Raw genomic sequence first — 113,503 nt, forward strand, 5'->3', positions numbered from 1 at the left:
TATCCTTAATTTTTTAACAAATGCTACATCAATATCGTTTGTGTCTACAGCTGAATTAATGCTAAACCATACGCTGCTCCAAATTGGCGCTTATGTTTTTCTGATCATAAATAGTTTAATAACTGAATTATCTCATAGCAAATGCTGAATATTTAACATGCGTGGTACTGAAATGACATATGTCAGTTAGTGTGTTATGTGATGGATAGATCTGAGGTGCTATGTTAACCTGTACGTCTTTGGTTTCACTACAGACACAAGTGTCACGGAGATAGAGGATGTGTTCCGGTCTTTCTTGAAGCGAGATGACATCGCCATCATTCTCATCAACCAAACTGTAAGTGGGGGTCTGTCCATAACCATCATTTCCTCAAATGTTTGTTAAACCTCACTACAACCTCAAAATATAACAGTCCATACACTGATCTCACTACAACCTCAGAATATACCAATTCATACACTGATCTCACTACAACCTCAGAATATACCAGTCCATACACTGATCTCACTACAACCTCAGAATATACCAGTCCATACACTGATCTCACTACAACCTCAGAATATACCAGTCCATACACTGATCTCACTACAACCTCAGAATATACCAGTTCATACACTGATCTCACTACAACCTCAGAATATACCAGTCCATACACTGATCTCACTACAACCTCAGAATATACCAGTCCATACACTGATCTCACTACAACCTCAGAATATACCAGTCCATACACTGATCTCACTACAACCTCAGAATATACCAGTCCATACACTGATCTCACTACAACCTCAGAATATACCAATTCATACACTGATCTCACTACAACCTCAGAATATACCAGTTCATACACTGATCTCACTACAACCTCAGAATATACCAGTCCATACACTGATCTCACTACAACCTCAGAATATACCAGTCCATACACTGATCTCACTACAACCTCAGAATATACCAGTCCATACACTGACCTCACTACAACCTCAGAATATACCAGTCCATACACTGATCTCACTACAACCTCAGAATATACCAATTCATACACTGATATCACTACAACCTCAGAATATACCAGTCCATACACTGATCTCACTACAACCTCAGAATATACCAGTCCATACACTGATCTCACTACAACCTCAGAATATACCAATTCATACACTGATCTCACTACAACCTCAGAATATACCAGTCCATACACTGATCTCACTACAACCTCAGAATATACCATTCCATACACTGATCTCACTACAACCTCAGAATATACCAGTCCATACACTGACCTTACTACAACCTCAGAATATACCATTCCATACACTGATCTCACTACAACCTCAGAATATACCAGTCCACACACTGACCTTACTACAACCTCAGAATATACCATTCCATACACTGATCTCACTACAACCTCAGAATATACCAGTCCATACACTGACCTCAACACAACATCAGAATATACCAGTCCATACACTGACCTCACTACAATCTCAGAATATACCAGTCCATACACTGATCTCACTACAATCTCAGAATATACCAGTCCATACACTGACCTTAACACAACATCAGAATGTACCAGTCTATGCGACCCGTGAAGATCCGGGGTAGAATAGGTCTGATGGTTTCATCATTGAAAAAAATTGATTAAAAGTCTCAATATTTCAAGGATTTATGTAATTGAGAAATCATAAGAATCTGTTGATTCAAGTTATTTCACTGATAGATAATTACAATAAACTATGTCTATAAGGAACACGCTTACAAGAAGCTGACAGATGTAACGAACTGTTTTTTGGGTCCCGACCATTACTGTATATATGTTATATATATATGCTTATGACGAACTAGGGGCGGTCGGGTAGCCTAGTGGTTAAAGCGTTCGCTCATCACGCCGAAGCCCCGGGTTCGATTCCCGACATTGGTACAATGTGTGAAGCCCATTTCTGGTGTCCCCCGCCGTGATATTGCTGGAATATTGCTAAAAGTGGCGTAAAACCATACTCACTCACTCCCTCATTATGACAACTATGGTTATAACAAACTAAAATGTGGTCTCTTTGAGTTCGTTATACCCGTAGTTTACTGTAGTTTATTATGTATCCTAGTGACACCTACAGTTGCGTCAGTTTTACATGTCAGAATGGCCAGTGACTTTCTGGTCCAGAATCAACTGCAACAACAACAGTAGTGTGATGTGATCATTATGGTTTAAGAGGGCTGAATGTATTTCAGGTTGCTGAGATGATTCGTCATGTGATTGACTCTCACCTTGAACCCATTCCTGCTGTGCTGGAGATCCCCAGCAAGGACGCTCCCTACGATGCTTCGAAAGATTCCATCTTGCGACGTGCCAAGGTGGGTAGCAGCAGTCTTGTGGTAGAAATTAACATGCTAGCTCTTCTTGCCAAATAGTGATGTCATTACAGACAATATCCTAGTTGGTTGGTTGGTTGGTTTGTTGTTTAACGCCGCACTCAGCAATATTACAGCTATATGACGGCGGTCTGTAAATCATTGAGTCTGGACCCGACAATCGAGTGATTATCCTATTGTCAACTCTGAAAACGGTATGATCCAGTTTGCTGTACAGGTAGGTATACGACAGGATGCAGTTATTTATCTCAATTATTTTTCAGTTTACAATGCTGCCAAAGATGGCCTCTGAGTCAGATTACTCTCATGAGTTGGGGGCACGGATGGCCCAGTTGTCTAAGGCGCTGCGATTCGCTGTGCAGAGTTGCGTCCCTTGGGCACGCCAGAAACCTATGATTGTGGGTTCGCCCCAATTATGTTTCTAGGTTTGTCAGGACCAAAGTGGTAAACGTCTTAGACCTGCATCACTTCGGGCTTTCCTCCCACATTAAGCTGACATGCCACGATAAAACTGGAATACTATTAAAAGCGGTGTTAAACCCAACTCACACACTCACAAACTGACTCACTCAGTCTCATGAGGTGAGAGGAAGCCTGAACCAGGGATTTGCCGGGATTATGTGTCCCAGGGGACTCCAAGCATTTAGTGGTTGGGGCCCCAGGTTTAAAAATGGGGAGCCAAGAGAATTGTCAATTTTAAGTGGTTCCAAGTTATAAAATAGCAGCATTAGTTCTTGAGCATGCTTAAAAATTGTCTGCATCCCTTTGTTTTGTCCTTTTTAACTTTATATGTGTATAGAATGCAGGATTTCACATCTGATAAACCTCTGTGAACATATTCAGACTGCATTACCTTGGACTAACACATCATGATACATGTGAAATACTGCTGAATAATAGCTACTCACTCACCCACTCACTCACTCACTCACTCACCCAAAACCCACCCACCCACTCACTCACTCATATATCTCCACCAGCTGAAGTCTGTATAGTAGTAATCTTTTTCTTTCCAGGGCATGTTCTCTGCTGAAGATTTGCGGTAGAAGATCTGACTGGAGTAGAGTGCTCAATGTGATGTAGGCTGGCCTACCCCCAGTCCCATGACGTGGGGTCACCTCCGTGTCGAGGGGGACAGTCAATATATTTTAGCAGAGGACGTTGTGTGCAGGAGACAAACAACAAGAATCAAATTTAATAAATAATTCCTTGTGGCACTGCAGCCTTTGAAATTTGTTTGTTTCATTTTTATGACAAGTCCAGTGTGCAGAGTTTGTAGCTGGTCATGCTTGAACAAGACACAAATGGTTTCTATGTTTACATTTTTTTCCTGTTTTATCTCAGTTCCAATTTGTAGGAAAATCTAAGCATTGAGAACTGGTCAGAATTATAACCTCAAATGTTACAAGTTAACCAGGACTGAGAGGATTTTACTTGTGCTCAACGCAGCTTTTTCGTCTTGGGCTAGCGGACTAACATCAATTTCAAAAGATGCTCTGTTAGTTTTCAGGTTAAACATGTAAAAACAAATTAGATGATATTGACTCTTTAGTCAGTCAATGTTTGATGTTTATATTTGTTTAAACCTTATCTGACTTAAAGAATTTATGTTTCCTTAAATGTGTTGTGATTCTTGACATTTGATCTGCCTGTCTAGAACTGTCAATAAACTGAACATGTGTTTATTGCACAATGTTGAAAATAATGTAGACTGAATCTCTCCCTGCACACATACTTTGGTATCGGGTATTATATCGGGTATTTAATCATTTCAGAATCATTCTTACTATTTCTTTTAATTCATTTGATATTCAAAACTAGATTGTAGAAATTCTTCCCCAGTATTAATTTGTAAATACTTTTCAAAATATTTGTAAGTCTTGCAAATCCTGGGGCTGATTTTCTTTAATCTAAGCTTCGTGAATTTTCAATATGGCTTTTCATTTTGTACTGATCCAATCATAAGCCAACATTTCCTCTTTTTCTGGAATTGATGTGTCTTTGTGAGCTGTCATCGGATCTCTCCAGGCCAAAGAACAATATCTGCTGTGAAATTGTGCTTGTTAATTTCAATTTACATGGTTGAGTTGGTTAATGGTAACTGTTACTACAACTGATGTGTGTATGTATCGGTAGGTCAACCTAAACATCACTATCTAGTCACAACATTTGGATTGAATGACTTGTATGACAAGTACAAACAAGGGAGGTAACTCGTGCTTTCACTGGAGCACACAAGGGAAGTAACTGTTGCACATTGTTGCACTGAAACATGATTGGTTATAAACATAATACCAGCCTGTCGATGTTAGATATATCTATCAGAGCGACCATACATATCTTTGTTGTTTACTGATTGGATTTACATAAAAGGGTTGGCTGTTCTATGGTGTATATGTTTCTTTGTATTTGAATATGACTGAAGACTGAAACTTTAGGTAATAAAATAGACCATTATGAATGTGCGACTTTGTTATTTTCTTTCCGTGAGATGTCTCTGTTGATGACAATGTGATGCAGAACAATTTCTTAATAGATTTATTAACACTGTACATGATGAAGACGTTTTGTTTACATTTAAGGCTGACTTTTAGGTCCGCTATGATTTGGTTGATGGGGCTGTGTGCCATTGTCGTTAGTTGTTATCCATACTATCAGGGACGGTCGGGTAGCCAAGTGGTTAAAGCGTTCGCTCGTCACGCCGGAGACCCGGGTTCGATTCCCGACATGGGTACAATGTGTGAAGCCTATTTCTGGTGTCCCCCGCCGGAATATTGCTAAAAGCGGCGTAAAACCATACTCACTCACTATCCATACTATCAACCACTTGTTTGTCTGCTCCAAACTCTGGGACACGAGTTTCTCAATTTTCTAGGACAAGGAAGAAATTCGCTCTGCGAGTTTGGAATACATACGATTGAGGGTTATAATCCCAGTTCGGCCCGATGATGTTTCCAGGTTTGTCAGCACCGTACACGTGCTCGTGGGTTTCACCAAGGTGATGAACGTCTAAGACCTGCCTTACTTCGACATTTCCTCCCTCACCAAGCTGACACGCGGGGTGTAACGGAAACATCGTTCAAAGCAGCATTAAAGACTTCGTAACTCACTCTGGTGCGACTTGGGAATGTGCTGTGGCGAGCAAAGATTTCTTGTTCAGTATTTCTAACATACACTACCTCAGTCGTGAAAAGAATATCTTAAAACTTTGTGCCATGATTAAACAAGCCCATGAAGTCAGTACACCAGTAGTAACTCCGCTCGGGATCCGGTGGTCAGACTTGCTGACTTGTTAATGCATGTCGTATTCCATTTGCGTAGATCGATGTTCATGATGTCAATCATTGGAATGGCTGGTCCAGATCCGGTTATTTGCAGACCGCCGTCAAACAGTTTGGATATTCATGGGTGCGGCGTTAAACAAACAAACAAACAAACAAACAAACAATTGTAACGCTGTCCTTGTGTAATCTCTATTGCCACGGCTTGTGATTGATGTGAGATTTCGACAGACCAGCTGATGTTCTATCCTGGCGAAGGGTCATGACGGTACGTAATATGCTAATATTAATAATAAAAAATCTAATTAAACTATGTCTTCCCTGACTCGCGGAGCATGCACATTATACGAAATGCACTTCTGTTATGACCTCTTAGGGATTCCGGGGCAGAATACCCACCCAATACAGATTGGGCAAGATCCTAATTAAATGAGGGCGGTCGGGTAGCCTAGTGGTTAAAGCGTTCGCTCGTCACGCCGAAGACCCGGGTTCGATTCCCGACATGGGCCCATTTCTGGTGTCCCTCGCCGTGATATTGCTGTAATATTGCTAAAAGCGGCGTAAAACCATACTCACTCACTCACCTATTTAAATGAGCATCAGAGGTTATAAGGACAGTCTTGTTTTTGGTTTATGGGGTTTTGGCTTCAAAATGCAGGTCGGTTTCAAATTAATTGCTTTTATTTCCTCAAAATGTTAGGTGGGGAGGAACCCAAATTGGGAGCTTGAGTAAAAAACAAGTTATTATTTGTTTTATATTTAGAGGAGAGAAATGTATTTCGTTATACATAAATTCATCGACTATATGTAAGTCTAGCTTCCCTGATTCAGACCGACTTATTTCCGATGGTGAAGGCCGGGTGGTCACACTTAAAGTTGATCTTGTTGATTGTAGGCTTTGGATCCCAACAGCGTGGGTCGTCGTTCATGGTAGCAACCAATGGTTTGCAAGACCGTACTTTTTATTATATACAGACTTCGTAGTAACATCTTTTGAATATCGCTATATAGCATAAACCAACATTCATTTTGTGTAGTGCATGTATACCTATTGCCTTGGTTATACGGAAGGTCATGTATTCAAATATACAGCAGCGGTTTGTCGGTTTTAGAATTTAGTAAGTTGAACAAATATCAAGTTACACTTCGCAGTAGGCAGAGGTCAAGAGGGCCCACGTAAATTCTAGCAACATCTACCCTGGGTAATCAGAGCGTGAGGTGGATGTAATCAATACTGATCCCTGGCAGTGATGCACTCTTGACCCAGGTATCAGGTTACGCTCTGTTATTGGCACTGCGCTCTAAATGCCACCCCTTGAACTTTCTGCTCAAAACGCCTCCAGGCCTGTGTCGCAAGGTCTTCAGCATGTCGTGCCCGAAGTCAAAGTATGACTAGCACAGTGGGAATTTCACCTTTCAGTACGCCTCCATCCACAATACTATCCTTCTGCCCACAGTACCATACACTATTCCTGTACCCTTACAATAGTCTCTATTTAGACAAAATACCTTTACAATACCTTACTCTATCCACGTCACCCTCACAACATCTTTACTCTACCCACGTCACCCTCACAACACCACTACTCTATCCACGTCACCCTCACAACACCTTAACTCTACCCACATCACCCTCACGACACCTTTACTCTATCCACGTCACCCTCACAACACCTCTACTCTATCCACGTCACCCTCACAACACCTCTACTCTACCCACGTCACCCTCACAACACCTTTACTCTATCCACATCACCCTCACAAAACCTTACTCTATCCACGTCACCCTCACAAAACCCTTACTCTACCCACGTCACCCTCACAAAACCTTACTCTATCCACGTCACCCTCACAATACCTTACTCTATCCACGTCACCCTCACAAAACCTTTACTCTACCCACATCACCCTCACAACACCTCTACTCTACCCACGTCACCCTCACAACACCTTTACTCTATCCACATCACCCTCACAAAACCTTACTCTATCCACGTCACCCTCACAATACCTTACTCTATCCACGTCACCCTCACAAAACCTTTACTCTACCCACGTTACCCTCACAACACCTCTACTCTATCCACGTCACCCCCAATACCTTAACTCTACCCACATCACCCTCACAAAACATTTACTCTACCCACGTCACCCTCACAAAACCTTTACTCTACCCACGTCACCCCCACAACACCCTTACTCTACCCACGTCACCCTCACAACACCCTTACTCTACCCACGTCACCCTCACAATACCCTAAATCTACCCACGTCGCCCTCACAATACCCTAACTATATCCACGTCACCCTCACAATACCCCCTTACTCTACCCACATCACCCTCTCAACACCCTTACTCTATCCACGTCACCCTCACAACATCTTTACTCTATCCACATCACCTTAACAAAACCTTTACTCTACCCACGTCACCCTCACAAAACCTTAACTCTACCCACGTCACCCTCACAACACCTTAACTCTACCCACGTCACCCTCACAACACCTTTACTCTACCCACGTCACCCTCACAACACCTTTACTCTACCCACGTCACCCCCACAATACCCTAACTATATCCACGTCACCCTCACAATACCCTAACTATATCCACGTTACCCTCACAATACCTTTACGATATCCACGTCACCCTCATTAAACCTTTACTCTACCCACGTCAACCTCACAACACCTTTACTCTATCCACCTCTCCCTCACAACACCCTTTCTCTATCCACGTCACCCTCACAATACCTTTACTCTATCCACGTCATCCTCACAATACCCTTACTCTACCCACATCACCCTCACAATACCTTAACTCTACCCACATCACCCTCACAACACCCTTACTCTATCCACGTCACCCTCACAATACCTTTACTCTATCCACGTCACCCTCACAATACTTTTACTCTATCCACGTCACCCTCACAATACCCTAACTATATCCACGTCACCCTCACAATACCCATACTCTATCCACGTCACCCTCAGAATAGCCTTAATCTGTCAACGTCACCCTCACAATACCCTTACTCTATCCACATCACCTTAACAATGCCTTTACTCTGCCCACATCACCCTCACATTACTTTTACTCTATCCACGTCATCCTCGCAATACTTTTACTCTATCCACGTCATCCTCACAATACCTTTACTCTACCCACATCACCCTCACAATACATTTACTCTATCCACGTCACCCTCACAATACCCTTACTCTATCCACGTCACCCTCACAATGCCTTTACTCTATCTTCGTCACCCTCACAATGCCTTTACTCTATCCACGTCACCCTCACAATACCCTAACTATATCCACGTCACCCTCACAATACCCATACTCTATCCACGTCACCCTCAGAATAGCCTTAATCTGTCAACGTCACCCTCACAATACCCTTACTCTATCCACATCACCTTAACAATACCCTAACTCTATCCACGTCATCCTCACAATACCTTTACTCTATCCACATCACCCTCACAATACTCTTACTCTATCCACGTCACCCTCACAATACCCTTACTCTATCCACGTCACCCTCACAACACCCTTACTCTACCCACGTCACCCTCACAATACTTTTACTCTATCCACATCATCCCCACAACACCTTTACTCTATCCACGTCACCCTCACAATACTCTTACTCTATCCACGTCATCCTCACAATACCTTTACTCTATCCACGTCACCCTCACAAAACTCTTACTCTATCCACGTCACCCACACAATATCCTTACTCTACCCACATCACCTTCACAATACCCTTACTCTATCCACATCACCTTAACAATACCCTAACTCTATCCACGTCACCCTTGCAATACCTTTACTCTATCCACGTCACCCTCACAATATCCTTACTCTACCCACACCACCCTCACAATACCCTAACTCTACCCACACCACCCTCACAATACCCTAACTCTACCCACATCACCCTCACAATACCCTTACTCTACCCACACCACCCTCACTCTACCCACACCACCCTCACAATACCCTCACTCTACCCACACCACCCTCACAATATCCTAACTCTACCCACACCACCCTCACAATACCCTAACTCTACCCACATCACCCTCACAATATCCTTACTCTTCCCACACCACCTTCACTCTACCCACACCACCCTCACAATACCCTAACTCTACCCACATCACCCTCGCAATATCCTTACTCTATCCAGATGACACATAATATCGACAATACATCTCCTTCCGCAGTACCTCCCCAAATCTAATAATCTAATTATTCATACCTACCCTCCTTCCTAGACTGACATTTAGTCCCAGAAATAAAGTTATCTTATTTAAAAATATATATCTACAAAAAAACCGGAGAACAATCCTTAATTTTTGGGCTAGACTTGCCAAATCATCCTAGTCTTGAGTCGAACACCTTTTTTAACTTATTCTCTAGGGTCTGGGCGACAGACTACCACCTTCCTCCCGTTTCGTGCCCTGCCCCCTAGACTTAGATCTAGTAGCAGTTGTTAAATTATAGTTGTAAAATATAACCAAAAGGGGCCAAGAGACGTTCTTCATTGTCAGATCCTGCAGTAATCTAGACTTGACAAATATTATAAACTTGCAGGGGCTTTATTGGATAAATTTGTTTCAGGGTCTGTGTGACAGACTACTGGCCCCACTTCATCAGCTGATTCCCTTGCTCCGATATCCCCCGCCACCCCACCGCCACCCCCGGCAACCCCGCTCAGCTGTGGAGATTAAGCTGCCTGTCACAGCGTGACGCCATGCCCTGGCAACGCAGTGACCGCGTTTGATCTCGTCCTGCAGCGGGGAAAAACTTTATTTTGAAAACTTAAGCTGAAGTTTGACATATGACGCACGGCTGTGAGAGACCAATACGTGGCTATGATGGGATTGGTACAGCGGTGACGGAGATTGTTGCACAAACACACGCGGTCACTGCGACGGAGGGACCATTAGCTTGTTGTTAACACGTGGAGACATTTCCATTATGCATGAAATAACTTTTATGTGGTATGATGAATGTGATGTAAACAACATAAAAACCAACTTTTTATACCTTCGTTTACAGAGCACAGCACGTTGTCATAAAGATATCATGAAATGAAATAGTTGGCAATAGTATTTATCTATCATGTGGAAATGAAGTAGTAGCAACCGACGCTGTAGTAGCTACATGTAGCAACCGTCGAAACAGTAACAGCTGTCAGAAAATAGTTTGAGTTTAAATTGTGATTGTCGTCGTCGTATTAATGGAATTAGATGTTGCAGAAACGTCGACATCATAGTGCATGAAGTAGTATCAGCAACAGCAGCAGTAGTAGTAGTAGTAGTAGTAGTAGTAGTAGTAGTAGTAGTAGTAGTAGTAGTAGTAATAGTAGTAGTAGTAGTGGTGGTGGTAGAAGTAGTAGTAGTGGTAGTAGTAGTAGTAGTTGTTGTTGTTGTTGTGGTTATGGAAGTGTAGTAGTGTCGTAGAGGTTGTGTTGTGAGTGAGTTTGTTTATTTGTCGTTTAACGCCTCACTCAGCAATATTCTAGCCATATGACGGCAGTCTGTAAATAGTCCAGTCTGGACCATACAATCCAGTGATTGATATCATGAGCATCATTCTACGTAATTTGGTTACGGTGGCATGCATCAACCAAGAGAGCGAGCCTTACCACCCGATCCCATTAGTCGCCTCTTACGCCAAGCATGGCTTGCTGAGGATCAACTCTACCCGAGTCTTCACGGTCTTGGTTCAACAGTCTCGCCGTCAGAGACACCACCGTCATGTAACGACCACCATCATGTAACTACCACCGTCATGCAACGACCACCGTCATGCAACGACCACCGTCATGTAACGACCACCGTCATGTGATGACCAACGTCATGTAACGACCACCGTCATGTGATGACCTCCGTCATGCAACCACCGTCATCTGATGACCGTCGCCTTCTACGCTAATAAATCACTGTCCATCAACAAAATTCGATTGCCTTGAGAACATTCATGCTGCGTCTACCCATTAATGTTAATCCTACTTTTTACGCCACGTGTCTGCAGGTCGTTTTCTGAGTGTACTCACAGTATATGGCGTACCGTAAAGGCGTCTTTACATGTCATAAGAGGCAACTAACGAGATTAAGTGGTCAAGCTGACCTTGTTGATGCATGTCATCGTATCCCAATTACGGAGATCGACGCTCATGATGTCAATCAGTGGACGGTTTGGTAATAACATTATTATTATTATTGTTGTTGTTATTATTATATTGATTATTATTAACAATATTATTATTGTTGTTGTATTAATTGTGGGGGAAAGATTGATAAATTCTCTCCAACAATGTAAACACAGGAAGGTTTTATGGCGTTGTTTGTTACACAAGACACACTTTTTCGTTGCACGTTCAAGATAGATGAACCCTACAAATGGATGTTTGAGATCATCTTTACTGAGGAATGCTAAGTGCATTTAAAACACCGTGTTGAAAGATGCGTCAGAGTAATTGCCTCGTTGAATCATGTGCTCTGTGTGCTGTACCCATGCAATGCCATGACAGTACCGTGCAATTCGCCGCCACGCAACACTACGCAGGTCAGACAGTATACACCTGTTGACACCAGTATACAACTTTCTTTAGTCAGGCACAGATTGCCTGTATTGACAAATTGACCCACCCTAAATCATATGCGTCAAGCAACGTGGATGCAGTGTCTGTTGATCGTCATCGAGGCCCGAGAATGAGAAACGTCACTGCAGTTTGTTGTCAGCGTTGTCGGCGCTTCTTACAAATATTTAAATCGCGTTAATTGGAATACCAATGGAGGAAGGGGGGGGGGGGGGGTGGTAGTCGGACGTGATGCAGGTCTCAGACGTTTACCACTTTAGCGAACCCCCCACGAGTTTGGTGCTGACACACTTAGAAACATAATCAGGGCGTACCGGGATTCAAACCCTTCCTGGCGACTAACGGGATCGGGTGGTAGGACTGACTTGTTGATGCATGTCATCGTAACCCAGTTGTAGATGCTCAAGGGACTCAACTGTGCACAGCGAATCGCGGCATCTTAGACGACTGTGCCTCTCCCCCACAAATACAACAAAAATGTTGATATTAGTTATAAGCCTGGTCGTTATTTGTGCCATATTATGTTATGGAATAAACTACAGCTTGTGGCCTGTTGTGTTATCACCCGTTCCGATTTTACCCCCCCCCCCCCCCCCCCCCCTTCCTTGTATATATACGCCATATCATCACCTGTTCAGCTTCTGAAGCAGGCATATCACAGCGACACAAGGCGTTAGACAAATACCATATGTCACACAACCCGTGTTGAAGCAATTCTAGATTCTACAAGCGCTATTGCGTAACAGTAGGTTGTCTTGGGTCGCTGATCATCACTCAGAGCAGTGAAGGAAAGTGGGGTGGACGGTGATGTAACCCCTGGCTTACCCCTCGGGCAACCATTTCCCCCTAACCATTTGTCGAAACATACATTGAGTGAACTGTGCTTGTTCTTATAGTGAACCGTGTTACGTGTGGTGACAGCATATTGCATGCATTGTTCCCCATTTTTCTGTTGACGTAATTACATTGTTAATTCAACTCGGACACATCCTTCAAAAGAAAGTTATTCAACACTCACTGGAGCGTAACAGCAAGTAGTCATTTGATGATCTGATGGCTGTCTCGCCCGAACGATCTGTAATCTCCTTGCTGCAGTCGATCCTATCAGCCTCGTCTACCCGTGTGTCGGTGTAAAGCCTGCTTGGCTTCAGAGAGGCGGTGTCTTTCTCAGTTGATAGTAGATAGCGATGGTTATACATGTGAGCGAAACAATTCCCATGGATCTTTGAGCAGAAGGAGATATACTCTAGAGTGCCCTGACGAATGAACGGACTTAAGGATACCTTACTCAACCAAGGACCCGGTGGATATAATATATTCGTGTGATACAGAAAGGTAAGAAACGACGACTATTTATATAATTTAAATAAATTTAAAATGGTGATATGCGATGCAAGGAAAGACTTCTCCTCTCCGAAAGTTATATATGTATGCATTGCCACTCAATCCCTTTAATCATGTATATTTTTAAGGGGAGACACGGGCCGAAGTCTTACCCAATATGTATCGCCCGTAAAACGTGTGTACATTAATTTATCGTATTCATTGTTGTTGTTTTGTAATTATAAACACGTGTATTTGAAAACTGTGAACTGTGCTTTAATGATCCAATATTTCAGGAAACTATGCTATACTGAACGGAAATATGATATATGTTGAGCTGTGAGTATGCATGGAAGTTAAATATTTACATATGCTGGATCTGATAGTTCAACAGCGTCTTATAGACCTTGGTATATGATATCATGACAGTGCTGTTATTGTGAGGGTCTGGTGGATGACGCGAGACAGGTTGTGTCGGTGTGTGAATACTGGGACATCCGTGCCATGGATGTGTTAAACACAACTCTATTAACTGCTCTGTCACGCATTGTCACAGTCCTCAAGTTGCAGAAGAGTATGTGACAATTGTGACAGTTAGTTTCTGTAAACTAACAGACATATTGTTTATCACTACCTTGCCATGTCCCGTGTTCGAATGAACAAGGCATCATTATGTTTTAAAATGTTAGAATTTTAAAAAAAATAGTTCATATTATTTTTCATAATTATATATAATTATTTCTATTATGAATATATTTTTCTGCTGGTGGTGCTATGTAACCGAACAGAAACATCCAACGTTCATCCAGACCAAACACAGGCACTATTTCTTCACAGCGTGTGTTTCGGGATCCCATTAACCCTTATTCAATACCCTCTTGCCTGGGGCAAATTCAACTTTCACCCTTCACAGATGTGTGACATAATTGAGAGGTCAACTGAAAGCATTGTAATACATCGAAATTGACCAAAACAATGAGAACGTCAGTCTTAAGTTTCAGACAGTGCTTACACGTAATGAATTCTGGTAGTATTGTGAAAGATTCAGTCGCTCACTAGACGTCATTCGGCTGAAAGACACGATCTGTTCAGAATGGTAAACCTACTCGAACTATGTAACATGGTAGGTTCTTTTCTATTTAACGAATACCACGTGTTGTAGCTAAAATGGCACCTCAACAAAACGTCACCTGGCGAAAACGTCACCTCGCCTCAAGCGAAAACGGCTACTATTGCCTGGCGAAAACGGCACCATTTTGTTTTACCTTGGTAAAATCACGGACTTGTATAGGTCCGTGGTAAAAAAATGAAATTGAACTTACATGGTAACTTGCAAACACCAATAATTGTTAAATGGTGAAACAAGAGAAATTAGAAATTAGCCTCTACTCCAACTATATTCCAACTTAGCCTATACGCCCCAAAATATACCAAAAGTACATACATACAAATAAACCCCACAACAACAATAAAACCCGGACAAACGCTACCAAATAAGGGTTGGTCATCTGGTTTGATGAACATTTTATCTGTGTTGTGTTATCATCTGTTGTGTATACACTATTGATACAGAGATCTGTATATAAGCAACACCCCATCCACTTTTGATAAAAAATATAAGACGTCATGAGACTACTGAACATTTTAATGAATGTATCACAGCAATAATTAATATTATGAATATTCACATGAACATACAAATGGCATACAATTTCATAAACCAAGTTGAGATAAAGTTAAATGAGTGAGTAAGTTGGGTTTAACGCCGCTTTTAACAATATTCCAGTTATATCGCGGCGTGTCAGCTTAATGTGGGAGGAAAGCCCGAAGTGATGCAGGTCTCAGACGTTTACCACTTCGGTGAAACCCACGAGCACGGGTATGGTGCTGACAAACCTAGAAACATAATCGGGGCGAACCGGGATTCGAACCTACAATCATAGGTTTCTGGCGTGCCCAAGGGACGCAACTGTGCACAGCGAATCGCGGCGCCTTAGACGACTGGGCCACCCGTGACCCCGTATAAAGTTAAAGACATGCTCCGTTACGCTGAATTCCTGTACACCCGGGTCTGTTATACCGCATAGATATTGTTGCGATCACTTCTCAACAAAATACAACATTTTGTACGTATGCTTCGCTGATCAAGATTGTTCTGAACTAGACATACAATAAACCAGTGCATGTCCTTTATACGAAGATTTCAGTTTGCGTCATGCGACTCTTGCTGAAAGGTTGTTTGATCAGGGTTATAGCATTCAATGCATCGGTGAAGCTTTCAAAAAGTGTTATGGTAGAAATATGGAGGACATTTCCAAATCTGATGCTTCAGTGACAAAACGTATGTCCGACGCCATTCCCTATTTTGACTTGTACCATATGTACCCATGTTTCTTCACGTGAACCGTTAGCCTGGTATCATCACTATTGGACAGTGATTCATAAACACATGCTTATGATATCGTCGGAATCGCACACTAGACTCTGATTTTAGAAGACATTTCTTCTGAATATTGAAATGGTTTTGTCGATTTTGTCATAATGTTTATGGAACAATATATTGCAGTTCTTGCCATTATTTTTTTCCATTTTCAATAATTCAGAATAAGTTTTATACCCGATTAGCTGGATCTAGAGGCAAGGCTGAAACTCTGTGAATATACATCTGGGGATTTATAATGACTATAGAAATAGTTTTGTCGCTTTTATTGTAATCCCGGCAAAGTAACCTACAATTGACCTGTCTGGATTAACGGGGGTCCACTGAAGTTGACTTGATCCCTTGACTAAACAGCAAGGTAAATTGGATATGTTGGGCTGTGTCGACATAACCGACTCCAGAAAAGGTCGTTTGTTCACGTTGAGGTCAAGGTGAACTGTCTCTTTCACATGTCTGATCTTGTTTCAGAAACCCAATACTCACGCCACCGAGCCCTGAGTGGTCAGTTACATACACTGCCCAAACCAGCTCTATTGAGAACTGAACCCTTAACCAATAACCATATATTATGTTTATCAAACTTAAATTATTCAATTGTCCATTAACACGATGGAAGGAGAGACAGGCATGTGATTGGTTGGCTTCTTGCAAAGTACACCTCTACAGAAGCTGCCATTGTTTGTATTGTAAGTCAAGCAGATAAGCGGAGTTAAGTTTACGACTTCTGTGTAACGAATCAAGTATTCGTGATGGACATTTCATGGCAGTTACGTAATGAAATAAGCGATGCCAATAAAACTTGATATGCTCGTCACTTTCCCACCGAAATGGTGAGTGGGTGATGTTTAATGCCCCTACGAACAGTATTATATTGTCATCATGGCGTGTCAGCTTCGTGTAAGACGAAAGCCTAAAGTAGTTTTTGTTTGTTTTGTTTGTTTGTTTTTTGTTTTTTGTTTAACGCCGCACTCAGCAACATTCCAGTTGTTTGATGGCGGTCTGTAAATAACCGAGTCTGGATAAGACAATCCACTGATTGACATCATGAGCATCGATCCACGCAATTGGAATACGATTACATGTATCAACTAAGTCCGCGAGCCTGACCACCCGATCCCGTTAGTCGCCTCTTACAATAAGCATGGTCGCCTGAAGTGGTGTAGATCTTTCACGTTTACTACTGAAACCCACGAGCTTTTATGCTCACTGTGCAATGTCAAACTCGGGGTGAATCTGGGATTCGAACCCATGACCAGAGCATTTAAACAGCTAAGGGAGGCAACTCTCGACGCAACGCCTGATCAGTTTGTTCATGAGAACCGTCTCATCAGTAAAATGACATTTTAATTTCGGTTTATGGGCCGTTGAAATCGAATCAAACAAGTTTATTGACAATAATCCGAATTCTCTTGACAGGAATGAAGAACGCCAACAGGTCATGCTTACCCTTTTCGTGAACTTCTGGTGTCACTGATTTTCAGTGATCCATTCTTATAATTTTCACCACTTTTGGGCCATTTAGGCCTTATTGAACCTGTCTCGGCGGGTAATCAAGACTGGTTTCTCTCTGGTGTTGTCATTGTATGGTAACACATATTTAAGTCTATTCCAGGCGAACAGTTAAACATTATATTGACGAAAGAAAGCAGGTACAATAACCAAAATAAATATCAGTTTCATGCACCAAAACTAATGCATTCCATTTTGTCCAGTTGCAATATCAGTTTGAACCGACATTGGAATGCCTCGCGTTCTATAAGCAAACCGTTTTGGACTTTGGAAGTTTGAACGGCCGATATGTCGGTGCGAGATCTGTACACAGTAGTTGATAAACATTTCTTCAAGTGATAGTTTCTAAAAAAAACCAATGCGTCATTGTAAATTCCAGGTGTATACAATATCCTTAAAGCATGTTGTTGACGTAATTGGACCACGTAGGCATTTGTCTTGTAAGAGCGGGTGAGAAAGTCGCCATCTGCGACTGAGACAAACGGCTGCTGTCGCCCTTAGCATGTGTAAACAATAGCGAACTGTTTTCTTCAAGTCAATGTCTATCACTAACAAGCTGTTGTGTATGACAGACAATGGAGTGCAACTGGGGCTCCCATGTATAGAGTTTCACAACGCTGACAACCTATTGGCTGTCAATGTCGTGACGGAAGGGGAAGGGAGCGGTTAGAATTTATCGCGTTCCTCATCACTTATGTTTGTGAAGACAGCAGCATCATAGCTTCATTTGTTTGAGAGAGCGGAAACGGCGTCATCCCAATCAGTCGAATTATATAATTAAGAATGATGTTGGTTGGTTTCTTGTTTTACAGCAATATTCCAGCTGTATGGCGGTGGTCTGTAAATAATTGAGTCTGGACCAGACAATCCAGTGATTGAAATCATGAGCATCGATCCAGGCAATGGGGATCGATGACATGCTTCAACCAAATCAGCGAGCCTGACCACCCGATTCCGTTAGTCGCCTCTTACGACAAGCATAGTCGCCTTTTACGGCAAGCATGGTTGCTGTAGACCTGTTCTTCACGGGTCAATTAAGAATGAGAAAATATTGGTTGACCGATTGGCACTGTATGTTCAGGAATGTTCAGGGATTAGTACTTTGCCGGGGATCGAACCTCTGACCTTACGCTCTCCGAGCGGACGCTCTACCACTAGATCAAGAAGGCGGTCTCACAGACAATGAACAAGCATGCGACACACCAGCTTATTTACTCTTAGGATCTCAGACTAGGTGCAATCATGTGGGAAATAATATAGCCTAACGGCTGTGACCGTATCCGAACCCTAATCAAATGCACTGTTTATAGAAAATGTCCCAAACTGTCGTGTTGCGGTGTATCAGAAAACCCATCTTCCACTGTTTTCAATGGATCTTTATAGTCAGTTAACCCCCTTGCCTCGGGAAGATGGAAAAACCAGAGCGGAATGTTAAACCCCGACAGTCGGTCATACATCTGTCATATCCGCACCGAGAGGACATTGTGTCCACACGATACCCCGTTTGGTCGCGTCAATGAGGAGCTGAACTACAACCAGTAACCTCTAGATTCGAGACGGTGCCTCTTGTACAGAGACTTCAAATTCCACGTGCACTGGAAACTGTGCTTTAAACGCATCACAGTTGTCAGACATGCGCTCCTTTACATATTCCCAAAATACGGATAGATGTGATACATGAACAATACCGTCAACAGTCTAGATTTTCCGAATGCCCGTTCTGTACCGGCGAGAGCATCTACACCATACTGTGTGTTCACAAGTGATATATTACAGGGGAGGCACAATACGAGACGAAAACACTTGCATACAAATGCTGTAAATTCAATATGAACTATTGGCTTGGATCAATTTAGTTGTCAGACGAAAGAGAAAGACACCGCCCGCGTCTAAACTTCTGCTGTAAGTAGTAAAAGTATTAGATCCTGCTCTAAATGAGCATCAACGGCCCTGGGACGATAAGGTCGTGCGTCCATGAGAATGAAGTCCGGCCCGATTGCACCAGCATACGGTCCCACGTACTCATTCAGAATGTCACCCCTGTAGCGTACACTTGTCATCGTGACCCTCTGTAGGACATGGAGGTCGGTTCTTCCAGGTCTAGTGATCCCACCCCAAATCACGATTGAGTCCACTCCATAGCTGTCATGTTCAGTTACGTAGGCATCCTGAAATATTTCTCCTCGTCTACGCCACACTCGGGCACAACGATGAGACAGTATCTAGATCCATCGGTGGAACGTAATGGAGCCCAGTCCTGGTCTGTCCAATTGACGTGATCTTCTGCCCAATCCAAACGTGCTTGCCTGTAATTTCGGGTCAGTGGGACGCGAAAGCATGCCATCCGTGAACGGAGACCAGCCTCATGGAGACGATTACGCACTGTAGAAATGTTAACACCATTGGCGTTCTGCAGGTAATTTCTGAGTGTGGTGGCAGTGACATAGTGATAACGTCTTCCTGGAAACAGGACAGACCTGTCTTCCCACTGTGTAGTGGAATGACGTCATTGACGCTATTTAGCAATTTTTGAGCCGCATATACACTACACTTCTTTTATATTTTTATTTTGGTTAGCACGAGGTCGGTGAGAAATCAAAATCAAAATATATTTGCCATATTAACATTAAAGTGGACACTATAAGTAACAAAGAAATGTAATTCCGAAACCAGTAAGCAATGGTAACAAATATTACAAAGGTACTGGGTTAGGGGATCCGCCGACCCTAAATTTCATTGTGGTAAAAAAAGAAGATTATTATATAACGTTACTGTGAATAACAAACTGCTGTTGTTTCCCTTAAAGTTCGGCATTTCCGTTAATCATACAACACAGGCAAAGTTCTGGTTTCAGGGATCTCAATGCAGGGGATACATCTTTCTGAATTACAATTCCATAAAATGAAACCTCCCTAGTGCTGAAACCCTTTGTACCTTGGTGTAGTTGCCCTGGTGGTCAGGTTTCCACATAAACGTGGTTTCACTGAATACAACGTAACTATAACGACTCCTGTAGGATTAGCACTGGTTCCGTTCGACCGGCTCTTCGCTGAACCATACTACTTCATAAACGGAGTATCCGCCTCCGTGGTCTAGTGAACAGAGTGTCTACCCGGAGAGCGGAAGGTCGGCGGTTCTATCCCAGGGTCGCGTCATATGAAAAGACGTTGAAAAAAGGTACTTGTTGTTACCCTGCCAGACCTTCGTCATTAACGGGATAAAACGAGGACTGATCGGCTCGGAGTCAGTATTCTGGATCTGAGTGGGGTATCCATGTTAAACTGCGGCATGGTATCTCAGTGGAATAGCACTATAAAACCGGCATTGGTCCGGACTAGTACAAGCATTAAAACACACACGTGCATGCACGTCGTTATGTAAATGCACTAATCTTGAACGCGGGGTTTAACCCCCCAACCCCCCCAAACGGAACTGCCCATGTCAGAAACCCACAGAAGCAGCTTCTGAGTCATCTTCGCACGGTTAAATGACAACGTAACCCATACACAGTATCACGAATACAGGTGACAAAAAACATATGTCCATCAAAAGAGGCAGATCGTGTTTGCGTGAGACAAACGTGCTCCGGTCGAGCATAGTTGCCGCTACATACAGCTTAGATGGACCATTTGTCCGTGTTCAAGAGAAGCAGCCAAGTCAAGTTACTGATCATACACATGCATTGTCCACCTGACCCACATTCCGGCAACGACTACGACAAGCACAAACTACTTGAGATCTATATTCCCCGCAATTCCAAAACGTATGACTGCTGCCTTATATGCAGGTATGACTGAACGTAACTACTTGGGGGTACGGGTGGCCCAGTCGTCAAAGGCGCTGCGATTCGCTGTGCACAGTTGCGTCCCTTGAATACGCCATAAATCTTATATTCTGTGTTCGAATCCCGGTTCGCCCCTATTATGTTTCCAGGTTTGTCAGCACTATACCCGTGCTCGTGGGTTTCACAAAATTAGTGGTAAACGTCTACATCCTGCATCACTTCGGGCTTTCCTCCCACATTAAGCAGACACGCCGTGACATAACTGGAATACTGTTAAAAGCGGCGTTAAACCCAACTCATTTGTCACTCATCACAGAAGGAAGAAACCATAAACTACCGTACAGAAGAAAGTATACACTTGAAACTCGGTTTGGCCAAAAAATGTTTTCAAATAAAACGTTATTAAAAAGTTACTATGCTGAAAAAAGTCGCCGAAATACTGCAAACGTAAGGTCCAAAACACCATGATACCCGTATCAAATACATCACCATCGAAAAACCATTTCCTGCTTGTTTCATTTTTAGCCACCATCAAACATGGGTTTACTTTACTCTGCACGGCAGTGTACTTAAGGCACGTTATCTCTGTAACCGTTGTCTTTGTCTTGATGATAAATCGCAAGTTTTACCGAAAGTGCGTCATATCTCAAATATTTCAAATTTAAATAAACTTCAACAAAGACATGACATTATGTTTTATGGATGCAAATGTCCTTTGGGATGTGAAAAAACGTTTCTCCTCCGATTAAACACCTGATACCCTACGCATCTGTACCTGTATGTTTATTTACAGAGTGTGCATGTTCGGTTTGCGTGAGTCAGTCAGTATGACGTTATTACACTTTAAGCAATATTCCAGCAATATCACTATTGGAGGCACCAGAAATAGGCTTCACAACCAGCTTAATGCTACAATTCAAACTACAACCCCTTGTCTGAATATCCCTGTTAATGTTACCTGTATGCGTGATATTGTTTGTTTGTTTGTTTGTTATTTAATGCCGCACTCAGCACTATTCCAGCCAAATGACGACATAAGATAATTACCCAACGTTACGCAAAATTTGTGTTGACAATTTTAAAACGGCTCAATATACAAATGTAATGCTTTTCAAATATCGTAGTAGTTCAAATTTGTTTCCAAAAATGGAATTGTAAATGTTAAATGTAAAACATAAATATGGTATCACTTTATATGTGTCACTGACCATAACTTGAGTTTTTGTGGTTAAGAGGAAATATGGCAGTTTTAAAGTCACTAACATCAGTGTCAAAATGTTCACTTCCCCTTCAGCCGACTGTTCCTCACTTAATCCCGTGACAATATCATGCTACCGGTAATATCTACACTGCGCCGTTAGTGACCCTGAACGCAGGCACATCTCGACCCCACATACCAGTACGAAGTGGGGTCGGTGTCGGACGTTTTACAGCACTAGTGCAGGAAGGTGGAATTACATCTTTCTTAGGCAGTGGGGCGGTAGAGTGGCCCAGTAGTTGAGGCGTTCGCTCTTCACGCCGAACACCCGGTTTCGATTATCAACATGGGTATAACGTGTGAAGCCCATTCCGGTTGTACCCCGTAGTGATAGTGCTGGAGTATTGCTTAAAGCGGCGTAAACACACACTTATGTTCTTAGTCAGTATTACGGATTTAAGAGATTGAATTGATGCTACGGTCATTCATGTATTTCAAATTGTCGACAGATTCTCTTCATTTTCCTGGTATTCCGACTGGTCTGTGACTGGTTGACTTGACAGTATACTGCGTCTGAGTGGGGTATTCATGTTAAACCGCGGCATGGTGTCTCAGAGGGCGAGCGAGCACTATAAAGCCGACACACTCGTACGCACGCACGCACACAAAACGCTAGATAAGTGCAATAGTCTTGAACCAATTTACTTCACCAGATATATTATATAATATGAGGAAGTGAGGCCTGATACAGGAATATTAAAATTACATACATACATACATACATACATACATACATACATACATACATACATACATACATACATACATACATACATACATACATACATACATACATACATACATACATACATACATAATTTTGTATAATTTTGTATTATAAATAATTATATTATTTGATAAATGCGGCTTGACATTCAACAAGAAATATGTTGTGTTACATTATCAAAATGGTCGGTAATCTTCAAGAACGTTTTATTACATGGTAAAGTATGGCATGAATTTCAACAAGGATGTCAAAGCAGATAAAAAACACATGTGGCCTGATATTCAAGGAATTATGTTTGATGAAGATATATGGCTGATTTTCTCTCGAAATTGTTCCTGACCCTCTCTCCCTCACCTGGCATTCCGCGGAAACATTTAGTGGCCACAGTGGCTTACAAATACAATGGCGCGGCTTCGGTCGTTTGTTCCGCTAGGTACTGGTTTCAGGATGATGAACCCGACAGATATCAGGGGGTTTGATGGTAGGATAGTGCTGTCAAAGAAGTAGGGTACGGGTGTAATCGTGTATTGATTTACGACGTGTGTTGCCCTTTTTAGCTCCAGCACGGTCGATACACCAATTACGGGTTTCTCACATTACCCGTGAGGGGAAGGGGTCTGTGTTTTCGGCATGGCGAATCAACGTGTGATTTATTGAGCTGTGTGGTAAAATGTGATTTAACGTGATTTTCTAGGATGGTGTGGTTGCACTTATATAGCGGCGTGTGCGTGCGTGCATGCGTGCGTGCTTGCATGCCTGCGTGCGTGCGTGTGTGTGGCTGCTTGTACTAGTCTACACGAATGCTGTCGGTTTTAAAGCCCTAGCCCACAAAGATACCATGCCGCATGTCCGTGTTTTCGGCATGGCGAATTAACGTGTGATTTATGGAGCTGTGAGGTAAAATGTGGTTTAACGTGATTTTCTAGGATGGTATGGTTGCACTTATATAGCGGCGTGTGTGTGCGTGCGTGCGTACGTGCGTGCGTGCGTGCTTGCCTGCGTGTGTGTGTGGCTGCTTGTACTAGTCTACACGAATGCTGTCGGTTTTAAAGCCCTAGCCCACAAAGATACCATGCCGCATGTCTGTGTTTTCGGCATGGCGAATTAACGTGTGATTTATGGAGCTGTGTGGTAAAATGTGGTTTAACGTGATTTTCTAGGATGGTATGGTTGCACTTATATAGAGGCGTGTGTGTGTGTGTGTGTTTTAGTGCGTGTGTGTGTGTGTGTGTGCGTGCGTGCGTGCGTGCGTGCGTGCGTGCGTGCGTGAGTGAGTGAGTGAGTGAGTGAGTGAGTGAGTGCCTGCGTGGGTGCGTGCGTGCGTGCGTGTTTGTGTGCTAGCGGCTGCTTGTCATGGCCGCAGTTTAACATGAATGCCCGACTCAGACAAAGTACACTGACTCCGTGCCGACCAGTCCTTGTTTTGGCCCCTTAATGCCAAGCGCTAGGTAGGGTAACACCATGAACTATCTTTTAATATCTTTTGGTATGGCGCGCCCGGGAATCGAACCAGGGATCTTCCGCTCTCCAGACACACGCTCCACCCATTATATCACAGCTGCGGTCCTCGGATTTATAGAATTTAGCCAACTTGGTCAAACGTCACATGGCAACGACTAAAATTTGTATTTTGTTGGTTCACTGATGATAGATTGAGCATATATTGACATGTAATAATCATATATGATAATCAGATACTAAGTAAGTCCTGAAACCCAGGCTGATAAAGTAGGATAACCAAACAGTCGACTGAGGTCAAATGTCTGAGGAAAGTGACTGGCCCTAGAATTATTGATGGATTTAACCATAATTTTATGTATTTTGTACATACGTATCATCCACAATATCATAGGCTAAATGCCAATGGCCAAGGTGACTGAGGACTGGTTTCTAAACGGAAATGTAAACCAGCATTGATGGTTTCAATAATATGTATCCGACATCAATTAATAGACAGCTCCATTGGGATTCCGGATCAGAATTGGCCCCCTTTAACTTACGCTGGTCTCACAAGGCGTCCGAAAGGATAAGACTCGGATGCGTTAATGAGACAGTTTAGTCATAGCAGTATGATTCGGGTGGTCCCCCATATTCTTTGAGTAGCATGTGTTATAAAATATACATCTTCAAAACTTGCGCCGTTTTCCGGATAACTAGGTTGACATCATCCTTGCATAGATTTCCATTGTCCTTATATCAAATATTTGATTAGATTAGTAATGCAGCAAACTACGGTTATAACGAACTCAAAGAGACTACTAATTTTAGTTCGTTATAACCGTAATTCGTTATAAGCATGTATACAACATAACTACAGCACATAGTCGGGACTGAAAAGTTAGTTCGTTATATCCGGTAGTTCGTTATAAGCGTGTTCGTCATAACCGTAGTTTACTGTACTTACAATTGATTCTTCTCGTTGCCTGCTATATTATTATGCTTAAACTATATGATAATTCGAGAAAAACAAATTGGGTGTTTCATATTTCAAATTGTCCGTTCGTTGGTCTGGATTGCACATATTTTCGTGTTAGTATTTAGCATGTTTAAGCAGCAATATAAAGATTTACAGTTTCAATACTGCCATGTAAAAAGCAAGTGTTCGTCTTGTATAATCTTTTCTTGGAGGACTATAAGGTCGAAAGGTTACGAATTTTTTGTAAATTCCGTTTTCTGACACATAGATTAAAATACAGTCGATACAGTTCGAATGTGGACCTTCAGAAGGTGTTCGAGTAAGGCTAAAAATGGAACTGTTTCTCAAGCATCGTCGTGTCATTTAAAGTCATATCAATAGCCACTAAAAATATGTTTTCAATGTCTAGCGTTATATGAATCAGATTCTGTTGTCTATAAAATGATGTCACTCGCCGTGATATTGCTGGAATATTGCTAAAAGCGGCGTAAAACTATACTCATTCACTATAACATGAGCACCAATGATACGACATTGTATGAAAGAGCAGAGATCAATGCGTGCCCAGTTGACATTCTTAAAAAGTTTAAGATAAAAATAGCTTTTCTGTCATCACTTAAAATGTTTTCAATAAACCTATTAATTCTTTTTAAACATGTACCGAGAAACTCTTTTTATTGAAGCCGAAACGTTAGTTACTAGAAAGTGAAGGCAACGTTTTGTTTGTGTGACAGTTTGATACCTAAAGTAGACGACCATATATTCGCACCTATCAACATGCATACCAGCCTTTATCCTGCTTTTGAATTTTAGTAATGGGTTCATCTTGAAAAGACATGCCTTATTCTTAAAAACTCATTTGCTTATATACTAATTATTATTGCATAGATATAATAGTCTTCCCTCATGTCCTCTGGGCTATAATTCTAAAATACCAGTATCTGCCAGTCTGTCTGTTTATGGCTTAATACAGGTGGGCAGGATACGCTCACCTTTTGGCGAACACCTGGTGTCATCACTATATGATAGTGATTCATAAAACGCACGCCAATGATGTAGTCGGCATCGTACAACCTTGTGAATAGAAAAAGGGTTTTGTCGCTTTTATTCACATTGTTTTTTCTTTACTTTTCTTTACTTTTGTTTACAATACAATCTGTGTCAATAGTGAGCATGATTTTACGCCGCTTTAAGCAATATTCCAGCAATATGACGGCGGGGAACACCAGAAATGGGCCTCCCATGTCGGGAATCGAACCCGGGTCTTCGGTGTGACGAGCCAACGCTTTAACCACTAGGCTACCCGACCGCCCCTTCTGTGTCAATAACTCTTGACGTCAATGTTTAATTGTAGTCGTCGGGAAATAGGTTATTGTAGTCGTCAGGAAATAGGTTATTGTAGTCGTCGGGAAATAGGTCATTGTAGTCGTCGGGAAATAGGTCATTGTAGTCGTCGGGAAAAAGGTTATTGTAGTCTTCGGGAAATAGGTTATTGTAGTTGTCGGGAAATAGGTTTTTGTAGTCTTCGGGAAATAGGTTATTGTAGTTGTCGGGAAATAGGTTATTGTAGTCGCCGGGAAATAGGTTATTGTAGTCGTCGGGAAATAGGTTATTGTAGTCGTCGAGAAATAGGTTATTGAAGTCTTTGGGAAATAGGTCATTGTAGTCGTCGGGAAATAGGTTATTGTAGTCGTCGGGAAATAGGTCATGGTAGTCTTCACAACCAAACTGACGGGCAGGAGAAAGTATAAACCTGTGTTTTATGGTTCCAACCTAGAAATGTTTGGATAAAGTTTGTTATATTCTATTTACTTCAGCAATACTTCAATGCAAATGTAATTGGGGTTCTCTAAGTCGCTGATGCTAACATTGCCTTCATTAAAGTTTATGTAGGCGTATATAAGCTAATTTTGATGAACTATTTTTGTTTTACTTTTAAACCAAGAAATATTAAAAATAATCACATTAGTCATATAGATAATACAGCGCCTTCGTGATATCTGGCATTAATTGTTTTCTGACACTGAGTGGATAAATGAAGATCCCTTGGTATATAAATAAACCACACACACTCAGAACTGTCAATCACGACCTGAAAAAATACAAATGACACGGAGTAAATTAACATTAAACCCCCACACACTGCTAAGAATAGCACTGCGTGTTTTGTCTGGTGAAAGGGACATAACTCTTGATTACCACGGAGAGGGATGTGAAGTGACTGCTGGCAAAAGGTGTCCTGCTTAACACACAGCTAAAGGTAGATTTGTGAATCCTGACTTATAGCAAATCAGTGTGTAGTATAAACCTTTCAACATTTAGAATTTCCAATGCTGTTTTATGTAAGATTTTCTGAAAAATTTGTCTCATCAAAATTATTGCTTATGACTTGTATTTGTTTATGTTTATTTTTATCTCCCTTATTCGCTTTTGTTTACTAAACAGGTACACCCCACTCATCTGATAATATTTATTGAATAAATACACTGCCGAGCAAAAGTAAGTATACACCCATTTTTGAAGCAAACAATAAATGGTTACTGGATGTTGATGTATTTGATACGGGTATCATCAGCGATATGGCATGCATCATATCAATCACTATCTCACAATACGCCAGGCTCCTAATGTTAAAATAACGTTTGTAATTTTTAGTCAAATCCCGTTTTCAAAAATGAATTTTCTTTTGCCCGGAAGTTTACATACACTAACGCTAATTATATCCCTTTCCTGCTTGTGCGAGGTTTAATTACGAAATATGCATATTATATAGTTAAGGATTATTAATAGTTTTGGGGATATATTTGATTAAATTGTGTACTCAGTGTTCACTTGAAAACGTATCCCCAAAGTATGCATGATCCCTAACTATTTTTGTTCAGTAATTTTATCTAATTGCGATACTGAATACGTTTAAATAGACCTCGGTGTCAACTACATGAGACTAAAGTTCATCGCAGTGTATACATACGGTAATTCGACACCACGTCCTTCAGTTGATACAAGTCGTACCAGGGTGTGTACCAGGGTGTGTACCAGGGTGTGTACCAGTGCAATATATACATGTGCGAATGTTGAATAATAAGAAGTACGGTACGATTACTGTCCCAAGGGCATGCCACAGAAGTCATCTTGTTTGAAATTTTCAGCTTGGAATACCTTAACTAAAACATCCATTCAACACAGTCACATTGATAATTAAAACAACAACAACAACAACAACAACAACAACAACAACAACAACAGTGACTTATGCAGCGGAGAATGTCTTGCGGGGCCTCTGCTCCATTATTTTTAAGGAATGTAGAGTTACGAGGATAATCCCCTACTTAAAACTCATCCCTACTTGTACACTTTGACAAAATATTCTGTTGTGGAAAATATTTGAAAAAATAAACCAGAACTCTTTGTTGTCTGTATTTATACTGCGTGAGTCGCCCTTGCGTGATGCACGAAGAATGCGTTCTCTGCCGCAGTTTCACGTGCGCAAAGCTCCGTCGCGAGCTGACATTTACAACGCATGGTACACGGCTCTTCATAATTTCGTTGGGTCCTAAACTTGTATTTATCAATTGCTTGCATATTGTCAATACATGCTGACGGGAATAATAGGAAATATAGAGCCCCTAACAAGGATATATATTACCTGATTTGTATTTATCGTCAAAGGTTTATCTCATTGCTGTAAATATGAACTTTGTTGTAGGTAACCTGCTATAACACAATATTATATACATATTATTTTGAGCTTTTAGGCATTATGCAAAATTATGAAAATATTTAAAAATTAATTTCACACGAGTTCTTCGTGTGCTGCAGTAGCTGAGGTTGACAATTACACCTTCTCAAATCAAACGATGCGGGTTCGAACCCCGCTAGCGTTACATGTTTTCGGGAAGAAATTGAAATTATTTACTTGTCAATAAATGTAAAAAATAGTTACGTCTATTCCAAGTGGAAATTAATTCAAATGTTGGGTCACGATAATGTATAGCTCGCAAACAACTCTCCATTCCTGAAAAGTAATGGACTATTCAAACAATAGAATGACGTCACCGATGTGTTTTTAAGTGTGGGATAAAACACGTCAGTTTTTTTTTATCAGATTTAAAACCCTAATCCAAGGGATAAAACCGAGGGGCGGCAGGTCCGAAGTTTTATCCCGAGGATTTGGGTTTAAAACTCATAAAGACTCGAGGGTAAGTGTTTTATCTAACTTATAAACCGAAAAAGAAACTTAAGACATTGATCAACATTTTTATTTTCCAAACATACTTCCATGAACCTAAGGGAACGGGCGGAAAATATCTGTTGCTGGCGTACGGATACTTGAAAAAGACATTCTTAAATGCATTGTCATTTATCAGCGCGTCTGTAGTCTAGTGTGGTACACTCACTGGGCTACAGATACGACTGTTGCAGTCAGACAATAGTTTATTAGTGTCTCACTTCTGTACATACATAAAAAACTTTGTACAACATAGACAGAATGTACAGCACCATTCAATAGAATTATGAAAAACAAATTATCACAAAATTCATACATATATGCTATAAAGATGAAATAGAAAAACGTGATCCATATAAAGGATGCTTTCTACGATTAAGAATTAAAAAGCCGACTTTCACAAGTATAAAACACACACTGGCATCGCTGAATATAAAACAAAGTTTGTCGATCCCCGAGAATATAAAGAAAACATTTGTCATTTGATTTTAGCTTTCATTACATTGTGATCAAATTCAAAATAATTTTCTAGCGAGAAACATTCACATGTTACAATATTAACGGAACTTGTATTATTAAAAATGTGAATCTTTCTCGCTAGAAATTTATTTTGAATTTGATCTGAGATTTGACCTGACAGGAGAACAATAGGATAACGTCATTGGGGGTTTATAAGTAATATTAAGCTTACCCCTTCAGTCCCATTGTAAGCTCACCCAGGCAGCCGGTAAAACTACAGTTGTTACGATTGGATCCTAAACACAGTATCCATCCAAAAACAAAGAGAGATCACACAACACAAGAATTTAATGCCAACAGTAAATAAAATTAATAAGTTTTACCTCAAGCTCCAGTGAATTTCACGTTGCACATAAATCAATCGAAATCATGTGGACACATTGTGGTATAGTTTCCAGGACAACCAGGATTTACATATTGATTTAACACTTGTTGCCTCTAATGTTATCTCGAATTAATTCTGTGTCAAATAACAATCTGTTTGTTGCTATTGGTAATCCTAGTGTTTGGTGTGATCACTGGTCTTGTGTTACTAAACAACAATGGGAATCTACTCAGGAGTTCTTGTATAAATCTCCAAGAACTATTTGTTGTTTTAGATTAGTTGCATTCATTAATATCATATCAATAACTGTCTTACTTATCCTCTACTCAACGTTAAGTACAAAATATTTTATTTTTATAGTTTCTATCACATTATACATTATATTACAGTCCGTTTGCTGCAAAATCGTACTGATGAAATGCAGAATATATATAAATCCGAAAGTTCCAACAGTTCGTCTAAAATAGGATGAAAGTTATTTTTTGCCAATACCAACGCGTCACCACAATTTCAGACACTGTCATGAACAGTTGCTTAACAAACTATCGTGTTATTGATGGTGGTTTAATCCCTGTTGTTACAAGGGGGTCTTGCAAAATAAGCATAACATGTTTAAGCAGTTGTTGAAGTAAACGAACACTCAACTATGTATGAACATGTACTCGAAACTGGACAATATGAAAATTTACCTTTTGATGACTTTGTCCAATGTGTGAGAACAATTGTGTTGAAGACGAGTCGCATGTTATTCTAAACTGTCCAATTTATGATGATCTGAGAAAAATCTAGAAAGATCTCTAATGAAGCAGAATCTTCTCATCCAAATTTCTGTTTTACCAGAAGCAGATACATTTCTAGCACTCCTTACTCAACCTCATTTGAACTTTTATTGCGCCCAAACCAGGTTTAATATCTTAAGAAGACATGTTGACATTTTTTATATAAATGATTTTAAAACCCCTGTACATAATACATCTATAAATTAATATTATAACTTTTAATGACTATAAAATTCTATGTATTATACTCTTAAAGTTTTTAAGTCTCTTATCAGTCCTTTGGAATGGCCTGCGAATTGTGTTAGTCATGTCTTACGTAAATGTCGATTTTATGTAATGCCAAGGTGAGACTTAAATAAAATACCTGTCTGTCTGTCTGTCTGTCTGTCTTGCACATGTGTGTAAATCTAGCCATTGTTGTCGTGTGTTTTTTAGCATGCGTAATAACTGCGTATGCTGTTAATGTGATGGATTTCAATACCAGGTTTATATTTTATCTTATCTTTTAATACACGCCTAGATTTTCGGTAATGGGTCAGTTGAATGTTACAATAGTGACACAAATTAAAACATATTTCAATGGTTCGGTGATATCGTAACTGTAAGAGCGGGTTCATTAGCGCGTGCGACCACACCTATGATGTATTGAGATAATTAGAAACAAGTGGCGAAGGAATACTCATGACGAAGCATCTACTCTTTAAAGGGCAGCACAGACTATTAACGTGTTAAGTGCCTATGTTAACCCACACATAAGAAACAAATACGATGTCCGTTTGAAAGGTGCACGTGTAGCTCAATTACTGATCTATGGAGAAACATTGGGCATTCATATTTCTTTCGCCTTTTTCGCGAACTCCTGGTATCATCACTATCTAACAGTGATTCAAAAACACATGCTTATGACATAGTCGGAATTGTAATTCGTGGGTGGGGTGTGGAGTGTGGGGTGTGGGGTGTGTGGAGGTGTTGGGTTGGGTTGGAGGGGGGTAGATTGGTGTGGTGAGTGGTGGGTGGGAGGTGTGGTGAGTTGGGGGTACCAATAAGCCTTTCTGATTGGAAGGTTATGACTTTTATTTTTTTCCTTATGTATTTCATTTTAAACAACTGATCTCACGTACACTGCTTATGACATGACATGACAGGCAGACAATGATTATACCAATAAAAACACAGACAATTGTATTAACAAGTACTTGGACCGTAAGGTCCCTAAGTTTATAACACAATAAAATGAGTTAATTGACCGATTGTTTTATATAACTCGAGATTGCACAAATATCATTGGCAACATTTACTGAATAGAACATGTACAACGTGTTAACGCTTTTCGATGTAAATTACTGTTGTAAGAGTCAAGACATGCACATACTTTGAATCCCCTTTTTTATGTTCGGAATCTAGACATTACCCCGCACGAACGTTTCCCCACCGGACAACGTCCCTCCGGACAACGCCCACGCCTCATAGGACGATACCCCCTTTTGATTTCTGTCTAGGGTAGTAGGGGAAGATATGTTAGCGGCTGCGAGCATGCGCATAGACAACTAAGAAGGTTCGAGATCGTGTATTGTTACAAAGAACTATGAATAACCATAACCAATTTGAACATCTTTTAAACATTGTTGGTCGGGTAGCCTAGTGGTTTGAGCGTTCGTTCGTCACGCCGAAGACCCGCTTTCTCGACATCAGTACAATGTCTGAAGCCCATTTCTGGTGTCCCCCGCCGTGATTTTGCTGGAATATTGCTAAAAACTGCGTGAAACCATGCTCGCTCTTTCACCTTGCCTCGGGAAGATGGTGGCACAACGATTAAAGTCTCTCCTCTACAGACATAGTGTCCTCTGATGAACTGAGCTTATGTTTTGCACATGCATGTACATTCCGGGGCCGTCACTTTCAAAGATATTGTTGCAATTCAAGGTTAAGATGGAGGTCGTGATGGGATTACAGGATCCAGGTCTTTGGTTCCAGGATATTCGACCAAATATCAAGTTTTGTTCTCTTACCACGCACTGTAAACAAATCCTTGATGTTGTTCAGAACCTCTCCTGGACGAGGATGAACTATTCTGTCAATGTTCCCGTCATGGCCACGCGAGTTTACGAGCACATAGCTTGAACGTACAGACCGTGACTCTTCGTTCATATATCTCTCCCAGCATCTCAATCATTCCTTTTGTGAATATAAAAATAGATCAGACACATTGCCGTTCAATGTTATGAACACTGTTCTGAAGAATTCAGGGGCGGTCGGGTAGCCCAGTGGTTAAAGCGTTCGCTCGTTACGCCGAAGACCCGGGTTCGATTCCCGACATGGGTACAATGTGTGAAGCCCAGTTCTGGTGTCCTCCGTCGTGATATTGCTGGAATATTGCTAAAAGCCGCGTAAACCCATATTCACTCACTCTGAAGAATTCACATGCTGCACTGAAAACCTTGTCCGGGACAAATGGTCCTATAGTGTTGACTTCTCAAATCCGTGTCATTGGAAATATTAATAACAAAATGTGCCTTAGCAGCAAACACTGGTCATTCATTATGATCTTTGAGAAAGGAAAATGATGTCTGGGAGTCATCCTTGTATTTGATAGGGAGTGGCATCTCAAGTATAACTTGGTTCCAAATAACCTTTCTCACTGTTTGAACTACAGTCGATCGTTGGTTAGTCGATTTTTTTTCAAAAATCACATTTTGTCTTTCGTAAGAAAAAAATCAGAACGCGTATACGGGCTTCACAGAATACAAAAAAACTATCCACGATCTCTGGGCAACGCGACACACTATCAGCAGGTACCCACAGACAAGCATGTCTTGTTACAGATTGTACCCACATCCCCTCATCCCTCTGTTGGTAATATTTTAATACGTTAACAATACGATTTGCAAATAATTACTTTTTAAAGTCTCCATCTTGTTTGAGTACCATCAATCTTTGCATTAACAAACGGCGTTCCATGCGCTATCCCATGTCGTTATTGCAGAATGGAAAGACTTTATGCTGACATGTCTGCTAAGCTATTTATTGACTATTTCGTTTTAAATTACTAGTATTGTAAATAAGTAAGGGGATAAATTTAGCAAATTGCGTTGAGTGGTTATACTATCATGGTAAAGCGTCTTATGTTTTGATGTTTACTTATACGAGTGCAGCAAAATCATAAAGTTTCCAATACGTATGATTAAAAAAAATTCATACGCACAACCACCAACCTTTCCTCCCCCTCCCCTTCTGAATCCTCCTCGCCCCACCTCTGCACACATCAAACCCAAAGCGTCCCACTGCCCACTGGCTGACCAGCGGATTTCTTTCCGTCAGTGATAGGACTGGTTTCTCTCTTTTATAAGTACTTACATTATAAGGCCATCACTGGCGGTTTAATTGTCGTTACACAAACCTTATCGACACACCTCGGAATACGGCAAGACTTCGCTTTTTAACGATGGATAGACAATCTCCAGCTTTGCCGATGATTTCTTCGCCTGGTTCTGGTCAGCGGATCCCACAAACACCATCCTGTACAAGGTCTCCTTCAGCGGCACCAACTTCACCAAACAGCGGAGTGTCATCGCCGGTATTGTGAGAGACACACCCTTCCTCCTAACGGAATATCATTAATGATGCACAAATTGCAAGTAAGTACGTTTTTATTCATCCAAGAAATGTGAAACCGTAAATGAACGTCTGTATTCATTATCTAATGGTCTTTAACATTCAAAAGCAGACTGTGACTTCATTAGTATATGTTTCATGGAGTCTGTTAACGGAAAACTACATTTGGCTTACTTGTACTTACTATTTTACCGCGAGCTCTTTTGAACAAACATTCACCTGTCTGCGGTCTTCGTAAAGTGAAACGTTAACTGGAATTAACAATTACCATAGGTGAGGTGAGGTGAGGTGAGGTGAGGTGAGGTGAAATTGGGTTTAACGTCCCGTCCAAGATTATTGCACTTATATAGCGACGTGCATGCACGTGTATGTGTGTGTGTGGCTGCTTGTACTAGCCCGGACTGATGCCGATTTATAGTGCTAGCTCATTGAGATACCATGCCGCAGTTTAATATGAATACCCCACTCAGACACAGTATACTGACTCCGAGCCGACCATTCCTTGTTTTAGTCCCTTAATGCCGAGCGCAACAAGTACAATCTTTTACAAGACCACGGAGGCGGTCTAACAATTACCATATCGATAATGACACAGTGTAAAGACAAGAATTTATAGATGAACAACTTCTTTATTACAATTAAGAGCGACGTTTCGGTGTAGGTTCTAACACCGTTATCAAGCAAGTGATTTACAGAGTTACTTACTTACTTATATTGGAGATTTAACGTGCGCTTTCCGACTGCAAGCGTATGTCGCACACGGGCCCGGCCAGGCCATTTAATGTGTTTCCAAAAAGGGGAAAAGTGAGTTTGTGCAACCCAGGAGGGGGCTTTAGGGGTTACTTATATAGTAATTTTGAAATTTTGAGATTTGGAAAGAATGCCAAGAGTGGGTGGGGGACGAACTAAGGGAGCTGTGTGTGTTGGGTGGTTATCAAATAAGGTAGTTTTGGTTTTAATATTTTATTTGGGGTTTAAATGCGACTATTTAGTCCTGTTTTTATTAGGTATATGCCTAAGGCTTTGAATTTTTCTAATTTATTTTGTGGGTTTAGGATTGATTCTAGTGTAAGTCCGGTTTTAAGATTTAGGGTGGTCTGTAGTGTTGTTCGGTGTGTTTGGTAGTGTGTGCAGTGAATGAGTACGTGTTCTGGTGTTTCTTGTTGTTTGCAATGTGGGCAGTTTCCTGTTGTGTGTAGTTTAGCTATTTTACGGTGATTATTTAGTTTGGTGTGACCTGTTTGTAGTTTGGTAATTATTCTGTCGATTTTTTTGGATAGGTGTAGTATTTTGGGTTTATTTAAGGGATTTTTGAGTACTTTCCTGATTTGGCTATTTGAGTTTTGGTATATATTTTGCCATTTTTTGTTAATTTTTTGTTTAGTGACACTTTTGATTTCTGATTTTGAGCTGGGTAAGTTTAAGCTTATTTCTGGGAGTTTAAGGGATAATTTTGCTGCTTTATCTGCCTTTTCATTTCCAAAGATTCCTACGTGGGCGGGAATCCAAATGAACTCTATTTGTTTACCTACCTTAGTTAAGTTGTTTGAGCTATTGAGTATTTGATTTATTAGTTTGGGGCGGTTTTTAGTGTTTTTATTTTTGAGGGCTTGTAGTCCACTGAGAGAGTCGGTTAGGATGAGGATTTTTTGGTGTTTTTTAGATTGCTGATTGTGTAGTGCTGAGGCCATGCCCATTAGTTCGGCCGTGAATATGGATTGGTTGTTTGGGAGTCGGTAAGATTGTGTGTCTTTGGTTGGTTGTGCGATGTGGACTCCGAAACCTGTGTGTTTTGAGATCGGATCTGAGGATCCGTCTGTGTATATGTGACACCAATTTGGCCAATGTTCATGTATGTATGCTAGTGTGGTGGTTTTAGCGATGTTAGGATCGGTCTGTTTATTTAGTGTATCGGCTAGTGTTGTGTCTATTTTTGGTATTTTAAGTTTTGGAGTGAAGATATTGGATGATTTATTGTTTTGTTTAAGATTATTTATTTTGTGTTCGTTTAGGTAATTGGTTATTCTTTGGGAAATTGGAGTAAGTAGTGGATGTTTCCGGGCTAGGGCTTGGTTTCTAGGGCTAATATTTTGTTTTATTAAGTTTTCGATTAGTGGGTTTGATTGGGACGCGGCCCAGAAGTTTAGGGTAAGTTGTTCCCTACGTAGTTTAAGTGGCATTTCTCCTGTTAAGGCCTGGAGTGAGGTGGAAGAGGTGCCATGTTGAGTTCGTGTGATTAGTTTTAGGGCCTGATACTGGATTGAGTCTAGTTTTTTAATGAGAGAGTTGTTTAAGGTGTCGTAAATGGCACTGCCATAGTCTAGTTTGGACCTAATTAGTGATATATAGAGTGAGAGGAGGGTGTTTTTAGAGGCCCCCCAGTTGGAGCCGGTTAGGCATCTTAACGTGTTTAGGTCTTTGCTGCATCTGGTTACAAGGTTTTTAATGTGAGCATCCCAGGTGAGATGTTCATCGAAGATTAATCCTAAGAATTTGGTTTGTTTTTGGAATTTGATTGGTTTGTTGTTTAGTTGGAGGTTTAGGGTGGCGGGTTGCATATTTTTGTGTTTAAATACTATTCCTGTGGTTTTTTCTGAGTTTAGGGAGAAGCCCCATTTGTCAGCCCATTTTTGTATTTTATTTAGAGATTTTTGTAGTAAGTTTTGGGTCATTTTAATGCTTTTAGTGCGGATCCAGAGGGCTCCATCATCCGCGAATTTTGATGTGTTTACTTTGGGGGATAGTCCCTCGAATAAATCGTTAATCATAATATTGAAGAGTGTTGGGCTAAGGATGCTGCCCTGGGGAGTGCCATTTTCTAGGGGACATTGGTCCGATAGCGTTTGGTCTATGCCCACGGTGATTTTGCGGTTTGTTAGGAAACTTTGGATGTAGTTAATTATTTGACCTTTAAGTCCTATTTTTTGTAGTTTTTGTATTAGTCCGTTATGCCAAACCATGTCGAATGCTTTGGAGAAGTCTAGAAAGATGCCTGTAGTATATTGTTTGTTAAGTTGGCCTGTTTTAATGTCCTGCTCTAGTCGGGCGAGGTTATCTAAGGTTGAGCGTCCAGGAGTGAAACCGCTTTGGTCTGGATTTATTATGTTGTTTTGTTCTAAGTAGTGTTGTAACCTGTTTTTGGCCATTGATTCCATTACTTTGCATAAGTTAGAAGTTAGGGAGATTGGTCTGTATGAATTAGCCTGGTCAGCTGGTTTATTGGGTTTGGGGATTGGTATGACCAGGGCTTGTTTCCAAGGTGATGGGACCTGTCCGTTTAGATATATGAGGTTATAGAGTTTCAGAAGAGTTTGGAGTAGTTTGGGTGGTAGTTGTTTAATTATCTGGTATGAAGTAAGGTCTAAGCCTGGGGCTGTGCCCTTTTTCCTATTTTGTAGGACGTGGAGTAGTTCTTCCATTGTGAAATGGAGATTAATTTCTAGGTTATCATCTTTTGGCTCTTTGGTAAATTTGGTTTCTGCTTTTAGTTGTTCCTGGAATTTTTGGTTGAAGTTGCTATTGCTACTGACGGCCGAGAAGTGATTTGCTAGGTTATAGAGTGCAGTCAGCAAGTATATATACACGTAGGAGGCAATGTTTATACACGTCGCTCTTAATTGTAATAAAGAAGTTGTTCATCCATAAATTTCTTATCCTTACTTAGTACTCCAACTTCTAAATGCCTATCAAAGAAGTTAAAATGTGGAAACTTAACAAGGAAAGCCAACAGATAATTTGCACTGATAGGTGATTAGCAATAGACAATGGAAGCTAACGCTTTACAGTAACTACCGCTGATAGTTATGGTCAACTGGAAGCCAGGACTAAAGTTATCACTGATTGGTAATTGGCAATGGGCAAACGGCAGGCCGGTGGTGATGACAACTGATAGGTAAAAGAATAGAAATAGCAATGGCCAAATGGAAGCCAGCTAGATGGTTAGTATCGAAAACGATGAAAGCAATAAGTCCCAAGCACTAGGCAGGTTCATGGTCACGGTTCATGGCTGGCTGGTGTCTCCTGATGTCAATGGCTTCTTGTAGTTGATATCCATAAATTCTCTTCTATATGTGCATCACCTCTAAATACCCTTGTCTGAATTTTTTTAGAACTTTATAACACCAATGAGGCCAAACTTCAGGCAAACCACCACCATGTTTAAATCAATAAAGAATAAAGAAGCAAGAGTTACCTACTTTTGAAAAGGAGAAGGATGAACAAATGTATTTGCATAATCAGTTAATTCAGATACTAATGTTTATTTTTTTAAAAAGTGAAATACTACCGCTTATTCTCTGAAAATATATACTTTTGATAGAAACAGGCATCCTCATTTACATTGAAAAGGAGCCCCAGTAACAAGGGAGACAAGAAATGACCGACATCTGTCACATACATGAAGATGTCCTGAATGTTTCTGCGCTGAGATACAAATATTGTGTGTAAAGATTGCATTGGTATATTGGTAAGAGGGGCCACGGGTTGCCCAGTCGTTTAAGGCGTCGCGATTCGCTGTGCAGAGATTATGTTTCAAGGTTTGTCAGCACCATACCCGTGCTTTGGGTTTCACCGAAGTGGTAAACGTCAGAGACCTGCATCACTTCGGGCTTTCCGCCAAGATTAAGCTGACACGCCGTGATATAACTGGAATACTGTGTTCAAAGCGGCGTTACACCCAACTCACTCACTCACATTGACAAGCGTGCATGAAACGATTACCTGAGGTACTGTATGTAACAATAGAGAGGCTGCTGGTGAGTTTCATAAGCTTTTTCAATTGTTTTTACAAAGTGTTTTAAAGCGATAGATATGAATACTTAGATGTTATCACAATAAACAAAATGTGTTACAATTCCACAGTTTGTTTAAAAGTACAAAAATAACAGTTAAAAGAAGTTTGTGATTTGGCAACTAAAAAAAGACCAACTCAGCCAAAACACTTCTTGTGTTTTACAATTCAGTCTTAATCACAGTCTCAAAGGAGCACAGGTGGTCATGTTTGTCTGAAAAAGTTAGGATCCAAGTCAGAACAAGAATTACTAAAAATGATAGATTACGAATCTAAGCTTCAAGCGTAGAGGGTGGCCCAGTCGTCTAAGGCGCCGCGATTCGCTGTGCAGAGTTGCGTCCCTTGGGCATGCCAGAAACCTATGATTGTGGGTTCGAATCCCGGTTCGCCCCGATTGTGTTTCTAGGTTTGTCAGCACCATACCCGCTTGTGAGTTTCACTAAAGTGGTGAACGTCTGAGACCTGAATCACTTCGGCTTTCCCCCCACATTAAGCAGGCACGCCGTGATATAACTGGAATAATGCGATTTACAGACAAATATTCCTAGACTTGCCTATTGAAGAGTAAAGATTGCATACAAGGGCTCAAGCACATTTCACACACATGGAACATGACTTGGTCCCCTGTAGCGTCTTAGTTAATTAAGAGTTGACAGATGCAAATGCTAGAAGTAAGTCAGTGTTAACAGACCCATAGCCTAGACATGCTACATTTAGAGCTACAGGACTTCAGTAAGGACTGGGCGGAAAGGGGAACTATGGTTCAGAGACTGTGAGACAGGCTAGTGGAATACTAAGGTTGCTGTCTCAGTTAATGAATTGAAATGAAACTCGCAAGAATTAATAAGCTATGAACATTTAATGGAATCTCACAGATAAACAGGTTATTTGATAATACAGCATTTATTTATGATTAAAACAACACATGCACGCTCATCCACACACTCACTCTTAGTAATTCCACCAATGTTTATGTAGTCATATTTATCTTTAATCAAGAACTGCAAACGGATTGAGTCAGCTTTTCCCTAATTATAACTGTAAGTCATGAAATTAATACGAAAACACGAGACTGTCCCTTGCCCGCATTAATACAATGACATGTATGACAAAGATCGCAATAAACAATGTTGTAGGAAGTGCTTCTCATCAATCTGTTATGGCAGTCATGAACCGCACATGACGGCGCCTTTGGTCTTGGTAGCCTTATAAAATAATGTCATCATTACAAGCAAAACACTGCTCACCCACGTGAAAATAGTAAACAGCAGCCGCGATGAATACATAACTGTTCATTTATGTTCAATGGATTGCGCTAAGTCATGTTGACCCTTGGGACCATCTTCTCGAGACAAGGGAGTTAACCGACTATAAAAGTCCAGTTTCCTTTTACAGTCAGTTAACTCCCTTGCCTCGGGAAGATGACTTGAGACCTGTACTATCTACGTCGGTGGCCCGATCTTCTCTCATTCTGCCTTCAGTTTATAATACACAATATAAGGTTTACTGGGGACTTATTCTATGTTAAACCGTGGTCCAGAGGTAGAGCGTCCACCCGGAGAGCGGAAGGTTCGGGGTTCGATCCCCGGCCGCGTCATACCAAATGACGTTAAAATGTGATACTTGTTGTTAACCTGTCTGGTGCTCGGCATTAAGGGGCGAAAACAAGGACTGGTCGGCTCGGAGTCAGTATACTGTGTCTGAGTGGGGTATTCATGTTAAACTGCGGCGTGGTATCTCAGTGTGCTAGCACTATAAATCGGCACAAGTCCGGACTAGTACAAGCAGCCACACAAACACACGTGCACGCACGTCGTTATATAAGTGCAATAACCTTGGACGCGACGTTAAACCCCATTTTACCTCACCTATTCTATGATAAAAGGACATAAATGAACATACGTGTACTCCTGGTGTGTATATGATAATGTTGTTATGTTGTCATAAATGAAATATGATGAATGCAATACAAATGAAACATGTGGACAAACATGAACATGAGTGAATGCTTATGACGTGATATCATGAATGAGAAAGATATGAATGCAATACAAATGAAACATGTGGACAAACATGAACATGAGTGTATGCTTATGACGTGATATCATGAATGAGAAAGATATGAATGCAATACAAATGAAACATGTGGACATAAATGAACATAATTGTATGCTTATGACGTGATATCATGAATGAGAAAGATATGAATGCAATACAAATGAAACATGTGGACATAAATGAACATAACTGTATGCTTATGACTTGATATCATGAATGAGAAAGATATGAATGCAATACAAATGAAACATGTGGACATAAATGAACATAATTGTATGCTTATGACGTGATATCATGAATGAGAAAGATATGAATGCAATACAAATGAAACATGTGGACATAAATGAACATAATTGTATGCTTATGACGTGATATCATGAATGAGAAAGATATGAATGCAATACAAATGAAACATGTGGACAAACATGAACATGAGTGTATGCTTATGACGTGATATCATGAATGAGAAAGATATGAATGCAATACAAATGAAACATGTGGACATAAATGAACATAATTGTATGCTTATGACGTGATATCATGAATGAGAAAGATATGAATGCAATACAAATGAAACATGTGGACAAACATGAACATAATTGTATGCTTATGACGTGATATCATGAATGAGAAAGATATGAATGCAATACAAATGAAACATGTGGACATAAATGAACATAATTGTATGCTTATGACGTGATATCATGAATGAGAAAGATATGGATGCAATGCAAATGAAACATGTGGACATAAATGAACATAATTGTATGCTTATGACGTGATATCATGAATGAGAAAGATATGAATGCAATACAAATGAAATATGTGGACATAAATGAACATAAGTGAATGCTTATGACGTGATGTCATGAATGAGAATGAGCTGTAGACAGAATGAGCTGTAGACAGAATGAGTGCCAGAATGAATGCCACTGTAGGTAGAATGAGCTCTAGGCAGAATGAGTGCCACTGTAGGCAAAATGAGCTGTAGACAGAATGAGTGCCACTGTAGGCAGAATGAGCTGTAGACAGAATGAATGTCACTGCAGGCAGAATGAGCTGTAGGCAGAATGAGCTGTAGGCAGAATGAGCTGTAGGCAGAATGAGCTGTAGGCAGAATGAGCTGTAGACAGAATGAGTGCCTCTGTAGGCAGAATGAGCTATAGGCAGAATGAATGCCACTGTAGGCAGAATGACCTGTTGGTAGAATGTATGCCGCTGTAGGCAGAATGAGCTGTTGGCAGAATGAATGCCACTGTAGGCAGAATGACCTGTTGGTAGAATGTATGCCTCTGTAGGCAGAATGAGCTATAGGCAGAATGAATGCCGCTGTAGACAGAATGAGCTGTAGGCAGAATGAATGCCATTCTAGGCAGAATGAGCTGTAGACAGAAGGAATGCCATCGTAGGCAGAATGAGCTGTAGACAGCAGGAGTGCCACTGTAGGCAGAATGAGCTATAGGCAGAATGAATGTCACTCTAGGCAGAATGAGCTGTAGGCAGAATGAGCTGTAGGCAAAATGAGCTGTAGGCAGAATGAGCTGTAGGCAGAATGAGCTGTAGACAGAATGTGTGCCTCTGTAGGCAGAATGAGCTATAGACAGAACGAATGCCACTGTAGGCAGAATATGCATTTTAGACCAGGGTTCGACATTAATTTGGTGACGCATTAATTTCAGGAATTCACAGTATCACGTACATCGTGTGCATTATAATTCCAATATGATTTAACTGGTCTTTGGCTTATTTCGATGTTTTACTTGAAGATTTGAACGAGAGACAAACAACAATAAAAGTGCACGTGGACGACCTGTGCAGGCTAGCAGGCCTTGCAGAAGGAAGAGTAAGAAAGGTCCCCGCGACAGTACAGGTACGCATAGTTATTTAGTTTTTGTATACGTATTCGTCGCTCGATATGTACACGTGTATTATAGTAATATTTTACAAGATGTGCCATCATATACAGTGTAAAATGTCGTGCCATGTTGCAATGAAGGTAAATCATTTGATCAACATTTTATTAATACTAGTATATACATAGAGAGTAGATACGAGTACTTCCTTTGTTTCTGACAATTCAAAGAATACATTCAGACTATGTGGTTTAATTAGAATAAACAAATGGCGTTCATTCGTCAGGTGTCTGTTCATAATGCAGTGAGAGAACTTGGAGGAACCTAAGAATTGGGTACTTCAGTCTAATCACACAGCCTGGCATATCCCAATTTATTAAAATATATTATCGACATATTTTATTTTTTCTTAAAGTATCTTGTGATAATAACACAAACACTTTTTAGGGTTAGTGAGTGAAGTAAAATATTGTGTCGAAGCGGCAATGTATGAGCAATATTACGACGGGTATAAATGTGAATAACAAATATATTGTTTTACATTTAAAATGTACTATTGAACTATTCGCATTTTAACCTCCTAATGTCCGAAAAAAGTTTAATACCAAGAAACGGGCATACTTAAAACATTTGTTCTGGTCGTAGCAGTCTTGCTCAAGTGTGTTGCTAGGGGTTGGTGGTATGTAAGCTTTGTTGGAAGTATACAAACAGTTTTTAATGTTATCATCAAAAGAAAGCTATCGAATTTGCCCACACGTGTTAGTGTATAGGCGTACATATTTCAGTAGCTTGGAACAACTGATAATTTTATTGTAGCTGCTAAACCTTTACAAGAAATTGAAAGGAATAGCGCAAATTATAAAAAAAATAAATTCTGAAGAATCTCCAGTAAATTCAAAGTTGTCGTGTTGTGCCCAATAACACTGGCTCAGTCAACCCTGCCACAAGGTTCTGTCATATGAGGAATGAGATCATTGGAATCATGAGAATAAGGCTAGTCATCCTTTCCGTGGAGTCGGTACTAAAACGCCTTGATGTAGCTAGCAGGGGAAATAAGGATTGGCTGGCTTCTATTACTTAGCGGATCAAAAACATTACGCATTTGGAGAAGGTTGAATACTGAGGCACCTTACCGTTTGTGAAGTCGCATAACTATTGTAAATCTTGGCATAATACTATTTTTCGTGCTTTAACTTTTCCATTTGATACACATATCTGGCTACCATTACCACCAAAACATTTCCGCAGGTAATAATAGGTTGAATTTTGTTAAATGTATTTGTAGCTCCTGGTATTTCTATCTTAAATGACATGTAGTGATATACAGAATTACAGATTCTGTGCCCCCGTGAAAAAGTATTTGTTAAAGGTTCAGAACCTGCAATATTTATTAACCAGGCATAGATAATTGGTAACCTCTCATAGCTGAACTATGAAATATAATGTTTTCCTTGCAGAAACGCAACCGTAGGAGAACAGTTCTTGTGCGTTGAAAGACAAGATGCCCACACTCGAAGCGTCCAAAGTACAAAAACTGCTCTAAACAACGGAATATGTATATATATATATAGTGAGGGAGACTTTCGACGTCGGGGAAAACGACAGCCATGCAGCATCACATTTACTTGTGCGACCTTGATTTTGGCGATCAGAGTTAGTTGATCGTGAATTTAACGGATGGATGAACATGCAAAACGGATTTCTAAAAGGCACGGAGGCCATGCATGCCTTGAGCGAACACATGGTATGCCCAGTGAACGAATGCGACCCCCTCCCCCCCCCCCCCCCCCCCCCGATGCACCCGCTTATGCAATCCAGACATAATAGCAGCATGTTATGTTGATGAATATGTTTGTTATGGTTTATTTTTCAAGTGCATGCGTTAGTCACCGACCTCGGGAGGTGGGGCCTGGAATTTTAAAAGAAAAATAAGTTGTCTGCCACAAACGTTACATTGTTGCAAGGTATTTTTTTAAAATATATTCTGGCCCAAAGTTTTGATTAAAAACCAATATCTTGTTTGCAGTTTTTGTTGATAAAATATCTAATCTCAATACAAAATCCCAGCTCACCCCCAGAATTTTCCCTGGACGGTCCTTTATAGTCAATCCGCGACAAATTAGTACCGAACAACCAACTGATTACAACGGAATATATTTTCGTGTTACTTGTATATGAATACCTAGCGCATAACATATCAAAAGTCTAGAAAAATCAAAATAGGAGAAAGTCCTCAAAATTATGTTTTGCTTTAATCCATAGCAGTATTGTTACCCTCTCTTCATGTTTCGATGCCACCAGCATTTCCCTATAGTAGAGGAGTGTTTTCAGCATAATGTACAATGTTGTGATACCGACAGAAAGCTAGAAACCCCACGATTATCATAGATGCGTTTAAAATATGTTATATTGAGAATAAGTAATGTTAAAATGACAAAAATGACACAAAAGCGCCCCTTAAAATTACAAGAAAACTGAAACGTATTCGAAACATTTCCCATTATTATGAGATTTCTGTATCGGGTACTAAACAGTTCTGTGGAATAACAATCATACAGGTGACGAGAATAGTATATCAAAAGTGTAGGAAGATCTAATTTGGAGAAAGTCTAAAAACGCGCCAACACGCAGATATAAACATATCATAACTTTTTAAATTAACCAATGTACCTTTGCATAACACACTATCTGTTAAATGATGTTTGAACCACCCGAAAATGTTTATTCATCTGTTTGAAAATTATTCCTGAAACCTTTTCATTAAATACTTGCGTGATGTCGAAAAGATGAATAAATGGTCGCCCGATCCTACGCAAACTGATTCATTGTATCTGTTTTTTGAAACTTCTATTCATTTTTACGTATTAGTTAATTCAATTTTTTTTAACCTTTATTGGCTGACATACGTTTGTTAAAAGTCACTTCTAGATCACAAATATGCAATGAATGTTCCACTTCGATATCAATATTTAAAATATACATGAAGGTTGTAATTTATTCCAAAAAAGCTAACATTCCGAAAATAAACGGAAAATAGTCTTTTATTTTACTGAACATCAAGATGTCAAATACAATACATCGTGATGTGTTACCTTTAACTCCGTCAATAATCTTTGGCAACATCGCATGGTTCCTTACTACGATCGGGATCACGTGAAAAATTGCGTGGGAATTTTAATACCCGACATACACCATATATAAACAACTATTGACATATACACAAGCATCAGCTGAAATCAAGGATTATTACTTAATGCTTACAGCCGAATAGGTCTTCCAATGCAAGCAACTAACTCATTTTCACCTGCGGAAACGCACGATTAGCATACATTTATGGACAATCAACATAATACGTTCGGATTGGTCTGTGTTTGCTTGTAGATATTTCTATTTTTGTGGATCTTAAAGATTACGAAAATAACCTATAATTAAAAAATAATTGAATTTTGCAAACATCGGGGCGTTCAACATAAAAAACAAATATCAAAATACGGTGGAACCGCGCTTATCCCAACACTTGCGTTTTCTCAAATATTGTCCGGATAACCGAGTTTCACTGACCAGTATTCACTTGCGTTTTCTCAAATTTTGTCCGGATAACCGAGTTTCACTGACCAGAATTTAATTGCGTTTTCTCAAATATTGTCCGGATAACCGAGTTTCACTGACCAGAATTCAATTGCGTTTTTCTCAAATATTGTCCGGATAACCGAATTTCACTGACCAGAATTCACTCCCCTATCCACATTCTACCGAGGCATATGTGAAATGAATGTCAAAAGTATGATTTATGAAGGATCGACCGATTTATGAATAAAATACATTGTGCTGTACACACGTACACTGCATTTTTTGCACAACACGACGAAATTCATGTTTAGCCTCTTTAGAACGAATGATTAGCACACGTAAAAATAAATGAGTTAAATGCATCATAATAAAATACTCTTGTTTTGTATTCTGTTGTGAGGTTAGGACAACCTGTCACGCCAAAACCTTGTTAATCTCTCTAAATGTATATGTAGTCTAGACACATTGCGCACGAATAAACCTGTCGATTTTGTAATGTATACAGCGTTTGTGATTGGGATAATATGCGGGGTAGATTCCGATATATCAGTGAACCGCACGTGACACTTAAATAAAGTGTTATTCTTATTCTTATTCTTATTCTTCATGTAACTAATTAACATAGTGATCGCATGACGTCCGCCCCTTTAGAATTGCGTGTTCCCATTTTGACGGACGCTTTCGTGGTATTGATCCTACTGGGGCATGATACTCCCTTAAACTATGGGGCATGACACTATAGTCTGCTTCTTAGTATATTCATTTTAGACGTAAAACATGGAAACAAAATTGCAACAGTTTGTTTTATTGCATGAACAAGAGCTCAATTACTGCATCAATAATGAACCATATATATCTATCATTATAGTGCATGATAAACATGGTACATCAATACATATCATTCACTAAACTGTATCAGTATGTTTTATTGCATCGCATGCTCACTATACCATACATGTATGTTCAAAATAAAGTATCAGGGTCACCAAGTCAGCAAGCGTCATCACCATACTGCTAGGGGAAGAAGTGTTGATGAGGAATGGTTTTAAGCCATCATGGGGATCGTCAATGGCTCTGTTTTTCCCCTTTCTGGGTCGCGTGGCACCACCTGCCTGGAGTTGGGAAATGTTTTTTTTACGTGGTTGGTTTCTCTTTCCTGATTATGTCTGTTAAGGTAAAATGTTCAGAAGGCTTGCCGAATAAGTGGCTAATTGTGTGCCCCCCTCCGACGTGGTTGGTTGTTCTTGGACCCTCTGTATTGAAGTGGTTCCACACCAGGCGCTCACCTCTTTTAACCCATGGTCAGTCATGTAGTCTGCTTTGCGTCTAACACTGGGGTCTCTAGATCTACCTGCTCCAAGGAATACAACTATACGTCCTCAATATCACACAGTCTCATCAGAGGTAGAACGAAGGCACGTCTGGTGAATAGTCTCACACTATCGTTGTACTGGTAGGCACCTCGTAGACCATAGTCATTTCCAAACGGAAGTCAGAAATCGATCATGGAACCTTTCATCTGGCACTTGAAAACGGCATTCTGGGCTGCTGTCACAGATTCTGTAAAGATTGGTGTTGTAGACAGCGGCACTCTGCTTCAGGGCAGTCTCTATTCTCGCAGGAGGGCATCGACAAGGGCAAACCATTCCCCCTCAACAAAAGCGTGGACTGTATAGATCTGGTAGAATAATGTTGGGAACATACTAAATGTTTCATCACAAAAGTAGACCTGTCAAGGTGGCGGAGATTTTCAACAGTGGCAAAGATGAGATCTTGTTGTCGTCTGAAGCATGTCGGAGGAAGTCGTTGTTGGTTGCGGTCATACCTGGAATCACGATGGCCTGGCGTTGGCGTGGTAGTGTGGGCATCTGTTTGGATCAGGAACGGCAGGGGCTTGAATGGGTTCCGCAAAAGGTGGGACGGCATCTGGGACCTCAGATCGAACTTCTACAAATACAATAAAATAAAATAAAACATTCGAAACACTGATGTATAATCAGTATTTTCGATGCTGGCTATAAATTATACCATGTAATATATTCGGTTACTATCGTTACTATTACCAAATATAAAAATCATCTACATGACATATTCTCAACGTCCTCATTGTAAATTACCTGGAGTGGTCCAGAATCGCTGCAGGTTTGGTTTTCATGACGGCCAGGAACTCGACTGCAGTCTAACGTCGTCTCGGGGGTGGTAATGGATGTTTCTGAAAGGGCTAAGAACATCTGCGACGATGTTGATTGTTGAAGATCCAATGGATGTGGGATCCTTTGGTACCCTTCACTCTTACTTATATCCAGATTAAGTGTCTTCCTCTGTGAATTTGGAATAAATATGATATTGACCTGTGCGTTTGCCATTTTTGCAATGACTAAACAAGTCTACAAGCCTCATTTATATGCTGGAGGTCAATGTCATCACTCAATGGTTTTACTAAAACATTTGGTTTTGAGTTCACCAATTTCACCTACTTTAATAAGAGTTCAGTAACGGATTACATATATCAATGTGAGCGAACACAGTTCACATGTCCCAAGGATGACTGACATTGAGTATCACACACTAGTACAGACTATAACCGTTAAATCAGCGTACCATGTATTTCGATCCCTTATAGTTACACCAGGGGTCCGGCGAACAGGGACTACACCGCCACGTTGGCTGTCGGGTTTGAATTGCAAATCAAGCGTGATTGCTCTCCGGTAAGTCCATTTTGGGACCTCAGGTTCTTCTGTGTATAACACTGCTTGACAAGATAACGGTAACCATCAAGAAAAACTTGGTTTCTCTTTCTGAGGTCAGACAAACTGTTCTCAGCCCAGCCATAGTTTGAACCATTTTGAAGTCTGAAGTCTTATAAACAACTTGTAAATGTGAAAATCATACTGATTAATTAAGTGTATATAAGTCAAATTAATTATGTGATGTACGAGAACGAAATAAACTGGCTTCTAAATACTGGTTTCTATAAGAAGCCACTCACCAATCACATAATGCATAATAACATTACTGGATATATTTAATTTTTATAATTTATTTAATTATTTAATTTATTTAATTTATTTAATTTATTTAATTTATTTAATTTATTTATTTTATTTGGTTTATTTAGTTTATTTGATTTGGTCAATATATTTAATTTATGTAATTTATTTAGTTTGATCAACATATTTATTTTATATTTATTTAATCAATATATTTAATTTTTTATTTTTATTCAAAGTGATTACTGTATAATCACTGTAGTTCAAATGGAACACTGGAGAGGCTATTCCATGAAGACAGTGGTAGGCCAGTTGTGATTACATAAGCCCTGTATCTATTTTTGGCTGCAGTTATAGTGGGCTGTAGTGTCTGCATCCATCATCATCTTTATTTCCTCCTTTGGAGATTGTATGATTAGGAATAATACAGATTTGGACAGCAGTAAAACAAGTACAATAAGGTAAGAAGTCTAAGTTGTCAGTGAAATAAGGTGAGAAGACATAAATATGAAACTTTTAACAGTTTAAGGACACTACATTTTATTAAGTATTTATTTCATTTCACATAAATGTTGTCCAGTAGGCGAGGTTTCCGGTTATCTGTGGTCTGGATAATCGAAGTTCCAATATAATTTAGGTGTTCGTAATTGTCATCTTGATATTCATCCATATATCGTATCCTTACTTAATCTTGATAGACTATGTACATATATATGTTCAAAATATAATTTAATTAAAGACAAAATAAAGAAACGCAAACTAATAATATTTTGAAAAATCCATACATACTGTACATTTGCTGTCCATGCTGAACCATTTGAATACTTAAATTATCATATACTCGCGAATCCTCGAAGTTTTATAAAAAAGAACATTATAAAAAGAAAAATTCAACATTTGTTTTAATAGATCAAAACTATAAAGCAGAAAATGGTCTGTTAACCAAGGCTTCTTTGTCAAAGACTCTGAGCCAATGCGACAGTCAAAATCGACCACACAAAACACGATTTACGATATTTCATGGCGTAAAGATATCACTGAGTTTCCATACTTGTTCTTTTCCAAAACCCCTTTTTCCTATCGAGTGTATTAATGAAATATTCCGTTGAACATCGCGGTTGAAAAGCAATAACACAATATATGTTCATTTATTTAACTATTTACTGAAATAAGGATGAAAAAACTTGTATTAAGTACGAAGCTGCCTTATGCCTCGTGTCGCTAGGAGACAAATACATGGCGACCATACATTGTAAAACATTCACAAACACCTGTTTGTTTCATGTTATGCTTAGGTTTTATTGTTTTGAAATTAATATCATATTTTAAATCTGTCACTATATTAAAAACAGCTCCAAATCACAAGGTAAACGAATTTCAAAGGCTTCACATCGCGAGGGTTTATCTCCTTTTGCCTGTACGGTGGCCCATTCGCGCCATACGTTTTCAACGTTATAATGCATATTTTAATAGCAAAGTTCACTGTGTTCCCCGCATCAGACATTTCAAGTCTTTCAGTATGTGTAACTTACATATATGCTGATTTAATGTCATCGGAAATTGTTTTCGTGCAATTCGTTGGAGATCATCAAACATCAGTTATTATGGTATCAAATAAGGAAAAGTTCACAGTTTAAGTTTAATGATAATATATGAAGTTAGATCAAGGCTAAATGCCTAGACTAACGCGTACTCTCTGAAAATATAGTATTTGGACTTGCTTCATTTAGGGTTATAATATTACAGTAGAGGCTGGAGAGAAGGGGAAATAATATGGTTCAGAGACTGTGAGACAGGCTACTCAATGCTCTGGACCGACAGATTTGTCATTTTGGTCACGTGTAGTGCAATAACATTCCTACAATGTACAGTAAACTACGGTTATAACGAACTCAAAGGGACTACTAATATTAGTTCGTTATAACCGTAATTCGTTATAAGCATATATACAGCATAACTAAAGCATATAGTCGGGACTAAAAAGTTAGTTCGTTATATCCGTTAGTTCGTTATAAGCGTGTTCGTTATAACCGTAGTTTACTGTACTCCTAAAATACACTTTACACGGCAGTTTTGATATGGAAATCAACATTTTATATATATAATCATACTTATTATTGCTGAGTAAACAGTTATAAACAGTTACAGTTTTCATATGTGTTGGAGTTTAACATTTACACAAAACCAGCTGAGGCTGAAGAACAGCGTGTGCATATACAATAAATGTTACTAACATCTTCTGACAGAACTCGGGACTTTTATCTATATGCTGTTTAAAAAGTCACAATCACATACATGTTTGCGTACTTTACAGGTTGTGTGGTAGACTAACGCTTAGTCACAATTTGATAGATACAAACAACTACATTTAAATTGAAAAGGAGCCATGGGTGAGATGCGAGATTCAGACCTTGGGAGGTAGACTTGCTTCATTGAGAACTGTAGTATTACAGTAAGGGCTGGGCGGAAGGGAAATATTATGGTGATATATTATGACTGTGAGACAGACAAGTTGCAAGCATGTATCTTCAGAACGCGTCAACGCTATTATCCTGTCTTGGTTCTGGATAACCGTTTCAGTATAACTGTGTGTACGTCGTTTTCGCATCCGTCTCAGCCCTTTTGCGAAATCGCACATACACTCTTCATAAAAAGAAACGCACTGGTAGAATTTTAGTAAATTTATTGTACCGAATGAAGTCGATATATTTAATTCAATATCATAGATGCAAATATGAAATTTTAGAGCTCGATAGTCACATGTTGTTTCATTGTCATGTCACTTAAAGCCACAAGCTGCGCTGAACTCGTGTGGCCGTCCTGGGCAGTAATCACGGCTCTGCATCTCCTCGGCACTGACTGGATAAGTGTACGAATTCTTTCCTGAGGAATTCTGCGCCATTCTGCTTGTAACGCGTTGGCCAGTTGTGTGAGTGTCTGTGGCGTGTTCTGTGAACGTTAAGTTTAAGATTGGCATAGCAGCAAACACACAGCGCAAAAACTGTCGATTCTGGTTGCAAATCACTGACTCTTACCATACGTATCATTCATAGCTTCGGAACAGAAAAATATCGCGATGATTCTTATGCAAATCCTCTATGAACTCTTTCTCGAATTAACGTTGTTCAGATTGTGATATACTGGCAAAATATTAGCTGCTCTTGATATTGTTGATTAAAATTTGATACAAGGGACAATATAAATTTAGATGTTATATGAAAGGAAGACTTTAGAACGGTGACGGGTATTAATATATATCTAACATGACCAGAGAATAATGTGTGGTACATCCAGCATCTATAATATGTTAGGGAAAGCTTTAATAATTAAATAATTAAATTAAATTTACCTTTGATATCATTTCATAACTTGAACGTAACGTAAGAACACAATTTAGCGGAATACAATCTGTAAAATTCTGGTACACTACCATATCACTATATAGCATACAATTAACATTTGCATCCCTGCTTGGATTGGTTTGGGTAGTAGCCTGGATATCCATAGAATAGACACCTTCATTTTGGAATGTGTCAAGTAATCTGTTCACAATAACAGTACGTAGTCGACGTCATTATAATATAACATAGATCACTGTTTAAGGTTTTAGGTAAGTGATGTGTGCAAATGAAAAAGGGGAATCCCCAGTCAATGTACACAGGTCAGATGACAATTTAAGGACGGAGGAAATAGGAGGAAATATAAATATATATAGTTTCCTCACTATCAGAAACCAATAGCTGTATATGTTCTCTGGCAATATATACCAATCAATCACCTTCTACAAAGTTAAGTTTTTGATTCAAGTTATTCACTTTCAGTTTTATATTGGCTTGCGTATTTGTTGGTTACATTTGACTGCGAAAGTAATATTCATTTTGTATACTTCAGCTCTGCCCTTCCTATTTTTGGTAATAAAATTCTCACCGTTTTTATTGGGTTATTTAATAAGAAATGTTCTTACAGTAGTTGCGATGTGTTACGAGCACCTGATGTAAACAATCCGCGAAATCGCGCACGCACAGAAGGGCAAGGTATAAATAATCCGCATGTCAATCGACAATGTCAATCAAGAAAAGGGAGAAGCTTGATAACATCGTTCTCTCGCAGTAAATTCCGATGTCAAATGACGACGTTATTTGGACGGAAAACGGACGGTTAGAAAGCGTCCAAAAACGTCGTTTTTTCATCCAGTGACCAAATAAGGACGGAAATCGACGTTTTCGTGTGGGTACCTTGCTGTCATATTTAACCATCAAATTGTCCTGACGCATGATGTGGTAAGACAACGTGTGTCTCCCACTTATTCCGACACATGATGTGGTCCGTGACAGGATTATGGAGTTTTTGCCTTGCTGACTCGTGTGTATTCTAAATATCTTTTCGCATAATGTGGCCTGTGATAGGTGTTGGATGTGGTTAACCTGTTTCCACGTGAGTCTTCGGATTGTTCTGACGCATTGTGTGGTCTATGACAGTTGTATGGTGAGTCTACACGTGTGTCTTCAGATTGTCTGTTCTGGTGTATGATGTGTGATTGTGTGACAGTTGTGTGTCTTCAGATTGTTCTGACACGTGATGTGGTCTGTGACAGTTGTATGATGAGTCTACACGTGTGTCTTCAGACTGTTCTGGAGCATGATGTGGTCTCAAATAATTAAATGATGAGTCTACATGCTCACATTTGTGTCTTCAGATTGTCTGTTCTGCCACCCGATGTTCTGCTGATCATGGACGCCCTCAACCTCCTCTTCATTGTGCTATGTATTCCACTTGTCTGCTCCCAGAACCTTTTCGGTGAGTACAAGATATTGTTGTCCTGTGATGATAACCGTAATAGTTACTTTTATCGAAATTCTGAGGAATGACATCTCACCTAATTTTATTTGAAAACATGTTTACGGTTTGCCTGAATTTGCGACAAGAAGACATAGGTTCGGGAACCGCTTACTGAGCATTTAGGATCCAATGACATTTAGTAGTTCCAGATTTAGACCTTTTCATGACATGAAGCCTATCAAAGCAGTAAAATGAAATGTATCATCAATGAATAGTGCTATTTCTTTCTTTCTTTCATCCAAACATTCATCCATCCATCCATCCATCCATCCATCCATCCACTCACTCGCTCATTTATTACATTATTTATAATATTAAGTTATTATATATTTACCATGGTCCCTCATAGCGTATGGCGAAGCCCATGCATGTATTTTACCTTCACCAATGTTGCACTCTACTAAAGTGAGACCCGGATATGCTATTTTTCTGATCATCTGTTTGTAAACGAGCGTGCGGTTTCAGAATGCCCGCTTGGATGGGAGGAGTTTGAACAGCGGTGCTATCACTTTGTGTTTTATCCCACCCGTGTATACGGAGAGGCCACCCAGGCCTGCGAGGTAAGCTGCACAAGTTAGAAATGACAAATGTCTTAGTTGAATCTGTATTTCTAGTAGATCAGTAGAGTTGGTCAAATAGTATTGTCCGTGGACGGTTCTCCAAAACGCAATTTGGCTTTCTGAATTTTCACCCAGTTCGTGTATAGAAGTTTCACTCAAGAAATTGTAAAAGGTCAATACCAAGAGGGTTAAGTGCAAAAGATTAGGCTAAATATCCGGATGTGCCACATATAATAGCATGTCTGTATTCGTGATAGAGAATTGTTAAATCTCATTGGGTGAGGTGAAATGGGGTTTAACGTCGTTTCCAAGATTATTTCACTTATATAGCGACGTGCATGCACGTGTGTGTGTGGCTGCTTGTACTAGTCCGGACTAATGCCGATTTATAGTGTTAGCTCACTGAGATACCATGCCGTAGTTTAACATGAATACCCCATTCAGACACAGTCTGACAAGTCCTTGTTTTAGCCCCTTAATGCCGAGCGCCAGACAGGGTAACAACAAGTACCATATTTTAACGTCATTTGGTATGACGCGGTCGTTGATCGAACCCCGGACCTTTCGCTCTCCGGGCGGACGCTCCACCTCAAGACCATGGAGGCGGTGTTAAATTATATTGAATATAAAGAGTCAACGCTAGAGATATTACATGGATCATTGAAAATCAGTGATGACACCAGGTGTTAGCGAAAAGGGCGAGTTTGGCCTACTCATCCACCGCTAACATAATCTGCATACATAAGTAAGTGTATGTTGCCTTACGTCGCACAATAGTAACCCTGCCATACGACGGAAGTATCTGAACAATCGAGTCTGAACCAGACAATGAAGTGATGAAGCATTAGACCGAAATATGAATGCAAAGCCATAATAATAATTGGAGCTGAAATCTTAGATGTATTCTTGTGCTATTTGTTAGATCACGAGGTTGATCAATGGTTGATTTCACACAAAAATTGGACCCGTGAAGATCCGGGGTAGAATACGTCTTCAACAACCCATGCTTGCTGCAAAAGGCGACTATGCTTGTCGTAAGAGACGACTAACGGGATCGGGTTGATGCATGTCATCGTATCCAAATTGTGTGGATCGATGCTCATGATGCCAATCACTGGATTGTCTGGTCCAGAATCGTTTATTTACAGACCGCCATCATATAGCTGGAATATTGCTGAGTGCGGCGTTAAACAGCAAATAAACAATCTCAGGGATGCAACTCTGCACTGCGAATTACGGCGCCATCACCGACTTGACCATCTTAGTTATCCAACATTATTAAGGACATGTAGGCAGCGTTGAATTGGATATGCAAAATATAAAGAAACTACACTCAAATCGTATCGGCGTACAAGGTTTTGAATATACCCATGATAATCATTTTCGTTTTCTGTTGAGATTTTACATTTAACGTATCAGTGTTTGTATGTTTAGATCCGGGTTTGAATTGGTCTTCGGCAACCCTGTTTGCCGTAAAAGGCGACTATGCTTGTCGTAAGAGCCGATTAACGAGATCCTGTGGATAGGCTCGCTGACTTGGTGGGTGGATGTCAATGAACCCCAAATCAGATCGATGTTCATAATATCAATCACTGGATTTTCTGGTCTAGACTGATTATTACAGACCGCCATCAAATTATTACAGACCGCCGTCAAATTATTACAGACAGCTGAGAGCGGCGTCAACAACAAATTAACAAACAAACAAATTGTGTGTCACCTTCATGTCAATCTGTTTCAGGTGGACGGGGCGTTCCTGTTGAGCGTTAATTCCAAACAGGAACACGAGTTTGTGTCGTCGTGGTTGACTCGCTATGACATCAACAGGTGGGTGATCACAGTTGTATAGCAACCATCCTTGCATCACCCATGTCGTATTCGGGGGCACGGGTGGCCCAGTCGTCTAAGGCGCCGCGATTCGCTGTGCAGAGTTGCGTCCCTTGGGCACACCAGAAACCTATGATTGTGGGTTCGAATCCCTGTGCACCCCAATTATGTTTCGAGGTTTGTCAGCACCATACCCGTGCTTGTGGGTTTCACCGAAGTGGTAAACGTCTAAGACCTGCATCACTTCGGGCTTTCCTCCCACATTAAGCTGACACGCCGTGATATAACTGGAATACTGTTAAAAGCGGCGTTAAACCAAACTCACTCACTCACCATGTCGTATTCACTGCATCCAAATATAACTGTCCATGAGCTCTACTTGTATGAATCTTATATACCCGCATAATATACTCTTCCAAAACAGAAACGCAAAGCCAGATTTGTGTGAGGTAGGAAAATACATTTATACGAGGAACCGTATATGGTATAGAGCCAAAACGTTGTGGAGAGAACACTTGGTGATTGTAGTCATCTCAGTTATCGGTACATAGGAAAAGTCCAAGGTGAAGGTCAGCTGCTATCAATAACGTATGCACCCGGTTGGAATCGATAGCGGCCTGAGATCTCCTGTCCATAGAAGAGACGAGTATGCGAATCACATCCTGGGGAATGGTAGCCCTCAAGGCCTGCAACGCGAAAGCCAACTGCTGCAACGTCTGGGGTTTTGGTTGACGTCGGCGTAGCCGTCTATCTAATTCATCGCACATGTGCTCTATCAGGTTCAAATCCGGGGATCTGGTGGGCCAGGGGAGAACATCAACGTTGTATATGCGGTCGAGCGTTTTCCTGCTGGAATACACCGTTGCCGTTTGCTGCAAATGGGAGGACGTGTGGTAGGAGAATTTCGTTGATGTATCGTCGAGCCGTATGATTGCCCTGTATATGGACCCAACCTGTCCTGCCATGATGGGAGATATCCGCCCACATCATAACGCTACCACCACCAAACCTGTCCACTTACTGTACGCAGTTTCCGGCGTAACGTTCTCCCCGACGTCTGTTGACCCGTGCTCTTCAATCCCCTCGACGGAGGAGAAATCTTGATTCGTCGCTGGGCCAGACATCTCTCCATCGCAGTTGAGGCCATACCCTGTGTTGACGACACCAATGCACTCATTGTTGACGATGTTGTCGACTCAATATGACGCGTCGAACAGGGCATCTTTCTCGTAGACCTGCTGCTCTTAAACGAATTCGTACGGTCTGGTCGGAGATTCTGCGCGGCCCGGGTATTTGGGATGCGGTTGAGGTGGCTGTGGTCGTCCTTTCACGTAAGTTGCGCAGTCGGATGTAGCGACCTTGGGCGGGGATGGTTACTCTTTGTTGTTCCGACCTTGGCCGAACACGTGTTGATCCATGCTGTTAAAACCGATCCCATAGCCTTGTCATGGTGCTGGGCGCTACATTGAAAACCCTGGCTACAGCTGATCGGGATTCCCCTGCCTGCAAGCGGCCTATGACCTTGTTTCTTTCCACTTCTGTAAATCCTTGCATGTTGAACTGTCACTGTTCGATTGACGCAGATGCCAGGCAATCAAAAACCCCTGCACTTTAATACCGTTCATAGTCCTGCTGCACTCGCAGTGGGTGCAGTTCCATGGCCCGTTTGTTGATGTATTTGCTGCGTTTTTCCGAATCGTACGTGTTTCCCGACAAATAGTTAGCATGTCCTTGTTGTAATCATTTTGATCCGGGAAATTTGTCACCGACAATATAACACATTAAGCCTCTTCATTTTGCACCTCTTTGTCCGCTAAGTTTGCTTTTATGGCCAAAGATATCCGTATTTCGTTTCTTTTTAAAAAAAACCCAGTATGTCAACCCAAGGAGACACTCATCAGAAGATCAAATACAATATATGATGTAATTCATTTCCACACTTTGTACATCGCATGTAAGTGATTATTCTGTTTGCTTTCCTTCTGGTGCAATATGACGTCACATAGAGAATATCGTACGAGTGTCTTTTCATTATCAAATATACTGTGCAAAAAAGTAGGGTCTATTTTGTTTTGAAATGAAACTACTTGAAAATACACCATTGTCTGAAGATGAAAGTAAATGATTTCTGTGGCAAGAACATTTCTGATGAAATCATGCTCCCAAACACAACATAATGGCAGTCATGAAGCACGTGACTTCGGACAGTACGTGTAGGGAGTGGTATACCATTGACCATTATCACTCAGACCCGGTTGTGAGCAGACGCAAGTTGTTTTTTTTAACAAACGCTCCAAGACACTTTATTAAACACATTTTATCATTAATGAATCGGGGGCACGGGTGGCCCAGTCGTTTAAGTCCTCGCTGTGAAGAGTTGCGTCCCTTGGTCGCGCCAGAAACCTATGATAGTGGGTTCGAATCCCGGTTCGCACCGATTATGTTTCTAGGTTTGTCAGCACCATACCCGTGCTCGTGGGTTTCACCAAAGTGGTAAACGTCTGAGACCTGCATCACTTCGGGCTTTCCTCCCACATTAAGCTGACATTCCGTGATATAACTGGAATCCTGTTAAAAGCGGCGTTAAACCTAACTCACTCACTCACTCATTAATGAAGCAACAGCATTGATCATGCGACGTCTGCAACGTGCTGAACGTTTATGTGCCATACACATGCTGCAGGTGGGTACCCGTCAGAGTTGTGTTGCCCAAAACACTGCATTTTTCCCAGTCTGTCATCAGCAGATAGTGGGTCCGATACCAACAAACACAAAACGTCGGCGATAGACGCCTCTCTGGGCGCAACAACCAGTTCAGCCCAGGACAGATTAGTCAGAACGATGGCATTAAGAAATCGGTTGCAAACTGCCACTCAGATAAGTTACCGGTTGCAACAGCCAGCTGATGTAAGAGTATTTGCCTAGACGGTATCACAATGACTGTCCGCAGGTCAATACTTTAAGAACAACATTATTTCACCACTCCTGGTGCAGTTTGCACAACGTTTTGGGCAACCTTTCTTTTTCATAAGATGATTATGCACGCGCTCATCGTGTCGGACTTGTGACCCAATTCCTCCAAAAGCAAAACGTGCATGACATGCCATGGCCAGGACACAATCCTGATCTATCACCCATTGAACTCGTCTGGCACGTCACTGGAAGACGTGTACGTCAACGTCAAAATCCGCCCTCCACTCTCAATGTGTTACTTTCGCTGATGAGCGGAACAGCAAGAGCAAAGGTGTCATTGGTCGACTCGATAGAAGCATGCCTCGAAGAATTCGTGCGGCTAACAGGTGGTTTTACCCGATATTAGTGACGTTGCCAGCAAAATGCAAATTTCGAATTTGACCCCGACATCTTTAACCACCTATTGCGCTACCATCGCATCACGCCAATCATTATAGAACCAAATAGACCTGATTGCCTATTCCCTAGCAAATATGATCAAATCATTTCCATGTGCCAATACCATATAGATCAGAATATATGTCTTGATGATTCCAGCAATCCCCTACATGTTTTGCATAGTATATATCAACACAGGACGGTGAAGTAGCAAAACACTAGGTTTGCGAATGAGGTTTTCTACTTTCATTGACGAGTGATGATATACTTGATATCAGAAGACACAAGGTTGAGATTTTTATATATATCATCCAAGGTCATTCTCAATCAGTAGGTAAAAATCCTCGTTGCTGCCAGGGACAATCTTGAAATTAATCGGTCACCGTTGTAAATACGTGTCAAAAGGCACAATGTGATTGTTGCGACGGTAGGATGTCTATGAGTAATCGTAAATGATGTATTGACGCGTGTTCATGCTTTCAAAACGCATAGTTGACCGAAATTTACCGAATATTTGTTCGTGAATTGGAGTTTAATCTGTTGAGAAACACACCCAAAGACGTCAGAATCGACACGTGTAAGTTGTAACGTTACACGTCATGACCATGGAACGTGTTTTCGTGATTCTGAATATGTCGTGACATTGATGGAATGAAATGAATGTAAATATTCCTTAAATCAAAAGGTAGTCAAAAATATAATTACTTGTTTTAGAATTTGACGTTTAAATTTCAAATGAACGCTTACGTCAACTGGCCAATTGGGGAATCCAGAAACCAATTTTAACTTGGAGATATTGATGTCACACAATCGATATCTCGTGTGAGTATCAGAAATGAATAATAAAATAACTTTTCAGTTGGAACTATAACTTATGATATGACGTCATTCATTTTCATGACGCCGTTTATTTGTTTCATGTTTTGTCTTTCTCAATTGTCAATAAGTAATCTTCAAGTAAGCCATTCAGAAATGTGACTAATGTGTCAAGCTGGAGTGATAACCTTATCAGAATCGACATCGAAACGTCGTTGAATGCAACAGACCAGAAGTTGTTATCCATAAAGTTGTATGATTCTTATTTACTCAACAACTTCTAGAGCGTCAATCCAACAGTTGGCTACTGTGTGTGTGTGTTTGTGTCCCCAGGAACAACAGGTGGTGGACGAGCGGGATCGGGGCCAATGAAGACCTGCGCTGGGAGGGGGACGGGACCTCGCTGTTACAGGCGGAGGAGTACTGGATTGAGCCCGGGGACAGGGACCTTGCCAACAAGCACGTGGTCTACAAGTACTCCAGTACGTCACCCTCGTCTTACAATTCGAATGTAGATGGTAGACGGTTGCAGTAGGTAGCTGGGGTGCAGTAGATGGTCGGGACCCAGTTGGTAGTGGGGATTCAGTAGGTAGTGGGGATTCAGTAGGTAGTGATGATGCAGTAGGTAGTGGGGATTCAGTAGGTACTTAAGATGCAGCGAGTCGTGGGGATTCAGTGGGTTGTGAAGGTGCAGTAGGTAGTGGGGATTCAGTGGGTGGTGATGATGCGACTGGTAGTGGGTATTCAGTGGGTAGTGAAGATGTAGAAGGTAGTGTGATTCAGTTGCTAGTAGGAATTCCGTTGGTAGTGAAGATGTAGTTGGTAGTGAAGATGTAGTTGGTAGTGGGGATTCAGTGGGTAGTGGGGATTCAGTGGGTGGTTTGGATGCAATAGCTATTTGTGACGCAAATCATATGATACAGTGGGTATCTGAAATGTATTTGCACCAACATGCCCATGTATTTGCACCAACATGTCCATGTATTGACACCAGCATATCCATGTATTGGCACCAGCATGTCCATGTATTTGCACCAACATGCCCATGTATTGGCACCAACATGTCCATGTATTTGCACCAACATGTCCATGTATTTGCACCAACATGTCCATGTATTGGCACCAACATGTCCATGTATTTGCACCAACATGTCCATGTATTTGCACCAACATGTCCATGTATTTGCACCAACATGTCCATGTATTTGCACCAACATGCCCATGTATTGGCACCAACATGTCCATGTATTTGCACCAACATGTCCATGTATTTGCACCAACATGCCCATGAATTGATACCAGCATATCCATGTATTGGCACCAGCATGTCCATGTATTTGCACCAACATGCCCATGTATTGGCACCAACATGTCCATGTATTTGCACCAACATGTCCATGTATTTGCACCAACATGTCCATGTATTGGCACCAACATGCCCATGTATTGGCACCAACATGTCTATGTATTGACACCAACATGTCCATGTATTGGCACCAACATGTCCATGTATTGGCACCAACATGTCCATGTATTTGCACCAACATGTCCATGTATTGGCACCAACATGCCCATGTATTGGCACCAACATGTCCATGTATTGGCACGAACATGTCAGTGTATTGGCACCAACATGTCAGTGTATTGGCACCAACATGCCCATGTATTGGCACCAACATGTCCATGTATTGACACCAACATGTCCATGTATTTGCACCAACATGTCCATGTATTTGCACCAACATGTCCATGTATTGGCACCAACATGTCAGTGTATTGACACCAACATGTCCATGTATTGACACCAACATGTCCATGTATTTGCACCAACATGTCCATGTATTTGCACCAACATGTCCATGTATTGACACCAACATGTCCATGTTTTTCCATGTGACTTCTGGTCGGAGATAATCGATGACGATGTAGTCTGTATATAATGTTGAACATACTGCTAAGTACATATCCTGTCAGGTAAGACGTTGATATGAGTATCAACTTATTGATATCTGTTTCAATATTTTTCTCAGCCCCTGGGACGAGATTTGCGTGGGGTCGGGAGTCGGCGGACGTCAGCCTCCCCTTCATCTGTGAGATCAGCCTGAATGAGGCGTACAGGATCATCCAGGCGGCCAGGGACCACAGTCAGTAACCTTTGTAGTCGTCGTGAGCATCATCAACATCATCATCATCATCACTATCATATTGTTATTAGGTTTGACGTATCATGATGGACGATAATTATCATTATGACGATGATTATCATTATAAGGTTGATTATCATTATGACGATGATTATCATTATAAGGATGATTATCATTATGACGATGATTATCATTATAAGGATGATTTCTTATTATGACGATGATTATTATCATAAGGATGATTATCATTATGGCAATGATTATCATTATATTATCATTTGGCCGTTATTATAATGACGATGATTATCACTGTGACGATGATTATCATTATAAGGTTGATTATCAATATGACGATGATTATCATTATAAGGATGATTATCATTATAAGGATGATTATCATTATATTATCATTTGGGCGTTATAATAATGACGATGATTATCATTGTGACGATGATTATCATTATAAGGTTGATTATCATTATGACGATGATTATCATTATAAGGATGATTATCATTATGACGATGATTATTATCATAAGGATGATTATCATTATGACGATGATTATCATTATATTATCATTTGGGCGTTATTATAATGACGATGATTATCATTGTGACGATGATTATTATCATGACGATGTCATGGGAAATTCCCCTTATGAAAAGACAAAACAATTGTGATAAAGGTAATTTGATGTTAATAATTTCACAATACATTTAATTAGGGGGTTGCAATCGTCCCTGACAACCCCCGTTTGGATTCCTCTAGGGAGAGTAGGTCCACAATATATTTTATGCCCGCCATCACGTGGAGATTCCATGTTTGAATATGCCACCAGTACACCATGCTTACCTCCACGCGAGGATTCCAAGCTGTGGACCAATTCTAACACGGAATCCCCAGGGGGCGTCATGAATAACATTGCTACCATCACCCAGGTTATGGAACGACGGCCACCGACCTTAACGACATTGTGAAGGGTCCCAAGTTCTCTATCACCCCGAGTGACCTGGTGGTTGTGGGCACGACTTTGGATGCATTTATCGAGTGTGCCGCCACGGGACACCCCCTACCCACCTACCGATGGATGAAGAAAGATACTGAAGGTGCATGGCGGCAGGTGACGTCACTGACAAGTTCACGCTACACTCTGACCAATGGGAAGTTGACCTTTGTCAACCCAGACGCTACACAAGACGTGGGGGACTTCCAATGTGCTGCCGAGAACGAGAAGGGCATCGTTTTGAGTGACCCCATCCAGGTGTCGTTTGGGTGTAAGTAGCGTCAACAACAAACAAACAAACAAGTACATGAAGTCAAGCGCACTCAGTGGCGCAAAAATTTGGGCAGACGGTTTTTTAAATTGTAAACCTATTTTTATTTAATATGTTTTATGTTATTTTCGGTATATCTGGATATTCTGTGCCACGATATCATACAATATGGTAAGTTATATATGCTACTCAAAAGAAGTACAAGATCACTCGAATCTGTCATGTCACGACGTGGCCCTTAACTTCTTTTGAGCAGTATATAAGGTACAAAGTAAAATTGTAAAATAATTTTAGAATCCCATTTCCTGCCGGAATGCACAAGATGCCTCAAGCCACCTTTTAATTAAATAGCTAAAATCTACTTATTATGTTTTATTTGGGCTTCTTTTAATTTCCTTTGATAATTGAGAACATGTATGTCTCTCAGCACAAGCGTCCTTTTGTACTATCGTAATGCACATCGTACTGTGTATCGTATCAAGACCTCGCTATCGCGATATGTATCGTATGACGACAAAGTGTATCTTACAAACCAACGAGATACCAAGAGACACAGGTTGTCTAGCGTTATATATACGCTATTCAACAGTTACTGAGCACCACGTCCGTATACTTAGCCGTCCATATACCTAGCCGTCCATATACCTATGACTAACTTCCACTTTCAGACCTATATGAGTTCTCTAATGACCCCCCGGGGGCGGTGCGAGCCCCTCTCTACCAGGGCACGGTCGTCAGCTGTAACCCCCCGAACTTCAATCCAGGTAGGTGCTATTCACACTTTGAAGGTATCAATTCACTCATGTCATCCATTCGTCATGTTGACTGTATGTACCCCATACATCACTTAAATGTCGACTGCGTGTACTCAAGGTACATCACTTGAATGTCGACTGCATGTATTCAATACATCACTTGAATGTCGACTGCATGTACTCGATACATCACTTGAATGTCGACAGCTTGTATTCAATACATCACTTGAATGTCGACTGCATGTATTCAATACATCACTTGAATGTCGACAGCTTGTACCCAATACATCACTTGAATGTCGATTGCATGTACTCAATACATCACTTAAATGTCGAATGCATGTACTCAATACATCACTTAAATGTCGACTGCATGTACTCAATACATCACTTAAATGTCGACAGCTTGTACCCAATACATCAGTAAAACGTCGATTGCATGTATTCAATACATCACTTAAATGTCAACAGTATGTACTCAATAAATCGCTGAAATGTCCACTGTGTGTATTCAATATACATCACTTAAATGTCGACTGCATCAAACTAACTAACTCACCCACTCACTGTTTCAGTTCTCCGCTACCAGTGGTTCAAGGACAGCGCAGCCCATTTTGTACGGCCCAACCTCAATCAATACATGTTCATCTCCAACAACGGGAAGTTGTATTTCTCGGAGACCCAGCAGTCTGACGCCGGAGCCTATCACTGTGTGGTCACACTCACCGCCCCGCTCGGACAGACAGTCGCCACCACCCAGCCCCCCAGCCGGACCAGCCTCGGCATCCAGCTCATTGTCACAGGAGAGAGTACGTGGAAACCACAATATATAACCCATATGATAATGATCATTAATATTACAATTGTCATCATCATCATCATCATCATCATCATCAACAACAACATCAACATAAACTATTACCCTCGGAAGTCTTTAAAACTGTTTTAACAGACCCTTTGCAGAGACTTGCATTCTTGTCCATCGATAGAAAGTATTTTATATTATTTAATATTAATATATTGTTCATGAATAAGAAAGACTGACGTGTATTTAATGTAACAATAAAATGAGGTTAATGTACTTATGTAGAAAGACAAGGTGTCATAAGCTGTCAAGCTATTGTGGCTATACATGGAGTCAGCTCTGGTACAACCTAAGTTCTGTCAACATATCCGCCACCTCTGTACCAGACTGCCGTCGTCACAGGGTGCAGTCGGCCGGTTTGCTTCATGCCCTCAATGCTAGAGCAAACGTTCATAAATTTAAAAAAAGATCATTATTTGATATTACTGTTCAGTCTTCGATGCCAGATGAACATGAAACGTGTCATTTTACACATTAGTAGACATCCATTTGTCGCGCCACATGACGTCATCCCTCACGGAGCTACGTGAGTTTCCTCAACACGTAAACGTCTACTGACACTTACATTTCTAAAATGACCAGCTTCGGAAGCTATTAGTAATTTCAATATCAAAATACGCTGCGAGAAATCCGAGTAGAGTGAGATCCCCCTGGCCATCTCCTACATCTACGCATCACACATGACGACAACAATAGGATGACCTATTGCAGAAGAGCAACTGACAATATACACCCTTTTCAGTAGTGTTACCGCAAGGAATTATTACCTAAACTCATACTTAATGAATAACACCTTTTCCTGGTCGTTACTCTCACCAGTAACTTTGGCAAAGAGCATATAGACATTCGTCACGCTATGATATTCAGGCAGGTAACCACAGATCTAGTTACCTGTGTAAATTAACATTGATTAGCGAGTGTAGGTTTCTATTTAACTGTCATTAAGGCTTAGGACGTCGATTAACACAGAACAGGAGATTCGTACAGTTTGTAATGGAACCTAGCGTTGGCAATGTACGCCTCTCTCTGTGTTCTCTCTCTCTGTTCTCTCTCCCTGTTTCTCTGTATTATAAGACCGGGCTTCACACATTGTACTTAGGTGATATCGGAACCGAATATTAGGAGTTAGCGATGCTTTTACCACTAGCCTAACCAAGCATCCAGCAGAATAAAGAAGAATGCTTTAGATCCAAGCAAACAAAAGAGTAAACTGTTTTCTGATGTCTCCCCCGCCCACGCCAAGCCTATGGGTAAAATGTTCGCTCGTCTCGCAAAATTCCGGGTTCGATTCTTACATGTGTGAAAACCATTTTGGTGTCCCTCTAAGGGACATTGTTGGAATATTGCTAAAGGTGGCGCTGTACTGTAATCACTCACGCATTGGAGACATTTGCAACGTCAATATGAGGAATCCATTTATATCCATTTTGGGGCGGTCGGGTAGCCTAGTGGTTAAAGCGTTAGCTCGTCGCGCCGAAGACCCGGGTTCGATTCCCGACATGGGTACAATGTGTGAAGCCCATTTCTGGTGTCCCCCGCCGTGATATTGCTGGAATATTGCTAAAAGCGGCGTAAAACCTCACTCACTCACTCACTTATATCCATTCCCTTACTTGAGTCCTTCAGTATATGGAATAACATATCTCACACTAATTCTCACTGATATTTATTTCAGTGTCTAATATAAACCCTATTTTTGGTTGTCTGTATATATGTATATGTTTATTGAAAGGGCGTCGTGAATTGGACAAAATTTGCGTTATATTTGTACAATCCATTTGAGCTTTAAATGTCAATAAAATCTCTTTTGAACAATTAAGATAAAATGTGCCATTACTGTTCTGTTTCAGCTGCCAACGACTTCGGTCCCACCATCCACAACGACTTCCCCGCCGTGTTCCCCAGCCCGCCCATCCGTGGCGAGGACATCCGATTAGAGTGTCTAGCATACGGACGGTACGGGCCTTCATGACATTCCACCTTCCATACGTCAATACGTTAGAGAACAAATCGTTGGGGGAAAACTGATCAATTTGAGACACGGCAGAAAATGTAGAACAGCTTTGAACATCGCAATGGTAACCCAAAGTCTTACACATAAAGCTTGATGCTTCTGATCTCAGGGTTTGGGACAATTTTTACTTCCATGTTAGCGCTTACGCCAATATTCTCTGCTACGTTAGCTCCTACGCCATATGTGTCTGGGACGTTAGCACTTACACCAATGTTCTCTGGTGTCAACGCTTTTGTAATTCCCATATGTATATGTAGGTTTAGGTTAGTCGTGCAACAACACCGTGTTTCACAACTGACCGTAGAGATAAGCCTGTCGTACGTCCATGTTGAAAGAAATGGCATATTTGCGTTTGCTGGAAAGTCCACACTAGCTGAGCATCTATTAGCGCACGGTCCCTTTGTAAAGAAACATGACCTTGCCTTCCTTCAGCCTCCCCTTGTACTACTCCTGGACGCGAGATGATGCTCCGATGGCCGGCAATGTGCGGTATAGTGACCTCAACCGCGTCATGGTCATCCCTAACGCCGCCGTGGAGGACAGCGGCAACTACACCTGCCACGTGAAGAGAGGATCTTCTTCCTCGGATTCCAAGAGCTTCTACCTCAACATAGAAGGTATGCCATTAGGAAGGATGACAATTAAATAGGCAGTGATTTGTACGTCGAATACAATACGTATAACAAGGACCTCGCTTTGTGAAAAATATATTAGGTATTTATAGGAGCCGGCAATTTAACTATCCAGTTGGACTTGGATTTTTGTTTACAAACAGGATATATTTTCGTCACTGCTTCCAGACACGACCCCACCCCCGGAATCAAATGTTTAAAATTATTATAGTAAAATATGAAAATACTACGATGGCATTGATGCAATATTTTGTGCAATACTATGACTAATCAATAATGCCAACTATTGACAGCAAAACCATACTTCATCTTCCCCTTGAGAGACCAACACGTTGATATTGGCAGTCAACTCACATGGAGATGCGAGGTCATAGGTCGCCCACGTGCTCAGTATTCGTGGTACAAGAATGGCCAACTGATCACGGTAAGATTAAGGCCCATAATTTAGTATCACTTTACTCAAATAACATTTCAGAAACCTAACCTCTGGTTGTTCTAACGAGCAAAAACGTAGATCGTGGAATCCCGTTTGCCTTGCCAGGATCCGCTGGTCGTTGGGTTCGAATCCCAGATTCACCAGCCCCCTGGTCATCAGGTTAACTGGGTAAGTCATATACGAGTAATACGACCTCTTTCTTTCTTTGTTGTTTAACGACGCACTCAGCAATATTACAGCTATATGACGGCGGTCTGTAAATAATCGAGTCTGGACCAGATATTCCAGTGATTGATATCATGAGCATCGATCTAGGCAATTGGGATACGATGATATCCATCAACCAAGTCAGTGAGCCTGACCACCCGATCCCGTTATTCGCCTCTTACGACAAGCATAGTCGCCTTTTACGGCAAGCATGGGTTGCTGAATAACTATTCTACCCCGGATCTTCACGGGTACATCTTCGGCCTGCATCACTTTGACCTGTCCTCCCACATCAAGCTGACGCCATAATACAACCGAAATAATGTCCAAATCGGCCTTGTACCCAAACTCACTCTTCACGTTTTGCACAGAGATATGTTTGTTTTGGGGGATATTTTGAAGTGGTTTGAGAACCATATTTCATAGACTGCTCATGGTTTGCTATTTAAATACAAACATAAACGAGGGTCCTTTTTCCTCAAACAGCATCGACATACGCTACTGGAATTATTAGATCATACAAAAATTGTTAAACTGTTGAGGAAGCAAGGGGCAGGGGAATCAGGGACAGAATAGCCCCTATTCTTGTGGAGCCTGACCGTACACGGAGACGTGGTCGCTGCTCATGGTATCAAATACTAGTTTGCCTTGACCAGACTCGGATTATTTACAGCCACCGTGACACTGGACTGCGGTGTTAAAAAAACATTCACTTACCCCAGCTGTTGCTCTTTCTATACCTGTATCAGTAACACCCGGTGTTATTGTTTCACTCTTGATAAATATATTTGATGATCGTTATTAAACGCTGTGACTTTTCTTCTCTAGTCTGTACCAGGGGACGTGGAAGTCAAGAAGAACGTGCTCGTGATCACATCTGCTCAACCGTCGAAACATAATGGAATGTACCAGTGTGCGGCAGAAAATCTGCATGGTTCCACATACAGTAGCGCTGAGCTGCGAGTGCTAGGTAGGTCTATTTCATGGGGATCATACAAGGCGTGCTCCTTCTGTGTTGACGATTATGTTAAACTGTCCTGGAACAATCCGCATTGATTGACGACAGTCGTATTCTTGTGACCTCATTCTAAACAGAATCGACCGCCTCCGTGGTCTAATGGTGGAGTGTCTGCCCAGGTAGCTGACGGTCTGGGGTTCGATGCCCACCCGCGTCATATAAAAAAAAACATTAAAAGATGGTACGTGTTGTTACTCTGCCTGGCGCCTGGCATTTAGGGGCTAAAACAAGACTGATCGGGTCGGAGGCAGTATACTGTATCTGAGTGGGATATTCGTGTTACACTGCGGCATGGTATCTCAGTGGGCTGGCACTATAAAATCGGCAGCCACCTCGCTATATAAGTGCAATAATCTTGGACGCGACGTTAAACCGCATTTTATCTCACCTAAACAGAATCGTAAGCTCTCCGCCGTCTTCAGTGCGCGTTGAAATAGTCTTAAAGAAAACTGTTGGAAACAGAAACCTGAAAAGCTGGCACTTGGTCGCGCATATATGCGGACAGATTGCACACAACTGTGATTCACAATAACTGGTCAACGCTACTGGACAACCGAATCGATCTAATATGTACGTTATTTCATTCTTTCATTCTCAGAGTTTGCGCCAACGTTTGCCAAGCACCCTGTCGATCCGTCTCAGCTGGCCACAGTTGGAGGAAATGCAACGGTCATCTGTCAACCAGAAGCCGCGCCCAAACCGGAAATAACATGGAAGAAAGACGGACGTAGTTTAGGGTTATCAACCGGCGTGGCGGGACATCTCCAGCTGTTGGCCAATGGTAACCTGTTGATTAAAGATGTCACAGGCTCAGATGCCGGACATTACGAATGTACAGCTACCAACGACAAAGGAAGTGCCTCCAGTGGCGGGAAACTGGAAGTTGTAGGTGAGTATGTTTGAGACCCGTAAAGGATAGAATTGGTCCTCAGCAACCCATACTTGTCGTAAGAGGCGATTAAGGGGATCATGTGGTCAGACTCACTGACTTTGTTGATGCATGTCATCGTATCCCAATTGCGTGGGTTGATGCTCATGATGTTAATCACTGGCTTGTCTGGTCAAGACTCGATTACTTACAGACCGCCGTCATATAGCTGGAATATTGCTTAGTGCGTTGTTAAACAACAGACAAAATAGAGCACGTTTAACTACGTATTATATTGACACATGGTAGAGCATACAGGTGAAAGGCATGGGTGAGTGAGGTAATCGGGTTTTCTGTCGATATTTTGTGGTGACAGGTGACAGGGGACAGTGGTGGGAATGTTGTGAATCGAAGCGATGTCTTTGGTTAGAAGAACGGCTAACTTCTATGACTGATGCTCATATACGGTCACGTCATCTTATTGTAATTTATATAATTATCCAAAGATCGAGTTTCCATTCCGTAACGTAAATTGATACACTTACATAATGTCTATTAACAAAACTGATATATACGAATATAAATACGTATATATAATGTTGCAAGCACATTTTAAGTGTATACACACTTCATTGTCAACTGTGTTTCAGAGCGGACGACCCTGACCATCAGTCCGAGCGGCACCCGGGTCGTTCAAAACAACACAGCTTTCCTCTTCTGCCAAGCGTCCTTTAACCGTCAATCACACGACCTCGTGTACATCTGGTACTTCAACAACGTCATGATCGACACCGACAAGGATCCTCACTTTTCTGAGGTATCGTCTTGGAGCTGCAAAATGAATGCGAAAATCTCTTTCTCAGATACTTACTCTCGATGATCAATCTAGCCTTCAGTTGACTTCCAGGATAAACAGTTTGTTTCGTACAAACTGAATACGTAATTGAAATATGAAACATATCACAACAAAGCACAATAATGTTTTTCCTTAATCAATATGAATTCTTTGACATATTATTGAAATGAAGCAAATTAATGTCTAGAGGGCCATTCACTGCATTGCCAAACCATCTCCGCTGAACTTCGGGAACATAGGTGTATCATGTCGGACAACATTCTCAAGTACTCAGTGTATATCCGCTTTCTATTTGATGATAAATATCCATGACCCATTCAACTTGTTGTTACCCTGTCTGGCGCTCGGCATTAAGGGGCTAAAACAAGGAATGGTCGGCTCGGAGTCAGTATACTGTGTCTGAGTGGGGTATTCATGTTAAACTGCGGCATGGTATCTCAGTGAGCTCGCACTATAAATCGGGATCAGTCCGGACTATTACAAGCAGCCACACAAACACTGGTACATGCACGTCGCTATATGAGTGCAATAATCTTGGACGCGACGTTAAAACCCCATTTCACCTCACTTTGTGTCCCTTTGTTTTAATAGTCATTGTGTGATTTCTCTACCTCCGTTGCTTTACTTGTCAGGGTAGGCGAGAAATGGGCCCAGGGATTTACATCAAGAACGCCCAGTTTAAACATCACGGGGTGTACACTTGTAACGCTCAAACTGTGCAGGACAAAGCATCCTTGTCAGCAGTGCTCACTGTTTTAGGTAAGTATCATACGAATCAACTGAAAACAAAGAAAAAAATTGCTATTAAAATACGAAGGAAAGGTCAAGGACGCTCGCTGTGCTGAATTGCGTCCCTTAGCCTCCAGGATCCGCTAATACGTTAATCGCTGTGGGAATTCAAGGGTAGAAATTGAAACCTATGCTTGTTGTACCAGGTGATTAACATGGATCGGGTTGTCAGGCTCGGTGACTTGGTTGAATCTGCGTCATCGACGGCGTGGCCTTTGTTCATCGACATTGACATCAACCACTGGTTTATCTGGTCACAACACGATTGTTTACATACCGCCGTGATGTAGCTCGGATATTGATTATTGAAACTATAGTGAGTGAGTGACTTGGGTTTATCGCCGCTTTTAACAGTATTACAGCTTAATGTGGGAGGAAAGCCCGAAGGGATGCAGGTCTCAGACGTTTACAAATTCGGTGAAACCCACAAGCACAGGTATGGTGCTGACAAACCTAGAAACATAATCGGGGCGAACCTGGATTCGAACCCACAACCATAGGTTTCTGGCGTGCCCATGGGGCGCAACTCTGCACCGCGAATCGCGGCTCCTTAGACGACTGGGCCACCCGTGCCCCCTATTGAAACTATAGATACTTGTACCATTCACATCTAGTTGACACGCCATGATATGACGGAAATATTATTCCCAGCTGTGTTAAATCTCACACGCTTGTAAATTTCCAATAGAATAACAGGGGCGGTCGGGTGGCCTAGTGGTTAAAGCGTTGGTTCGTCACGCCGAAGACCCGGGTTCGATTCCCCACATGGATACAATTTGTAAAGCCCATTTTCCGGTGTCCCACGCCGTGGTATTGCTGCAATTTTGCTATAGCGGCGTAAAACCTTACACACTCACTACAATAGAATAACCCTTTGATATGTTACTCTTATTTAGCATGCTTGTTTAAGCATGCATTTATTCATGGGTTGGTTGGTTGGTTGGTTGGTTGTTTAACGCCGCACTCGGCAATATTCCAGCTATATGACGGCGGTCTGTAAATGATCGAGTCTGGACCGGACAATCCAGTGATTAATATCATGAGCATCGATCCACGCAATTGGGATCGATGACATGCATCAACCAAGTCAGTCAGTCTGAACACCAGGTCCCGTTAGTCGCCTCTTACCACAAGCATAGTCGCCTTTTACAGCAAGCATGTTATACATGGGAGCGATATGCACTCATGTATGTATCTTATTGACTGCTCCATGTTTTCTTGTCTGGGGAAGGAATATCAGTAGTTACATGCATTCCAAACCTGTCTGTTCAGGGCCACCGGGAGAACCAGCTGGAGTATTTGCAGAGATAACAGGAAGATTAGCAACTGTCACCTGGACAATCGGGACAACTCACGGCATGCCTGTGACGTCATTTGCTGTCCAGTTTCGTACAGATTACCGGCCGGAATGGAGGGTCATTCTAGATGGTGAGCAAACACAATACAGTACCTTCGGATAAGTCCCATATATCGAATACTCATTTATAACAAACCATCCTAAAGTGACAATGAACTGAATAACGATCCCCTTAACACCCCCGGTGGTTCGATCCCCGACCGCGTACGTCATACCAAAAAGACAGTACTTGTTGTTACCCTGCCTGGTTCTCGGGATTAAGGAGTTAAAACAAGGACTGGTAAACTCGGAGTCGGTATACTGTGTCTGGATGAGGAATCGATATCCAACTGTGGCATGGTATCTCGGTGGGCAAGCACAATAAAACTGGCGCTAATTCGGGCGTCCCTATCGTGCATTTTACTCTACCTCCATCTCACGTTATGTTCCAGGTATTCCCAACGAAGTTGCAGTAGACAGCACTTATCCAGACAGGCGCTTTGCACAACTCGGCAGCCTCAGACCCGGGTCATCCTACAACTTCCGGGTCATAGCCAGCAACATGTACGGAAGTGGGATTCCTAGTGTGCATTCATGTAAGTCGGGTCGGGGGAGATTGCAATAATTAATAATAGTGTGTGATATAAAACTGTTTTAAGCCGCAGTTAGCAATATGTAAACTTTATTACGGCACCATAGTCAGATAAACCAATGATTGACAGCATGAACAAACAACCACGCCCGTTGATACATTGACACAAAATCCAGCAAGATCATCCATTGTGATAAACCGATGTTATTTAAGTAGGCTTTTACGCTAATCATAATTGTTAATCTTAATATCGCCTTTAGAAATATTCCATCTGTGGCGGCAGGTAAGTGAGTGAGTGAGTTTGGTTTTACGCCGCTTTAAGCAATATTCCAGCAATATCACGGCGGGAAACATCAAAAATGGGCTTCACACATTGTACCCATGACGGGAATCGAACCCGGGTCTTCGGCGTGACGAGCGAACGCTTTAACCACTAGGCTACCCGACCGCCCGGCAGGTAAGTAATCGAATATGGACCAGACAAATAGGTGATTGATATTATGAGCAACGCCTAACCCGGTCGGTGTAGGATGACACGCTATGAACCATGAAAAAGAACCTGACACCCGACCAGTGGATCGCCTCGTACAAGCATATTGCTTGCTGGGATCAATTCTATCCAACGGGGAAAGACATGTTATACGGGATAAGTCAGTAATAAGAGATGCAGCAGCTAGTTCGTCACCAAACCCCTCGCTACCCTTATTTCATGCAGCAACATACAAGATCCCTAACGCAGCTCCTGTCGTGGCCCCACAAGACGTTGGAGGTGGAGGAGGCACAGTGGGGGCGCTCAAGGTCACGTGGGAGGTGAGTCGGAGGAAAGTATCTGTAATGTTTGGTAATTAAGACCATCATCCGATAGGTGGCACACATATTGGAGAAACAAGGTGCGAGAGCTGGTTCATACTCACATAGACTGGGTTCCTGTCTACCTGAACCAGTAGAAGGCAAAATCGCGCTAAGCCTGGCTTCGCGTACTAACTGTGGAACCAGTTTCATACGCACATTTCCACTGTTGGGGAGGTAACTCTCATTGGCTATGTCATTGGTATACCGCTAGTTATGAGCAATTGACACTGACCTTGAACATAAAGCGAGACATTAAAGCACCAATATCCTCGACCTTAGATTACTGTACTTTATATTAGTCGTCAAGGTGGTGTTTGAATGAAACTGGGACTGTGACAACAGTTGGCTTAGTCATGCGAGTCGTCATATCAGTAAAATGGATGAATTGACAAGAATCAGTTTGTGAATGGGAGGCGATCTAGTCAGCAATACTCCAGCTATCTCACGGCGGCCTGTAAATGATCTTGTCAGTAGCAGGCAAACCAGTGTCTGAAGACGCGCAATGATCCACGCAGACAACCAGGTCACAGAGCCTGAACACGAGGCGGCTCTTACGACCAGCAATGAGTGCTGGGGGTGTATTCTATCCCCAGTATCCATGGGGCTGCTTTTACCAAGCAGCTGGGATAACTCTGTCTGGTGACTTATGTATTGATGCTGATACTTGCAAGCAGAATGCACATGTTTCCACCTCGCTCATAAATGGAGTATTGCGGACGTTAACTTCCCCAGCAGGAAGCATCCTAGACTGGTGGGATCTAGGTCCACTATCATCGCAATCTCATTAAAATCAGAAGAAAAATAAAATAAAAAGTTCTCGCTGCCGCTAAACAAAGACCTGAGGACATCCCATTACAGGTCACGTCAGAACGACATTTCGCGAACTTTGGACGACCACTGAAATTTCTAAGAAGAAGTCGACATCAACCAATTAAAAAGCAGCTTTCTCGAGCTTTACGGTACTAGTTTCAACTTGTCGACTTTCATTTCAGACTACGCCTGAAAAATATGTTGACAAAGTTCTCCATTAAAATTTTGAAAACTAAACAAACGAACATTCCGGAATGTCTAATATATGTTTGCGATTGTATGGCAGCGCTTCCTACGTACTGTGCAACGCCCCCTCCATCCAAATGTTTATCCCACGGAAGCGAGAGATATACGATAATTTTGATTAGAAAACCCATTTCGACTGTCACTTTCAAGATCTGGTAAGCGACGCTTCGATTGGTCGGGTGAAAGGTCGTCGGGACGTGATCCGTAATGGGATGTCCTCAGATCTTTGTTTGGCGATAGCGAGAACTAACATCTGATTTTAATAAGATTGACTGTCATCGTTGACAGAAGTGTGGCCCTTGGAAGGGATTATGCTGAAAAAGAATTAGCAAGCGATTCAATGAATGCGATCCATCATAGTTCTGGCTCTGAACGTTTCATCCACCTCTCATACAATAAGTACACAGTGTAGGTATTGAGTAGTCTTCAGGATTTACCCAAAACTATATATGGTTCGCAGGACATGCTTGACTACCTTAACAACATTTTTTGTGCAAAAATATTGAAATGTTCCGCTGCCCCTTTCACAGGAGGGGACACTGGTGGCCCAGTCATCTAGGCGTCGCAATTCGCTCTGCATATTTGCTATCCTTCAGCACGCCAGTTTGTGGGTTCGAATCCAGGTTCGCCCCGATTATATTTCTAGGTTTGTCAGCATCATATCCGTGCTCATGGGTTTCATTGACATGTAAGAAGAAGCAGTGATCAAAGCATATCCTGTGTCTAAGGTTAGGTCCTTTATGTCAGATAACGGGAACCTGCTGTCATGGATAACTCGATGTGATTTGTATGTCCGAAAGGAGTTTGCGGTTTTATATTGCAATTGTCTTGTCTCTACCCTGTTGACCTTTGTCCCAGCCTCTGCATTTGGAAGACCTCAATGGAGATGATCTGGGCTACATGATTTACTTCCGGAAACAGACGGACAGTGGCGGACTTTGGCAGAAGGTACTGATTTCAGTCAATCTGGATGTAACAATAACAATGATCATCATCATCATCATCATCATCATCATCATAGCCTAAGCAGCCTGACTGCAAGGACCACCCAAACCCTCTTTGCTGCATTTTTTAAAATCATATCGTGTTCTTTTCAATGAGCCAGCAGAATAAAGCCATATTATTTCTACACAACATAATCAAAATAAGCAATATCGGAAGGTTATGGATCTATCAACCCTTTGGCGTAATGTTCAGCTCTAATGTCGGGTGCATGGAATTTAATAACGAAATACGTGTTCTTGTCATATATTTTGACATTTTAGGCCAGACTTGTTTTTAAACTTAGTTTAGGAATCCGCCGACTTGACGTAAAAAAAGTGGTGGGTGTTTTTCATTCCGTCAACCAGAAATAAATAAAATGTTTAAAAAGACACTCATATCCTACCGCATTCTATATAGATATATAATACTTTAATCATTACTTTAAAATCTTCACAGCAAAACAAATTACGACGAATCCCAGTTCCTCCTGCCCTACGTTTTTCCCTTCCTACCTAACATTTTGAGGAAATCAAAAACCTTATTTGAAATTGAAGTTTTGTTGTTGATTTTTTCGACCTACCGACCTGAATATTTGGACCCAAAATCAGAAACAATCCCCCTTCCAACCCACACACCCGTACCCGCACCCGCACCCGTACCCACCCCCAAACGTAGTCTGTCCTTGCACATTCATCTTGTTATCTGGGGGCAGGGGTGGCCCAGTCGTCTAAGGCGCAGCGATTCGCCATGCACAGTTGCGTCCCTTTGGCACGCCAGAAACCTGTGATTGTGGGTTCGAATCCCGGTTCGCCCCGATTATGTTTCTAGGTTTCTCAGCACCATGCCCGTGCTCGTGGGTTTCACCAAAGTGGTAAACGTCTGAGACCTGCATCACTTCGGGCTTTCCTCCCACAATAAGCTGGAATACTGTTAAAAGCGGCGATAAACCAAACTCACTCACTCACTCATCTTGTCATCTGTATGTTTCAGGGCTCGGTGGAAGGTCATGTGGGGGAGTGGGTGACGACGGTCGGCGGTGAAAACTACTACTTGGAGTATGAGGTGATGGTGGCAGCCTTCAACAGTCTCGGGCAGGGTCCCAACTCCACCATCAACGTCGTGTTGTCGGCAGAGGACAGTACGTTTCTTTCAGTACCCCTCATAAGCCTGCGTGTACTATCTCCATCTGATTAGGATATAGTCCCAGGGCCTTTGTTAGCGGCTAAAATTGAAACATATATTTATTCGATAGTGATGTATTTGGTAGGGGTGTCATAGTTATGTTTTGGACCTTACCTTTGAATTGTTTCGGTGACAGTTTTCAGCCTAGTAACGTTTTGATAAAGTTTGTAATGTTTTGGTTAAATCCATTTTTCAAGTGTACACTTTCTTTTGCCTGGCAGTTTATCTGTTCATAAATGTCAAAGCAACATAAGTTAACCCCGTTTAAGGAAATATCCTGATATAAATTCCTCCTATCTGAGCTTAATTTATATTGAGCGTGTTTTTCTAGTGCCGACAGCGACACCGACCAATCTGAACGGCGACTCTTACAACGGTACAGCCATCATGGTGACGTGGGACCCTGTGCCCGATACACGGCAAGCGATGAAGGGCAGAGTGCAGGGGTACCAGGTAGGTTAAAACGGAAGAGAAGATTTGCTTGTTTGTTTGTTTGTTGTTTAACGCCGCACTAAAGCAATATTCCAGCTATATGACGGCGGTCTGAAAATATTCGAGTCAGGACCAAACAATCCAGTGATTGACAGCATGAGCATCGATCTACGCGATTGGGATACGATGACATGCATCAATTAAGTCAGCGAGCCTTACCACCCGATCCCGTTAGTCGCCTCTTACGAGAAGCATGGTCGCTGTTATGGCAAGCATAGTCCCGTTACGACAAGCATGGTCGCTGTTACGGCAAGCATTCTCACCAGGATCGTCATAGGTCTCTTCACAACTACTACATCGACGAATTCTACGACTGCTTTCTCTACTACTACGAGCACTTACTCACATTTCTACGACTACGAGCAATATTACGACTATAACTACGTCTACACATACGTCAGTTTTTATCACGTAACAAAACACGATGTCGATCGAATAGCGACAAAACATTGACTGCTTTGAAACATGTCTTTATGTATGTATGAAATGACGATGTCATTGACGTCAGTGAGACCGTCTACGTCTACAGATCAACTACTACCTGGAGGGCGAGGAGGATCCAATTCTCAACTCCATCTCCCACTACGGCCAGTTGGACGGCGGACTGGTCATCGGTCTGCAGCCAGACGGAGACTACTGGGTGAACGTCCAGGTATTCAATACCGCAGGACTCGGACCTCGGGGAGAGGAGTACCGCATCAGTACCTTCACTTCAGGTAGGAGTACCGCATCAGTACCTTCACTTCAGGTAGGAGTACCGCATGAATACCTTCACTTCAGGTAGGAGTACCGCATCAGTACCTTCACTTCAGGTAGGAGTACCGCATGAATACCTTCACTTCAGTAGGAATACCGCAGTACATTCACGTGAGGTAAGAGTACCGCATCAGTACAAGGGGAACGGGTGGCCCAGTCGTCTAAGTCCCCGCAATACGCTGTGCAGAGTTGCGTCCCCTGGGCACGCCAGAAACCTAAGGTCGTGAGTTCGAATCCCGGTTTACCCCGATTGTGTTTCTAGGTTTGTCAGGACTATATCCGTTCTCGCGGGTTTCATCAGAGTGATGGACGTCTAAGACCTGCACAACGGCATGCAAGAAATCTATGATTGTGGGTTCGAATGCTGGTTCGCCCCGATTATGTTTCTATGTTTGTCAGCATCATACCCGTGCTCGTGGGTTTCACCGAAGTGGTAAACGTCTAAGACCTGTGATCACTTTGGGCTTTCCTCCCACATTAAGCTGACACGCCGTGATATGACTGGAATACTGTTAAAAGCGGCGTAAACCCAACTCACTCGCTCACTTTATCTGTACTGCCGGATGTTTCACATCATTATGTTTTATTCTGCCAGCTCCACTGCTATACCCGAGATACGTTGAGATCCACTCGCACTCCTCAGATAGTGTGTACGTAGCCTGGCAGGGCGTCAGCACTGGCCTTGCGGAAGAGACGCTGCTAGGATATAAGGTAAATCAGAACAATCATACTAATCATAATAAATAACTCCACTTGAAACCGCCAATGTGTGATTTTGCATCAAAATGTAAATATGAAATGTAGATAATGGAATGAATTTAATGCTCGATCCTCTTATTACCGTCTTCGCCATGCTTGTGGTTTTGACACTGAGGTCCATCCATGGTACGAACCAGAATATATACAGGGCGTCATGGAAAATGATAAATACAAAATTCTTTGTAATAGGCCCGTATACACCCTCAGACCTATCCAGACCAACAAACCTGATCTTTTTCACTCAAGTGAACAATTGGCTTGCCTTTGCATGTGTTTGTGACGGGTGGATATGGTAACCTATTCGCGAATACCTGGTATCATCACTATTTTGAAAGTGATTCATAAACTCATGCTGGGGATATAGTCGGAATCGTACAAGCATGATTTCTGATGATTTGTTAAGGGTTTTGTCGCTTTTAATCATACCCCATGGCCGATCATCAAACCTGTTGACGTGTACATCTGGCTTTGCTCCCATAGTAAGCTGACCCGTGTGCGAAATACCGTTTAAAGCTGCGTAAAACCCAACAAGTTCACTCTCTCAGTCACTTAGAAATGATGACTTTGCGTGAGTAAATGAGTTTGGCGCTGCTTGAACATTATCTCTGTCATGGAATGGTAGGTCAGCTCAATCTCATTAAAATCAGATCTTAGTTCTCGCTATCGCTAAACAAAGATCTGAGGACATCCCATTACGTGTCACACCAGAGCGACCTTTCATCCGACCAATCAAAGCGTCGCTTACCAGATCATGAAAGTGACAGTCAGAATGTGTTTTCTAATCATGCAACCTCGAAAACGTTAACACGGGATATTCCGAACGACAGCTACGGCCCGTACAGCTGATTCCGTTAAAATTATCGTCTCTCTCTCGCTTTCGTGGGATAAACATTTGAACGGAGGAGGCGTTGCACAGTACGTGGGAAGCACTGCCATACAATCGCAACCATATATTAGACATTCCGGAATGTTCGTTTGTTTAGTTTTTTTTAAATTTTAATGGAGAACTGTGTCAACATATTTTTCAGGCGTAGTCTGAAATGAAACTCGCCAAGTTGAAACGAGTGCCGTAAAGCTCGAGAAAGCTGCTTTCTAATTGGCTGATGTCAACTTCTTGGTAGTCGTTTCAGTGGTCGGTCAAAGTTCGCGAAAGATCGTTCTGACGTGACCCGTAGTGCGATGTCCGCAAATCTTTGTTTAGCGGCAGCGAGAACTTAGCTCATTTTAATGAGATTGGTCAGCTTGATGTGGGAGGAACTCCCGAAGTGACGCTGATTTTAGACGTTTACCTCTGGTGAAACGCACGGGCGTGGTGCTGACAAACCAGAAACCAACGCTAACGGACGCTACTCTACAAGGGCAATTCCGGCGCCTAGGTCGATGTAGCTACCCATATAATTGTGAGGAATGAATCGGCAGTTATGATTGGTAAATTAAAACGTCAAAGCATAAAAGATATTCATATTCGTATGCCATAACAAAATGAAGCCAACACCCTGACATAACGGCACACGTTAGATACCGTTACTGTTGTTGCCAACGCTTGTGTGGGGCAACGCCTCGTAAATGATCTCCGAAACTCCTCCGAGATTGATCAGAGATGATTGTATCTATCACAGCTATAACAAGGCTGGGATAACGCTCGCTTTGACGGCTTGCTGTGGAATACTGACAATCTGAAATCACAGAAGGAATGTTAATTATGGAGGCAATTATTACAAACATAAAGATCAATGACACGCTTGCTGGCTATTCCGTCACACATTTGTAATTTTCCACTCAGTGCACATTGCCTTGTCCGACTGTGGAGATGCATATCGATATAGGACAAGTCGTAAACATGATTGGAGTATTGATGATTCTTCTGTTTTCAGATGCGATATTGGGAGGCCTCGGAGAACATACTAACGGCCAAGGACGCTGAAACTCTCGGGAAAGAGACGCACGGCATCATCAGGTAGATGGCGCTGATCCAGGGGAGATAACCAGAGAGAATAAAGTTGTCCGGTTGCCCTTCAACTTGGGTGGGTGGGTGGGTGAATTGGGTTTAACGCCGCCTTTAACAGTATTCCAGTTATATCACGGCATGTCAGCTTAATGTGGGAGGAAAGCCCCAAGTGATGCAGGTCTTAGGCGTTTACCACTTTGGTGAAACCCACGAGCACGGGCATGGTGCTGACAAATCTTGAAACATAATCAGGGCGAACCGGGATTCGAACCCACAATCATAGGTTTCTGGCATGCCCAAGGAACGCAACTCTGCACAACGAATCGCGGCGCCTTGGACGACTGGGCCACCCGTGCCCCCATTTCAACTTGGCCAAGACATGACAATGACAAATACAAAGAGCATAAATACTTTGAGGTCTTGTTTTAATCTAAGGGCACCGTTGTCTCAAACTGTATTCCCTGTTTAGCCATCAGTATGGTAGCCTAGTGGTTAAAGCGTTCGCTCTTCACATCGAATTCCCATGTTTGCATGTTAACTCTAGTGGTTATAGCGTTCGCTAGCCACGCCGATGGCCCGGGTTCGATTCCCACATGGGTACGATGTGTGAAGCCCCTCCCCTGGTGGTTTTTGTTTTAAAAGACAACGGCCTTGAACCAGAAATGCTTTTTTGGTGCCTCCTTGGTAATGAAGTTTCATTTTACACAGAGGGGTCAAGAAAGGGATAATCTACAGACTGCGTGTGTTGGCGTACAACTGGGGAGGAGACGGCAAGAAAAGTCCACCAGTTTTCTTCACCTTAGGTAAGAGCTTAAATATGATTCAATGCCTACCACCATAGACACCATGCCACGTTCTCTTGATCCAAACTCACATAACATTTCCATGGTAGGGCAGGACATGCTTACCCTTTTAGTGAACATCTGGAGTTCACACATATTTTCAGTGATCCATTTCATATAATTTTCACCGTTATTTGCCTTTTCCCCCCAATATTCGGCGGATAAATCAAGAGTGATTACTCTTTGCGTTGATGTTACAAATTTTGTGTTCTATTTGTTTGTTTGATGTTTAACGCCGAACTCAGCATTATTCCAGCTATATGACGGCAGTCTGTAAATAATCTAGTCTGGACCAGACAATCAAGTGATCGATATCATGAGCATCGATCCACGCAATTTGGATCGATGACATGCATCAACTAAGTCAGTGAGCTTGTTTTGTGTTCTAAACGTATCGTAGAGTAATTATACCTGTCCACTATTCATCATCGGTATCTTTGTTGACTAAGATGTTAGATACTATGGCCATTTCACTTACTGGTCTTTGTGTGAAATAGCGACTAATCTGGGCGACCGTTACAACATTGAATGAGATCCCTTAAATTAGGAAACGAGTGTTTGTGGTTTAATGCCGCACTCAGTAATAGATTTGTTTTTCAGCAACCCATGCTAGTCGTAAGAGGCGACTAAGGGGATCGGGTGGTCAGGATTGGTTGGTTGGTTTGTTGTTTAACGCCGTACTCAGCAATATTCCAGTCTGTAAATAATCGAGTCTGGACCAGACAATCCAGTGATCGATATCATGATCATCGATCAACGCAATTGGGGTCGATGACATGCGTCATCAGCGAGCCTCACCACCCGATCCCGTTAGTCGCCTTTTATGGCAAGTATAGTCGCCTTTTACGACAAGCATGGGTTGCTGAAGACCTATTCTACCCCGGATCTTCACGGGTCGGTCAGAATTGGTGATACATGTATTCGTATCCTTATTAGATCGTAGATCGATACTTATGCTATCAATCACTGGATTGTCTGGTCTCGACTCGACCTCGAAAATGTACAGACCGCCTTCATATGGCTTCTATATTGCCAAAACGTCATGCTGACATTATAATAGGCCGCCGTGATATAGCTGGGATATTGTTGCCTGCTGTGTTTAACAACCAAAAAACAATTTGTTTACTTTCCAGAGGGCCAGGTGAGGTACGACCCAACGACAAGCATCATCAAGGCATCCGGTAGCCGTGTGTTGCCTTCCATAGCATGTCTTGTGCTCTCGGCTGTGTCCTTAATCAATTGGAATTAGACATCTGGATCACACTGCCCATGAAGGGAATACAACGGTGGGACAAGAACCCGTACGGACCAGTGTGTGCGTGTCTTCAGGGTGTGCCAGTGTTGAGTGCGTTTACAAGATGCATCAGAAGCAGAGGTGTTTCGTTTGTGCTTCCATGGGGATTACCGTAATACAGGAAGGCGGTTAGAACATTATACAGTGTCTAACAAAATGTCCATCAACTGAAAACACGTTGCAACGCTATTGCCTGTTTCTGCACACCGGAAGTGGTAAAATAAGTACATTGTGATATTCAGGCAGTGCTACCAGCGATGGCAAGTGGGAGCTGGAAAAGCTGGATAGTGACCCTTCTGACTGCTGCAACAGCGCGCATGGTTAATGTGTTCGCTGACCTTCGCGCTTCAGGCTTATCCTGCCTGTGTAATATACTACCCAACATTTGCTAAGTTCCACGATAGCCTTTAGTCAAAGGTGTGTCCCTTAGCAAATGTTGAGTGGTGTAGATCAGTTTTACACTCGCAATGCACATGTTACAGCTGACTAACCATACTTGACGATGTGTTGTACCAATATCAATAACTCATACGGTCAAGCTTACAGACAGATCTAACAACGCATTAATACATTGTATATTCAGGCGGAATTTATTTTCTCATAGTGTATATTTTCATAATTGTATGGTTGTGTGAATGTAGATTGTTTTAATAGCAGATCATGTCATAATAGCCTGGATTCGCTTTTACTTACATTCTTTATTTTTGATGCCCTTATATATAATGTTTGCAGAAGTCCCGTGGGTTATTTGATAATGACTGTGGTGGAGAGGGCATCTCCACGGGGCACGTGTGATGTAGATTGTAAATATCGGCGCGTGATGCTGTATGACACAGCTACTCGACGGGGTCCACTCAGACGGAGAGTTCCGATTGGGCGGAGAGTCGAGCGTTTTATAAATAAAACAATTTGGAATCATAGCAGTTGGTACTCATTTCCCTGTAGATAGACACTTGTGTTATATCAACAAGCGCACAGTGGGAAAAGATTAAATAATTCATAGATCCATATATTTGAATAATTCCACAAGTGGAACGCCACCTGAATAAGGTGAAGGTTATGTGGCTTGTGAAGCAAAGCGAGTTCATGTCTTTGCTGAATCATAGAGTTGTAATGGAACATGACGACGGTTAGCACCGTCACAAAATTACAACTGATCATTGTCCAGATCATGTACGTAGTATGGTGAATATAGGTAGTGTATTGATTTATCACAGTAACAATTGTGGAACGTGATAACGGTTTTTTATGCATTTAGATGTGGATATGTTTCCATGCCGTGCCGTTGTTTCCAAATCCGAGATTCTTACCGATTATGATTCTTAGTCAGTCAAAGCACCATACAATGCCCGTAGGTTTCACCAAATGGTAAACGTCTAGAACCTGTCAACATGAATATGGATTTTCAAATACTTAGACACATTTAGTTGACAGTTCCACCAAACGTAAAGAGCTATTGTTATTGCTAAATGTCCAGTTCAGGGTAGTGTGAACACATTTCTGTCGTGCATCATCTCCCCATACAACCGTACCTTTACCTCTCAAAATATAGATGAATTATATATTGAGGTCGTCTTTTCTCTTGCAACTAAATTATGTGGTCATGACATGGATTCTTGAGAACACTAGTCTTCCTCGTCAAAATATACTGCTTCCACGGTATAAGGTAGAACTGAGTTGAAGTAATGTTTAACATCGCGTTCAAGACTATTGTTTAGATATAGCGAAATGTATGAGCGTGTGTTTGGCAGCTTGTTTAGTCCAAACTTGTGCCCTTGTTTTTAGTGCTAGCCCAACGAGATACCATGCTGCAGTTTAATATGGATACCTCACTCAGACACTCAACAGACTCAAGACAGACTCCGAGGTGCTAGTCCTTGTTTAATGCCGAGACAGGGTAAGAAGTACCATCTTTTTCCTCAGTTCCTCATACCTAATAACGTTAAAAATATATTTTTCCGAAAATCTCCAAGCTGTGATCGTAAAATAAATACAAAGGCAAAAAACACAACAATAATCAGTAACAATTTTATTGGCTATGAAATGGAATGATTGTATATTATCTTCAAAAACAATAGTTTGTTGTAACCGGTTTTTGCTCATACACATACCAGCTATTGTCACGGAGTAAATACACAGGGTGAAACTTCCAAGATTCGTGAGGCCAGGACTTCATGACAGTGTTGTTTCTTAATGCAATAGCCGCCTGTAGACTTCAAATTACATTTCCCTTATGTTTTTCAACCGTGACCCGCTCCCCGTTCCAAGTGTATATAACAAGTCTCTTTGTTGGGTCATAGCTATTATTCAAGGGTCTGCTTCAGCACTCAAACATCCTGTTAACTATGTTGGAACACCACACTCAAAGGGGTCAAAACTTCGAAATCCACTGCAGAACAATAATTGATAACCATAGGTTACCCGGATGACACTGTGATGAAGTCGCACAGTATCCGCTGAAGACGATGTAGATGATGCTACAAGCTGATAATTGGACTGAGACAACTGTCCATGCAAAATAGTTGACGCGCAGGTGATCAAACTATAAATAGATATAAAAGGATACAATGATGTCAGATAGAAAAATACAGAAGAAATTGTAAATAAAACAGATATTACACATGACAAAACTAATTGCGTACGACAAACAGAACTTGCAACGTACACAGCTCAACCAAAGTGTTAGGTTTTGCATAGGAAACGTGATTGTCTTTGGAGATTTGGATATTTTACACACACATTGTAACACTGACGACGGGCACTTTCCCAGTTTTGTTGGGAACCTTACAAATGTCATATTTGTAGCAAGCCCACCTCAAGGTGTACTCAGTCCTGTCTAATTCACAACCACAAACCTATGTTAAACACGCTTAGTGATATGCCCAAATATGCAGTACACCACTGAAATCTGAACTACCTTCTTAACTCATTTTTAAAACTCATCCTACTCAAGTTACCATAACACTTGCAGCTTTAACCTGAAAATTGTCACCATACATCTTCTGTTCACCTGGAACCAAAACCTCATTTGAAAAGAAACACTCTGAGTCATAACAAACTCACTGAAAGTCTGACTGTAGCCACTAGTCTGAAGTCCGAGTCTTGTAATATATTGTTTGGTCAAGCAAGGTGAAGTACTAAACGCTACTGAAAATAATGTTATTAGCACAAATGCTTGTTTAACTGCTAGTACACATAATGAAATGCCCATACAACAAGCTGTCTGCTTAGCCCAGGTGTTATGAATATATTATACACTATAAACATACTACCATGTACACAAATTTGGAATAATTATTTTCACCCTGTAAAATTGGTTGAACAATTTCATCACATGATCTGTCTGGTGATACCTTTACACATATCTGAAATACTTTATGTCAGTATGTGATCATATGTCAAAAGGACAAACCAGTGCTTCATCCTCATCTGGTTCAATGATTCAGATTACAAAACTGAATATCATTACTTGCTGATTAAGTTCATCGATGCAGCAATACTTACCCGGTACATCTCGCTTAATAAAGGGTTCTGAGTTTCATGTAAGAAATATGAAGGCAGTTACCCTGTTCTTGAAACAAAGATAAACATTCAGAAGTCGGTTATTATGTATACGTCTCCAGTAATAACAATGTCATTAGAACATGCTTAATATTACACAGCTGTAGAATATAAATGCTGATAATATCATACAACCTTAATAATTTCGATTTCTTAACATTTATTAGTATAAGTATCCCCTTTTCACAGATCCTTGAGAGATATTTATGAAAAGTTATGCATAAAAAGTATAAAGCTCCACTTAATTAGACACCCCTTACTTTCCATGTTCTTGTCATGACATCATCACAATACAGAACACATCAACTATATATGGCAAGCTTCATCTCTAAGATATTACATTCTTATAGGAAGCCAAATCAAGTCAATGCAAGTTATACGTGATATGAGTTGTGCAGAGGCTTGCTTAGATGGTTCTAAGTGTGCAGCATGTCATGGCAGGTGCTTAATCTCAACTGTTCCAATAATCTCATGCAATCCCCGGTTGCAAGAAGTTGCTTAACTGATAATCATGAGATCATTTCCTGAATAGTGAATATTGTGCTTTTGCTACCATCAAATAAGAAGCTAGGTCAACTACACATATCATTTAATACAAACTGCCTGTTTGAAAACTTGATGATTATGCTATGAATATGTTCAATGAAACACCAGTTTCAGTGTGCATGCTGTATGAAACCTGAACCAAGTCTGTCTTGCAAGAAGGTGACATGAATGTAGCAGTGTTGGAAAATAAGCATGAAAGTAAAGAGGTCCTTGCCATAACCCCAGCATTAAAAGCAAATAATTTACGGGTCCTAGATTCAACGATATTGCAATGTATATCATGTTCATATATGAACTGCCCTTTCAGCATGTTCAGTAATGTTACATCTCTTGCCAAAAGAATCATCTACACAGATCTTCAGTCCATGAGATCCTTCCTGTGTGTCATCATCAAGTAGAATAAGAAATAATGGGTATTCTACATAGAGCCCTGCATGCATAGGTACAGAGATATTTCAACATAAACAATTCACATGAACCCTGTTTCTATGGTTACCATAAGATGTAATAGAGAAACCTGTGAACCACGTGCAACAACAACACTAACAGATAGATAATACTGTTCCTGAATAAAAAAACAAGTAAACTTAAGACAATGAAAATAATGCATAAAATTATATATTAAAATACACATTTCAGTGAAATAAATAACATCAACAATATTACCTCCCACAGAAGTAGACATTTTTTTAGCTACTGTTACTCTTTGTAGCTTTGGTAAAGGATATCACAAGAATTCAGTGAGCATGGTAAATTGCTCCATCAGGCCTACCAAAGAAAAAAACTACCATGTGTTCAAAAACAGAAATGTGGTGCTATTTGTCTATTTTGCACACTAAAATATCAACCAGCAGAATTATCATGAACATGAGTAGATTTTGCACACTAAACCTATTCGCTAGGTTGTGTACGAGTCGACAAAATATTCAGAAAATGAAGATATGCCGTCTAGCTGTTGCTTACTTGCACTCAACCCAGCAAATAGGTTTAGTTCACAAAATGTACTCATATGCATGTGATATGTCTGCTAGTCGATAGTTCAGTGTGCCATACAGACAAATAGCAAACACATTTCTGTGATCTTGAACACGTTTGTTTTCTTCTTCGGTACACCTGTCCACACTGTTTACAAATTACATACTGGACGCCGAGGTTTCATCTTCCCTCTCTTGTTGTTTGCCAATACTGACATTGCGAGGTCACTAACAGAACTAGGCGCCATTCCCCAAAGTGATCTTAGCACTAAGACGATCATAACTCCCATGCTTTAACATTGACTTACGACAGTCCCAGCGCTAAGATCGGATTGTGGAACAGGACCCTGGTCATCAAAAGACTGGTAATACAGAGGAGTACATGTATACTGGTGCATGCTTGCTTCAAGTTAACGCTTTATTAGGTCAAAATATTGCAGATTAATACTCAAATCATCAAAAGTACAAGGAAATGAACTGTACAAAAATTTAATTAGATCCCATTTTACGATATGTCACGAATTGCTTACCGAATGAAAGTAGCCCTTCAATGTTCTTTATATGATGTCACAGCATTGCAATCTGGCTGTGTAACCCCCTAACACCATGAACACTGTAGATTGTCATCAATCAAAAGTCACTGACCATTGAAATATGTAAATTTGTATATTTTTAAGAATTTAACCTAAAAATCCTCACCGTAACATAGAGAAATAATGATAATCTTGCAGATAAATATTTTATTCATATGTTAGTAAAATATTTACAAAAGTTCAATACTATAGATTGAACTTTTATGAAAAACTACCAAACCTGTGTATGCACAAACCCACAAACTTTAGATGTTTGAGGTTGAACAAATCAAGAGTTATTTGCTTTGTATTACCAAGCCTTACATTACTTGTGACCCAGTCAACCAGATAGTCCACCTGAGTTACACTACACATTACAATCATGTGACACCAGTATTTGTTGCATGCATTTTCTCGTCAATCTGCAAGATCTGAGCAGTAAATCCTTTTCTGACAATCTGTTTGATAGCATTTCATTATGTGTTAATATTAAATACATGCCATAAAGTAAACATATTTCAAATACAATCATGTTTTCTTTCAAGTCTCATTAAAATCAGATCTTGTGCTCGCTATCGTTACACAAATATCTGAGTACATTCCATTACAGGTCGAGGCAGGACAGCCTTTCGCTCACTTTGACCACGAAAGAAGTGTACATAAGCCAATCAGAAAGCACCTTCCTCAGGTCTTGTGATGCTAGTTTGAAAAAGCTACTTCCAGTCCAGGCTATGCTTCAAGGATTATTTTCACAAAGCTCTCAATTCAAAATTTGAAAACTGAAGAAAAAAAACATTCTGAAATGTCTAGTAGACGGCCAAGATTTAGACTCATATCTAGTTTCTGAAATGAACCTATCTTACAGAAAAAAACAGTTGTTAATTATCTTAGTAAAAATATAATAAAAAGGAGCCGATCACTCTTCATTTTCAAACTGATACTGCAGTAATCTAGACTTACCAAACATTATAGACTTGCATGGGCTGCACAGGACATATTTATATCAGGGTCTGTATGACAGTGAGTGAGTGAGTATGGTTCTATGCCGTTTTATCAATATTCCAGCAATATCACGTCAGGGGACACCAGAAATGGGCTTCACACATTGTACCCATGTCGGGAATCAAACCCGGGCCTTCGGCTTGGCGTTTGACACTTTAACCACAAGGCTCCCTGACCACCCCTCTGTATGACAGATTAGCCAAGATTGTACCACAGTACAGGCTATGTACAGTCTCTTCTTTTGTAAATGTTTATCCCATTGAAGTGATAAACTATTTGAGGTAGCATAAGAAAACACAATCGAACCATCTCGTAAGCAATGCTCTGATTGGTTGGATGAAAGTCCATTCTGACATGACCTGTAATGTGATTCACTCAGACCTATGGGTAGCGGTAGTGAGCACTAAGATCTGATTTAAGTGAGACTGGTTTGTATTCACCCCCTACAACATGTACAAAGAATTTTGTTATATTCTTCTTCTCCATAGAAACTTGTTGTACCCTACATCATGTACACTGGCACACATGATAACCAGTATTCTTGGGTTGTCTCAATTTTTACAGATATATTTTTCATCACCTCAGTACAACTAATCACAACATCAATATATTATCACTGTCATAAGACAGTCCTTTACTATCAGCTAATATTTAATAATCACAATCTCTATCATAAAAAAAATGTGTTATATAGACACTAGACAGATACCTATACTTGGTCTGATGCTGGTGTTTGAAAATGGCTTCATCTATACTACTCACCAAAACGTTAAGGACCACTCGATTCTTTCATAGTACAATAGTTAATCCATCACGTCATGACAGATCAACTATAGTAATATGAAAGAATTGGGTGGTTCCTAACAAATTTTGAGTAGTATATCATCATCATGATAATAATCACTGTTTTGACACTTTTAATATTAAACATTTGTTAAAGGACCTGGGCAACTAATCAGAAATTAATACGATGATAACTGTCCACCCTAATGTTTTCTGATATCTTACTAATACTATAATTAACAATAACTCCTGGTAGTTCAACAATTACAAGTTTTTCTGGTAGCCAGTACGAAAATGCCAACAGAATATCACTGGTCTCTCAGGTGATTTGCTAATCAGATACAAAACAGTAGAATACGTTTTTTCTGTTCGGCAAATCTGGAAAAAATTCCTCTGATGCAGAAAATATTTCATCAATTTCTGTTTAAATTAAGAATACTGACATTTCATGTCTTTCACTAGCTGGATTGACATCATCAGTTTGAAGTTGATTTTTAATGTAAACTTGCATTTTGTCTGGTAGACAAAGATATTTGTTCGACCTGGAATATCTGCATCAATTCAGTAAATGAATCAGCATCTGTATTGCCATACATCAACCCTGTTACTTCATAGGCACTGTCTAAAATAAGGGTCACAGCTCATCTAGTAATAAATCAAATAACTGACAAATACACACTGCAGTCTGGCACATATATTATTCGTTTTAACCCACTGTCAATAACTTGTTATTGTAATGTACAATTATTATTTTAACTTCTCAAACAAGGACTCCCTAATACATTTTTAAACATCTTTAGTACGGTTAGTGAATAATACTCAGAGAAACATCAGATACATAGCTACCTAGCATGTTTACCTTCTGGTAGAGATCACAATGTCACCATCAGTCTACAGAGCAGATTCACAAGATACACTTCTTTGGTAGTCTTTTCCTTTGTTCTTAGTTTTCGGGGAGCACAAGTGTCTGGCAGGGTCATACTCTGCCTCTAGTGGAGATTCAGGTATTGTTGGAGATTGAGGAACAGTTGGGGATGTGGGCACTCCAGATTCAGATTCATGCCGTGAACGTCCCCAACGATGTCGGGACTTCCGGGGGGAGATTTGGAGGGAGGATGGGGTGGAACGACTTGGAGAAGGAAGAGTTGGAGATGGGATATTCTTCAGCTTAGCAAAAAACTTCTTTGGTCCGGATTTTTTTGAGTTTGGTGATGTTGGTGAGAGTGGTGAGGTTGCATGTGTGGGGCTAGGCAGAGGGAGAGTCTGAGGACCTGCAATGACAGGGTTACAGTCAGAGGTAGTTGTATTATCAACAGGGAACACATTCTCCTCATTCTCTTCATCCACCGAATCAAAAGCACCAACTTCTATAGCAACTATGGATGCATGATCTAGTTTCCCAGGAGCTTTGGACATTTTCTCAACTATTTCAGAATCACGTCTTTTCCGCTCTGTGGCCGTCATTCTCCGTCGAGCGTATAATGCAGGGTTTTCAAGAATCTTGCGTTTTCCATCAGTAAGCATGAGGACATGCTGCACCATAGCTCCGCACAGCTCTTGCGCAGAACAGTTCTCCTCTGTGATGAGTTCATACTCATGAACCACACGCTCCATCTCCTTCATTGAATATATATGTCTCTCTCTGGGTTCCATCTCGGGTTTTGCATGCATGGCAGCATGGGGAGAATCAGGGGACATGTTGTTAAAGTTGTCATCATTAGATCTACGAGGAAGCGCTATCTTAGTCACAACCGGATCAAAATTGTCCGAGATCCCGTCTGTGGTGAGGAACACAACATCTCCAGCTCGACAAAAAGTCAGAGAATAAGTCAAATTATGCAGTTCTGGGTTTTTGCCATCCACTGGACCCAAAGCTCCTCCTGCATCACGGATGTCTCGCTCAGAGGAAACATCATGTGACCCTATCGTCACTTCCCGTATGCCGTTGTTATGACTGAAGACAAATCCAAAACTATCTCCAACATTCACACAGCACACTGCATGTTCATCAGAGTTGGCTACTGGGCAAATCATACAGGCACACATCGTTGTGAGACCGCCTTCTTTCTCTAGAATGATACGATGAGCTTCGTTGAATGAACGTCGCAACAACTGCAGAACATCCTGTGGAACAATCATTACATTGAATTAACAGATGTCATGGTTGTCATTGTTATACCAATGCACCATTCACAAACATGAAGAAAAATAGTCCAACAATGTTTTTTAGTTCGCCAAAACTAATGATATTTTCCATGTTCATGATGTCATAACTAACTAGTGTTATAAACATAAAGCAGCGTTAGAAATTGGCACTAGTGCATAGGCAGTTGAACACCAGTTCTAAACTGGAATCCCTATGGGGCATTTAATGATGCTTTCCTGTTAAAGCTTCTGCAGAACCCACATCAAGCTGAAACCACTACCTGTCTTCAGGGATAAATAAATCCTCTCTAAGTACTAATGGAACCTCATGTTTTGAAACAAGTCACACATCATAAAGATGATAAAATAAAAGCCTGAGAATGTTCCTACAGGACAATGTTGGTTGATTGGTTGGTTTGTTGGTTAACTCCGCACTCAGCAATATTCCAGCTGTAAATAATAGAGTCTGGACCAGACAATCCAGTGATTGATATCATGAGCATCGATCCACGCAATTGGGATCAATGAGATGCAGCATCCAAGCCAGCGAGCCTGACCACCCGATCCTGTTGGTCGCCTTTTACAACAAGCATAGTCGCCATTTTACGGCAAGCATGGGTTGCTGAAGACCTATTCTACCCTGAATCTTCATGGGTCCCTACAGGACAATGTAAAGAATGAAGACCAACCTGTGTTGACAAGGGTGTTCTTTTGTCCTCGAATATCCTCTTGTTGATGAAGTTCATGCTGCCAAACAGAGCACAGCGAGCAGCCAGCCTGGACTTCTCCCCCCAGTTGACGCCATCAGCGATCAGCAGGACTGTGTTGTTCTTCCTGGCACAGATCGCGAAGGCATCAGCAACTGGGTCACCTGCACAAAATAGTTTTTGAGAGATTATAGGTTGGTGCAATAATAATTGCAATACTTCCATGTCTACTTCCTTGAAGCTTCTACATTCCTACAAACTGATTCACCACACACTAACAGTAAAAATCGACACACATGCTAGTGAATCATGTCTAGACACATTTTAGGACATATTTTTCTCTTCAAGTAAGTTGTAATGTTTCCTTAACAACTGATTCACAGCATAGTGTGGACTAATTGGATTTCATTCTCAGTGTCTTAACATTGTTAGAACAATTGTTCAGCTGATACTCACTATGTAGCATTACTAGCAAATGTAGACCTACTTCATCCATCGTAATTAATGATGTATTTTTCACGTAAATCAAATACCCATCACCTATTTCAATAATAATATTTGCAGCAATGGGATAAATGTAAAGCCAAAGTTTTCCATACACTAAACTGGTAGTGTATAGATAAATAGAGAAATGATGTTAGTTTTCTCTTCAAATACAGCAGTAATATACCTGAACAACTTTTTAACAGTTCATTGGTCAAATGATGGATTAGTTGGATTTCATTCATTGTGTCCAACACTGTTCACTTAAACTTAAAATGGGGGCAGAGGAAGCTAAGTGCTTAAAGCATTCATTCATCACGCCGGGTTCGATTCCCCACATGGGGGACAATGTGTGAAGCCTATTTCTGGTGTCCTCCACCGTGATATTGCTGGAATATTGCCAGAAGTGGCATAAAACTATACTCACTCACTAAAATTTAAATGTTCAGCTGACACTCACTATGTAGCATATACAGACGCTCACAGCAATCCCTTTGTGTTTCATGATGAGCTGAGTGATGTGAGGACTGGATGGTTACAATATGTGACCTGAGTGGCTGCTATCATGCAGTGATAATATGGAGAGTGTGGCAATGACTGGTTCAGCACTGTTCTGTGAGTGAGTGAGTGAGTGAGTGAGTTGAGTTTAACGCAGCTTTTAACAGTATTCCAGTTATATCACGGCATGTCAACTTAATGTAGGTAGAAAGCCCAAAGTGATGCAGGTCTCAGACGTTTACCACTTCGGTGAAACCCACAAGCACGGGTATGGTGCTGACAAACCTAGAAACATAATCGGGGCGAACCGGGATTCGAACCCACAATCATAGGTTTCTGGCGTGCCCAAGGGACACAACTCTGCACAGGAAATCGCGGTGCCTTAGACGACCCCCAGCACTGTTCAGTGCTATTTACAGGTCAAGACATAACTTTAATGTTGCAGACTGCATCCTAAAATATCATTTCCAGCATGAATGAGTAAGGGCCTACCTGACATCTTGCCATTGATAGGGTGCTGCTCATACAAGGAGATACAGATGCCATATGCCTGCTGCTCCTTCTTGTTCCATGACCAGCAGCCTGCGACCTTCTTCTCATTGCCATCTAAATATTACACATACTCCTGTTACTATTAACTGCCCATGTGAGGCAATAGTCCACAGTGTTCTGTTAAGTTCATTTGGAAATCGAATTTTAGAACAAAAAAATCTGACAACCATTGAATTTTGGGCCAAGAAGAAATAAAAGGCCAAATTAAAACATTTACTTTTAAGATACATAATGGTACAGAAGGAAATGCATAATGTATCAAATTAATACTAGCCCGCTTGCCAGGGGCTAGTACATTATGCTGGGGGCAAGTACAGATTTCCCAATTTCTCCAAATTGTATTAACATTACAATGGCATTTTATCTTTACCCATGCAAGGAAAGCATTGTTTAGTTCTAACCCTGTATCAATGGTATTGCAGACATGGTAGAGAGATAAAACATGTTAGAATCACAATGCACTGGTGTTTCAATCAGTCATTTCAGTTTTACAATACATACAGCATATTTAAGTCTCACATTTCTATAGTGGGTGGCCATAAACTAATGATAATCACTGATAATAATGTTCTTGACATTGTAACAATTTTCTTGTTTGTTGGGAGAATAAGGAGACTATTCCACCTTTATCATGTCAAATCCTGATCTGATGCACCTCGCAAGGTAAGACCTGTTCTATTACAATATAGATCTTGATTATTGGTAAGATTGTCTTGACTGTGTGCCACCATTTTGTCTGAATCAAATACAAGTGATATGAGAGGTGGACTCTGATTGGTCAATGGCAGGGACATTGCACGTAATAGCCACTGGTGGCACTACATCAAGTCACGATATGCCAGTGTAGTTCAGCAAGGGTTGAAACTGGACTCTTGTAGTCAGTTAACACCCTTGCCTCGGGAAGAGGAGAAAGCTTAGCTTATGACAGCCAAAATGTAACAAATAACATCGAACAAAACAGATACAACAGGACAAGTTCGGGATAGTCAGTTTTAGACTATTGGCACAGACTTTATGGTTGAAGAATGCTACATAAAGCTAGAACCTACTGTTCTCATCCTTGTCATCCACATCCGCGAGCCCTTTGTCTGGTCCGGTGTAGCTGGCAAACAGCTCCTCCTCCAGCTGCTCCAGCTGCACCAGGGGCACGTCTTCATACGACGAGCCGTGATATGTGTCCGTGCCGAACTTGATCTTCTTTACCTTCCTGTAGTCACAGAAATAGTATCAGACATCAGTGAGGATTTCAGTATCAATCTGATCAAAGTGTTCATACTTAAAATAAGAGCATTTTATCTACTACTAGTAAGACAACTACTACTAATTGATCCTGGTTTAAACTTCTTTTGTGAAGAGGACATGGAACATAACATCTACATTTGTACTTACCACAGATCAAATTTCACAATGATAAACATGACAAATGCAGATATGGCTGAGTAAGGGGATAAAATGATGTGCATAAAAGCAGACTGGAATTCTGTGAGCATTTTTGTGAAATACAAGTGTTTGTCTGTATGCAAGTGTTTGACTGTCTGTTCATGCTGAAATGCAGCCATGAATGAAATTAAAAATAGGGAGGGAGGGAGTGAGTGAGTGAGTGAGTGAGGTTTTACGCCGCTTTTAGCAATATTCCAGCAATATCACGGCGGAGGGACACCAGAAATGAGCTTCACACATTGTACCCATGTCGGGAATCGAACCAGGGTCTTCGGCGTGACAAGCAAACGCTTTAACCACTAGGCTACCCGACCGCCCCTAAAACTAGGGATGTTGCAAGACTTTTCAATATTTTATCATGTAAATATGATACACATGTACATTCATATACAGTAGAATTCCTTTCTTTTGTATTTTCTATTAATTTCAGAAAGTACGAGAGGTGTTCATTAAAGATTTCCCCTAAACCACTTAGGGTTATCATATTTGGTTGAAATTTCACAAGTGTAATGATACATGTATCTATGGGTAATGTCTGAATTTGCAGCAACTATTAATCTTCCCACTTTTACAGGTGTTATGATCGAGTAGGGTGTGACAATGGAGCCAGTAGAATACCAAGCAGTGATTAGGTGTTTATATTTGAAAGGTCGCACACCAAAAGAAACTTTTGATGAAATGAAAGCAACTTATGGGGAAGATGCCCCATCATATGACGTTGTTAAACACTGGCATCGCCAGTTCAAGTGTGGTCGGACATCTGTGGAAACAGCTGCCATTCCTGGTTACCCCCATTCAGCCATTGATGAGGACACTATCCATCAAGTGGAGACCGCCATTTTGGCAGACCGAAGTATAACTGTTCGCCAGTTAGCACAAGATGTCAAGATCAGTGTAGGGTCTGTGGAAAAAATCATCCATGACAATTTGAACAAAAGCAGGAACGAGTCAATTGCTCAAAGGATCTTTTGGACATGTGCCAAAAAAAACAGGCAAACTTTTTTGACAGACTTATCACACAGGATGAAACATGGGTCCATCACTATGATCCTGAGACTAAAGTTCAGTCGATGCAATGGAAGCATGTGGAGTCACCACCCCCAAAGAAGGCACGTGTCCAACCCTCTGCAGGCAAGGTCATGCTCACGGTGTTTTGGGACCAGCACCGAGTAGTGATGATGGATTTCTTGGCAAAGGGTACCACAATTACAGGAGCTTATTATGCTTCACTGCTGCGGAAATTGCGGGACGCTATCAAGCTTAAGAGGCGTGGCATGCTGACCAAAGGTGTCCGTCTCCTGCAAGACAATGCTCCAGTACACAACTCTCCTGTTGCCCAGACAGAAGTGCGGTCCTTTGGCTATGAAATCCTTCCACATCCTCCTTACTCTCCTGACCTTGCACCATCTGACTTCCACCTCTTTCCAACCATGAAGTCATTTTTGAAGGGAAAACGTTTCACAGATGATGAAACACTGATTTCTGAAGTCAAGTCCTGGTTTGAGACGCAAAATGAGGGCTTTTACAAGCGAGGTCTCCATAGTTGCATAAAACGATGGGAGAAGTGTGTAACTCTTGGTGGTTCCTATGTGGAGAAAGACTAATACCTATGCCAAGTTTCATTCCACTAGGTCCATCGGAAGTGGGTCAGGGGAAATCTTTAATGAACACCCCTCGTAGCTCCTAATCAATTAACTCAATTTATCATCCAAAACTGGCTTCCACCTTAGATATCACTTGGATGTTATCAAGAGATATCTCCTATGAGTTACCAGGAGATATAGCTACAATGAAAGTGCATCACAATGCTTTGCAGACCATTGTGATGTCATGGGTTACAATGATGTCACAATCAAATGACATCACTGATCTGTCACTGAAGCTGGTTAGCTGCAGATACAGTCTGCAACATACATACAAAATGAAGAATTTGGAAGAATGATTTTGGATGATAAACAGAATCTTACCTGAGATTCTGTTGACATGGTTGTTATCAAATATATCAACACTATAATCTTTAAAAACATGTTAGATCAAACGACATTGGTGAGATTCTCGATGTATCAACAGGGACAGACACCATTGTTCATATCTGTCTATCATTTCAGACTAGTGGTTACGTAAATAACTAGATTAGGTCTGTCTATACTGTTACTTGTCTCGGACTAACAGACCCTGTCTATCCCTGTATCAACCAAAAGCTTATAGAGGAATCAAACTTAGTCCTATCATGCCCACTGGCAGTCCTAACAAGTTTGATTAAAGAGTTGCTCAGATCTGATAATGTATTTCATTCTAAATAACCTACATACACAAGACAATGTCTTACTTCCACCCTCAGCACTAATTACAATGTCTGGATACAGCCCATACAGATAAACACCAGACTGTGGAGCCGACTCCCTAGAGTTAAACTTGCTTGTTGGTAATAAAGCTGGATTCTGGGGTCCTTTTAACAATGTAATATTAGAACCTAGCATACCTGACCGCCCTCCCTGCACCCTCTCTAAACAGTGATAGAAACTAACAGTTTAGCCCACTAGTCCCTGTAATGTTAACATATAGCAAAACCCTTAAAAAGGGCTAATGTCTACAAGTCCTTATGATACCTTAATTATTGGGCAGTTTGGCAAGAACTATAGGACCAGTGCCAATTTCTAACGCTGCTAAATAATAAATCTTCAACATATGGTTTATGAGGACTCCTTGTTTTTCAATCTTAATTTTAAACACTAAATATGGTTCATACTCATGGTCATTTTCATTAATCACCAGTGTAATATATCCATGTTAAAAACTAATACAATTACATAACTTCAGAAATACTGATGGACTCTTAAGTGTTATTTTTTTAGCAACATTTAGAGAGACTATTGACTCACTCAGAAAGCTGAATCAGCATTAATCAATATTTATAACAGTCTCCCACCTCTCACAATACATTAAGAATCTCACGTGAGTAACTTTTGACATCAAACTTATCAACATAAACATGATAAAGTCAATAAAGAAATAATTGATGAGTGTATATATATTTGATGAACATGAGGATGTGATTCTATATATTATGTTCATCATTTAAAAACGTTCTTCCAACATTTACGTTTGTAAACAGTAATAACCAGTGTCCTGCGTGTAAAAAGTACGGCTATAAACCAGCTTCAGTAGCTGAGAGACTGTCATTTGATTGTGATGTCATTTGTCTGCAAAGCATTGTGATTCAATTTTATTGCAGCAATTTTTCCTAGGCGATATTGTTGCTTGATCTCAGCTAACTGATATCTCCTATGGAGTTTTGCATGATAAAATGTCATATCAGCGCAGCGAGCAAAACACAATCAACATAATGTACACATGCAGTGAATGGAGTTGATATTTAGATGTGAATTATGTGCAGAAATATGCAGCCAACAATGTCATGGCATACATTGCAAAGAGAGTTTCCGTCCGGTAATGTACATCAATATCCAGTTGTCATTTCATAACAATACACTACATAAACATGTTTTATGACACCAAACCCTTTTCGTAACAGTCAACACTGTACATGTAGGTTTCACTTCAATTCCATGTTCATATCAATAACGTCCACATAAACAAGTTCAGTAAACAGATTGAACATGATGGACATGCAGCGTTAGAAATTGGCACTAGTCGTGGCCAAACTTCCCAATACTTAAGGTATCATAAGCATGATAAGGACCAGTAGAAATTTACCCTTTTCAAGGGTTTCATTGTATGTTATCATTATAAGGACTCGTGGACTAAAACTATTAGTTTCTACCGCTGATATGGATCATGAAGTTTTGACAGTTTCAGTTGTGAGTTCCTGTCAATGTCATCTGGTAACCATGGTAACACAACACTATGCATTACATCTAATGGCATTTATGGTCTGAGTGAACACATCTATTTCATTCAATGCAGGACAGAAATGTATTTATTTTCGAGTTGGTTGGTTGGTTTATTGTTTAACGCAGCACTCAGCAATATTCCAGCTATATGATGACAGTCTGTAAATAATTGAGTCGTGACCGGACAATCCAGTGACTAATATCATGAGCATCCATCCACAAAATTGAGATTGATGACATGCATCAACCAAGTCAGTGAGCCTGACCACCCGATCTAGTTAGTCGCCTTTTACGACAAGCATAGTCGGCTTTTACAGCAAGCATGGGCTACTGAAGACCTAATCTACCCCAGATCTTCACAGGTATTTTCAAGTGTGCCACAGGGCACTCTATAAATATTGAGGTGTGACCTTCGGAATTTATGTTGTGTACAACTTGAAGGCCGTTATGAAGCATTGTTGAAGAAAGCTTTTGACCTATCTTTAAACTCGGTGAATGTCAACTCACCATGACCTGGTTAATAAGCAGTTGTAATGTGGAGTATAGTTTTGCTCCTTCCTTTTCATTCAGTTTGATGATACCCTTTGTAACATGTGATTCACCAAGTATATTTTGTGAGTCATACAGTGCATTAACTCTTTCATATGTTCAGATCTTTCCATGTGTCAGTCCCACATATTTGTGAAAAAGTTCATTTACCATGTTTACAGGGATTTATTCAGCATGCTGAATTAATCAGCTAATTGCCCTTGGCAGGCAATTTGAATTTTTGTCTTGTTTTTTGTTTGCTCAAATTGGCTAGTGAAATACAAGTCACTTCTACAAAGCCATAACACAAGTTTGTACCAGTGTCCACAATAAGTGCCTGTCTGCCTGCCCATTGCTGGTAACTTTCTGTCGGCCTGCATGAAATTTTCCTCCCTCTGATCGGCTGTCAGGCAGATAAGTCAAAGACTACTTGCATACTCATTTTATTATAACTCCTTGTAGATTCCCGAGTACTTATTTGCATTATTTCAACTGATGAGATTGTTCTCTTATTTTAGTGTGTAATTTTTCAATATTTATAATGTCAAGGTGGGCAGGTAACTTTGAAGATGGGCAGGCAACACTTATGGGTCAGCTTCCCAACTGTCTTGTTGGGTATAAAAATTATTTCAAACACTGATTAGTACTATATATATAACACCAACTGGGAAATTTGTAATTCAAATTTGGGACTTCTTACTGATATTTGGTGCAGACCTGGGGCCAAATATCAGCCTCTGAACAGGTCTAGATCAATCCCTGATTCACACTGGCTTCATGTGATAAACATGGTCACAAGATATGCTGAAATATTTATGTTAGAAAACATATGATTCAGAAGAGTCTCCTTCAGGCACCAGGAAGTTATTCAATCATGTTTTTTCAATCATGTCCTAACAATTTTAACCATGCATGCCATCGGCACTGAATTACAAGATATCGCCAAACATACAATGTAACAAAAAGGTATTATTTGACACTCACACTAGATCATCATGTAAAAACTGGCGTCAGCACTGAGCCTGAGCATCATGAAGTAGCTTGCATTTATCAGTTACCCTACTCACACATTGGTGTGATAATGTAAACACGGTAAATACAAAAATAGAGAGTTTCTAGATCAGTGACTATTACATTACCAGTATTACAGGTATTTACATCAAGTTCTCCATCCTATTCAAAACAAATATCAAAAACAGGACATTCACTGGGACCTTTTTTGGGAATGAATGCTGCCATGTAATAACTTGGTTTCCGCGTAAAATTAATTCCTGTACGGAATCATCAAAAACTACATAAGACAGTCAAATGTTTTGCTACCTCTAGTGCTATCAGTTTTTGACGTGTTCCCTTTTTTGGAACTCCATATCTATTTTTAACTGAAGGCCTCTGAGTATGTGCAGTCTTATAATCTGTGGTGTAGAAATGCATTCAATTTTTTCTATTTCTCGAGGACCCCCATTTTGTAGCTTGGGACCCCCATTTTTTCACCTTGAGCCCCTAAAACATGTCCAAATTAAAGCCTTTCAGTCCCCTGGACTCCAACATATATAAACCAGGTAAATCCCTGCATTTAGACTAAATTATTAGTCTCTGAAAATATATAATTTTGATAGAAACAAATTACTCCACTGAAATTGAAAAGAAGCTCTATTGAGATGGGGGATTCAGAACCTGTGGAAAATCAAGACTTGTCAGGGATAGATATTAGATTGCTAGCCCGGATCAGTTTCACTAATGTTAGAGGTTCGTATGTTTGTTGTTTGACACCGCACTCAGCAATATTCCAACTATACGACGACAGTCTGTAAAAAATGAGTCTGGACCAGACAATCAAATGATTGACATCATGAGCATTGACCAATGAAATTTGAATATGATGACATGTATCAACCAAGTCAGCAAGCCTGACCACCTGATCCCCTTAGTCCCCTCTTGCCACATGCATATTTGCCTCTTACTAATGTTGAAGGTAGCCTAAGGGCCAGCAGAATGTCAAACATTTTGGTGGTTATTACTTATTACTATATGTTATCATGGTTATCACTATTCAGGCAAGTAGGCTTTCGTGATTAATTTCTTTTCAGGCTTGTTTCACTTAGGGCCTTTGCATTACAGAAAGAGCTGGGCAGAAGGGAAAATAATATGGTCCAGGGACAGTGAGACAGACTACCCTGCATTGTGTAGTCATGACAGGACAAGTTAAATCGCATATACATGTAATATTATATATATCATAGAGTTTTTGTAACCATTGCAGACGTATGATAAGTGGATTGGTGTCTGTTCCTGCTGAAACATGAAACCGGTGAAAATTAATGATCAAAGGGGAATCCATGGATCAAAATGCGATGGGCTTAATTGCATTGGCAATACACGTAGCCTGCTGCTGAGTTTATGATTCATAAGTCTCTATACAGAAACTGCCTCTACAATATATATAGAATTCATCTCTGTATCCTTCTTTTCTAGTGCACAACTGCTATCCTATACCGTCATTCGATATTGGAAAACAAAATGCTTAACAATAGCCCATCCCAGTAACCCGTAACCATTTGGCTATGTGTGGGATTGTGTAACCCGTGTATATCCTACTGTCAATACACATGATAAAGGTGGGCTAAAAAGGAACACTCTTCATACTCATCAGGCTATCAGCCAATTTTCAGCCACCTGAATAATGATTTCTACCATACATATCAGTGTCAATGAATTTATTATGTTAAATTACTGTTAACCTGTCAATTGCCTATAAGCATGCTAAATTATACCACAGGTGTTTTTATGGCCATTAATTGAAATCTACACAATCCTGTCCTATCGACACTATCAGTGTGGATGTGTCAAAATCATCAAGGGAGCCACTATATGTTAGGGCTGTTACGATTCACTCACATATTTGGTGAATCGAACCATATCCATTCATGAATTGAATTCGTTATTCATGGTCACTAGAATCGAATATTTATGAATATGCAGTCATGTGCATTTATATACCCTGACCCTTAAAATATCCATAAGAACATATTATATGCATAGATTTCTTCAAAGACAACATTCTTTTATATTTAATTTGACAGTATTTTAGTAACTGGTCATTGTCGCATTTGAGCAGATACCAGTACATGGATAAGTGCAGTATATAAATGTATAATAGATTAATAATTAACAAACCATGTCAAGTAATTTATTTTGTTATTGTTTTACTGAATATCATAAATAATACATTAAGTGCTGACTTGTAATTGTATTCGTGAATAAATGTTCGTATTCGTTACCCTAAATTCATGATACAAATCATATTCGCCTAATCATGCTAATGGTGTATTCGTTGCAGCCCTGCTATACGTTGCACATTTGAGAATCAGGTATACAGCAAATACAGTGGCCATGCAAGGTGTGTGATTACCGGAGACATGAAAACTATGATTGTTTGTTGCCTCATACTATAGTTCAATGATAATATGTCATCATTATTTTAACAACAGTGTCATGATTGTGACGCCTCTTTGAAAATGATCAAGAAAACCACAAATCATTATTAAGCTGTTAACGTATAGTGTATTTTTTTAAAGGCTGTGTAACATAATCAAGCTTGTATCTATGACCACTTACAATTCTTAACCATGCCTAGCTACATGCCGTAATCGACGTAATAAGCGTCCCTCTCTAATAAGCACCCACGCCGATATTTGCTAATATATTGGCTAGTGAACAAATCCAATTAGCATCCTTCCGATTGATCAATGTACACAAGTCTTATTTATTCGCATATAATACGCACTCGTGTGTTATATGCAAACTTAATTATGGGCAAATAAATTCTGGAAAAATATATCTGTCGCATATAAACATTTCAGGCTGTCAGCATAAACCACGAAATTTATCTTTTTACTCTGTTTTTTTTCACCAAAATAATATTCTAATTAGAGACCCCTATTTGTTATTTTGAGAGCGCCCTGGGCGCTTATAATGTCGAATACGGTAATCATAATCTACACAAACCATAATCTACATACATTTCACTTAGTGATGAATACATAATCACCATTGTATCGATTGTCGTTTCGGAGCAAACTTGTCCACACTGGAGTTCTTGTGCATCATTATACAAGAGATCAAACAAGGGCCATAACTCTGTTATAATGGTTATAAATTATTTTCCATTGGCTATCAATCAACACATTTAATCTTTTATGATGCAAATAAACTGTCACGCTTTTATCCACTGTGGTTTCCAAACACTTGTCCTGACTTAAGTCGGATGGAAGGACAGTTGGAGCCCAAATCAATATCCCCCATCCCACTTCACTCATATCACAGATATGCAAAAGATAAACACGATTTCAACCCATCATTTCTTACCCAATATCTAATGTCATCAGCTAAATAATAATCTTTTAATGCACAATATTCAAAAGATAAATAAACATTTTCAGGAAAAACAAAATCTAATAATTAGTTTGCTTTTCATAAAATGTCTGATTTTTCTGAAATTCACAATAGCCAATTTAAAGCTCTGTAGGTCATGTTGGAACTGTGATGGCCCTTTGTAACAGTGTCTAATATCACTTTCTTTTATTACAGTAATGTAAGCTGAGGACCTGAGTGAAGGTTGTATATCACCTTTTCATCAGTCTCTGAATAAGTGATAACTGAGTTTTGGCCAGCCAAAACTGTAGTTGACAGCACAAACAACTAAATCTATCCACACAGTTTGTACATGATGACAAACAAGTGACCAGGTGACACATTGTAACTACCTAATCCTGAGTTTAATCAGCTTTTAGAACTAGCACGGAAGCTGCAGGCCTATTTTGCCTGAGAATAGATGATGGGCTATAATATGTACGCTCAGTGTTTAGTGTGACACACAAATGTGCATCCAGTATGCACAAATGTAGAGAATGGACTCAGAAAAAAACCCAGTGTGTCCCAAGGGACGCATAATAATACTTCACTGTGCCTACAGTGCATCAAGAGCAGTTATGGGTGTCTGTTATTTCATCCATCAATCTTGACCACTGTCCACATGATCAATGATTCATTCCAGGTTCTAGTGTAATGTTCTAAATGTGCAGTACACTATACCATTTCATTACTTTACAGGACCCTCATATCGCCTGCAAGGACCCTTAAAATTAATTATTGGGGGTCCCCGGGACCCCCACTTTTCTAAGTGAAGATAACACCCTGTACACTGCAAGGATATTGCAGCACCCATTCACCTATTAACAAATATCAGTGCTTCTGATAGCCAGGGGGTCATGGTCAATGAGCCATGAACTATTGAAGCTGAAAACATAACCCTCCATTACTGCGGATTCATACAGTTTGCATATCGGTATTTCGATTTCATACCTTAATGAACTGAAAAAAATACACAGTCAATGCTTATAATTAAATTTGACAGCATTAAACATGTTTTATCTGCAATAGTTTAACCAAACAGTTGTATATATCAAAACAGACAAAAATGACGAGATTGAATAAACATTCAAGGTGTATGAATACATACTGCGGCCTGACATGCATCAGGTGATCGTTAAATTAATGCACATAACTTGACACGTCTACAAAGTCAGTAGCCAATCAACGAAGAGTAGGATCAAAACAATGTTCATAGGACCTGTTAATTAAGGCAAGGGGTGAGAAGAACTGCAACAGTCAGACTGTAATGAACAGGAAGAAATATGTCCTGGAGAAAGCGGCTGTTTCAAATTACATGGTCAGTTACCGCCAGATTCAAATATTAGTTCCCTGAGAACAGGAAGACACAGTTGGATAAATGCTAGTTAGAAATGAAACCCGAAAACATGAAAGTTAAGGAACCGAGGCCAGCGGGGAAAAAACAGCCGATCGAGCAAGCACGTTCGCTGTTTCATTCCTTCTCGGCCTTCGGTTTCAAAGGGTAGTTTGGACAATGAATATGCATGAATGTCGCTAAATGTACTGTGCATGATGATACACGTGAGCAGAAAGGGAATTCCCTTGACTGTAATATTGGGTTTCCCCGTAATTCCGCAACAATAAAAGTAGTGCGCCTTGGTGTGCATGGCTTAATTTTTTACATTCATTGGGAATTGAATGCAATAACACGTGACCAATTCAGCTAATCAGAAAGCAGGAATTTCAATGAACACAACAAAAAATTGATTATTGTTTAGTGAGCAATATAGGTCAAGAAGCCAGATACCCACTGTACATACTGTACAGGCTGATTCAAGTTATCGTTTCCACAGCTGATGAGTCACATAACCAACAAAAATTCAACTCTAAGTGACACTCTGTGCGGTTTACTGTTATCATGGTTATAACACCACTGCATCAAAACAAATCAGTGCGTGTCACCATGGTCACTGCACCTTGGATGTTTTTATCAAGTAATGATTGAATGTCATTAATGTAACAGTAAGCACTATACCAGCTACATCATAGCGACCAGGAAGTTATCAAGTCTCTCTCTGACAAGCAGTGGTTGCCAGCATGAGCAAACGATCTACAACAGTCAGCAGGAAAACACACAAGCCCGGTCACCCACATTTAAAGCACCCGTTTCCTCATTAGCAAAGACTAGGGCCTGAGGTTATCAAGACAAGCATGGGGCACTGCTGCAAACATGTTACACTCTAGAATCCAGACTGAGGTTGATGTTTGGGTAAAGGTGTCATGTTACATCAGTATGTTCAGCGTCATCCATATTCATCAAGGTTAGTGTACTGTGGTGTCAATCGTCACAGTAAGAAACCTGACTCCACTTCATAAAATAAATTAAATTTTGTGTGGCCAACTGCAGAATTTAGTTTCGTATCACATCACACAATTCAGTGAATAATATCCCATACAAATCCCCGGGAGCGTCCTAGGCTTTTCATGTCAAATCTAACACGTAAACAAGGAATAGGAAGGTCCCTATGACATTCACAACTGTAAACAACCTCCGTCAATAGCGACAGCAACTAGCGTGACACAAAGACGATTGACGCCTTATTGAAGATCCATGAACAAAGGCACCTACCCCCTCTCCATTATGCTTGGAGATATGTATGAATACTGCAGTTGCAATCAGCTGTCAAGTCTTATCTTGCAACTCGGCATTCCTCATGTGATATCATCTTCATCAGCAGCAGACTCGCACTTCCTCCGAATCAAAGCAGACGCCAAATAGCTGCCATATTTTAACATGCAGCAGTTTCTCACTCCGCCAAATTACATCACGGCTAATTGTCACTCTCAGTCGCTGTCATTCCGAGCGTGGAGTGAGTCATATGTTGGCCTCGTTCACTAGCTAGATTATGTTAATAGAACCACCGACATTCATGAATGAAAGAAAAAGCTACCGAGCAGAAGTAAGTAGGTCAAACTGTATTTTCCATACAGCTTATTATACTAAATATTTAACAGTGCTCTGTTGGACACATGGTATCGTGGTTTCGTTGTTAACGTGGTGGTGACTGATGTGAATGGACAAACTTCTATGGCCAAGCGAAGGGCGGATCCAGCATTTTTTTTAAAAAGGGACCCGCCTATGTATGTTGTCACTAATGCTATTTCTTATTCTACAAATTTGTAAAAAGGAAATAGTCATATTTTTTAAACCACGATAAAATGACGCAAAGGACTTACATTATTATACTCATAATCGCGGAGTCCTTTGGAAGATAGCAATTATAAGTATGTGACGGTATGTAACGAATTAAAATAGTAATTAAAAATAACAAAAGATTATTTTTTAGGTAACATTCAAGAACTTCTTCTTTCAGTATTTTACCCCCGTTACTCCTTTCCTAATAATCATTTTATAACCTAACATATGAATAATATGTATATGACTGATATCTATGTGACAGGTGATAATTTACACGGCGAAATGGTGTAGAATCTACCACCTCCAGCGTCCTGGCGTATGCAAACCCATCTTCATGAAGTCCTTGTCTGCTCTACACGGAACCTCGCAGTCAGAATTAACATGCAATTAAGCAGCCCAGGTCAGTTTTCACCGACACGCGGGGGAAACAGCACGTGAATTCATGTGTCGATATGCATCCCATATTCGAAATTCGTGCTAAAGCGTTTCAGTTTGTGATATATGAAACTAAGCTTATCCTTGTTACGCATGTACATCATTGCTTTGCTAACTGAAAGTAGCACATCAAATCCAAGTCCATATTTGCATATCAAATTATTACTTTTGCCCATCTCTCACCACAAGGTCTCTACTCAATTTATTGTGTTGTCTGGAAAGTAGCACAACATATTCAGGGGACGTTACTGACCGCGTGATATTTCAGATTTCCGCTAAGAAATATTGTGAGCGTGCGGTATGACGAATGGCCGATGACTCTGGAGATTAAAGCCGCGACATTCCGATTAGGATAGAAACCGCATAGGGCATTGGAATGGAACTGTATTGGAAAAATAAATGGATACACGACAAGCAGATTAACACAATAAAAGGTCAAAGCATTCGACTCTAGACTATGTACAGTGTCCACACCATCAATTTTTCATTACAATCTATCACAAAACGTATTATAATCTCAAATACTTGACATAAAAACCTTTGATCAACCGAATATAAGATTCCCAGCCTCTTTTCATTATTATTGATCTTAAAATGTTAATACACATGTACATACAAACACTATACACATACTTAGCTCAGAAAACGTTGAATGCTTTTTCTTAATTCTCCACTTTAACGCAGTACGTCTCAGTCTATGTGAACTTTTTTAAGATTGTCCCCTGTATGTTTTCACACACATCACCCCATTCACCAACTTAGTAAGTCTCATTTTAATGTGTAGGAGGTTTCTTCGGTGTTTAAAGCCGCACAAAGCAATTCCAGCTATATGTACCATGCAGTCTATCCAGTGATCGATATTATGAGCAACGATCCACGCCGTTTGGTGAACGCTGCAACGCCATCTGCCATGTCACCGAGCCCATCTTCCCGAGGCAAGGGAGTTAGGTGACTGTAGAAGTCCAGCTTCAACTGGACATTTATAGTCAGTCAGTCAACTCCCTGGAAACTGAAGTTTGATAGTCAATTAACTCCGGCCCTTGCCTCGGGAAGACGTGCCGAGCCTGCCCACCTGATCCATTCCGACCCCTCTTAAAGTATATAGGTTGCTGGGGATCAGAATCCTCGGGGGTTTGTTATGCTGCAATTTCACTGACATTTCAACAATACATACATCAAGTTTAATGGCGTTAGCCATACATCACGAGCTACTTGACCGTGTGACCCCCGTCACTTCAGTTAAATGATGAACTATACGGCCACTGTAAGTGCATGTTAAAACATCCATGCTAATCGTAGGGCAAATCAATTAAACTAAATATATATATGTCTTAGAATTCATGATAATCTTTGATATACGTGTGAGGTCCTGTGAAGATTCGGGTTACAATAGGTCTTCAGCAACGAACGGGCCATGCAGGCGACTATATGCTAGTCGTAAGAGGCGACTGACGGGATCGGGTGGTCAGGCTCGCTGACCTGGTTGATGCATGTCATCGTATCCCATTTGTGTGGAGCGATGCTCATGATATTAATCAATGGATTGTCTGGTCCAGACTCAATTATTTACAAACCGCCGTCATATGGTTGGGATATTGCTAAGTGCGGCGTTAAACAACAAGCACACAAAACACACAAACAAGGAAAGCCCGTGTCATTTCTTGTTCAAGGGCTGGTTGGTTTGCTGTTTAACGCCGCACTCAGCAATATTCCAGCTATATGACGGCGGTCTATAAATAATCGATGTACAATGTTAATATCACTTGATCTGATCCAAACGATATCTCCACGTTGGAGCCAGTTTTGGATGATATAAATATATATGTGTATATGTGTGTGTGTGTGTGTGTGTGTGCGTGCGTGCGTGCGTGCGTGCGTGTGTGTGTGTGTGTGTGTGTACCAACAATATCACTTTTGTCTGGCCTGATTTCTTTGTTGTTTAACGAAACACTCAGCAATATTCCAGCTCTATGACGCGGTCTAGTTGTAGATAATCGAGTCCAGACAATCCAGTGGTTGACATCATG

General features: G+C 40.8%; 3 protein-coding genes across 4 annotated transcripts in view; 2 read left to right on the forward strand and 1 right to left on the reverse strand.

Annotated features, from left to right (window-relative positions):
• The window catches only part of LOC139465294 (V-type proton ATPase subunit F-like), a 5,495-nt gene extending 1,886 nt beyond the window's left edge, over nt 1-3,609 (forward strand). Inside the window, exons 3-5 of the mRNA XM_071246976.1 lie at nt 255-337; nt 2,237-2,359; nt 3,394-3,609. Coding sequence (XP_071103077.1) covers nt 255-337; nt 2,237-2,359; nt 3,394-3,423 — 236 coding nt within the window. The 3' untranslated portion in view covers nt 3,424-3,609. The remainder of the gene's footprint in view (nt 1-254; nt 338-2,236; nt 2,360-3,393) is intronic.
• A 9,334-nt stretch (nt 3,610-12,943) lies between these two features.
• Nucleotides 12,944-86,691, forward strand: LOC139465796 (contactin-like). 2 transcript variants are annotated; one of them, XM_071247713.1, is made up of 28 exons: nt 12,944-13,618; nt 28,186-28,239; nt 55,160-55,260; nt 55,768-55,862; nt 57,604-57,689; nt 62,190-62,338; nt 63,887-64,000; nt 64,940-65,275; nt 65,944-66,039; nt 66,606-66,839; nt 68,746-68,851; nt 69,342-69,526; nt 69,835-69,965; nt 71,013-71,154; nt 71,801-72,091; nt 72,721-72,887; nt 73,559-73,685; nt 74,988-75,143; nt 75,504-75,647; nt 76,359-76,453; nt 78,410-78,499; nt 79,526-79,673; nt 80,049-80,170; nt 80,739-80,925; nt 81,561-81,676; nt 83,599-83,681; nt 84,381-84,475; nt 85,648-86,691. In XM_071247713.1, exons 3-28 carry the CDS (start codon nt 55,194-55,196, stop codon nt 85,761-85,763), a joined length of 3,678 nt encoding a protein of 1,225 aa, XP_071103814.1. In that variant the 5' UTR covers nt 12,944-13,618; nt 28,186-28,239; nt 55,160-55,193; the 3' UTR covers nt 85,764-86,691. The 2 variants fall into 2 exon arrangements, with proteins under 2 accessions (XP_071103814.1, XP_071103815.1); XM_071247714.1 differs by lacking the exon at nt 28,186-28,239.
• Nucleotides 86,692-87,846: 1,155 nt separating this feature from the next.
• Nucleotides 87,847-110,767, reverse strand: LOC139465797 (PP2C-like domain-containing protein CG9801). Its single transcript, XM_071247715.1, has 5 exons — nt 110,472-110,767; nt 98,681-98,838; nt 97,572-97,685; nt 96,081-96,262; nt 87,847-95,370 (listed from the first exon to the last, which is right to left on the reverse strand). Exons 1-5 carry the CDS (start codon nt 110,480-110,482, stop codon nt 94,138-94,140), a joined length of 1,698 nt encoding a protein of 565 aa, XP_071103816.1. The 5' UTR covers nt 110,483-110,767; the 3' UTR covers nt 87,847-94,137.
• Nucleotides 110,768-113,503: the final 2,736 nt, after the last annotated feature.

Source organism: Haliotis cracherodii, unplaced genomic scaffold, assembly GCF_022045235.1.
Source record: "Haliotis cracherodii isolate W230 unplaced genomic scaffold, xgHalCrac1.p SCAF_18, whole genome shotgun sequence".
Classification (NCBI taxonomy): domain Eukaryota; kingdom Metazoa; phylum Mollusca; class Gastropoda; order Lepetellida; family Haliotidae; genus Haliotis; species Haliotis cracherodii.

What these genes read in the sequence shown, in the direction of transcription:
- LOC139465797 (XM_071247715.1), bottom strand. An exon ending in TATCAATGGCAAGATGTCAG is followed by an intron (nt 96,263 to 97,571) that starts GTAGGCCCTTAC and finishes TATTTTGTGCAG; the next exon opens with GTGACCCAGTTGCTGATGCC. An exon ending in GAACACCCTTGTCAACACAG is followed by an intron (nt 95,371 to 96,080) that starts GTTGGTCTTCAT and finishes ATTGTTCCACAG; the next exon opens with GATGTTCTGCAGTTGTTGCG.
- LOC139465796 (XM_071247713.1), top strand. Translation starts at nt 55,194, where the DNA reads ATGGACGCCCTCAACCTCCTCTTCATTGTGCTATGTATTCCACTTGTC. An exon ending in CCAGGCGGCCAGGGACCACA is followed by an intron (nt 64,001 to 64,939) that starts GTCAGTAACCTT and finishes ACCATCACCCAG; the next exon opens with GTTATGGAACGACGGCCACC. An exon ending in GTGGCGGACTTTGGCAGAAG is followed by an intron (nt 78,500 to 79,525) that starts GTACTGATTTCA and finishes TGTATGTTTCAG; the next exon opens with GGCTCGGTGGAAGGTCATGT.